Source organism: Schistosoma haematobium, chromosome 1, assembly GCF_000699445.3.
Source record: "Schistosoma haematobium chromosome 1, whole genome shotgun sequence".
In the NCBI taxonomy this organism is placed as follows: Eukaryota; Metazoa; Platyhelminthes; class Trematoda; order Strigeidida; family Schistosomatidae; genus Schistosoma; species Schistosoma haematobium.
Window position 1 is genome coordinate 60,346,461 of NC_067196.1, and position 137,813 is coordinate 60,484,273.

The 137,813-nt window shown below is 30.8% G+C and overlaps 2 protein-coding genes across 2 annotated transcripts in view; both read right to left on the reverse strand.

Moving 5' to 3' along the window:
* Window positions 1-7,142: 7,142 nt before the first annotated feature.
* ISL1 (Insulin protein enhancer protein isl-1) lies at window positions 7,143-66,672 on the reverse strand. The gene is made up of 6 exons (XM_051208466.1): window positions 66,583-66,672; window positions 52,537-52,924; window positions 38,326-39,341; window positions 25,675-26,084; window positions 22,595-22,798; window positions 7,143-8,600 (listed from the first exon to the last, which is right to left on the reverse strand). The coding sequence occupies exons 2-6, from the start codon at window positions 52,833-52,835 to the stop codon at window positions 7,827-7,829; spliced, it is 2,703 nt and encodes a 900-aa protein (XP_051074690.1). The 5' UTR covers window positions 52,836-52,924; window positions 66,583-66,672; the 3' UTR covers window positions 7,143-7,826.
* Window positions 66,673-133,094: 66,422 nt separating this feature from the next.
* MS3_00001765 (uncharacterized protein) overlaps window positions 133,095-137,813 on the reverse strand; it is a 19,037-nt gene continuing 14,318 nt past the window's right edge. Inside the window, exons 3-4 of the mRNA XM_051209249.1 lie at window positions 137,187-137,251; window positions 133,095-135,922 (exon numbers count right to left, since the gene is read on the reverse strand). The gene's annotated coding sequence lies outside the window, so the exon portion shown is untranslated. The remainder of the gene's footprint in view (window positions 135,923-137,186; window positions 137,252-137,813) is intronic.

The window sequence follows — 137,813 nt, forward strand, 5'->3', positions numbered from 1 at the left end:
GTGAAAGTAAGAATGCCAATGAAAGCATTGTTCAGTTCAATTCACACCTTAACAACAAATAAGCACTATTTGCAATGCACCTTTCGACTTTTAAATTTAACACCTCAACTAAAACAGTGGATATTTATTGACAAAAAAGGGAGAGAGAGAGGAAAAAAAGGGAAAGAGAAGAAAAGAGAGAGAAAGCTTAACAACATCATTTTCTCAATTAAAATAATTTCCTATGTAAATTTATTTTATTTTCCATTGAATGATTGAATATTTATTCTTAAAACAAACTTCACACGATTTATTCATTTTTCAGTTTAATTAATAAACTGTAATAGAAAAGAAATTAAGTATGTTTGTGTCCGAAGAAAATGATACAAACGGTGTTGAACTAACTGGCATGACTTTATTAATTATGAATAATCAATTATTGTTATCAAAACAACATGCGTAATATAATTATAAGGATCAGTTTTACTTCCGATGTTTACTTTTTGTGTACTATGAATAGTTACTTCTTTGTTTTCACATTGTTATTATTGTCCCAGTGTTGATGATAATAATGATGATGATGATGATGATGATGATGATGATGATGATGATGATGATGATGATGATGATGATGATGATGATGATGATGATGATGATGATGATGATGATGATGATGATGATGATGATGATGATGATGATGATGATGATGATGATGATGATGATGATGATGATGATGATGATGATGATGATGATGATGATGATGATGATGATGATGATGATGATGATGATGATGATGATGATGATGATGATGATGATGATGATGATGATGATGATGATGATGATGATGATGATGATGATGATGATGATGATGATGATGATGATGATGATGATGATGATGATGATGATGATGATGATGATGATGATGATGATGATGATGATGATGATGATGATGATGATGATGATGATGATGATGATGATGATGATGATGATGATGATGATGATGATGATGATGATGATGATGATGATGATGATGATGATGATGATGATGATGATGATGATGATGATGATGATGATGATGATGATGATGATGATGATGATCTCCTTATCATCTTTTCTTTACTCGAATTGATTTTACGTCATTTCAGATTCACCTAATATATTTTTGCACACTGTAATTGTTTATTATTATTTTTTAAACGCAAGTAGGTTCTATTTCTTCTTTTATAAACTCGAAAGTTAGATCAACAAGGTGACCTTTTAAATACAAATCAATGTGATGTATATAAACACCGACGAAAAAAAAGATAGACACAGAAGCAATGAATTGGTCTGGGTTTTTTTCTTTAACGAAAATCTTGTTATTTTTTCCGTTGAAAGGAATCATTCATTGTGATAATTATAACGATAATAATGAATAAATAAATAAAATGATGATACCTTTGGGGAAACATAAGAAAGTTGAAAACAAGGTAAAACTTAAAGAAAAGTTCCATTAAGATGTAAATACAAAAAGAAAAATGGAATAATGAAAGGTAATTAAAATGAAATTGACATTGAACATAGAACGAAAAATGATGTACATTATTATTCAGTGAGATAAATAATAATAATAATAATAATAAATTAAAATTTACATTTAAACAAAATGACATATTTATGAGATGATGTAACATTTTTAAAGGATAATAGCTCACCATTATCTTGATGAATGATCTATTCATAAATTCATTTGCATTGCCATGGTAAATCGATTTATTTTAATCGAATGAATAGACCTTTTTTCTCTCCAAAGAATTGTTTTTCTTTTGTTGTTTTTTTTAAATTTCATTTTAAGGTAACTAACTTTCTTCTTGATACAGTATGTTGGATGATTAGAAGAAACATGTATAGAACAATAGAGATGGTATTTCTAAATGCTATTTCATAGATTTGAAATAATCATTAATAGTCAGTGCTATTTAAGTCTTGATCGATTCTAACGAAACTTGAGACTTTAATAAGACTGTAGTGAGTTGCAAGAAATGTTAAACTATATATTGTTCAATGAAATATAACGGATCATCATATAGAAAGTTAAAACTACAATTAAGATTTATATTAGTGATATGATGAGAAACAAAGTCAAAATTCAATTGATTTACTCATGATGAGATTTGTACAGCATTACCTCCGTTCTGATTCAATATGATGATCATTCAGTGTAGTATTCAATTTTTTTCTCGTACGATATTATATTCCGTATAATATACGATATTCTTGTATTCAATTGACAAGTTATAACAAATGGCGACGGAGTGAAAAAAATTCTGAACCCTCAATTCTCAAATTAATGAATCAAGGTCAGTCTGTAATTGAACAAAATTCAGTGTAATTATTTCGACTAATCAGCATAAAAGGTTCTCACCGGTGTCCTTCAACGACATTGATTGTTAATTAGTCATACTGTATTTTTCATTACCATGCTGATTAAGGAAATGGCTGTCTCTTCCGACCAATTACAATTGCTATTTTAGCGACAACAGCAGCGCTTCAAAAAGAGCCAGTTGAATGCTTTAGACAATTTACGCACATGGCTTCTAAATCATCCATGTTTTGGGGATGTAACAGTTGATAAATTAATTTCTAATTTGCATACAGAGCTGGAAAATGACTGCAGAACGTACAAACGTGTGCATGAAAGCCCTCGTGAATCCCTGATAAGCGGTAATGTAAACGAAGTAGTAGCAGCAATTCATGATGCTCCCAGTGGTCCAGAAATGTCCATTTCAGAGACATACCCTGTCGTGGGTTCAAATCCTATTGCCCCCGAAACACCATGTACAATCACTGACTTGTCCAGCTCACAGAAAGACAATTTCTTGTTAAATGCTGATGAAATTATTGCAGTACCCGCCCACGAAGAAACAGAAAATGAATCAAGCAGCATAATTAAGATAGTCGCATTAAATGGAGCTCATCATTCTACGACAAAAGTTTCTGATGAATGTACTTATTGGGGTTCTCTAGTTGTTTTACCAGATATGAGTTATCTCAATGATTCACATGTTTTTGATCAAACTTCTTACAAAAATGAGGAAAATTTGTCGGATGCATCAAAAGATGATGAAGAACCTAATAAAATTTTGATATATGCTGATTATTCTAGTGATCGATCATCTACTAATGAAATTTTCAAGAGATTTGATGAAAATGTTCCACAAGAATCAAACCATAATGACCTCATATCTAGTGTTGCTGATTCTTACCATCTAATCAGTTCTAGTGGACTCCTTACTCAATACTGGAAATATGCTTTAAATAGAGTTAAACTAACTGTAACTTGGGAATATGATGACCCAACATTATTTCGTGGGGAGGATAAAGTCAGAAAATTTAGTCAGGATCTAAACTTTGAGTCTTCAAAAAAGAAGAAGGGAAGGTGATATGATGGGAAGAAAAGTCGAATTTCAACATATATTTTATAATTTAAGTAAATGAATATGTATATCTCTTTGTATATTTGAATGATTAATTCTTTTGTGCAATATAAATAACGACAACAAACATATAGGACAAATGAGATTTTTAAGCAGTAGATAGACAATTGAAAAAAAAACTATAAGAATTAGCTATCTGTAAGTATCATTACATAAATCTGAATGAATTGAACACTAAACAGTTTGTTAATACTAAAATTAGTGATAAATTCATAATATTCTAGTGAGTATGAAATGGGATTTTTGATATTTGATTGCTTGGTTTAAGTTGTTTCTTCAGGGAACAAATGAATTATCGAATAAAACTAATATAAATTTGAATAGTATAAAGGAACAAAGCCAAATTTTATAAGCTCTATCACTCTATTCTCTAGTTACTTATACCGTTAACTTGCAATGTCGGTAAATCTGGACATTAAACTCATTAAAATAAGCTGGTTAATAATATGAAAGTTATTTTAATGGAATTAGAAAAAAAGATGATATAAAATATGGGAACCATTCTATATTCCGCGAGGCGGGATCGTGGATACACACCGCTGAAGAGTCCCACAATAGGATAAAACGGTCATCCAGTGCTTAAAGGTTTTCTATGGTAGTCTAGCTTCAAATAACTCATGATCTTAACCATTGAAATTACTATAATATCTACAGAAAAACCCCTTCTGATATAATGAATTAATCTATATGTTTTTAATGAGTATTGGTCAAATAGGAAGCTCCATTATGACTCGTCAATTGTCTCAATATTATTTAAACTTTCATAAATTATAAATCAACTTATTGTTGTTTTACTCAGATTTGTCTAATAAAAATATTTAGATGTGTAAATAACAGAATTTTTAATGTGTAGTACTTTTCAACCCTATAATTACTGAAGTTATAATTTTACCTATTAAGGGTATTTGTGACCACTTGTTCGGCTTCTTTTGTTCTGATCAAAGAACTTCAAGAACGAATTCCATGATATACGTGATCTTTTGATAATGTAAACGAATACAGGAAGTTTATTGATAGTGGTTTAAAGAAAGCTTTCTACTAGGAGTTCATACATACATAACAACAAGATTTCAATATTACGTCATCATTTATAAAAGTAATATTCTACTAACCAATATAATTAAAATATTTTTTTCATTTACTTAAGCAGTTAAGCAAAGTTTATTCATTCTAAATAACTCAACTATTTCAAGTGTATCAATGCAAGTATCCCATGGACAACAAGAATGTTAAACAATTATTATTATTATTTTCTTTAACCCGTTATCACCACAACTAATCAATCCAATTATTTACGTAGGTCAGTGGAATAGAGAGAGTTGAATTGACTTCTTCAAACAGTTAATTGAGAACTTTTCTTTTTGGATTACTACCAAAATGTTATAAAGCATGGAGTATATGCTTTATTCAATATCTCATACTCTTTCAACTAACATTGATCCATGATTTAAAACGTAAAGACTACATTTCATGGATAACATTTTATTTCATGCTAGATAACTGTCATTTAGTTCATTTCGTCAATTGATTTGAAGAAGAAATATTTATCATTTCATTTGTAGACCATGAAAACAAAGATTACTGACTTTCATTTGTATACATATATATGTACATATATGAATTTATGTATGTATTTGTACAATTAAGACATATTTACCAGTACATCGCTATTCAATAAATTCTCCCTTCTATTCAAATAAATTGTATTTCATATAATCTGTCTATCTTCATCATTAGTGTGTGTATATATATATATATTCAATTAATTCATTTCAGAAGGGTAAGGGAGAGAGATACCATAGGAAATCAACATTACATTGTTTTTCTCTAGCTCTATCTTTTTTTTAGAATTCTCTTCTTTTTTTCTTCTGTAAAAAGAAACATTCTCTTCTACTTGTAAATTACTATCAAATGTACGTTCTATTCTATCTATGTACTTATTCACATCCAAACACCAAATTATTGTATTTTTTTTAATACTTTGTAAATTTCATGTTATAAAAAAGTAACAACAATACAAGGGTATTAAAGATTCTTATTTCCATTACACAAATGATGTTAGAATATAGTTTCCATATATGTGTTCCTGACAGAGTGATTTATGCATCAGAACAATTTTAGATACATTCATCTAAAAAGAATAAGAACAAAGGGTACACAAACTGTGTTCGATGAACCTTCCGTAAACCTGAAGGTGCTTTTTTAAGTTAATGTACCATGTATAACCCTTCTGTGATGTACATAATTCAGCTACTAATCCAATATCATCGGAGTATATATATATATATATATATATATATATATATATATATATATATCCGTTCTTCTTTGAGGTTAGCTTTTATGCTCATCTACTGATAGGTATATTCATGAGAAAGCATTATTTACTATTCGCATAAGTAATTTCCATAATTCAGACATTACAACTATATTTTAATGTGATGTAAACCGTTTTTATTTACTTCCATAGTAAATATGACTAATTTCGATTTGCACTTGATGTATATTACATTTTTGTATCTCATTCTAATTTGTAAAAAGTTTACGTTTCTTCTTCAAAATATCTTTAGAAAAAAATCAGATGAAGTTACATTGAAGCAAAAGATGATCCAAACATAATTTTATTTGCTTAAAGTATTCATAGATTGTATTTAATTTATACTGACTCTCTATATATGTACCATAATACTGATCAAATGAAGATCTATGATAAATGAAATACAATCTCATTTATTTATATATTTATCAGTATGATTAATCTGATCAGAACTCTCATAATCTATGGTCTAATTAATTCAACAACCTGAAGACTTGGTAACTAAGATAAATCTCACTTTCTTAACAAATACAATAAAGAACTAATTATCTAATTAGAATAATGTCATTGATTCATTCATTAATGTTTTTACTAACCGCATTTTGATTTTATTTTACCTACATAACTCATTTATTTTTACTTATGTACTGGTTTCAAGTTACGGACTAAATATCAACACTAAATTTTTATTTTCCCCATTTGTTGTATAATCTTTTGAGTAATGTTAATAACTTTTTTTGCATGTATTTCTCTTCCCTGTCCCACTTCATTGTTTCCATAGCTAATTGTATGTTTTATTTCACTGAAAAACTCGAAATCAATAAACTAAACGTTTAATCATTTTATTAATAAGTTATTTACGATCAATAACATTATCATTTAAGAATGTAGATCATGGATTAGTCGGAGTTAAACATTAACACTTTTGGATGCCGGCTCAGTGGTCTAGAGGTTAAGCGTTCGCGCGCGAAACCGGTAAGTCCTTGATTCGAATCTCACGAGGTGTGATCGTGGATGTGCAACACCAAAGAGTCCCACAATAGGACGAAAGGGTCGTCCAGTGCTCTCACGTTTTCCATGGTGGTCTAGCTTCAATTGACTCATGATCTCAACTATTAAAATTACTGTAATATCCACACACACACCCCTTCTGATATTAATGTAGATTTTTCCCCATTCAATTCGTATTTCACAAAACAAATTACTTGAAAATATATCTGTGATGTAATTAAATAGTTATTTTGTCAATATATATATTCACGGATTAGAACTACATTGGATTCACTTATATAAAGTGTATCATGATGATGAAAACCAATAATTCATTTAGAAAAATTCGAAACTTCCATTTATTTGAATCAATAAATAAAGCTACAAATCCTGGAAATATCCTGGAAATATTTCCATACAATATTCTGTTCACCATTTTTTTTTATTGTAGTTGTTAACGTAAATATTTTAAAATTATTCATTCACTATTAATGGTTATAATCTATTACAGCCAACTGACATCTACTTTGATCTAATGTATTAAGTTAACCTGCCAGTCGATTATACTAAATAATTTCTTGTGATCAAAGTGACTCTCATTTCTTTACTGTTTAATACATTTTTTTTAATAATAAAACAGAATTTTAGATACATTATCTCAGATACAAAATGATTAGATTATTGAATACCACAATACGTATAGTCGAGACCACAAGACTGAAAATGTTAAAAATTTTGCAATTTGTTACAGTTCAATTAAAATTAATCAAATAAAATGTCCGTTAACAACATAGACGTGGTTTGTTTGTTTGTTTGTTTATGTTTATGTTTATGTTTATTATTAGGTCATTCAACGTAGTGAATAAAAGTTTATAACTTTGATAGGTCATTAAACGTGTTATCAAATGAACAGTGAAATGTGCATTTGGTGTCTGTGTATTTGTGGAATACAATATCATCAATTGAGGAAATTGTAATTTATAATAATCTAATGAAGTGTTCATATCATTAGACTTCTATTATCGTAAAGAATTCTAATTCCTTTTTTTGTAAAGATTATCATATTAAAATATTCTTACCAACTGTTGAAATGATGGCGCTGAACGTTCATTTAAAAAATGTGATTGATTCATGTTTGTACTATTATTATTAGTAGTAGGATTAGTAGAATTAGTATTAGTAGTTGTTGTTGTATTAATAACAGTAGTATCTACATTGTTACCATTTGAAGGAATCAATAAACTATTACATCTTAAATGATTTGCTGATGAGATATCATTTGTTATTGTTCCCGTCATTGGTAAATTTAATGATGAATTACTGAAGTTATTTGATTGAATACAATTGAAATTTTGTCCTGATGATGATATACATGAAGGAGTAGATGAAGTTGACAATAAAGATGGAATTCCTGTTAATGATGATGTTTGTAATAATGGTTGTGGTAGGGTTGGAGGTGGTGGGATTAAATTCGACATTGTTGGATTTAATAAACACCCAGATGAATAATTAGTAATTGGGTGATCATTTAATGGATTTGTATGATAATTTATTAATGAATTCGGTGATGAAGTTGATAATGAGGTATTTTCAGTTGATTGTCTAATCAATTTACTGTTTGATTGACTTAATAATAAATTAGAAGGACTATGTGATCGATATAATCCATTGGTTGATCTTGAATTTAGATCATTTTGTACATTTTGTGTATTCCAATATGGTCCTGGGATATGATGTACATCAATGCCAGAATTCGCACACATTAAGTTCACATCATTACGAACAGGACTTTGTGCAATCAATGAAATACCATGTAAACTACCGGGACGTCCGCCATTCTGAAAATATAAAAATAGTATCGAACACTAAGAATAATGATAGAAGAACATAAGGACAATAATAATAAACTTCTCGTGTCAAGGATATCTTAACCATGAATTCCAAGAAATAGCCGTTTATCTTTGAATCAAATTTTGTAACATTTCAAATGGACTTGGTTTTTTCAACAAAAAAACAACAACCATAGATTACATTTTCAATCTACTAAATTAATATAAACAAACTATTTACTAATGAAAATAATAATTAAGACTATAAATATGTTACAAAGTGAGTAAGTAATGAAATAATTAACTCAACAAAATGTTTAGAATAACATATCTAAGCGAACAATATTGTTTTCGATTAGATCCTTATCAGGCTTTACTCTAATATACAGTAATATTTATATGCATATACAAAATTATTAAACCAATCAAAGTAGTTAATGAGTCAACGATAACAATGGAAAAGATTACATAATAAGTGAAAAGTATAAATTGATAGTATGATGACAGGTGTACTAGTTGTCATAAGAATAATAAAGGCATAAATCAATGTTACATAATCGGAAATAGGTCAGTGATTAGAAAAATGTAGACACTGAAATAACATTCAGAAAAATTATAAGATTACGTAATAAGAAGTATTTAGATAATTGGATAATGGAGTGTATATTTGAGAGAAAAGTAAAAAAGGGGTAGGAGGAGGTGAAGAAAAATAAATATTGATTTACTTCCATATTTGATTAATCGCATTTATAAAAAAGTGTTTACAAGTAGAATGAAATTATTTTATAACACTTAATGAAATTTTGATTGAGATCATTAACCGATTGCTGTTAAACCACCATTGAAAACCTGGAAGCACTGGATGGCCGTTTCGTCTTATTGTTGGACTCCTCAGCAGTGCGCATCTACGATCCCACCCACGGGATCCGAACCCAGGACCTTCAGCCTCGTGCGTGAACGCTTAACCTACTGGACCACTGAGACGGCATCCAATGGTGTTAATGTCAAACTTCAACCAATACTCGAAATTGCACCACCGTACACCATTGTCCAATGGTTAAGCGCTCGCGCGTGAAACCGATAAGCCCTGAGTTCGAATATCGCGGGAGTCAGGATCATGGATGCACACTGCTGAGTAGCCTCATACTAGGACGAAACGGCCGTCCAATGCTTCCAGGTTTTCCATGATGGTCTGGCTTCAATTGACTCATGATTTCAACTATTGAAATTACTAAAATCTCCACAAAACCCCTTTTGATAATAAACCAATCTATCTGATATTTTCGCTAAAAATTATTAAGAAATTTGTATCTTACTACTGTTTAAAACTGCTTCTAACAGCTTAGCAACAAAAATAAAAATCAAGTTATAATAGCAATATAAACTGAAACCATTTGAAGGAATTATTGAGTAATATTAGAGGAAAATTCATGAAATCGATTATTGATTATAGATGCAACGAAATTGTCATTTTATAAAAACTATTCCTTACTAATTCTTTATTCTTTATTTATTTCACTTTATATAAAACTTATAAATATAGTTTCTAAATAATGAATACTTAATCCGATTCATGTATATTATTGACTGTAAAAACATTTAGAAAATGATTACTTAATTAAACAAATGTTCATCTAATTAATTGCTACGTACTCTCTTGTTATCCTCTCTTGCATATATATACTACATTGTAGGACAGAGTAACATGAATTCTATAGAAAAGGAGAGCAAGTGAGAGGGATTTTACAAAGTATGCTCATTCACTCCACCTCATATATATATATATATATATATATATTATTTGAAAGAAGTCAAACGATAGGAAATAAGGTTAACTTTAAAGTATTCATGTTTTCTAGCTTTACTTTAATCCCGTCTATATTATCTTGAATTATCACAGTTGTGCATTATGGTTTACTGAATACAAATAAAACTAAAAAGCTAACTATAACTAATCAGTGAATAATCTTTGCCTAATCCTTTATTTTATTTCTTATTTTATATAATACACATTTTGTATTCCTCTACATTCATGTACATGTATATTCATGTTAGTGTGTGTACGCATGAGTGTGTGTATATGAATAACTATCTTCTTAAGAAATTTGTTATGTTGTGCAATTTCCTGTATTTCGTATGATTGTATAATTCACTGGTATACCAAATGAAAAGAGAAGAATAACACAAGAAAAGATAAAAGAAGAAACAGATAGTAGTTAAACAAGAAGAAAACTTGTCGTTGATAAATGAACAACAAATCACACACAATTCATTCCAATATATACATAATCGGTTATTCAAAAATACACAAATAATAATATTTATACTTTCAGTTGTATACACAACAGAACATGAAAACCATATATTTACAACCACTCCTGTATTTAGATAAGCAACCTACATCAAATAATAGAATGAATATCCAAATAGAGGTTATATCCTTAAAGAAAACTTGGTAATAACCTCATTTATCAATGATTTGGGAAGAAAAAGTAATTATTACAATAATAGTGATGATAATAATATTAATAATGAGTACTATCATTTTTTATTATACTACTAGAAGGAGGGGAGTTGGCCAACATAATGAAAATATAGATCAAAGATGAAAAAAGAAATTACAAATCTATGAATAAATAGATGGATAAACGTAAATGAGAAATAAAAACATTTTCCTAGACTAAAAATAAAAGAAAAAAATCCTTTTAATTTTCTACTTAATGTCTTTTTTTAGTGTTTTACGTTCTCTTCCTGCTCCTCATTTTACCGGTACATAGTCATAATGTATAAAGTAGTGTAATTCACTATTAAATATACATACTTGATTGTTCTAGAAGAAATAACTAATAGCAATTGTATTAGTGCTTTCTTTCTTTTTTCTCTTTCTTTCTCTAGTTTAACTTATTTCCTTTTATTTCCCTTTAAATGTAAAGATTAAAAATACAATTAAAGTATGATACAGATAGGCGACAGAGTGAAAAACAGTGATATTTATTAGATGGGGGGGATGTACATGTGTACGTATCATTATATATATATATATATATATATATATATATATGTAGTTGACAAGTAGCAATAATATTTCTGAATAGTTTTTCATAATATATAACTTTTCTTTTTACAACCAAAATGATTTCTTACTCAGTTGGAATTACAAAACACATTCATTACTTGTATTCTTTTAAAATTGTGTATTCAAACACGATACATTCGTAAAGAGGTTTTTTTCTTTACTTGATATTTCATAATTTACCAACTACACAAGTGTTAAATATGTTTTATGAAGAGAATAATGTAAAATACAATCATTCTAGTTTATATTTAAACTATAATATGTCCACTTAAATTTCGTTTTGTCAATCATCAATATACAATGAAATAACATCAATTATTCTACTAAAATATATTAAATTTAAACAATCATATTAAATAAGAATGGTGATAAAGAAATATTTTCAGATTATTGAACATATGTTTTACTGATGTGTTAAAAAATTAAACGAAACGGTCGTCCAGTGCTTCTACGTTTTTCATGGTGGTCTAGCTTCAATTGCCTCATGATCTCGACTGTTGAAATTACTACAATCTCCACAAACCCCCCCCTTCTGATATGAATTCTATTGTTGGTTACAATTCAAGTATAATGGGAAAGTGTGATCAAAAAGAAAAAGATAAAACAATATTGTACCATCCACTGAAGACGTACATATATATCTAGTCAATAGCTTATTAAAATTTAACCTTGAAAATAGACTCTAGTATAGTATACAGATCTTTACAAATGAAGAGCAAAGAAGTATTGATCTATGAAAATAACCAATTAGGCATAATGATAATTACTAAAGATTGTGATATGTTACATACAGATTGATCACTATAGATGTGGAAAATTTAGTTGACTTTTACTAAATTAAATTATTTGTAGCATGGATGAAATGAATGTATGACGCAGAGGTCCTGTCTGTTTCATTCGATGGTTGCAAGATATGATCTATTAAAGCATGAATTATGAACAGGTTGCAATGTTTTGATCAATAGTGATTTCAGAGTATTACTTATGTATCTTTTGATGAACAAGCAAACAATTTTGAGGTTAGGCATACGTCACTTAGCAAAAAATGTCAAGCGGTTAATAGAGATGTGAAACTTCCTTAAATGAAGTGGTTGGAACATGTATTAAATATGCACAATCGCTGTCGAACTCGATGTACGATATTAGGAGTTTCGAGAAAGCCAGATGTGATCAAATCAAGACGTGACATCAGTCTATAAAACCATTTGTTACTAGCCTTAGTCATGTAAGTAAATTCAGGCTACTTAGTTGAGGTAAGCACGTTAACCACGGTCAGTGATTAAAAACATCGGATAAAATAAGTCAGTAGCCTCCATAATGGAGTAAACGAATCCACTACTTACGTATTTTTAGATATTCAGTTGCAATACTAATTTTTACATACCTTTTCATTACTTCTTCTCGAACCATATTCTTAATGTTCGGTGTTTTTCACTATTACTGATACTACGATTTTTTAAACTTCTTTGCTATTCATCTTATCAAATTTCATCTTGTCGTGCTGGTACTATATAGGAACTTGATCTAAAGCATACTTAGGTCAGGCTTTACATTGATTATGATTGACTGGTACATACATTACATTTGAAAGTAATAATCTGAGTTCATTTATCAGTAACATTGCGGAAACATGATATCAAGGAGGTTCAAGACAAAGCAAAATGGCTTTTCAATTTTTTTTTTCAATCGATCTTTTCAGTTAACATCCGTTGCTAATGAAAATAATCTTCATATTTTATAATTGCAAGAAGTCTGTTGAAAAAGATAATTAAATGTATGTTTATTCATCTTTTATTTACCCAAAGTTAAGCTCATATCACTTTTTACTGTTTTACAAAGATATATATCTTTCCGAATATTCATGTTGATCTTACTCTGTTCCGCTTGATAATCAATAAATACATTCTGTGCTAATTGGGAATGGTCATTTGAATTGATGTAAACATGTATCAGGTTCTATATCACACTTTTCTGAATGGCTAACCCTATAGATTATTTACTCTATCTAAACAAATAAATATCGCTTATTCAAATAGCTATCGTTAGTGTATAAGGTTTGAGAAGGTAGTTGAATTTTGCAGCTTGCATCACGAATTGACTATAGTTAGATGACCACTGAAAACCAGGAACACTCAGACAACCTATCGTCCTAGAATAGAATTCTAGGCGCCGTACATCTGTGATCCCACAGGGCATCGTAAATTAACTGAAGCTAATAATCATGATTTTGTTTGTTCTTATTAATAAATGATTTAAATTTTCCCAATGGTTTACCATAATCACTAACCTACATTTAAACTACAGGTTAGATGGATCACTGTCGAATGATAATTTAAATAAATACATGAAAATATAAAATCGTTGTGTAAACAAGCTTTTCAAAATGAAATCTATGATAACCATTGATGTCTATAACAGAACGTTTAGTAATTAATCTTTCACAAATCATGTGTACTCGTTGATTATTATTATCTGTGAGTATTATCTTAAACAAAAATACAAAACTCCACCAGATTACTCACTGAGAACTTATAACAGTCTAATTAAGTGGATAATGCGATTGCGTTTGAAGTGAATGGTATTGGGTTGGAGTCCCTGAGTGAAATCAACTCTGAGATGTAGGTACATTCAGGTGACGGGTCCCAAATGGGACGAAAAGCGCATCCTGGATTCCACTACTAGCCATTATCCGTTTTTGCTTAAAAAGTATTCCTAATATTCTATTCTGTTTACTATTAAAAGAAAATAAATTTTATAAAATGTCAGTCAAGTTCTTAGTTTCGTGTTTATAGATAGTTATATGTTTATCGATTTTCATTATTCGTTTATTCAATCTCTTCGGTATTATCATTTTCACAGTTTTTTTACGAATAACAACACTCATTCATTCCTTTTCGTATTTTTTTCTTTTCTGTGGTAATTAATAGAGGAGTAAATGCTTAATTCCTGGAATTTCACTAATGTGACCCTTTATGTATCTATATGTATCATAGAATGAACATGTACATGCGTGTGTGTGTGTGTGTGACAGAGTGAGAAAGTGTACTTGTATATCTGTGAGAAATCAAACTTAAAAATAAAATACGTCAGTGAAATTAATCATTTCAAATGAAAAGTATAAATATCAATTACAAATAAACGGAGAGGATTACATGTGGTAACAAAGGACTAAAGCTTAAACTGCTAAAGAGAGAATATTATGAATCAATGAAAACACATTTGTAGAAATGTATTCACATACTCACCTCAATATGTATACATATAAACAGCTATATGGAAAAAAGGAACATAGACAACAGAATATTGGATGACGAAAAAAAAAAAACATCTAGAACATAAACTATCCCTCACTGAGAAGAATAGAGGAGTGGTGAAACTGGAAAGAAATTTTAAAAAAATCTGTTGTAAACAAAGCAGTAAATTAACGACCACAAAATAATTTATAAAAATAACAACTAAATAGACGTTCTCATTTCAGGCCTATTATGACCTTTTGTTGAATTACTCTGCTTTTTGTTCTCTTCATTTTTTTTTGTCTAATCTGTCAGCTGGTCACTTTTACCCACGCCCACAAATGAACAACTATATAAACACAAATAACAATTTAACGAGTGAGCTGATTTACGCATGTATATGTGCCTACACAGAATTAAGTATACAATTCCCTATTTCAGTATTATTCTCATTCATGTTAACAAAACAGTTTGAATGTTTTATTTGTTTGTTTGTTTTCTTGTAGCAAATGTTATTTTACAATGAAACATTCTCTTCAATTCAGTTCAGTAAATTGAATGATGATTTCAGGTTTCAAAAGGATTTGAGGGGGAAAAATGATTTTCTATATATTTTTCTCATTTCTGTTAATTTTTTTTAGTTTAAGTTCTTTTCTTGTTCAAAATCATTAAATTTATTAGACTGATTTTCATTCTTTATTGTAAAAATGACTAAAGGTGAATAGAAAGAGAACAAATTCTCAACAACAACATTCACTGTTTTCTCTTATTCTATCAGAAATTGTTCTCTAAACCATTTATGGTCATAAATTTTATTCAATTCCATACAGTAGATTTGAATAGATGTGGTATGAGTCTATGGTTATGTAAATACGTACGTGTGTACATGTGTGTGTGTGTGCTGGTATATTCATTTATGTATATGTCTGAAGCATGTGAAGGTCAAATGTGTTTAAAACTCACTTAAATACTCTGAATAGGGTATGAATGAGAACTGTTCGATTTAACACTGAAATTGACAGCTCAACATCAATCATCATCATCATCAACTGTGTTAACCTTGTCCATCTTGATAAAATTAACAATAATCATAATCCAAATAGATGGTCAAAACAACTGACCAAATTCTAGAATAATCATTAGAACTTAATGACCAATATTATACTACTTGTAAAATCAATGTGTGTAGGAAAGTATAGAATAAAGAAAAAAAACTGAAGGAAATTAATTCGCTCGAAATAAATAAAACATCAGTAAACGATGAATAATTTGCTAGTTTGGAGTTAACAATTTTTTTATTAAAAAAACTACCTTTTTTTTTAACAAACTGAACAAAGAAACAAGACAATTATTACATAATTCCCAATTGACTTATGATTTCAACGATTGAAATTTATAAAATCTCCCCACAAGCCCCTTCTGATAAAGTAAATAATCGTTTTAAACTAAATGGTAACTACCTTTAGAACTAAAGTTCAAAAGTTTTACTGCTGTGTTATGATCAATGAGGTTAATCAAGTTATTGATGATACAATTACATATTTGTTGACATTAGATTAGATTACAGTTGAAAATTTTGACGACATAACGACTAAAGGTATTGGACTGATAGAGATAAATCCATTTTTTTAAAAAAAAATCTGAATATGCATAGGCATTGTTGAATTAGAATGGAGCAAGTGTTGGATAGTTTTTGGTTTAAAAACGATAACAGTTTGAGATGAAAAGAAATACAACTATATTTCAGACATTAAAAAGAAGAATATATTTGTAAAATCTCAGCGAATGAATTTGAAGTAAATCCAACGTTTCGCCTGGCAATCTGGTCCAAGCTTTTCAAAAAATCCTTCACGTTGATTGGATGACTTATTCAGTATATAGTAAACCAGAAAACCATGTGCCTATTTATATTCGATAATTTTGTTGTTTGATTATATTTCCCTTGAAAAGGCTTGGACCAGATTGCCAGGCGAAACGTTGGATTTACTTCAAATTCATTCGCTGAGATTTTACAAATATATTCTTCTTTTTAATGTCTCAAATTAACTCGGCGCCCAAATATTGTGAAACTATTCGTTCAAATTTAGACGAAAGTTCTTATTTACAATTATATTTCGTTATCAAATGTCTAAAGACATAAGCATAATATCTAATTTGTAAGTATAGAATAATAGAGTATCATTTAAATTTACAATTAACTTGAAACAGTTCGGAGCATATTAAGTTATCGATCTTAGGTTGGTGTGTCACAGTTCGAATTTGAAGTCAACAATATAAGCTTACAACCGAATCATACGAAAAAATAAAAAACTGCCATGACGACAAATGCATGAAAATCTTCTCATATGATAAACTGTTTCAAATTGGGAGACTGAAGGCCCTGGGTTCGAATCCCGCGAGCGGGATCGTGGATGCACACTCCTAGGGAGTCCCACAATAGGACGAAACAGCCGTCCAGTGCTTCCAGGTTTTTAATGGTGGTCTAACATCAATCGGTTCATGATCTCAATCAAAACTTAGCAATTTCCACAACCCCTATACTGATAAATATAATCTGTCGGATTATGAAGTAAGCATCTAGCTCGATCACCATGAGATAATTATTCCACATACAGTTAAAATTAGACATATGTGAATAGTCTTGGGTCAGAAGAAAGTAACTCAGATGTGATTTTTTACAATGGTTCCCTAACTAACTTCCAATTATAATGAACAGTCCACTCATATTTAAAGAAAGTTTTATGTTCTCACTACCATGGAAAAAACACTATATCATAGTCATCATAACATAAATAAAAAAATAATGAAAATGATACCATTGAAAGAATTAGTTGAATGTATCATATGATAAAATGACCAATCACTGTTATCAGTCTATACTATTCATTTCTGCAGCAACTTGGATGACTCTCCCGGTCTTCCACATTGTACGAACATTCCATGTTCCTAGGCATCAGCCTCGTGACTTCAGAAGGAATTCGGCTTTCACTATGAGACATCATAACTCTCCTAACTCTCAGGGCTGAGTTTAAATGGTTTGAACTATTTTTTCTGGTCAGCGTTTTTTAGCGAGTTAGTTTACTGCGGGATGGGGTCGCTAACCTCATGCTCAACCCTCCTCCTTTATCCCGGCTTTGGACTGGCAGTAGCCTCTGAAGGCTCCAGGCGGAAATCATAGTAATAATAATAGTAATTGGTATTAGTAGTATACAATACTAGAAAGTGCTATTATGTAATCAATATCAACGGGATAGGTAATCGCTTAATCAAAGATAATTCCTATTCAACAAAATAAATAGTCATTCGGATTATGTTCCGTTGAAGAAAACGTCAAACAACACTCTTTCTAATATTTATAACATAAAACCCAAAATAAATAAGTCTAACTCCTAATTCACTAATTGACTAAATAATCAAAGGTATATATCTAATATCCTTGAGTTTAACAATAGTGATACGTAAATATTAGTATTAAAGTAATACAAACTTGTTACTAAATAACTTAATCATGTCAAACAGATTATGATCTAAATGTGATATTGTACACCGTGACTGATAAACACTGTCAACATTTAGAATATATAGAGAGGTAGGAGATCAAATTGTATATAATGTAAAATGACCAATTATAAGTTTATAAATAAATGTTTACCTATGATATTAATACAACTCAGTAATTTAACACAAGTTCATATGATCAGCTTTAATGAGTATTTTCTATGAATGTGGTGTAGTGAGATATACTACAGCCTGACAAAGTAAAGTTAAATATCAATATGAGGTTGTGGAGATTGTTAAGTTTTTGATTGAGATCATGAATTAATCAATTTTAGATCACTATTGAAAACCTGAAAGCACTAGACAGCCGTTTCGTTCCAATGTAAGACTCTTCAACAGAGAGCATCCACGACCCCGCACATGGGATTCAAACCCAGTAATTTTGGTCTCACACTCTAACGCTTAACCTCTAGACCACTAAGCCGGCCATCATCCAATGGTATCAGTGTCTAACTTTAACCAAACCATGAAATAGTTGAAGTATCAGTTAAATACTTCTGATCACTATACTACCACTTCTGATGATATAAAAATAAAACCATGTATTCATTACAAATTTTGTTTCCTTTCTTTTATTCTTGTTACATCACGAATTCTTTATAGTTTATCAAACTAATTTACTATACATATTTTAACTCACTTAACACTATAATAGCACAAGTAGTCACGTTTAAATTTATCTTAATATTAAAAATATATCCACTCTTTTAATGCATATATATATATATATATATATATATATATATGAACAGTTGAAATAAGGGCAGATTAAATCAGATTCTAATATCACTATTTATATAATTTACTTAAATGAGTATAAGTGAGAATAAATTTATTTCTTTACATGAAATATTCTATCTACCCATATCCCATATATACTTATCGTATAAATTATATTTTCCTTCTGATCATTTGTAACCTAGATGGTTATTATTATTATTATTATTATTAACAATATGCCTTATTTAATTGCATAATCTAAATCATAAAACTCAATAAAATCAATTACTTCCACTTATCATTTACTTGTAAACCTACTTGACTAGTTTCTATTAATTTACTTTCCATAAAATGATAAAGTGAATTTTTTTTAAAAAAATTGTAGGGGGTAAGGGTAAATTGAGATGGAAGAGAGAGGGATGATAGAGGTTGATTTAGACTGAAGTATAATGAAAAAATATATCTAGAAAGTTAATTTTCATGATAGACTGAAATCAGCTGAAGAATAATTGGAAAGGAAAAAGCATAAGAATTAAATTTTCCTAGATTGAACTTTTTTTTCCATTACTATACACATTTTAAATAAAGCAGAATTCAATCAAACCACACCTTTCATGGTTTTAACTTAGAATAAACAATCTCCATCAATCTTTTTTATTTTCTAAATCTCAATGTTGTTCACAGGCGAATATCTAGTGTTACTTTTTTTGTGATTCTAGATTCAGTAGTTAACTTCATACAACTTAAATAGATATCTTATCAAACGAATAGTAATATCAATAAATACAAACTCCGAGATTCTAATAATTAAGTAATCGCTGAGATACCTAAATGTTCTAGGATCTATCTCACATCCCAGTAAAGTTCCATAGCAGTAGGAAACAACTATCCAGTTCTCAACTTTCCAATGGTATCCCAAATGAGTTCATTCTGTGATAAGTTTAACTTACAAATCACACAAGTCTTCAAGAAACCATTTGAAATGATCCAGAATAATTTAATTTAAAGTAAAACTAATAAGGACTTAGATTATTTCAAATAACTTCAAGTGTCAAAAGTCAACTATCAATAGGAATTCAACGATTTTAATGTCTAAGTTCAACCAATTTACAATAAAGAGCAACCTTCATCTATTGCATACTATGGATAAATGTCTCGCACCCGAGACCAATTGAACTCCAACTGTCATAACTTGCCACTAGAACCTCAGAAGCAACATCTTAAGTCTGGTCACTGATGAGCACATGATAATTACCAAGATAATGAATTTATGAATTGGGTGAATTTAGACGTTAACACGGTCGAATTTCAGCTCAGTGGTCTAAAAGTCAATAGTTCGTACGCAATACCAAAGGTCCTGGACCTAATTGCCACTTGTGGGGTCATAACTGCTCACAGCTGATGAGTCTCGCGTTAGGACGAAATGGCTGTCCAGTGCTTTTAAACTTTCGATGATGGCCTAGCGGAGATAAGTTTGTGTTTCAAACTGTGATTTTAGAATCTCCACAAATCCCACTTTTTTATCAACTCTGCGTTTAGGAGGAAAATTTAAAAAGACCATTTGTATCATTAAATTTACATCGGTTACCTATCATAAATCTAAATGACTAAAAAATCAATATTAGATCATTACTCTAACACCTTTGATAAATAGGAAGTTTGATATTAAACTTAAATAGATCTGTCATACTTCTTTATTTTCAATAAATGTTTTACTTATTTCCCTTATATATTTGTCATCTGATTTCTCTATATATCGGACTAGAAATACTTTCTAAACAATCAATATAATTAACAAATTGACATATCTCTCTGATATTAAAATTTAAAAAAAAAAGAAATCACTAAGAAGAAACTAGGATAATTCATTATCACTGAAATTACCAATCAGAAGATAACTTTCCTTCTAATTTGTATATATGAAGATTAATTGTAGTTCATTTCAAACATTTTATTGTTGTGTACAACACGATGAGATTGCTGGAACTATCACTGGAATAAATTATCCCGATGAGACACGAATAAGTTTCGACTTTATTGCTCAGCTACACATAATAACTCAACCAACTAATCAATAATATTAACATCAAATGTCTTTTCTAGCTTACTTTTACATTCTGTAATGTTGTTGAGAGAAGTTGAGAATAATGCTTAATGAACGAGAGAGCAGTGAAATATTTCATCAAGGTAAACCTTTGTCAAAATAAAAACTTATTTGCATCACATCTAGAGAATTTATTCCATAGGTAGTTTGATCCATCTGATGGAGTTGCACACTACAGTACTTACTAAAATAATTAACTATTTTCCATACTTTCGAGTACATAAGAAACTATGTATAAAAATATGTATGCTGATATAATAGGAGAGAAGAAATATTTTCTAATTTCCACAACATACTACTACTACTAAACGATAATACGACAGGTGACTGAGATTATTCTACTATTAGATTGGTTACTTAATTTTCACAATATACACAGTCTGGATCTTTTTATACCAGATACATGATTTATGACTAAATATAGAGAGCCAGAGCAAAGACCAAAAAATACCTTATTCAACACAGTTACAAACAGTCTAGAGTAGAAATTAATAATAGTAAGGAAATCACAGACTAAATAATCAGTGAGATGCGTTTGTCAGTTGTTGCTCAGTGCCCAAGCATATTTACTTTCATTAACCATACAACACATAAAATGTGATCATAGGTCAAGTAAATAAACTTATATTCAGTAAATGAATTAGATTGTAATTTTAACGCAAGAAAAGTGAACGGAAATTTTAATTAGCAAAAATGTTAAAAATAATGTTTATCAAGAACTTACTGTCAACTAGGTCAAAAGTATGGATAAAGAATACTCAACTTTATTATCAGATTGACTAAATTCATTATGTAATGTAGAACTCTACTATCTAGAAGATTTTAAACCATTAGACTCAATAGCTATTATTTATTCATGAACTCTCAACAAAATGTACCATTATTCATTCCGATTCAAGGTAAACGGTAAACATATGCGAAATATTCAAATAGTTGAAGTTACTTTGTAATATTAATAGTTATGATTTATTTGGGGTGATTTTGTGGAAGTTTGTTTGAATTGTAGATGGTATCTGTTAAAGATTGATCTCAGTTGGAGTATTATTAAAAACCAGAGGGCACTGAAAAACTCTTCCATCTTAATACTAGACTCCTTAACAAAGTCTAATCAAAACCTCACATCGTACATCAACTAAGGTTGTCATTATACTATTGTATATTAGATCAGTGGTTCCAGTTGTTAAGTATTCATTATTAGATTTCGTTTTTTAGTGGTACCTCAAATAAATTCAAGTGTGATGTAACTTACGTAATACTAATTATAATGTTTAATAAATAATTAAATAAGAAAAAAATTTAATAATTGAATTACCTGTTGATGTTGTTCCATTTGTTTTAATAATAATTGTCTTTTTTTATCTTTACATCGTTTATTTTGAAACCAAACACGTATAACACGTGGACTTAAACTTGTCATTTCAACTAATTGTTCTTTCATTAAAGCATCTGGTCTTGGATTAGCAGCATAACATGTTCTTAAAGTATGTAATTGTTTTTCATTTAGTACAGTTCTAACCTATTTCACGAAAAAAAAGAAACAAAGGATACAAATCAGTTACCCTTTAGTACGGTCTCCATATATATATATATATATATATATATATATATATATATATATATATATATATACTAGAGTTTAATGAAAGATTTTCTGGGTACTTGGATTTATAATCAGATTGTATAATCTTCAGTTATATTTAAAACTTATTGAATGATTGTGATTAATTTACTCTATATCATTTTGTTAGATACTAGGTAGAATTTACAAAATATTGAAGGAAGTAACCATGATAATCCGTGATTTGATTTTCTAGAACAGTTGACTCTCACTTATAGTTCTATACTGAATTATATCTTTCAGAAACTTTCAACATTAATGTAAAACATGTAAATTTGAAAATCAAGATTATCAATGGTTACTTATTTTCACAAGGGGTTTTGTGGGGATTTTAGTAATTTCAATAGTTGAAATCATGAGTCAATTGAAGCTAGACCATCATGGAAAACCTGGAAGCATTGGACGGCTGTTTCGTTCTAGTATGAGACTCCTCAGCAATGTGCATTCACGATCCTGCCCCCGTGAGATTCAAACCCAGGACTTAGCAGTCTCGCGCGCGAGCGCTTAACCATTAGACCACTGAGCCGACACCCGATGGTGTTAATGTCTAACTTCAACCAATCCTCGAAATTGCGGCACCGTACACCATCGTCTTCAATGAGCTGATATCTCACAACAGACCTGGTTGAACTCTAACCAGGTCGGGGATACGCACTGCTGGGGAGTCCCATAGTAGGACAAAACGACTGTCCACTTTTTACAGGTTTTCCATGGAGGTCTAGCTTCAATTGAATAATGATTTCAACTACTGAGATTACTTATTTCATTATTGATATGAAAATATATTTCTAGATGATCTTTGATATTTACATTATGATAACAGTAGCAAAGGAATTGAGCTTTAAATCATGATTTTAAAATGTATGACATAGATTTTGATCAAAAATTTTAAAAGATTCATACATACATAATAAGTTAAAAGTTCAGAATTCTATTCTATTTTTCGTTACGAGTTAACTTTACTGATAAATAAGGTACTAAAATGAAATACATTCATTAGTATCTATCATTTTTCAGTCAAAGTTTTCATTCCATTCATAATACGTGAACTTCAGATGTAAATCTACAGATGTTTACTGATAAAAATTATTGCCTCCGAATGCTCTCACATGATCACGCGTATACAACTACTGCCAGGGAAGTCCTACTCACTACCTTATCGAGGCAGGGTGTTGGTTACGAAAGTAAGAGGATGAAAAGCGAATGTCCGGTGCCTTAACCGATTTAGTGGGCACGGTGAGTTCTCCTAGGAGAGTTGGAAAACCCTCATTCCAAACCAATGGTGCACATGAGCTCTAGGATCCTGAAGGAATAAATGGCCTATGAACCAGTCAATGATCACTGGCTACCATGGGACTGCATCTCCCAACGTTAATCCACTGCCTTGTGGATTAGACGCTTGAGTCGAAGGCTCCGGATGTGGTCCCCCAAGCAAACTACCTGCTTCGTCTGGGCACACGGGCAGTATCATAGCCCACACACAAATCAAGTGACTTGCATGGCGCATATGTATTCAGTACCCCTTTGTACTAATATTTATGTGTTTAAGTCAATAAATCAATAAAATTATTTTTTTATTAGCTATGTAGCTGACTATGATAACGTTTTTTAAATTATATGAAGACCTCCACGAGTTTGGTAAATGGGAGATATTTCCAGGATGACCAAGATATGTGTATCTCTTTATAAGTATAAATAATTTGTCAAATGAAACTAAATAACCAAATACTTGATAGTCACATCAATCAATTTGAAAGTATTGATAGATATAATAAAAAACTAGAAGAATAGTGTACAATTAATTTTCGATATATCTTATATTGTTTCAATTTATTCAACTGTAGCTGATTTTTAACGTTAGGTACTTTTAAGATGTAGTTCAGCTTAATTATAGTTGTAATCAAAGTTTTCATTCGTCGTAATACATGGACTTAAAATTTTCAATTCTATGTAAATCTACAGATGTGTACTGATAAAAATCTCACAATCAAGATGAAACAACTGACCAGTTTTCTCTGGTTTTTAACAGTTTTACCGTGAACTTTAGTCAATGATAAAAAAACATCTTGAAACTACCGAGATATTTTTGACTAGCAAAATTAATAAATTATTCATGCATTCAGCATTTCATTCCCTACAGTATTTTTAGTGAAAATGAACAATTGTTAAGCAGTATTTTGGGCACAGATGGATGGTGGTTAGCAGTGAGATCCAGGAAGTACTTTTTATTTTATTTTTTAGCTCTTCAGCCAGCTGTACTTGTGCCCCAGAGTTGATGTTGACTCCAGGACTCGAAATCAATGTTATTTGCTTCAAAGGCCATAGAGTTATCCACTTAGCTTCTGATATCCATTGGGCTTGTGCAATGATTTGAATTCCAATTCATTTTTGTATGGGTTGTTTGAATCTTCCTATCAACATTTAGATCTGTAATTAATCGATTTGTGCTTAAAATGCTCGTGACCTAAGGACAAAATCGAGGCAGTTCTCACAAGATGCACAGTTGCCAAAAATGAATTATCAGTTGTAGTCTTAAACATCAATGGGAAGATTCAAACAACTAATATGGATGGACTACGGAATAGATTTTTTTCTTGCATTCGTCGATTGCATCACATGTTTGCTTCTTTTGATTTTCATTCAAGTATTCAGTAATAGGCTAAAATGTCAAGTTTTAAAAACGATATTTGCAAATCTTACTATAATTCATTATTAAAACATCATATTCCTGAAAAAATAACCTAAGTATTTTTTTGTAGATTGTCCACACCTACCCGAGTTGTTTTTTGATCTTTTGATCGTTTACTTCCACCGGATTTTCCTGATGATGGTCTAGATCCAATGCCACCAATTCCACAACTACCACTATTCAATCCACTAGTACCACGTGATATAACTACACTATGAACTACTTCATCACCGAGACCACTAGTGACACTTGTCCCACTACTGCTTGTACTTCCAGTAAGACTTCCACTACCTCCAGTATTGATTAAATGACTTGGATTAAAATTTCCATATAAATTATGATTTAATGCAGCGTTATTAATAGGTAGAGAATTGGATCCATTTAATGCTACACCATTTTCCGATAAACCAGTTGTATTCGATTCACTCATACCAAGTAAACTGAAATCTTCATCTTCACGGCTTAAATCATCGCTGCTATCTGACATTGGACTATCTAAAATTACAATGACGACGATGATGGAAAAATAAAGGTAGGGAAAAAAGAGAAAACATGTTATGGTTTTATTCAAAAAACTATGAAAAAAATTCATTTGACGGAAAGGTGAAAAACCAGATTTTTTTGTATTTTCTTGACTGTATTACTCTTAATAGTTCTGTTGGAGTAAACTATTCAGATATATACAATGCAGCATTCTTGAAAGAATTCAAATGAGAGCTTGAATGGTCGCTAACATGTTATCTATTATTCGCTTTATAGATACATAAAAAATAAACTTAGCATAGGACTCCTGTAACTGTATGAAGAGCCTTAGGGTATAGAAGCAGAAGCCACTTTTCCCAATTACATGATTATAAAATCTCTTATTGTTTTTATAAATAATACATACTCTCTTCTGTTCCAAGCTTCTGTATCTATTTCATGTTTACTAATAATAGAGTTACGTTTGTTTACACCTCAGTTAACACAATAGTAGAACTGTTTTATTGTGGAGCATTTATAGAATTTTGCTTAGACCTAGAACATTTGGATGATCAAATTGTAAATAACAGTCAACATGACGAACATCTTTGTTTATTTTTCAACTTTAACTTACAAAGCATTGATAACAAAATTATTTGGCGAGACTATAATTTATGAACGAACCAATCAGATATAAGATAACGAATCATGAATTTTGGCGTGAAATTCATTCATACATTTAACTAAATAGAGTTTTGGTATTATAGCTGATGTCAGTTCGTGATGAAAATCCTAAATCTTATTTGTAACCTTAACCATCAACTGTAAATGAAAATTCTAACTGGTTTATAACCCTCATTTAGTTCTAATCAGTAGATGTTCACTCTCAAGGTCACTTCAGCGTCGCTCAATGGTCGTCCACAAATTATAGTCTCACCCACTATTCTATTATATAATAAAATCTTCAAAAACCTGTTTGTTTTTTTGTTATGTGAAATACAGTTACAAATGACATTTTACTCGTTTTACTTCTTTTTTTTCAGACCGCTTGATCTGACCTATCAGAGTGATATGTGGTCATTTAATCTGAGTCATTAATATGTGTATAGTCATAATTTTAGATCACATCATATAGAGAGGGTAATCAAATCAATCATATACAGTTTTCATAATTTTATTCTTCTTTACAAAGAAAAGTATTCAGAATTATATTATTTAATTAACTGAATTAGCAGATTAAATTTACTTTGACAAACAAGTGTATGTCTCGTCACATACACAACACTTCATTATAGTATTATTATTATTATTTAAAAAGAATATAATTCGCATAGTAATAGTACCGACAGTAATACTTCGAGTAATTGTAATAGTGAATGAATTACATTAGATAAATATGAATTATTTATTTATTTATTAATTGAATAAATCGGAAGACTGGAAATGTTAATCAGTGAATAATCCAATCTGTTGATGTGTGTTTATACATAACAATCATCATTTAAGCTGTTACAAACTAAGACATCATTATTTTCAATATTGTTTTATTTTAATTCTAAATCTCTTAGCACTAGTAACACATTCATTTATATATTTAAAATAATGATCAAACAAACTAGAAAACAAAACAAAAAAGATTTTGTAGTTGAATTCATCAATCAATTGAAGCTAGACCACCATGGAAAACCTAGAATCATTGGATGGCCATTTAGTCCTTAGTAGTGCACATCCACGATCCCACCCCCGCAAGATTCGAACTCAGGACTTATTAGTCTCGCACGTGAACGCTTAACTTCATAAATTCAATTATAAAATGACTAAAATCTTCACAAAACCCCTTGTGAATTAAAAAAAGAAAAAAAATGTTCATCAGCTTATCACAATAATTAATTTAACTTCTTGCAAATAAATAATCATGTATTTTCATTATAATGAGTAATGATTTTCTGTCTAAAAATAAACAACAAAAAAAAAGAGAACAACTCCATTTTTCAATTACCTTTTTTTGTAAATATACAAAAAAAATAGTTGAATTTTTGACAAGTTGATTTGAGTCCATTAATGCTGTATATGCCTATCATTGTTTATGTGTATATATAAGTGTTTGATATCAATATTTATCTCTAACTTAATGCACACATATATACATATACATATACATAATGAAAGGTGAATGAAAGTGAGTTCATTCTTCTCTAAATTACTTTACATATTTAATTTTTATTTATTTATCTATCTATTATTATACTCATTATTATCAGTATAATTCACTTGTGATTTGTATATTTGTATAGAAAATAATATCTTGTTAATAAAATACAATAAATGTTATAAGTGTTTATATGTTTATGTTAAATTTGTTGTTGACAGTTTTATATCATTTTAATGATTTATAAATCAATCCTATTTCTCTGTTGTTCTTGTTATTTATTTTTTTCCCATCCTTTATCATTTTCTATGATGACCTCATTTAAAAACATTTTAGTAAATATAATGTAAGGTTATGGAGATTAAATTTTATTGAAATCATGAACAGATTAAAGGATGAAACATTATTCAAATGTTGCCAGGTTTTTTAATGATTGTCTAAATTTGATCAGTTCATGATCTCAATGAAATTTAACATTAAATTGATACTATATTTAACTTATAAAATATAGGACTTATCAGCAAAGCGCATCCATGATCTCGCCTCAAGGGATTCGAACCCAGGACCTAGCATTCTCACGCACGAGAACGATAGTAATTAAATTCACTTGGTATTGTTTACTTGTGTCTTCTCATTGGTGTTCAGGACTGCAATTTATCAGTATCTTATTGGTATATATGCATCCTGTGCGTATTGCCTCGATACTGTCTCAAGTCACAAGATGAATTCAAACTTCATCCCATTTCATAAGCAAGTAACTATCAAGACTCGATAGCTATGTGGATAACGTTATGACGTTTAAAGTGATATTGGGTTCAAGTCCCAGAGTGAATATGAAATTTGAGATGCATATATATATATATATATATATATATATATATATATATATATATATAACAGATTAACTGGAAAAACTCAACAATCTCCACAATCCTATATTGATAAATAACTGACAAGTTAATGTAATGTTGACAGATAATTCCCATTTAAACATGAGAATACACGAAGTTCAGTGAAGGGATCTTTTTTCAACGAATTTATTATCAAGCTATACAATCATATATAAATATATATATATGAAAATTTTTGTTAAAGTATTAATTCTGTGAAGAAATGTGAACAAGGAATAAGCAGGATGACATAATAGAAAGATTACAATACTAGATTACGTAATACAAATAATAACAATAAACTTAATAAATTAGTAACGAATTATAACATGAATGTAGTAAAATGATTTAAATGTTTTTTTTTAAAAATAATAATTAAGGGTCATAGAGGTGTTAAAAGTGAATAAGTAGTGATATCATAAGCAATTATAAATAAAATAATGAGAATATGAAACAAGTTAATGGGGAAATGTGTTAATAATAATAATGATAATAATAATAATACGACCGATGTAATGATAACGATAGGACGTATTTCTTTTGTGTGCATAGTTCTATCTTGAGCTCATGGATGGTAAGAGCTTCGTTTATTTTTAGGAATTGAATAGGAAGAAATCTAGGTAGATTTGAACGAATCATATAAACAACCTTAAAATCAAACTGTGGATCTGTAGAATGATTACAGATGATTAGATGTTCAAGTATAGAACTCCTAACTGTTTCTCTCTCACCCTTGTAAAACCAAAGTAGGACGTGTCCCTGTATTCAAGTTGAAAAAGAACACTAGCTACGGCCAAGGTATTTTGCTTCACAAAAGTAGGTGAACTGGTAAAAAAGCGATCCCTTTGTTGAACTTCGTGTTTTTTAATGTAATGTTCTTAAATCGATTATTAAAAGTCTAGTTAGAGATTTGACATTTAATTAATTCTAGGTTTAATTAATTAGTGAATTGTAATTCTCTTTGAAAATATAGGCAAATTTACAATAAAAATAATAATTAAGTTATATGTTTGAGAGTTTTGAATTCATTATATCTGCTATTTTATTGTTCTGTGCTGAAAGTGAATACTGAATCAACAATGTCTTTTTTTTTCTTGAATTTTCATAGTTACTATACATTCTTTGTTATTTTTACTTATTATCTATACAGTTACAGGTTGTTAATAAAGAATAAATAGATGTATTAATAAGCACTTTATGGAGATCATTGAACTTAAGAATAAGATACATTCAATGATCTATTGACTTAACAATACTAAGATTGCAATGAACTTCGAATGATTTTCCACTTACATATTTTACTCTCTCTCTCTCTCTCTATATATATATATATATATATAGAGAGAGAGAGAGAGAGAAGTGTGCTTAATATGACTACTACCATTACTAATGTTATAGTTATTTTTATAGTTTGTAATATTAAATGCTTAAAAAAGACAACTGCTCTTAATAAAAGTGGTTAGACTTCACCCACCGCAATGTTTTCCTACCATCTGTACTAATACTGCTATTACGGTTGTTGCCGCAACCATATGTGTACACATACTCCTTCACTAATGAACATATTCATATACTAACATGCATGCATAACAGCGTAGATGGATAAAATGACAAGTTTTTTAAATAAAGCACTAAGATAGGGAACAAATAAAAGTATACACAATTCAATGGTGGTCTTTTTTTCCCTCTTTTATTCTGTTCATCTGTATCTATTTTATAATAAATACATACTAAAGAAGAGAACAGTATTGAATGAAAGAAGAGAGGAGATTAACTGGTCAAAGAAGGCGAAGAAGAAATAAAAGGAAGCTGGAAAAAAATACAGAAAACTTTCTGGACGCCATTACTGATGACTAGTAAATTAACTTCCTTGATTATTCATTGATGGAGAAATGGCAAGATTCATTTATAATTTTGCATATTTAATTAATATTATTATTGTTAATAATAATAATGGCAATGGCAGTAGTAATAGTAGTATTAGTAGGAGCATTGTTAATTCGATGATTATTACTGCTATTAAAAGTGTATACAACTCTATTAAATATAGTTTATTCCTTGTTCATATATAATTATTAACTTCGTTCATTCTTTCGTTTATTAGAATGTTTTATCTTTGAAGAATGAAGCTCAAATAAGCAGATTGAAAACAAACAATTTCCTTTACAATGAAAATTTTTCGATAAACATAGACTGCATTCATGCTTTAGGCTGTTAATCTCATAACCTATTCAGGTGCGTTTTCTGGAAAGTGTACAACCTTTCGTTGTGCAAGTTATAAAACGCTCAATCAGAGATATCGTGGTTTCTGGCACTATGCGGCGAAAAGCATGTATATTATTTAGATGTTGATTTACTGGACCGCTAACTTTCAACTGACTACCATTCAATATTTATCATCAGGATTGACCAAGAAGTAAAAAATGGAAACTTATTGAAATATATATATATATATATATATATATATATATATAATGACTTGTATCATTAACAGTACTCCTCAACTGAGAGGATCATTGTAAATGTGAAAGACCTGTTGATTCAAATACCATCCGACTTAATCCAGTACACTAATTTTGATGTTGCCATCAGCAATAGCTTAGTGTGGAAGAGAACAAACAAGCGTCCAACTGAAGACACAATTAGGAAAAGACGTTGGAGGTGGATAGAACATACACTGAGGAAATTATCAAACTGCATCGCCAGGCAAACTCTAACATGGAATCCTGAAGGGAAACGCAAACGAGGAAGACCAAAGGACACACTGCACGGAGAATCGGAAGCAGACATGAAAAGAATAGATAGCAACTGGAGATAACTGGAAAATATTACCGAGGATAGAGTTGAGTGGATAATGCTATTGGTCTACCTATGCTCCTTCTCGACGAGGGGTAACAGGCGTAAGTGAGTAAGTATCAAAATCATGAATCGAAATACAAGGGTAAAGTACTTTTCCAGAAAATTTTAAATTAAATTTCTTCAAATGCATAGTTTTGTTGTCCATCCAATTTGTCAAAGTAACTAATGACAATCGTATGTTTAAGAAATTTTTTTGGAATAAAATAGAACTTTTACAAATCCTGCACATTCGAAAACAATTTGGGTGTATTGACCGCTTGAGATTACGATTTCAAATCAATAAATATGTATATTAATAGGCAGTATCTAATACTTATCAATGTGCTTCTGATTCAGTGGTGATTTGCAAATCTTAGTCGAGACCAATAAAGTATTCGGAATATTGTTAGATTTGAGCAAATATTCCCTCCTTGATCATCATAAACTTAATTGTCTCATCTGTAACTAGATTTCGTATGAATGACTTCACACAATATTCTTTTAAATATAGTTTCATAGGAAATTGTATCCTAATGGGATTGAAAAGCTAAATTTTAACAGTATTAAAATGAACTAATTTTATGACATTCTATTAGTGAATTCTACCATGTTCTATTTTATCTTTATAAAATAATATATACTATAAAGTCATATGAAGGGGAACAAATCTACCAAACTTGTTCCATCTTACAAGTACTTGTACATATGTATACACAACCACATAAACATTTTAAAATAAGTATTTACTGTAGATTGATTAAAATATGGAATTATTTATGGGAATATTGACCTTCTTACTCTTCGTTAATTGATGTCTTCTTTTCAAAATATTTTCAAATACTTTGGATATTGTCATAATCTCTATAATTGTTGTTATCATCACTATTATCATTATTGATAGTAGTAGTAGTGTGGTGTATGCTACTTATACCTGTCGACATAAGCAATATGTTATACCAATCACAAGTGGAATGTATGGACATATTCTACGAATGTCGTCCCAGAGAATTCCCCGTCGTGCATTATTTGCCGACTCTGGGACTGGTTGGAAAAAGCGGAGAGGTGGTCAGTATATGACATGGTGTCGTGGCACAAAAGAAAGCTGCAAAGGACTGGCTTCTGTTGGTCCTTCACGACTCCCTGGTTGGGGTCCGAGAGATGGTGCGACACAGTGGCTAGAGACGTTATCAGATATAGCTCAGAATAGAAGCCAGTGGCGATCCTGCTGTAACCTTCTTTTACTTTCTTCATAAAAAGTGGTTGTATGTTCCTTAACTGAAAGATTTCTTCTGATTGTGCCTTTCCGTTCCCGCATTATTACTATTATTATTATTACACTACCTTACACCAATATCTTCGTTGTCGTTCCCGTTTTTTACGCTTCATACCTTTTTTCTTTTCCCTTCTCTTTAAATTCTCATTGTTTTTTGTGGCGCATATATATTTGGCGCACTCTTGTGCCAATATTTATGTGTTCAAATAAATAAATAAATAATGGCAGCAGAAGGCTAAGGAGATCGAGTTGATGGAAACAGGAAAGGAATTGTGAAGTGGAAGAATCATACAGAATGTAAAAGACAATTGTATGATTCTTATATTTTACGAAGATATTCTGTTATTTTGTATTATACAATAAATTGGTCCTCCCCGCTTGAATCTTTTTTCGTTACAGTAATAATAGTGATAATAATAGTGGTAAAGTAGTATGATACATACTGTTTGAAATATTAAGTTTTGTTTCCGAAAAATCAAACGATTTATTTCTATCGAATCATTGACGTTGCTACTACTGTAACTACTATTGCATATCATTTTATTTCTGTGTGAAAAGAAGTATAATATATTCAGTTTCCATATATATTTTAATCATTGAGTTATATATTTCAGTTCTACGGATTACAATAAAATTCTCCCAGTGTTTACCATAAGAATTGATTGTAATTCTATCATATTATTTCAAGGTGTAATTCTATATTATCATATTATCATATTTGACAATGGAAATCCCTCTTGACAAACTATGGATAACTTGCATAAACTCGTTATGTATTTGTGGCTACTGCTTAAATTGTCAAGTCGTTTTGTTTTATTTTAAAATCCATAATCAACAATGCCGACCACGCAGAAACAAGAACATGCATTCATATACACATACATACGTATAGAAAAATTGAGAAAGAGAGAAACAAACGCCCGTCGAATTCAAACAAATAATGCCATAATACAGACAGAAATAATTCTTTTTTTCTCTCTTTCTACGAGTCTTCATCCACATACCTGCCAAATGACGACCACACACATAAGATGTTAGTTGGTAACAAGTTGGCAACTGTGATCATACCATACAAGTTTTCAGCATTTAGACCACCAAGATTTTATGACTATATTTATATGCATAAATATATATTTATATTAGTATGATATATATATATATATATATATATATATTACATAGGCATATGTATATTATGAACACGTCAGCTGTTCAACTGACTAAATCTTACCTATATATTTTTTTCTGCCAGAGTTCATGTTGTCATACAAATAGCATGTTGTACATAATGTATATACCAATGTATCATATTTGTGTACATGTAAATACATACAGAGATTTGTATATATCTATATACATATGTATTTTTTTTTCTTTTCTTATTTTCGAATATAATAAGGTAAATAGAAAATAAAAAGAAACTGGAGACAGAGAATTTGTTCTAATTTTAATTAACTACAATTTATATTGAAAATTTATGAGAATCTTAGTGGAATAGAAAAGAAAAATAAAAGTTTTCTCGTTTTATTCTTACAATATCAATACACCATGTCTAATTGTTTATAATAAACAATTTTGTATATTGAACAATAACTGAGGAGAAAAAAAAATTATCGAACGTTTCTTAGATTTTTTTTCTTTTTTTTCAATTATTTTTTAAATTTTTGTTTTGTTTTGGTACACCATGACAACAACATTGTTGTACAATCTTATTAGTTGAAAGTCAAATATATCAGTTGATTAGATGATTGGATAACAAAAATCAGTTATACACATTCATTTACATCGATCACTCACCTAGTAATAATAATAATAATAATAATAATCTTAGGAAATTTGAAATTAACCTTCAACAAGAAACGAAGTCAACTGATGATTATAGTCAAATCCTACAGAGGAGCACAGATTCAGATATTTTCACTATGTGTATTTATAACCTTATCTAGTGCCTTCTAGTTTTCAGAAGCTGTTTATCTAAGATCATTATTTTGTTCACTATGCCTATTTTATGAAAAATTGTAGTTTATAACTTCAGTCACATTGAAGATGAGACAGTAGTTTACGTCACATACGGTTTATTAACTAGACTCAGAAATGATGATCGACTCAACGTTTTAATGGTATTCTGTATATTGTATGACATAAAAAATTGTTTGGGTTGGAAGGTATTTCTGAACAACATTGGGCAGTTTTAGATTAGATGAAGGATTTATCTAGCGCCCTCCACTGTTTAGAAAATTCCACTACATATATCAGTTTAAGATCAAAATTTATCTCTAACGAATTAATTTCACATTATTTCTCTGACATTTCTACCAATTGAAACAATTTGTATCTAAATATGAAATAACGAGTGGAAAACGGCTGGTGATAAACTACACGTTTTCAAGTCATCGAAGTATATTGTATGCAGGAATTGAGGTTATGTTTTCGTTTGTTTAGTCAGTCAGTTGTAGATATTTTGTAGTAATTTCTACAGTAGATTTAATTGGAAGTATGACTTTTGCTATACTGTAACCTTTCCTCCCATCGTAACTGACTGCACTACACCTAGCACGTCCGTAGCATGATGGAGTGGTGTTTTCATCGTAGAGAACTATACGTTTTCATGTAAGCCAGCGAAAGCAACAGGGAACAATTGGAAAGGATTGTGTAAGACAGAGTTGTACGGAGAATGCTGGTAGTCGGCCTCTGCTCCTCCACGTGCTTTGTTCTCTTTGCCCTAATCTCTACAAACTCGATTATTCATGTCGAAGCCAGTTCTTAGAGTTAATGAATTTCCCACTTTTTTATATGGTAAACTGATGCAGATTTCTACTTTATATTGATAAAACTATGTATATTTGATCAGGATAGAATGATTCATATTTGACTAATTTTATTTAAATTAACAGTTGACCTCTAATTATTCACTCTAATGTGTCTGATTACATTGTTAGCCAAATTTGAAAAAGGAAGCATTATTCAACCATTCCATTACTGAAATAACAAAAATAACTACCGTAATCTTTATAGTTCTAATTGAGGACATACTGTATTTTCTTAAAGTAATCATAACAACACATTTTAGCAACTATCTCTGTTAAATAAATTATCTGGTGTAGTATGACACTCTGTCCGAACTATACATAAAAAAAAAACTTTTCTTAAAATACTAACCATTATATGCTGCATCTATATTTTAGGTGTTTTGTTTCTGTACATATGGAATAAATACTAAATAGATCATTTAGCCGATAGTTACATAGTAACTATCATTAAATAACTATTGTCTAGTAATGTGTCTTCCTACTTTTTATAATGCATACGTATGCATATATAAATGCAATTAAATATATAATTCACTGAATAGCTTATATACATTGAACAGTAGTAATAACAACAGTTGATATTATATAACAAAATGATGTTTATATAGAAACAGAGAGGATAACAAATATTATATGTCTCATGAAAACACAAGACAAAGACATCCTAATGTAGTCACATTATCCTATTAGTCTGAATAACTAGTTGACTGACAACAAAAAACACTTATGGTAATAATAACATTACTAAATATATAATATACTCATTTCACTTAATGTCTTAATTGACCTTATATATTATTATCGCTAGTATTTAAAATAATAATAATAATACATTAAATATCATAAAGTCTACTAATAAAATGACCTAAAACATATTTTGACAATTGAAAACAAACGATATACATATTTCTTTTCTCAAGAATGCATTTTTTACACTTTACACCGGATACAGTGGGTTTACATGTGGAAAGGAGTGAAGGGGGGGAGTAAAACATGCAATGAAATAAGACAAAGGAATTTTGAAGGAATTCTATTCCTTCTGTCGCTGATTTTATTATTATTATTACTATTACTAGGTTCTGTTGTATCTTGTTATACCTTATGACTTTGAATAATCATATGCTATTTTCATAATGGAAATTCTCTAGTAAACATTTCTTCAGTTAACAAGACATTACATGGTTAACTAATAAATAAAAAAATTCAAGTTGAGTAGTCATTGTAAAATGCAAATAATTTGCATCATTAAAAATGTTTGAGCAAAATATAAAAAAAATTTATGTCTATTATATGTAGTAAATTGAAATTGTACCAAGCATTTTAAGGGTATCAACTATTGACCTGTCATAATATTGAATACTAAATGAAGATAGAAAAATGTAAGGAACTCAATAAAGTTGCAAATGAAATGTTTCTGTTTTTCTGGTGTAAAGTGAATACAGTCTACATTCATTTGACGCCTTTGATATTACTAAAATTTCATGTATTTTAATGATATACTACAATTAGTTGTATATAGAAATTGAAATTTCTGATTAATTGAGGTATCCGTTGACAATGGTTATTCTAAAAGGGCGGCCTGCTTGAGCATCTGGGCTACCTGTTTCTGCCATCTAGATATTTCAAAAAGTTATCTATTTTTGTTTGTTTTATTATATCATTATGTATATTAATCGCATAACCTATTCTGCTGCGTTTCTAAAAAGTGTACAACCTTTCGTTGTCAAAGTTACAAAAAGCCCAATAAGAGAGAATGTGGTTGCTGGCAATATACAACGAAAAGAATGCACATTATTCAGATGTTCATTCACTGAAATGCTAACATCTAACTGGCGATCACTCAATATTTATCGCCAGGACCGACCAAGAAGAAAGAAACGGAGACTTGTTGAAATACTTTGCGCTGAGAATTCTATATTGTACCAAAAATATAATATTGAATAAAGCTGATAATAATAGTAATAAATTTGAATGCTAGTTGGAAACAGTAACAGAATTATGTCAAAAATCATATCAAGTAAAAACAAATGAATAATTTTCTATCATAGAGTTATGGCGATCATTGGTTTTCTCAGTTAGTTAGGTTAGATCCTAACCTAGTAGTCTGTAAGTTTAACACTTGTCACGTGGCATGAAGGTCCTAGTCTGAATCACTGATCGTGGATTTATACTGTTTAGGGGTTCCATACTAGTACGTTATGACTGTCAAGTATTTTGTGTTTTGGTTCTCAGCGGTTCTCTAACTAGTACAAGTCTTTGATTTAAACTTATGAAATTATTTTCCATTAAAAACTGAAACTAATTTCTTACTTACCAATATCTTGAATAATTGCACCGAATGAACTGTCTGGTGAATTAGGACAGATATTTTCATTTAATGGATTGATTAAACTAGAATTACACACAGAATTTCGATTATTCATTAATTTGTTCAGATAATTATTACCATTATTATTACTATTATTATTACTGTTATTATTATGCACATTGGTAAAAGCAACAGTAGTATGTATTGTTGGCATTGATATTGTTGTAGACGATGAATTACATAAATTCTCATATGTTAGACCATTTTCCATATCAGGCGTCAATTCCATATTAGTCACATTATTATTATTAGTATTAATATCGTTACAATAAATTGATTTCATTGTCATTAATTGTATATCATCTGTTTGATGCGATAATAAATTTGGTAAAAGACCTTTTATATCAGATTTCAAACTTTTCATATCATCTGTAATAAATGATTCATGACAATGTTTTGTAAATGTCGATTGATTCATATTCATATTACTACTATTTTTATAACAAGTAGTATTGGTAATGAGACTTGTACCTGGAACAATATTGATTTCTACTTGTTCAATAATCGATTGATTCATATTATGAGGATCATTATTATTGATTTGAACATTATTATTGTCATGATTTTTATTTCCATTATTGTTATTGTGATTGCCATTTTTCATATTATTAGTAAAATGATTACTTGACATTAACTGTAATGTTTCTATATCGTTATTATTATTATTATCAGTATGGATAGTGTTATTACTATTATTAATAGTAGTAGTAGCATCATTGTTATTGTCATTTTCACTACTATCATGGTGATGACTGATTTTTGGAAATTTTTGTATAAGATGAGAATGTATTAAACAATAGACTTGTTCATTTCTATAAGCAATTTCTTCACCTGGCTGTAATAGTTTCTCACAAATAACACAACGAAAACAATCTAAATGAAATGTACGTGATCGTATACGAAATACTAAATCCATTTTATCAATTAATCGATAACATCCAGCACAACGATATAGGAAATTACTAAAATAGATTGTTTTAAAAATAAATAAAATGTATAGATTAAGCATGATAATAAGTAATCTGTAAGGTTACTCATAAACAAATTAATGTTAGGATGAGATGAAATGACTATAAAAATGTGCATATTTGCTTAATTTAAAGATCATTGTACTTTTGGGAAAATGATTTAAATTTTCATCTGTCATCAGTTATGTCTCCTTCTTCCTCTAGTTCTTCTTCGCGTAATACAAATCCCAGATTTTACTATTTCAAGTATCATTTTTCCACAGTTATTTAACTCAATGAAGATTTAATTGATCTTTAACCGAAAAAAATAATACCGGTTGAATTACATGTGAAGGTTATACAATTGTAGTATACAAAAATCTCTATAGCGCAATGACTATGGTTATTCTTTCTGATTGTAGGAGTTTTTCCACTGTATATTAACCGTGTTATGAAAAGATGTTTGAACATAGTTAAAAATATATATATATATCACCTTATAACATTGTATTGGACACCTTCAGTGAAGAAATAATATCTTCATATTTCTACATTTAACTAATATATTAGATAGTGTACAGTGTGAACATCATTTTTAAGGGATTTATAAGTGTATACTTTTAGCAAGTAAGTTGAGAGATTCCATATTGAAAAAAAAAACATTTAGTTGGATTAATGTAAGTTATATCAGTACATTTCCACAATTTGAGTTATGAAAACTGACTATAAGTTACGTAAATTGATCTGATCCCAAAATCAATCGACAATACTTCATGTTATATGTTATGTTCAAATATTAACTTTTAAAATATTCAATTTCAAACATGTAATGATTAACCATTAATAATCAACATTTTCCAAATCTAATTATATATGATGACTGAAATGTGTATTGATCGAATTCCATAAAGTAGCTATTATTAATTTAGGTTACTTGGCATAATTCGAAAGAAAGTAAAGGGTAGTGGTTTTCGATTTTTGTTTTACTGAGTTATTTGTTTATGCAAAAACTAATATCTGTCTATCACTTACAACTCATTAATATATATATATATATATATATATATATATATAATAGTTAAAATGTCAATCAGACTGTTTGTTTCGTTGCTCTCTGTACATACATATATATGACGTAAACGATAAGGGTAAAACAACAAAATAAATCAATGGAAATGGGGAAAAACGAGAAAAAAATATCCTAAAGAACTATTGAAAATATAAGGCTAAGAGCGAACTCTTCTTCATTTATTTGACTAATTGAATCATTGAAGCTGAAAAAGAACAGGGCAATTTATTTCAGTTCTATCTTGTTCCCTCTCACCAAATCTTTTTTTTCTCTCTCTCTTGGTCCCTATTCTCTCTTTTTTGCCTTTTAATTGAGCCTGTTCAGTGAGTATTATTACTATCATTATTATTATTACTACTACTAATTTTGCCTTTATCAATTAGTTCCTCATATATATATATATTAATGAATATATTTGTGAGATAACATTCCACGGTAGAATTCATCAAATGTACATTATGTAATCATAACTTATTAATGTCCAATTTGCCCGGATGCGGGCACATTAAGTAATAACAGTAATAATACAATATAAAATAGATTATCCCTTGTATATAAACAACCCTATTTTTTTTCAATAAAATATATGTATTATGAATTATATAAACATAAAAGTAATCAATAATTAGTTTCTATGTTTTTATTCACTTCCAACAGTCATTAGTGAATAAAGTTTCTGACGATGAGAAGCAAATAATTACATATACCTTGTATTCACATGATATTGAATTATCGAGTGATTATTTTATTTAATTAAATGTCAATACTAAAATCTTGCTAATGCTATCGGATTTTATTCTCTAATAAGTGAGTTATTGAAGTATTAAGATAGACTAAGTGTATTTAATGGTTAGGTATTCATTGTGAGACTTAGAGGTTTTGGATTCAATTTCTTGTACAGCAGTCGATACATATTGTTTGTGAGTTTCGAATAGAAATCAAATAAATGTCGAATGATTCTTGGTTTTAATGTTATCTCAACTGAGATTATTCAGTGATAAATACTACCTAAATATTATACTAATTTATACAACAATAACCCTCAATTAGGATACATTAATGGTTTAAAGTCTATTAACTTATAGTGAAAATTATATTTTTGTATAAATTAACCCGTTACTCAACTATAATATTAGAATATGTCAAGCAAATTCATCAATTACCCCCTCAAAAAAGATTAAGATATTCATTTCTGATAATTATATAAACATACTAAACATTAAAATAGTGACTGTCTAAATATGGTAGTTCAGTGAAATGTGTGTTGAAATTATAAAGATGACTGTACACAGTTCAAATTACCAAGTGATATATCAAAATTACGATACAGGTATACTGAGCTGAAAATATCACAAAATGGTAAAGCATCACTCCTCAATTCCATTTCTAACAACAATCTATCTTTCTGAATATCTCATATTCGGAAAACAATTTTCTTAGTGAAACAATTAAGAAAAAATCTGATCTGTTCTATAGTTTGTATGAACATTATCAAACACCTTAATAATTCATTGTGATTAATTGTAACATTTGATAGGGATATGTTTCATGGAAATTGTTGGGAAGAACATGTTGAACTATTGATTTTCTTATAATATGAAGTGAAATTATTCGACTTTGAATATTATAACAACGTTTTGAAATTCAAATATATAAAAATAACACAATTTGATTTGAAAGTTGAATAATAACACTACAGCATATTTGTAACTGAATGACAAAGATCAACAATTTATATGATTCTTGTTTCGCCTCAGTCATATTAACATCATTTCTGCTTGTCATAACATTTAGTGAATGTTGAGTTTTGACTCGAAATCACTAAGTTTCTTCAGTCTATCTATTTCATTAATCTATAAAAATATACAGATAGTTTTTTGCATGTAATTGTGGAGACTTTGCTAGTAAAAAAATAAAATTATTGAATAATTAGTATTGACCATTAAATTATGTCTACATACTTAAAGTGAAATTATAATTTTATGTCCGTACCTTTATAAAGGTAACCGATGTACAATAAGCGGCTTTAATATTCAAACAATTCTTAGTCTATTTTTGCTTTGGACAGTCTTCGGTTACGTCAAGATCTCTCGTCATTAACCATAAATGAAGGTCAAACTTTTTACAATTTTTACTTTGTATATAAGTTATACTAACTAACATGTAGGATATCGTATCTTTTGTTGAAATCATTAGTGATTTGTAAGAAATTGAAATTGTTTTTAAAGTAAACGTTCCCTCAATATACTTGTAAATATTTAATACAAATTATGAATTGTTACTAAAATTCGGACTTATTTGTATAGTATAATGATGATTTTCTTTTCAGCTTACAAATCTGTTTATTTCAACAGTTGAAATTATAAGTCAATTGAAGCTAGACCACCATGGAAAACCTGGTAGTATTGGACGACCGTTTTGTCCTATTGTGGTACTCCTGAGTAGTGCGCATTCACGACCTCGCCTCACGGGATTCGAACCCAGGACCTATCGGTCTCGCAGCAGACGCCTAACCAGCTAGACCACTGAGCTGGCATCCAACGGTGTTAATATCTAACTTCAACTAATTCACGAAATAGAGCAACACATCCACCATTGTCTTCACTGAGTTATCATCTCACAACTGACCCGGTTGAACACCACTGGTTACTACTTCTCACTATAACTCCAAGGAATACCTCTTGAAGCCAGTCACTAGTGAGCATTAGTTGTAGTTATCTCAATAATTGAGATCACGAGTCATAAATCCTGGGTTCGAATCCCGTAAGGTGAGGTCATGTATGAGCACTGCTAAGGAGTCCCACAATAGGACGAAACGGTCGTTCAGTGCTTCCATGTTTTCCACGGTGGTCTAGCTTCAATTAACTCATGATCTCAACTATTGGAATTACTACAATTTGTTTATCAGAAGGGGTTTGTGGAGATTTTAAAAATTTCATCAGCTTCAATTAACTGATGATTTCAATCTGTGAAATTTGTTTATATCGATACAAGATGTCAATTTAACACATTTGTGCTATTAAACAAAATCTATACTAGACTAACTGTGTAATCTTATTGTCTGACTTAGTCTAATCATAAGTTCCTGTTAAAATCATTATTTGAAAATATTTGTTTTAAACATTGTTCTTCAGTATATGCACATCTATGTGTTGTGTGTATATGACACTTTGTTTACTGATAATTTACCATGTTTCAACATATTCATTTTTTTCTTTTCTATAAGTTTATGTGTATTTGTGAAAGGGAGAGTCTATGTTATTGACTTGTATGGTTTGTATGCTTTGGAAAGAATTACCGACATAGTATTACTACTATTATTATTATTACTGATACTAGTGGTGGTAATGACACCATTCAGTGAAATTAATTATGTGCTGGTTTTGTTTTTTATTTTTCCTTTTAAACAAAAAACGATCCCATTAATTATCACTTTAGAATAGAATACAAAAAGGCAAAAAATGATAGACATAGAAAAAAAGAATAGTCTGTATTTATTTATTTTCTTTTAATTTTTTTTGGGGGGGGGATGGTGGAATTAACAAAGTCATTCCTTTAATCTTTTCTTTTACTTACACCTCAACTATCTTACCATTTATTTCAGTTATACTCTAAATAGTATAGAAATTCAACATGAAGATTGTATGTTTATTGTTGTTTAATTTTTAATTAATTAAATTCTAGGTTTACAAAAATAGAAAAAAGTGATAACTAATAGGATGCATTTGTTTTAATTGATATTGTGTTGTTGTTGTTGCTTTTCTTTTTTTCGGAGATGGAAGGGGTAATTTTTCACCTTTCCATCCTTCTTTACTCCATATAAATGTGTTTACTATTTTATGTATGGTATTTTATATCGTAGTAAAGTGTGAATAACTGTCATATTGTTCATCTTTCTTAAATAAATTTTCATGAAAATGTTTGTTTGTTTTTGTTTTTTCAAAAAGAAAAGGAAAACGATCAAATCAATAAATTCGATGGTTTCAAGATGTTGATTTTTTTTTCTCTTTTTATTATAGGTTAGTTCTATAAATATTGACCAATTTATCTAACCTTAAACTTGCATTCGTAGAAAATGTAAATGTCCTTGATTAACTTTTGTGTTAACTTATACGAATATTCGTCAAGATTAGAACGAATCGTTTGACAGAAATTGGGCACCGAGTATAGAGAAGTTATTATATGTGATAATTACATTTGAAATAATCTCAACGATTGAAATTTAAAATAATTCCAATGTTTCGTCCAACTAACTTGTCTGAACTTCTTCAGGGTAATAATCAAAATCAATATCATCAAAGAAATATATAGCTTTTTAATAGTCATAGTTATACTGTGTTGCATCAATCAAATTTGGATGTTGATTTTTGTAAAATAGGATAAAATGAGTCACTTAACTATATATTTCTTTGAAGATTTTGATTATTACCCTAAAGTCCAGACAAGTTAGCTGGACGAAACGTTGGAATTATTTAAATTTCAATCGCTGAGATTTTGTGTTAACTGTTGTCAAGCTATAAATTAAAAGAAAATACTGATCCAACGTTACATTGTTATGACTGTAATACAACTGAAATATAATATTCCGTATTGAAAAAAAATAACGGAATGTTAATATATTACGAGTTTCTGCCTTTAATAAACAACAGGTTGAAAGCCACTATTCACTTGTATTCTAATAAAGTTTATTTTATTTTTTTGTTTAAGGAAAGATTTTGTTCTCAAAAATTCACTTGATTAATAACTTATAAACTTAGTGTAGTGCAACAAGTACCTGACAAATGAGACTAAACTTAGAAGAGGTGATAAATAGCAGATAAAAGTTATGAAATAAAATGGATTCTTATTAAACTATGTTAACCAGTGTTTTTCTTTCATGTGAACTCAATAGGGATTATTGTCTTTCTATCATTAGTTTTCTTCCGATTCTAGTTGTCATTCTCATGAAAGAAACTAACATAGTCAAATTCAGGGTTGCACGCTTGACCTTGTTTAGCACATTTTTTATATGGGAATTATTTAGATCGCAGGAAACGTAATAAGTTTGGGAATATTGAAACATTAGTTAAGTATCCAATATCTCAAACAATCAACTACTATACTATATAGCATAATTTATAAAGGCTAATAAACAACAGCAACGGAATATCATTGAAAATATTACTTCTTTATTAATTAAAATTAGTTAAGATCATTTAATTAATTAGAGAGAGGTTTTTTGGATATTACAGTAATTTAGTTTATGAGTCAACTGAAGGTAGACCACCATGGAAAACCTAGAAGTACTGGGTGACCGTCTCATCGTAGTATGAGACTCCTAAGCAGTGAGTAATAAAACTACTGTAATATCCACAAAACCCCTCGCTGATTTGTTCAATTTTTTAAATTCCATTGTTTAAAAAAATATTAATTTTGCTAATAATGTTTTTAAACAAAACAATAGGAATAATAATTTCACTCCATATTATAAGAAAATCAATAGTTCAACATGTTCTTCCCAACAATTTCCATAAAACATATCCCTATCAAATGTTATAATTAATCACAATGAATTATTAAGGTGTTTGATAATGTTCATACAAACTATAGAACAGATCAGATTTTTTCTTAATTGTTTCACTAAGAAAATTGTTTTCCGAATATGAGATATTCAGAAAGATAGATTGTTGTTAGAAATGGAATTGAGGAGTGATGCTTTACCATTTTGTGATATTTTCAGCTCAGTATACCTGTATCGTAATTTTGATATATCACTTGATAATTTGAACTGTGTACAGTCATCTTTATAATTTCAACACACATCCCACTGAACTACTATATTTAGACAATCACTAACTTTATATATACATATAATATTCACACATATTATATCTGGCTATTTTAATAGTTATTTTTACTATGATTATTTGTTTACATCAATGTTATTCACATTTATTACTAGTCAATTAGAACCATTTATGCTTGAAATAAATCTAATAAAGTTAATTAATCCAAGTGATTATTTGTAAGATTAAACCATATGGTTATTATTTATTGACTAGTAATAATAATAGTAATAGTAATAATCATAATTACTAGGAGAATTCTAGTTGCGATTAATGAAATGATCATTATGATTAACTGATGAAGAAATACAAATGATTATGTAATCTGATTAATTAACACTTATCCATTTTGTTTATTATACAGAATGAATTATATAGACATACCTTAATATCTAATTGGTTATTATAATGAATTTTTTTAAATATTAACTTTAATTAACTTGATAAGAATTTAGATAATTCAAGAATAGATTTTCATAAAATATTGACCTGAATAAGATAGAGCAGATGGAATAATTGTATCCAACTTAAATAGTCTATTACTAAGTATAATGAATTCGAATAACCCAGTGTATAACTTATCATACCATATGGAGTAATTTTTTCGTCTTTGAAAGTGATGGTTTCCTCATTTATAATTAATTTAATTGATCTTTGTATAGAAATTTTTATCGGACTAAGAAATTCTATTGATTTAATATTTGCAAAGAAAACAATATGGTTAACTCAGTTTGAAGAGAATTTTTTTCCATGAAATACTTGGGATCTTTTGAAATGAAAAGAAAAAAACTCACTGTGTCAGTGTGATATCTTATGGATTCAAAATTACGCGGGATACATACTCGCTTTTGTGTGAGTTGTTTCAACAACTTCAATTAATAAATAGATGATTTTCATTTGTTTAAATAGAAATAACTCAGTCTCTAGTTGGACTCGTTTAAACTACCAGTTATAGTCTTGTGAAAAAACACACACACAGGAGACCGAATATCCACGTTCCAAAATCGCAAAATATCTTTTGTTTTAAACATAGAAGAAAAGATTGTCGATCGTGAGGAGCTTTTCAATAACAGAAAATATTTTCAGCGGGAAAGAGGAACCAAGGAAGTCTTTTTTCTTATACTTCTAGTTGGTAAAGATGTGGGTTCATAAACGGTTTTCTTTCATTTAGGTTTACTCTGTTCTATATCCTATATATCATCTTAAAACAATACTAATCATAAAATTACTAAATAAAATCATTGATACTATAAAATTATCTTTCAGCCAAGCATAAATCAAGCGCACATGTACAATCACAATTATTATATGCTATTTTATTGTTTTTCCTTAGGTATATCCTTTTGTCTTAAGTCGACTTTTGATACGGTATGAGCGCTTACACGTGTACAAATTACATGGATTATGGCATCCCTTATATAGTAATCTGGTCATGCGCATATATATATATATAGCGAGCGAGAGAGAGATGATAAATAGATGTGAATTATTCCATGAAAAGAAAGTAATTTTTCTCATCTCTATTGTTTAGTAATATTGTTTACAATCAATGATACAGTGCAATATTTTTTTTTGCTTTTGTCAACTTGAAATCCATCTATTCATCATTATCCAGATAGACAAATTAATTTCCATTCACAATAGAATATATCCATCCATACATAAATATGTAAATTCAGAGAGAGAAAAACTACATGAGACAAGGACCAAGCCTTAACTTATTTCCCTCTCTCTCTCTCTCTCCAATGTATAAACAAAAGTAAAAAATAAATAAATAAATTTTATATTACTGACCATTTTCATTGTATATCACTTTTTTCCATCATCCATCATTCTACTCATCGTATTCATCATCATTAACACCATTTTTCTAAATTTTATTTATTTATTTATTTATCAGTCAATTGATATGGTTATCAAAACTCTTCATGTCTTTATTCAATTTTTTTTTCTCTCTCTCTCTCTGTCTCCTTATCTATTGTCTTGGTTTCATGTTCTTCATCTTTATATCAAATTTCTATTTAGTTTACAATTCATTTTTAGATTAGTCTCAATTTATTTGTCTTAGACATTTTCTTTAAGTAGAATGATTAAAAGGAAGAGTTTATTTTATTACTTTTCTTTTTATAGTAAAAAAGTATCATGACACGTGGGCACTTGATTATCAGAAAAAAAAGTTACTTTAATAATAATAATTATTATTGTTATTATCATTATTAGTTAAGGCTGTTTGACATACCCAAGGCGTGGTAGTAGTAGTAGTAGTAGTAGTAGTAGTAGTAGTAGTAGTAGTAGTAGTAGTAGTAGTAGTAGTAGTAGTAGTAGTAGTAGTAGTAGTAGTAGTAGTAGTGATTATGATTAGTATTGTTATACTGATGTTATACTGAAGTCAACGTAATGAATAACTGAAAATAAATACAATTGACGATTGAATACAACTTGTTTTAAACCTGAGTATAGATGATAAATAAGTCTTTATTTTAAAATAATAATATCAACTTTATTTTATTCTAGACATCTTCATTTATGATATTTGTCTTTTATTGAATATAAATGTAAAATGAATTTTGTTTTATTCATATAAAATAATATTTTGTAAATGACATCTTGATTTGTTGATATTTTGCTTTAAAAATACTTCATTTTAAGTTTTGAAAAGTTTATTATCCTAATTATAATGATTTTTCAATAATGCTTGTTTAATAATTGAATTCATGAGTCAATTGAAGCTAGGCCATTATGAGAAAATTGGAAGTACTGGATGACCGTTTCATCGTAGTGTGAGACTCCTTAACAGCCTAAATGGGTTGATATCTGATGAAATCTCAGCACGGATTCGAAAAGCGCGTTCGGCTTTCGCCAACTTACTTCACCATCTATGGCGAAGGCGAGATATCTGTTTATCGATTAAGGAACGAGTATACTGTACGTCAGTTCGTTCTGTTTTACTTTACGGCTGCGAAACATGACCTTTAAGAGTTGAAGATATTCGTAAGCTACTAGTATTTGACCACAGATGCCTTAGAAATATTACTTGCATCTGCTGGGGTCACTGAGTAAGTAATAGTGAGGTTAGACGCAGGGTATTAGGGAATGATGGTAAATCAGTTGATGAGGTTGTGAATCTTCATCGACTGAGATGGATGTGCCACGTGTAACGTATGCCTGAACACCGATTACCATGACGCACAATGGTGACTAGTTTTAGAGATGGTTGGAAGAAGGTTAGCGGCGGCCAAACCAAAAGGTGGCATCAGTCCTTGAAGTCATTAACTTCTAGTCTGAGCCACGTTGGCAGATGCAGAATACTTGGTTGGGGTCCGCGCGACTATCGTAACCATTGGTTGGAGACTCTGTGTGACATGACTCAGAATCGATCACATTGGTGTAGGTGTATACACTCTTTGTTTTCCTTTAAACTATGAGATAAAAATGGCTCCATATCTTTCTTTCTACGTACTAAATCTTTCTTCCTGTACTATGTCCTTATATGGAATCTTTCTTTTATATATTACCACCACTGAATTAACTACTTCTATGAATTTGGTGTTCATCTTGTTGTGCTAATGAGGTATGGCAACTTGGACCGATGCATATATGTGCCTGGTTCTACATTGTAGCTGACTGACTGTCTGATAGTTATCAGATATGATACATGTTTATCATGTATACTAAATGCTAACCAACTGACTGACACATTCACGATCCCGCCTTGCGAGACTCGAACCCAGGACCTATCGATCTGGTGTGCGAATGCTTAACCTCTAGACCACTGAGGTTATTGTTATTGTCATTTATAAAAAAGCTTTCGATTCAGTCATAAGCAAGCATGCAAATACGTAGCTCAATGAATTGCTATTCTCATTCCATACTTATTTGACTGCTTAATTTATAATCTTTCATAATTATTGTTTATCTTCTAAAATGTACACAACTGATAGATATGTCAAAAAAACCTTTATAGATGTTTAATATTTTATTCTAGAGTTTTTGTTAACGTTGTGAGAAAATAAAGCCATCTAATAACTAGAGAAACTTGATTGTTACTTCAAGTTTCATAGTATTTTGTTGAGTAAAATTAATATTCTGTAGTCAAATAAAAAACTAAAGGTGAAGAGGCCACAACATTTTAGTTTTGATGAGATATTGTCAGTAACGCCATCACTGAGACGGCAGGTCAGGGATAACAAAAAATGAGGATCTTAAGATGGTTTTATGAATAAAGCATCCAATTTTAATTAATCTTCATAGTTCTGAACCTCATTCAGGCAATTGTAGAGTATCATTTCTATTTAAACAAACTTTCAAATGATAGATTATACAATAAAATGAATTAGCTCTTTGTGTGTGAATAACACTATTCTGTCTATAAGATTTTGTACTTGTACTCTGTTGATAATTCTTATACTCATATGAAACAGATATCTACCTTTCGTTGATTTAAAATGATTCTTCAATTGGTATCAGTTGTTGAGTTTAAAAAATTACATTCGAATTACGTTTCAAACAGTCTTCACAAAACTACTTCATTTTTTTAAGCCAACCATAAGATATACTTCCATGGAAATGTCATCTTCATAACCATGACATTATATTAATAAACAGTTACTTGTCTCTAAGTAAAAAATCTCTCAATCCTTCTAAAATTGATTATAATCTATCAATCATTGATTGATTATACGGGTTCAAAATGACATAAAGAATAGAAATTCATTCTGAACATAAAAGTCTCGTGCTACTTAATATTCATTATGTTACCAATGACATGAAAAATAAAACTTGATAGAATGTCTTTTTCACTTGTCTCTTCATTCGGGGGGGGGAGGGGAAACTAGACATTGTACTATGTACTGGTTATTGCTATTTTATGAATTTTCTTCACAGATCACAAACTTATTATTATTATTATTATTATTATTATTATTATAGGGGTATGTATATCCTGTATCCTTGTAAATACATTTACCATAACCAATTTTTCTAACTACATAAATATACCCAATTGCGTGATGTGAGAACTTCTAAGAAAATTAATTTTAATATTTTAATATTCTATATTCGATCAGTAAATAAATTTGTTTATCTTTATTTATTATCTAATTGAAATGATGTAAGAAATTTTAATAAATATGTATAAACTTGTTTTAAGTCATCTATATTCATAATAATGAAGTTAGCAACTGAATTTAATAGAAGATTAATATAATGTTTAAATCAGTCAAGGAATTTGTTTTAATAATTGAATAAAATAATATTATATTATAATAGATCTGATTAACATACACAACATGGACTGAATTCAATAGAAACCTGTCGTCTTCTTCTTCCTCTCTCTCCTCCTTCTCCTCATTATCATCATATAATTATTATTTAAGGATGCTGATGATTACATAAGAATATTTCTATGATATGTCTATCGATCTCCTATCTCTCATTCCTTTAATGATATAAACCATTCATAGAATGATCTATTCATTAGTTCATGTCAACAGAGATTAGTTTATGTTAGAAATGTTTGAATATTATTGCATGTATTACATGTATATTTTGTTTACATGTGTCAGTCTACGTCAGTTGGACCTTGTTAAATTCAATATATTTGATGGTATTGTATTTTTTTTCTTAAAAATCCTACTCTCGTCATTTTATCTCTAGGAGAAATCAAGCACACTGGTTACTAGGATCAAGTTATAATATGTGGAAACTAAGATGATTCAACGTAGGATTGTTGCACAAATATTATAGCGATGAAGATAATAATTATTATAGTTTTTATAATTATAAAAATGATTTTGAATTAAACTCTATTTAGTTTTTTTAGATTGAATTTTGATTATTCTTTGCTAGTAATCGTGCATATCTTCAAACTGATAAGGATTTAAACATAATAATCGTTGAATAAATTAACGGCTATCAAGGCTCTATAGTTTACTGGACAATACATTGGATATTTGAATTGAAAGATAATGAATTCGAGTTCCGATGTGAATATCACAACTAGAATGCAGCTATTATCTGTCCGACATATTCGACGTAGGACAAAAATTGTTTCGTAGAATTCATTCCTCGTTACAATCCATATATTCCACACGGAGTAAAATGATTATTTAATCACACGAGAGAGAGAGAGAAAGAAAGTACATGATCCAAGTTGTAAGCTTAGGATTGATAACAAGTTGTGAACAATTGTATATTCTTTCTTTAGTTTTTAATGACTCTTCTGATTGAACTTATTTTCATTAGGAGTAAAACATTTGTAAAATAATAAAAATAATTTTGATTATCAAAATAATACATTTTAATACTATACACTTACCTAAAATAATCTTCTCTACAATATGCTTTACAATCACGTACAAAACAAGTTGAATCATTCATTAATGAACGTAAACATTTTGAACAATTTAAACAACGTATATGCCATTTCAAATTTGGTTGAACATTTAACATAAATGGATCGTAAATTATTAAACCACAACCAACACATTGTGATAATTTTGATGAAGACAATGACGATGGTGTTATTGTTGTTGATATGGTTGTCGATGATAATGGTGTAAATTCTACTGTAGCCGCTGTTCCTGTCATTGAAAATAATGATGATGAATATTTCATATTGGGATCATTTGTTCCATTTATAGTAGAATTCATTAATTTATCATCTAATTCGATATATTGTTTCGTATCAGATTTAAAATTTATTCCTGACAATAAAAATTTATAAGAGAAGATAATGATAACAATAATAATAATCATGAAATGCTTTATGAATAAGAACTTAAGACGAATTATTGATTAGAAATATATGAATCTAATGTTAGCTGGATGAAGATAGTTGAAAGGAATCGTTTAGTTTTCATAATAACCGGAAATAGTTACCAAATTGTATTTGAAATCTTGAAGGAATTGAATTTACCAGTGATAATCAAATCTACTTTTCCCAGTCTCACAGTCAGAGACGTTATCTTTGAACAACCTAGACATTGACAAACTACCTTTGGCACTTATATTTTTATATTGATTGATTAATGGTCAAAATGGAACTTCATTGATGAAATCTGATAAACATTATGGTCTAGACTAGCATCACAATAGTAACTACTCAGTAGTTATTCACTTCAACTATATACTACTTTGATATTATCAACTGAAATATATAACTTCCGTAGAGTTTCCGAGAGAATAATCTATGTGATCTACACAGAGTCAAATGTGTTTATTGATGCAGAGTTTTAAAATAGAACAAAATAATTGTACAATATCACTATGTGATTTTTAATAGTTCTTTAGTTGTTAACAGTTTGTGACAATCAAAGAAGATCTAACATAATCTTCTCAAGTTTATCAAGATTGAAACTTGTGACTTACAATTTATAATAATAAGAAAGAGCTTTCAGATTAGTTATTCACTAAACACAATCTAAAAAATTTAGTTTTTACTTCTCATTAGAATATTTTAGTCATTTTCAAAGAGCTTATCACAGATTTTTTTTAGAAGTTGTATGAAAATTATTTTAACTTGTAACTGGTGATAATCAGCTAAGTTGTGGGTAAGGTGTGTTGGATGATTGATCATTTTACATTAAGAACTGTGTGAAGTTAGGAATGTGAATCAATAGTCTAAGTGTTAATCACTCACTACCACATCTCTACGTTTAAGGTTTGATTCATAATACAGTTGTGAATCTTTATTTCTAAAGAACATTATACTATGAAGAAATAGAGAATACTTTACGACTTTCAGTGATATCTCAACTGATATCAGTTGGTCATAAAAAACCCTCTACCGTAAATATTATTTTATAAACAAATAACTCATTATAAATAAATATTTGTAATATACCAATGAGTAGAAAAATTAGATTTTCTGACGTTTCGTGACTCGGTGTAAGCCGCTTCTTCAGATAATAAATAACAAAATCAATCGAAGTTTAAGTAGTACAACGGAGCAACCGTTTATACGAAATTATCTAGTCAAACCTTGGTAACGATACCTATAAACAACTCATTATGTAACATGTAGTATCCAATTGAATTATATAACATACTTTTCACTAAATACACATACAACTCAATTGTGAAATAATAATAATTATATACGAGCATTTCATAAGACAAACTGTAATGTTTTGATAAAATATTACAGTTCATGTCCATAAGTAAAATCATTCATCTATATATTACACTCAATTTAAATATTAATTAATTGGTGATAATCAACAAAACTTCGATAGATTCATCATTGGTTGAAAATTTTCGAATATAATTTTGATGGAATTTTGTTCTTTAAGCTGGATGGTTTGGTCGTGAAGTTTTCATCATTCTTCTGAACGAGATCATCAGCACAAACTTCAGGTAGAAATGAAGTATTCGAATTTCTCCACATATGATTCATAGTTTGTCTTGTAGACAAACTGAAGTTCGAATCTTCTCTGCCATCTCAATTTTGAATATAGACATGTTTATTTTTTTAAGATCATAACTTTATCTTATAACTTAGTGTTCATCAACTTTGAACTTCAATTTCTGTAGTTAACATTGATTCAATACTCACTGGAATCTACTTTTTTTTAATCTGATGTATGTAGTAATACTAGTTATACTCTCTTTTTTCATTCTTTCTTTACTTCTCTAATTGCTGTTAACATTTTCATTTTATTTATTTATTTATTTAATTATTTGGCCTTAGGTTATAATTTTTGAGAGGAACATATGAGAGTGGGAGTGAATGAGTTGAAAGCACTAGTTATATGTCCACTTTCCGTTCAAACCTTTCATCGTCATTTTAGGTCAGTGTATATATTTAAGTATTAAATTATATATACAAGTTTACGTAATAGTTATTTTCTGTCTAATATGTATGTATGTACAACGAGTTATTGATGTTAAGTAATAATAAAAAAAATATTTATAGAATAGAACCAATCTTCTTTTTGTCTGAATAACAATTCATTTTATTTGGTCTAAGGCAAATTTCCTTCATGACTGTATCATTCCAAAGAGAATCGAAACAACAGACATAGAGTAAATTGTTTTCTAATGTCATCTCACATACTGCTCTGTCTAAAACTTTCTTCCGTTTTAAATAATAGAAAAAAAAACTTTTATAAAATAATTAAAGCACAAATCAGTGATAATGTAATTGTTTCCTTTTTCCGGTCAATTAAATGATCATCTTATATAGTAATTCCATTCTGTTACCAGATATCTTTCTATTCATAACTAAGTTCTCAGATGTAGTAGCACTGACATATATTATTATGGACATATGAAAGACTTAATCAATCTGTTTGTTTGTTTCATTAAAAATGATACAGAGCAAATGTCGTTATTTCTTTCATTGATTGTCGTCACTAGTCCCAAAAAAAATTAACTACCTACCACATCCGTCTTTTTTTTTTCAATGAAAAACCTCGAGTTGCAATAAATTTAAAAGTTTTATTTACTACATAGACCGATTTCTGTTTTCTTTTTTTGAATCGTTTCCTGTGTATTTCGTGTTCTTAGGTGAATATATATATGCGTAAGTGCATACCAATATTTAATTTATGGTGGATAGGGATTTTACCACTTTTTCTTTGATTCCGTTAAAAAATTTAAAGAAATAGCTGATTATTTATTAGTCTACAAGAAAGAGAACAAAATGTATACTCTTTTTTATTTAAATGAAAAACTGTTTAGAGAAAAACGGCTTTCATTTCAAACCTTATATTGTTTACAGCTGAGTTGGTGACTCAATACTTACATAATTAATAGTATTGCTAGTAATGAAGATGATTATAATTCAGAGGAATTACATACTCAATATACAAATCTATGAGTAGTATTACAAACAATAAGATAAAACCGTTTATCTGAAACTGAAATCATTTATTTAGTGAATCAACTCTGTTCAAACACTGCTTATATGACTTAAGGATATATAAATTTATTCACTTTGTAAGTGCCATAGGATATCCTATGGTAACGTTTGTAATATAGGTTCTAACTTCTAAAAAAACACATAAGTATTATGTAGGTTACGTGTATTGCTTATCGATAGGAGACAGTCAAGATGAAACTGAAATCCAATAATTTCTATCTGAAGTTATTCAGCCAACAAATCACATGGTAATATTAGACTAAATACCCTGATGACGATTATACTATAAAATCCGAATGATTGAATTCACTCAACTATTAGCAATGATTGATTATTGACCTCATAAATTTCATAGGTAAAAAGTTTGAACTATATTCTGAAAATTACTTTCATTATGGACTAATATTATCTGAGAGATTATAAGGAATCAATATGTCCTGAATAGTTCTTTCGACCTACTCTAGAACTTTTTTAATAATGTTCATCCATAATCGTTATATTTTGTAATGAATATCCTGTCTTTAAATAAATAATTTGTAATTCAATTACAATCTCATTTCGGGAGATGTTCACTCAAAAAGAAAATATGTTAATTAATTCGATAATTTACTATTAAATAATCTGCTCATCCTTGTTTTTCATAATAAATTTTAAAAATAATAATAAGTCAGCATAAAACGGATGTGAATGGTTATTTCATTGGTGTTTTCTTATAAATCTCCATCTACTGATCCATATCTATATAAAACACTTCTTACAATTCACTATTAAATATACATAGAATGCATAGAGTTTTTACTTCACTTATTAATAGTGTCATTCTCTGATAATACCGATTGTTTTACATGAGACAAGTATGCTAATTACTCACTGAGATAAACGTATACACATTTATGTGTATAATATATATATATATATATTCTATAATCTATGAATGACAACAAGTATACTGTTTTCACTGATTTAATTATCTCTAAATAGATATTGTGTTTTATTCTACTTTTTTCTTAAAAAAAAATAGAAGGTTGAATGATTGTTTATAGTTTTTTCTATGTGTGTCAATGACAATTTTGTCATTTGTAAAGGTCAGTTTTTTTTTAATAAAAATATCTTATTTCTATTGTATGAGACAATTAGTCTGGAAACATACAAAGTATATGTACATTAGAGTAATATCAGATCTATTCCTTGTAAAAATAAAACCATATTATGTTATACATTGTTATTATTATTAGTAGTAGTAGCAGTAATAGTATTAGTAGTAATGGTAGTAGTAGTAGTAGTAGTAGTAGTAGTAGTAGTAGTAAACTGTCAAGTGTATGTATATTGATTCAATTTTCAATTAACTGACTTCAGTTTAATGATGAATAGATGTATATGAAGATTCTGTTTAGGACAGGGGAAACTTATTTAAATGTTTGTTTGTTTTTAAATTGTTACTTCATATATGAAATGATCAATAAAAAAAACACTGCAAATAGTTGTGTTTTATTTTTTTATTTTTCATTATCAGTTTTCCAGAAAATATACTCACATAATGATAAATTGAATTTTCCGTTTGGTTGTTTGTTTATGTTGGAAAAATTAGTTGATCACTTAAGAATGTTTACTATTTGTGAAAAAAGGTCTATCTGGAAGTTTCAGTTTCAGGTTATTGATTGGATTATTTCGTTAAATATTCAAGATAACATTAATAGACTGTTAGAAAAAAAAGTTTAGCTGAATTAACCTAGTTGTATACACTTAATTAATAATATTAATCATCTATAAAGAAAACAGGATTTAGAAATGATGAAGATAGTTTGTCATTAAGCTGGATTCTTTTTGATAGTATTGTATATTCTCTGATTAATATTATCAACATTAAACTCCAGTTTAAAGGATGTAGCACTATTAAATTTGTGGATTATGTTAACTAACCATCTGCAATAACAGCTTATATAGATAGTAAATCAATTATCTATGGACGATAATTATGTATTAAACTTTAATTCAATCAGTATACCTGATAAGTGAAAAGAATCCCCCTCCCTATAAAATCCAAAACTGTAATAGTAAATGAAAGTGACAGTTTTGTTGACACTGTAGATACATTTTGTTTATGAGTGTCAACCTGAAATAAATCAAAGTCCATGACTTTTATCCTATTGCTTCTGATCACCTAATATCAAACAAGGTCTTTTGTGATAAAACTATGAAGTGTGTTAAGTAGAATTCAGTAATTATTCAAATCCAGACAACAAAATATTGATCAATTAATGTTAGGAAAATAACTCCTTGATATTGCTTAACTATAGACATTAACCACGAATGGTTCATTACTAAATTCACTGCTTTTCTTGTACTGTATATGAAATACTTCCTCTTATAAATCAATTTTTGATAAGTTTACTGAATCTGGCAATCAATATTTGAATGAAATTTAAATAATTGTCATTTCTGTCATACTATTCACCATTTTAACAATACACTCTTTGGAATAGATTGCTTAATTTTCAAAGAAAATACTTGTGTAATGAACAGAACATGGATGGGGACAATCGAATGTATTTGACACAAAATTACAGGACTTGCTAATAAAATCTAACAATCATAAAGTAAATGCTTAATTTGCAAAATGTCCACCAATTGTCTCAAAATGACTCAGACTTCATTGTTCTTGTATATTCATACAAATTGCATCCTGTTTCCATTCTTAACTGTTCGATCCTCTTGTCTGTCTGCTGCCAGACCTTCTGTTCACTACTAACATCATTTACTACTTATGTCAATATAAGTAGCACACACAACACTTGTTGATGTAATTAATGTAATTTATATTTTACTGCTTATTACTAATCATACGCAAAACCTGAATTGATCGTAGAAATTACGAATTTTTAGTATAAATATTGATGAAAGCATCAATCATTAATGAAGGCTCCAAATAAATTGATATATAAGAGGATTTACTTTAAATAGAGGTTACATTTTCAAACTAATTGTTATTAGCTACGAAATAGTACGCTTATGACAGTATTATTATTAGTTTAAAAGGGATATAACTACAAGTGATACCATTCTAGTTACATGTACACACAAATTTCTACAATCAAATTCGCATTTTTTTTTTCTTCTTCTTCTTTACAATGGCTACACGGGAATAAAAATATGTCTACATATGCATGTACACTACCTAACATGTACTTCAATTGAACCAATCCATGGTAATAACATGAACATACAAACATATATTCTGTGGAACTTTTGTTTAAACTTTTCAACAGGTGTTCTCAATTCAATGATTATCACTGAACATAATCATTAACAATAATAATAAGCATTACAATTACTACTCTTAGTGCATAGTAATAAAATGAATTTGTTTTGTTTTGTTTTATTCACACGCGCCTTTCACTACAATTTTAAGTATAGAAGAGTAAAAGTGTGGAATTTCTCTCTGATAAATATAAAGAAAATTAAAAAAAGAGAAATAGTTTCCGCACACATACACATACGCGAATAGGTACATGCACACACATACACACACCAATATACAGATACATGTTTAAATAAATACATACACTTTTAAGAGGGAATCAGCTGTTTAATAAAAATCAAAACTGTTTTTATTACATTGAATGAAAGTGTTAGTAAAATAAACTAGATGGAAAATATGAGATAAGAATAACGGCATTTGACTACTTAAATAAAAAAAAGACGAAATGACGGTCATTATAAAAATAGAAATAAATCGGTACTAGGTGGCGGCAATTATGAAGGTGATGATACTGACGATAATAACAATAATAATAATAGTAACAATAATAGAAAAAAAAACAAAGACTGTTGTCGTGGCAGTAGTGTTAAGAGTTAACATAGGGATATAATTACCTACAATTCAAGCAGACATTGTATGAAATAAATTGAATTATTTTTCCTTATAATTAATAAAGATAATAACATACATCATAACTCATATACAGAGATATACACAGGTGTACTAACATATACTATATATTAATATAGTCAGCTACTAGTCCTTTCATCTGTACAACTAAATGGTATATTGTTCTAAATGTATTCGTGTAAAATGCAATAAATAAATATACATATACATGTATTGACGTATAAGAAATATACTTTTAATACTATTCTGATGTAAAATTAATGATTTTACAATATTTACCATTGAACATTACTACGATTGTTTAGAACAGTCAAAGAATGTAGGGTACGACTAAGAAAAGGACATTAGAACATTAGAATTTGTCATTATGAATTAAATCGCCTACTTTTTTCTTTCCTTTTTTTGGTATTGATTACAACTGTCTACAATGTAACTATTGTTCTACACTGATGAATAATAAACATAATTACATTGATTGTTTCATGATCTGAATTAAAACTAACGAATTTCCACAACCCTATATTGATAATACTAATGTTAACAAATCCACTGGTCACTGCTTCTCACTAGAACTCCAGGATATACCTCTTGAAGGCAGTCACTAGTGAGCATATGTTGATTAGTATCAGAATAAGTCCTACAATAGGACGAAATGGTCGTCCAGCGCTTCCAGATTTTCCATAGTGGTCTAGCTTCAATTGGCTCATGATCTCAACTATTGAAATTACTACAACCTCCACAAAACCCCTTCTGATACAAATAATTTTTTTGTCTAGAAAACTATGGAGTAATCAAAAACGAAACATGTTTATTCACCTATTATTAGTGTTTAGATAGTTTCAATATGAAGTCATAAATTTCAAAGTTCATTATATCGAAACAATGAATTTTTTTCAATTTACATCTCTAATTGAATTGTCATTGAGATATATCGAGAGGTAACTGAAAGTTGAGACATGGACCATTGCATTTCAGTTCAGTAATCCAAATATAATTTCTTCATCATTGTATTTTAATTGATCTAGGGTAAAAAAATTCAATACATCTAAGAAGTACAGATTTATATGAGTAAATTCCTTTCACCTACTCTTCGTGTAATGACTCGTGATATTGCTTTGTTAGTCAAACCGAAGTAGGTGAAATGGGATTCAAATATAAAACAAACTGATTGAAACCAATGGCGTTATATGCCAAATCATTGCATATGAAAGTTCATTGATATACATCATTGGTAGGTCTTAAACTAGAACAAAAAGAGGTCTGAGGCTTTTCAATTTCTTATTTCAATTATTCTTTAGTTGATATCAGTCAACAGTGAAAACTAACTTTTGAGATTAGGATCTACAAGAAGACTTTAGTAGTTTATCTCATTCAATTACAACTATTGACTTCTCTTTTGAAAAGAGAATCAATGTAAATTTAACTACTAAATTGGTCACTTCACAGACTGATTTCAGTGCATACAGAAATGATAGCCTTTAATCAAACTTATACACCAGATAAGAGTATTTAATTATGTCTCAAATATTATTAAATTCCTCTCAAGATATATCAAGTTGAATGGAAATTTATTTTAGTTACCAATATTATGAGATGTATTCATTGAACAGAAATGGTTAAAATAAAATGAAAATTGGTTAAAAGTTAGATCTTATTGCGTGATAGGGGTAGATAATGCAACAAGCTTAAAATGAATTCTTGAATTATTTTAGACCCAGTAAATTTTCTAATTGTCATCTTCCAATACTTTATAAGAATTAGAACGTTGCTGATAAAATCCATCAAGGATGTAATAAATTTTGTAAATTTTCTGTATTTATTTAGTCTGATATATAAACGAAATAGATTACTGTGAAGTTGTGAAGTTTCCGCCTCTTTTTGATTCTTATCTATTTTAATAGAGCAATTCATACATATGAGGGTCCTAGATATGGTTCCAGGTGGTGTCATAGGAGTATGATTTCGAGAAATCGTATACCACCTTCGCAATGTCCCCCTGCTTTTTGTGGTATCTTATCTGAGATCAATTTAGGACGTGAACCACTTATGTGTATATATAAAACCATAAAAACCCTGTTATGTCCACCAATAAATGTTTAAAACTAGAAACTTTTAGATTATTTAGGACTCGTCAGCTGAATGTATCTCTCAAATGGGACGAAACACGTGTCCTGGATTCCACTGCTGGCCACTATCCATCTTTTTTTATAACGCTTGTGAATTAAGGCGATCCGCACAGTATGTACATATGCCAATAACAGTCCTAAGCATCAATGGGAAGATTCAAGTAAACAATACCAAGTGAATTTATTTGTATATAGTTTTCGTCTATTGCAAGACAATAGTTTTTTTCTTTAGTAGGAAAAGCCAACTGCTCATTGAAGTCAATCCATACAGAATCGAAAGTGGTATAAGAAAACTATCGTTACATCATTTTCACTAATTTCCGTTTAAAATTCATGAACAAGTTTAACACGGGATAACATCACATTAAAATACTTCCAAAGATGTAATAAAATGCTTTTTTAAAGTCTTTTTCTATCACGATAGATTTATTTTAATCAAAGAATTTTTGGACAAACGTTATCAACAGAATCATTTCAAACGCCAAGTACATCCATTTGACGAGTCTCAAATAAGACGTGACGTATAACCTGGATTTCACTATTGATCACCATCCACCTCTGCTTATAATGCTTGTGACTTAAGGTGAACTTGAGATAATCAGTTATAGTCTTAAATATCAATGGGAAGATTTAAACAACCAATATAAATGAATGGAACAAACACTATTACTTAATGTTCTATGGGATTTTTAAAAAAATTATCCAATATTTGTTATTATTTCATGACGGAAAAATTATTTTTGATCTTTTGGTTTTTAAGCATTGATAATCCGTTGTCTTCCTTTTCACTTAGTTGACTGTACATCATACTATTTCTTTTCTACAAAAACTTTGGGCATATTATGACCATATTTTTATTATTCAAGTCAACTAATTCTAAAAATGTAAATATCATATTTGGTATTCAGTATTTTATTAACATTTTGTAAAGAAGATTGTTCTATTCATCCATTCATTCATAAAAAGAGTGATACCAGAAGATTTCGGTGGTATGTGGGTATGAACTGCTAAAGAATGGAATAATTGTCCAATATTCTTTGGTTTTCAACGATACTCTAAATGAGATCAATCTGTGGTTAATACTATCTACTAATATGTATTCATTTTAAAACGTTTATACTAATGCATTCAATCAAGATGATTTATATAAAATAAAAATGTAATGAAAAACTCTATTTACATAGTTGAATTCATGAGTCGATTTAACCGAGATCACCATTGGGAGGTACTAGGTTCGAATCCTACATGCAGGATCATAGTTGCGTATTATTGAGGTGTCTCATACTAGGATGAAACAGCCATTCAATGCCTACAGGTTTTCTAATGGTGTTTTAACTTAAATCGACTCATGAATTCAAATATTAGAAGAAAAAACAACTTTATATAGGAACTTAAACAATCTTACTTTGATGTGAATCTATCTAAAAGGTTAAAATTGAACTAAATATAAGGATAGACTTATCCTTTTGACACTGATTAACATTTGTGTTCTATTGCAAATTAAATACAGTTGAATTAAATATGGATAATTGAACTTTTATCTGTAATTATCACACTTTTGTGAAAGTGTTAAGTGTAATCATCAATCATTAAACTAATGTACGAAACAATGATAACGAATAACAAGTTAAATAGAATTGTTTGTTTATTTTCGCCTTCTTGGCTTTCGATTATCTTATTAGCAATGTTACTTTATAATGGAATCATATATGATAATCCTAGTCTATGAATCTACTATATTTAATGCCTTTAACAGTTACATTATGTCATAGAAATTATTGTGTATATATATTCATAATTGTGTGTACAACTGTGTTGTATATTCATGAAACAATGTATGTTCTAAATAAGAACTTTCGTCTAAATTTGATCAAATAGTTTCACAGTATTTGGGCGCCGAGTAAATGTGAGACATTAAAGAGGAAGAATGTATTTGTAAAATCTCAGCGAATGAATTTTGAAGTAAATCCACCGTTTCTCCTGACAATCTGGTTCAAGCTTTTTCAAGGAAATATAAGAAATGTATATTCTGTTGATTTATTAGTGTTCCTACGTATATATTTACTTGTGTGTGCGTGTGTGTGAATACTTCCAGTACTCTACTGCTAGTTACAATCCATCACTGCTTATAGTGTTTGTCCTAATTTGGGAATTCTAACCAGTTTATATTTACACTCCTGCACTCGAGTAGACCTAGGATATTCAGGTCTTGCGATGAGCATCATATCACTTATTCACTGAGTCTCATTCAGATTATGTATTATTTCTCAAACTATTGTACCCTTCAATTTCATTGTTGCATAATCATTTCACTATTTAAATGTATGGTTCTATATATTATGTCTGTGTAGAGGTGGTTGGAAATTGGAGCTTATAGATTTTGACTAACAGGTAACAACCTTGAGCCTCAATCTGTCTATTATAGTTGAAATAGATAGGATGGCATCATTGGCTGTCACGGATAAAGAATGCCTTCAAATCGAGCACGCTGATATTTTTTGCCTCTTGATATGATCATCTTAGGGTTTATGGGCCGTTGTATTCTTTACATTTACGCCCTCGATCAATGAAAATAACATAAGCTAAGATCAATCTAACTTTATAAAGGAATGATGAAGATTTAAATGAATAGTCATACTCAAGGTGTAATAGTAACATAGTACAAATTTTCTGTTTTCCTTAAAGTGGGTAAATGTAACAGCTAATTTAAATATTAAGTTGGATGCAATCAATAGGACAAATGATTATGCATCAGTATATTGTTGTAAATTGAGGAGGATATAACATAATATAGTACAGTCCGAATTGTATTAAATAAGAGCTGGCGTAATTAAACTATGCTGCCATACTAAAAGAACTTATAAATATTATTTTACGATTATTTCTGAATTAAGTTATCGATCTAATCTCTTTGTATTTATATTGACTTGGATAAAAAGATAGGAAGAGTAGGAAATAAAGGGAATTAGCTTCACAAATATGTTCAGAATGAAATAAGAACATTTTAATATATGAAGTTAGTTCTCATCAAAGATCCAAATCAACTTACAAATAACCAACAACTAAGAAAAACAATTGATGGTTATTTCATCCGAATTTGAGATTTTTCAACAATGAACACCATCTTATAAGGTACATGAATTCATGTTACAATCTTTTATTGTTCATTATTTTGGGAAAAACAAGTGTAATATCACGATTCAGTTGTTATAAAATAATTCGATATTTTGAGTTTCTATATTATGAACTGGAATCAAATAGAACAACTATTGAAAACCACGAAGTAGTTGATGGGTGTTTCGTCTCAGTATGAGACTGCTAAATAGTGAACAATAATGACTCTATTATGTATCAAGAAGAGGATCTTACAGTTTAACAACGAGTGCTTAATTTTCGGAACATAGAGATAACATTCACTGGTTTACATTTGTAAATCCAACTAATTCGTGAGATGACGCAACCGTAATTCAATATTACTTTTTACATTACACTACTATATTAAGTAGTTAAATCGATGAATTTCTGATTATGTAGTTCCAGACAACCTCAAAATGTGTGCATTATACTTTACTTTAAACATTTGAACATGAATAAAAAGCTCTCATATACAAAAAACGAAGTATAACTCAAGGTTAAATGAACCACCATTGTACTCGTGAAATTGAGTCATGTTAAATTAGTTTTACAATTCTTGATAGAAGAAAACATTTTTCTACTTGGTTAAATCCTTTAACCGTATAACAACCACCTTTACTATTCAAATAATATTATTTTAGATGTGAATGGATTATGACATAATATTCTCTTTATGTAAAACTTTTTAGGGATTGAAAAGTCTATTTATCATAAGAACATATCCACCATATAAACAATCAATTGTACTTCTCCATTTCAAATGTATGCAGTTATGATTCACATTTTTGTAACCCATGATTAAGCTTAAAAAATTAGATGATATATAAACTACTCTAAAAATTTGTATGCAATATATTAGTTTTATTAAAATGAATTTTCTTCAAGTGTTAGATTTTATCAGAAGGGGGTTTTGTGGGGATTTTAGTAATTTTATAGTTGAGATCATGAGTCAATTGAAGCTAGACCACCATGGAAAACCTAGCAGCACTGGACAGCCGTTTCGTCCTATTGTGGGGCTCCTCAGCAGTGTGCATTCACGATCCTACACCGCGAGATTCGAACCCAGGACCTATCAGTCTCGCGCCAAGCGCTTAACCAACTAGACCATTGAGCCGGAACCCGACGGTGTTAATATCTAACTTCCACCAATCCACGAAGTTGCACCACCGTACACCATTGTATGCCAAACAATTATAACATTTTCAATGTTTAATAAATGTTAACAATTGTATATACTCAGAATTATATAGAAATACTGTGTTACCATAACCATTCCATTATTCAGTATTTATTCGTACATATATATATATATATATATATATATATATATAAACAAAATATTACTCTTACCCATTTTATTCTCTTGATTTGAAAAATCAGCTTCATATTTAATAGCCAATGCAGTCATCATATGTAATCGTTGTTTATTATTGCGTAATTGTTTACTTTCTTTTCCTTTTTTAAATAACAACGATAGATTTCGTACAAATGAATCAGCTTTATTATGATGAATGTATAAACATTTAACTGTATTTTCTATATATTTATATATATATATATATATCTGTGTATACCTTTTAAAGTATATACATGAAATAAGCAAATTTACTATGAATGTTCATCAATTCAATTCATAGATATATATCTATGTATAAGTAATTATATTCTCCACTACTTTATAATTGTTTACAATTAGTTAATTCAATGTTGAATAATCGATTGAAGATCCCCAATGTACATCCATATATATGTACAATTATACCAATAATAGTTATCGTTTCGTTTTAAATCACTGTTTTCTAGATTCAAATAATTGAGAATATTGAAATTATTAGATGAAAGAATTGTAATTGTGATAATCTGTGTATTAAATAATTTAATTATAAACCAGTATCTATAAGAACAATATCGATAATGGATGTATGAATTGAAATAAACTAGTCAAAGTAATGTCAATGAACACAAAGACTCTTCATTTATTTTCATTCCCCTTATATTGTAGGTATTTTTTTTCTCTCACTAGTTTTTTCCTTCTTTCTCTCTCTCTCTTTAGATTTCTAAAGAAAATTATCATAATCATAATATGCTATTTTATACAAACGAACAAATGCGCTTATTTACAACTAACTTCATAACAGGAATTCCTAAGAATCAACCAATTAGAGTATAGAAAACGCGTGATTCTACCTGACCAGTTTTATGACTGGTCAAATCGAATGAAACGGCAGAAAGACAGCCGAACCAATGGAACGTAATTTAATGATTATTGTGAATAATATGGATATGCATGTTGGTGTGTGTATGATAATACACTATTGATGTCAATAATATTAGAAAATCTATGTCCTTCTATTCTCCTTTTTTTTTTACTAAAAAAGCAAATGACAATTCATGAAGATGAAAAAAAGTTGGAAAAAAAAAACAACAAAAAACTTGGTCTGGTTTTACTTTTTCTTTCTCTTTCTCTACCCATCTCTCTATCTCTCACTCTGTATAATTCTGTATAGAAGAAAGGAATTTTGCAAAGGAAAAGGGTATGAAAATTCTTGTGGGTCAGACCAACAATCGAAATTGTGGAGAGGTGTATGCTAATAATTTATGTTTCCTCATAAAAGAGAATAAAAGAGATTTAACAGTAGAACTGCTATTAATACTATTAATATTAATATTATTACTGCTGTTGTCCTAAGACTATTAGTCTACACCTGAGCTCGCTTGTATACACATACACACATAACATTTAGTAATACTTACACCCTCATATATAAACGTAGATAATCTCAAATGATAGAACAAAGCAAGTATTTATCATTCTTCAAATCGATTCAAATAATGTTTACGATAATTTTCAAAAATATATTGATATAAAGTAGTCAGATGTATTTTTCTACAAATGGAAGCAGTATTACGAGTGACTCTTATTACCCGAATTGAATTGAATTTACTATGGTAGAATGTGCTGAAATGTATTATGGGAATAGATTTGAATGTGAATAAACAGTGCGTTTAGTTCTTCCTATTTACTTGCAATCTATAAGAAGTCAGTTATCTATATATGGATCTAAAATCCGCCTTTGTAAATTAAGGTTAGAAATATCAAGGTTATAATTGGCATACTTTTCAATCTCTCAGGACAAGCTCTAAATACAACTCATCACGTAGCAATCAGTTTCAAAAATATTTTTTATAGTAGTCAAAATGAATATCATACGTTTTTGGTTTCAGGTTGTTGAAACCATTAGACAACAAGCCTTTCGCTATATATTTCATTTGATTTGACATTCGCCTATAAGATTTATCTGCAATATTGAAAGAACAGATTCTCCTTATGGGATCCAAACCCTCATCACTCACCGTCTAAGCCAGAGGATGAGACTGATCGCCTGCATGTATGGGGTTTTTATAGCCTTTAACCAGTAAAAAGTACTCAATGTGATACATGCTTTCTCGTCCGTCAAATAAACCCAAAAATCCCACGACTCCTCCCAGGATCGAACCCAACTGCTTTAAGCCTCACTAAAAGTGTTTGACTTTCGGACCACTGGACTACCAACCGATAGTTCATATTTCTAACTTCATTCAATGTGAGATACTGTCCGTCCCTCGTTCAATGCCAGTAAAATCTGTTACGAAACAATTGTTTTGGAAATATTCGTATGCCTTTTGGGTCTTCTAGACGAACACAATGGTAGCCAGTAAAATGAATCGGCTGTTGAATAAAAGCAGATGAATTATCATTAAACAAATACTTATCCTAAACTGAAACAACTGAACAGAGTACGGTTGGAAGTAGTTATTCTTTAAGAAGATACAGATGCGCTTAATTAATTCACATTACTCCCCCTCTCACCCAACCATTTCTACTGACTATTTATATCATAAATGATTTCCTCATTTTTTCGCTTGACATTATATACAGTCTTGTGAAGTCGGTAGGAAACTCTTTCTGACATAGGTTTTCCTCTGCTTGAATTTGTTATCAAGACTTGTCAGTAATATTGATAGGATTCACGAAAACTGTGTCATCCAGTTTCACGTCATCGGACGTTACCACTGAGCTAATAAGGTTACAACTGGTATCCTAAAGGAATGAGATATTTAAAATTGATTGATCACTAAACAATTACCATTGTCCTTTATTGTTGTCCGAATTCCATCCATCGTTATAACATGGCTACAAGTTTCTGTGACCTGACATATTTATTATGTTGAGATTTCACTAATAAGAGACTAGACAAATATAAGACTGGTCACTACTCAGTGACCAACCAATTATATACATCGTTAGATTTGAATGTTAATTGTTAACTGGGAATATGTACATACTAACCAACTATACTGATTCAGTTATTTATATGTACTCTTAATTTCTACATAACCAATTAGTGTTTCTTCATCCTTTTTACAGAAAAAATGTTTAGAATTATTGCTCTTCATATTCAAAATTAATGTAGCCATTCACATTGGTGAACAAAATAATTAAAAGACAATGACACAGAAGGGCATATACTAAAAAAGGAATAGATGATAAATTTCTTTTATATTCGATTAGGTAAATCATTGATTAGACAACGATGATACCATGTGCTCACTAGTGACTAGCTTTGTGCGGGAATTCTCGGAGATCTAGTAAGAAGCCATGACCAGTGGAGCTAATCCGTGTCGGGTAGAAACAGGTATCTACCTCAGTACAATGGAAGACGGTCACGCAATTTCGTGGATTGGTTAAAGTTAGACATTAACACCGTTAGAGGATGGCTCAGTGGTCTAGAGGGGAAGCGTTCGTGCGTGAAATCGAGGGCTTTGGGTTCGAATCCCGCGGGCAGGATCGTTGATGCGTACTGCTGAGTAGTCCCACAGGAGAACGAAACATTCGTCCAGTGTTTTCAGGTTTTCAATGGTGGTCTAACATCAATCGATTCATGATCTCAATCAAAAACTTAATAATCTCCACAACCTCATACAGACAAATAACAGTTAAGTTAGATAGCTAATTTACAAACTGCACTTTATTGATCGTGAAATAATTAGGATATGCTTATAAATACTTAAGATATTTTCTCGTACATGGGTATAAATCAATAAATGAATAATCTAACATTATTGATAATAAGACACGATTGGAATTCATCAGTGTATTGATTGTTTGTCTGTATTGTATGAGAATAGATTTTGTATACCGTTTAATTTTAATTTCATAAAGTGAATTAATTATGATAAATGAAAGTTACCAACTTGAACTTTTATTGATCATATAAGTTTTCATCTATCATAAGGATTATATCAGTATAAAAATGATACTGATAAATCTGTCTGCTTTAATAATGAAATGCTAAGAGTTTATTATTACTATTATTATTATTGTCATTAGTAGTAATAGTAGTAGTATTATATGACAGAAAACAAACTAATCTGACATCCTTTGTATAAACTATACATATTAATTATTGTATCATTTACATACATATAGTTAATATTATTCATAAATTACTAATCAAGTCTAAAGTTTAAACAGAATTCCTATTCTGATTAGCCTTTTATAGTTCAATATAATTTACAATGGTTTATAATTGAATGAAAAGTTTTTTATACATTAAATATCCAGAGATGAATGTTTACTTGTCCAAATGTAGGGTATACAAATGAATTACATTAAGTTTACTCATATATATATTTATACATGTCAGTGTATATTATTAATTATGAGCATGAACTCATTTGATCTGTTTCATATTGTAATTTATGGATCAGACACTAATCATCCATCCTAATGAAAAATGAGTATAAGATCATATTCATTGATATAACCTTAGTGAATCTATCCTATGTATAATTATTTAAAAGCTACTATTATTTCTAATTGCTTGCTTACGCCTGTTACTCTCAATCGAGCATAGGCCGCTAACCAGCATTCTACAGCCCACTCTGTCCTGAGCCTTGCTTTCTACTTCTATCCAATTATTGTTCATTCTTCTCATATCTATCTCCATTTCTCGGCGTAATATGTTCTTTGATCTTCCTATCCTCCTGCTTTGGCTTTGAGTATTCCAAGTGAGGGCTTGCCTTGTGATGCAGTTGGGTCCGTTCCTCAATGTGTGTCCAATCCACTTTCAGTGCTTCTTCCTGATTTCTTCCTCCGCTGAGATCTGGTCTGTTCTCTGCCACAGTAAGTTGTCGCTGATAGTGTCCGGCAAACGGGTCCGAAGTATTTTGCGTAGACAGCTGTTAATAAACACTTGTATCTTCTGGATGATGGCTTTCGTAGTTCTCCAAGTTTCCGCCCCATACAGTAGAACTGTCTTGACATTTGTATTGAAAATTCTGACCTTGGTTTTGGTTGACAGTTGTTTTGAGTTCCAGATGTTCTTCCGTTGTATATATGCTGCTCTTGCTTTGCCGATCAGCAGAAATTATAATCCTTTCAGATAAAATTATCTTAGTTCACAAAGGTTAATCTTTCGACAGAAAATAGAAATATCAGAATGATTTTTTGTGGATATTATAGCAATTTAATAGTTGAGTTCATGAGCCGGTTGAAACTGGACCACCATGAAAAACCTGTAAGTACTGGACGACCGTTTCGTACTACTGTGAGACTCGTCAGCAATGTGTATTTAGGTTCAATGGACTCATGAACTCAACTATTAAAAAAAATAGTTAAATTATATTTAATTGTGAGCTGTTTAAGCTTATCCTGTATTTTTAAAATAAACTAATCTTTCATGTTACTTTCATTGTTCAAAAATAGTTAACTGATAAAATAATTAAGTTTTAGTAGTGACTAATAATGGAATCCATGATTCATGTATCGTCCTATTTCAAACTTGTCAACCAGATGTATCTACAAGTGTTAATATCTAGGCTGGGACTCGAGCTCAATACCTTTTGTTAAAACACCCAATTCTCAATTCATTGATCTACTGAGTTAAGTTAGCCACTAACATAATCAACGAACATAAATTTTATTCGAGGGATTGTGTTTCTATATTGTTAATATTAAGGTTTCCTAGTGACCAGTGTCTATTGACATCCATCCGGTGAGAATCCACAGGTCCCAATAAATTTACAGAAGACCTTAACATCAACAATGGGAAAATGTCAACTCTTACAGATGATGTACATCATACATTTAAATAGATAAATAAATTTATAATGTACGGAAATCTCCAAATCAACGTATTCTTATTCAATTAGCTGCATTCCTGAATATTCTTTGTAATATTGAATTTAGATTGAGGTCATGGATATATCAATGTTACATCACCGCTGAAAACCTGGAGTACTGGACGGCTGTTTCGTTCTAGTATGAGACGTCTCAGCATTGCTCATCGACAATCCCACACACGGGACTTGAACCCAGGACCTTTGTTCTCCCGGGCAAACGCTTAACCTTTAGATTTTGATTACAATAGTTGCTAATTCGTTGAATTCGTGATATATATAATAATTTCAAAGTGATATCATCGAAGAGTTAATCTTTAACTTCCAAAATTGCTTGAATGAAATAGTTACCGCTCCCTTGAAATGAATTGGAAGAAATTCCTATTAAAGCAGATTAGTAAGAAGTAATTAATTAGCATTCATATTTAATTAATATATCAATTTATTTTTATACATACAAAAATTTTTCAAACGAGTTTGTTGAAACTTGAAAACAAAAAGATAAATCTATGTATATTATGTATTTGATTACATTAATGTACTAACAACTATTTGAAAGGACGTTCTGGTCAGTAGATGAAGTCTACAAAACTAAATAATTGGATACCATAAGAGATTGTAGAGATTGCTGAATTTCATAGTTTGCATCATTTACTGATTTCAGTTTAGCAGACTAACAAAACTCAGGGAGCATTGAATTGAAGTAGTATTCAATGTTTTACATATGTCACTTGAAATAACTTATTTTGATTAATGTAATTATTTACAAGTTAAATTTTTTTGTTTTGGCAATAAATATTTCGTTTGTTGTAAACCATTCTATTCTGAATAAGTTGGTTAGTAATGTACAGCCACTTTTGTAAGGATATGATATCTTTCAATGATCATGTACCCTAAGTGTACATTTATAATGATGAATCAACAAAACTAGAACAAAATAGTTACTAAATTTGTTTAGGGTATTCAACACTTTCGACTGACATCAGTTAATATAGACAACTGTATTTCGATTTCATTATTTAACAAACTGATTGATCAAGTTATTTTCAATCACAATTAGTAAAGAAATATCATCAATATTCTAATATACTGCTTATATTTATTATGAATTGATCCACTGAAAACTAAAGAACACTGGAAAGTTATTTCATATTTGTATGTAATCGATCAACAGTGTAGACTCACAATCGTCCAATGAGTTGAATCCAAGACTTTCAAACCTCATAGAGAACGGTTAACCATTAGAACATCTAATTTGGTATTCAGTATTACAATTCTAACTTAAATCAATATACATTACAGAGGGATGAGAATCTAATTTCCACCAAATCTATTCATCTAAAATATTCTGATATATCTATTCTGTTGTCAATGCTAAAATAAGATCATTAGACTAAACATGTACTTTATTCCGAAGTCAACTGATAGGCTTTTTACTATCAATATTAATATGATGATAAAAAGAAATGTCTAACTTCAACCAATCCACGAAGTTGCGCCACAGTATAACATTGTCTTCAATGAGCTGATATCTCACAACCGACCTGGTTGAACTCCACTGGTAACGGCTTCTCACTAGAACTCCAGGAGTATCTCTTGAAGTCAGTCCCATACTAGGACGAAACGGCCGTCCAGTGCTTCCAGGTTTTCCATGGTGGTCTAGTTTCAATTGACTCATGATTTCAACCAGCGAAATTTCTAAAATCTCCACAAAACCCCTTCTGATAAAAAGAAATGTGTTTTTTTTTTTTACAATAAATAGAGTCATCATTCAGACCAACTGATTCAACCAGTAGTTGATTAGTTATTATTATTATTGCAATGACTATAGTAGTCATGATACATATGATACCATATGTCATGGATAAACATTTAAACATAATACATTGACCAATCCATGTTAATTACTTCATTTCATATTAAATACAATTTGTGTTTTTCGTTGTTGTTGCTTTGCAAAGAAACAAACGTAAAATATCCAACAAAAAAATTATATTATTTTCTATCTATTTTATTTTAAACTTTATTCTAAATGATAAATGACTTTTTTTCTCTTCATATCTACAATCATTTAAATAATGCGCATAAATTCAAATTATCGCCAAAAATATTTTTAAAAAATCATGTTTATTTAAACAAAGTAAAAAAATACATATATATATTGAAAAAAGTGGTAATAAACTGTAAATAATAATAGAATAAAATGAACATTAATAAATTAATTCTTTAGTTGAATAAAATATTTTTATTATTATTTTAGAAAGATACATTACAAATTTCTTAAGATAGTATTAGTAATTAGTTAGTAGTAGGGAAACAAATGTTTTTATTCTTACCATACTATGAAAGTCAGTTAGCTAGATATGGAATACTTAATTTTCATTCTGAATATTATTATTATTACTTTTTTCTTTTATTTAGAAGGAATGAATTACAAAAAAATTATGGGGGTGGGGGGGTGCGATAAAATGGGACAAAAGTATTATTGTAATAAAACAATTCAGTTGTCTTTCTTTATCGTTCTGTTATTTATTTCATGATACATTTTTTTTAAATAAAAAAAATGTAGGAAAATTTTGTCCGAACTCCACCCTTATTTCTTTTATACATTACATAAACAATCCGTATCATTCCTTAACTTCCCTGTCTTTCTTTCTTTCTTTCTTTCATAAAATCACTATACATACATGTGTATACATGGTACAGTAAGAGATATTGGTAGAGAAAGTGAAGAAATCTAGTCATAGCTTCAGAAAACTTTATCTCTATGGTAACTAAATCAATAAACGATAAATCAAAAAAATAGCAAATATTTTTTTTTGAAAAGAAAGAACAAAAAAATAGGTTTTAGGTTGGACAATTTATTTTAGAAAGGAATTATATGTTTTTCTTTTAATTCAAATGACATATTTTAATGTAGATTTTTATTTATTTTCACGTTTAAATATAATAATTTTTGTGTGTATAAATTCATCTACATAAAATTAAATATTGGGTAGCTGAATTTATATATAAGAAACAGTTTTCCATTTGTCGAATGTATTGTCTTAAACATTAAAATTTATTCATAATCTAGCTTGATCTAGTCAATATGATGAATTCTACAAAGAAGGTTGGATAGTTGACAATTAAAACAAAGTCTCCTTGTGTAAATATTTAATTTATTACTGAAATGTTTTGTTTGAAACTGTTAGAATTTCATATTCCAATAAAGGATGATGATCATATTGAGATTTTTAGTGAATACACAAATTCCACGATAATGAAATTATTTAGTAATATGAACGGAAATGAACTTTAATAGTTCAAGTCATCATCGCACTGACTAATGGGTTCCCCAAGAAGGAACAACATTTTACGATTTCTTATGTGAGTGTATTTTCTAAGCGTTAAATTTCTCAGAAAAATCTTAACATGCAACTAAGCAAAAAAATAAGCGAAAAGGGTAATAAGACAATTTCTTAACTAGATTCTCCTAATGTAGCTAATGAAAATGAAAAACGAGTGAATTCATTTATGGGGTTCGAATGCATCAATCAAATAAATGATATTTTTTGTAGTGTACCGACTCCTGTAACCAATATAGCTACACTTGTGAAAATGATACATATGATAAAACCACAGTTGTTCAAGTACTGACATGTTAATATGTTGTGAACTGACGACGAATTTGCCATATTAACCTTCTGCGTTTAAGTGCAGTATAAATGGATAAAATGTTAGTCAAGATATATTTACTGTTAACTTTTTACCCAATGCTCAATTTATCTGAAACTATCAAGTCGAACCTTGGCAGTGATACATGGAAGTTTATTAGGGAGATAAATATGAGAATAGTATGAATAAATAGTCTATGTTTAACTATAGCAAGCTTTGAAATTTAGTGTAGAAATTAATATAAAAAGATATTTTGAAAAATTGAATTATAGAAAGTCTAATGCTCTTATCCACAAAATTATGAAATATCCTATACCACTAATGTAGATCTATGTGAGTGGTTAAAAAGGATACTGGTCCCTTTCCAGAACAAAAAAACTCGTATAACCGTTATTCTCCAGCAAAGTTTTATTAATCTGTAAAGTCAGCTCATACCAAAAAAGGAATATATGCTATGGATACTTATAAAACTACTTCCTTCATTATAATGGTTCAATAAAACAAATGAGATAAAGTTATAAGGAAAAATTCAATTTATTAAAAGTACTTCGATGTATTGACAAATAATTCACCATGAACCTAGAACAACTACTTAATAACATAAAAAGTTACATACGCCTTTTAATTTTGTTCTATTTCTCTTACCAGAAATTATGTATTTATATCTGGTCTATGATTGGCTAAAAACATGTTTATGATCCGTGAACATTATATATATAGACCCCAAGAGTATATGGTTACATCCAGATAGAAATTCTCAAAATGAAATATAAAATACCAAAATACGTTTTTAATAGATGGATAGTGGCTTGCAGTGGAATCCAGGACGCGCGTTTCGCCCTATTTGGGATTCGTCAGTTGGATGTACCTGCATCTAGCCCCGGAGTGAACATTAACTCTGAGATGAAGATACATCCAGACGACGAGTCCCAAATAGGATGAAACACGCGACCTTGATTCCACTGCTATCCACTATCTATCTTTGCTTATAAAGCTTGTGACTTAAGGCTATATCAAGGCAATGCGCACAGTATGCACATATGCCAACAAGAGACTGATCAATTGCAGTCATAAATAACAATGGATAGATACAAGTAAAACAACAAGTGAATTGATTTACTTCATAGCCCACATTTTAATTGTAATAATTCAGAGACAATATATCTTAAATTTCAAACTTTTGTCCGATTGCAAATAAAGTGTTTGAGTAAAAACAGCATGTTGTTAATCTATTCTCAAGTGTTCTAGGATAAAACAATCTGAATTCTAGTTCAGTTGAAGTCTAATTGTAATTCTTAATGACAAACCAATAATAAACATCGATGTTTATGTAAAGAACTTTCGATTATTTTTATTACATTTCACACAGATGAATTCCTTGTGTATTGATAAAGAAAAGAATAAATTAACCACTGAAATGTCTTCAGTTAAGTTATTTACAGCATTTGGTATGGTGACGGGTTATTAAATTTTTATTTCATAAAATGTATGTGAATACATAATGCTGTTGTGATCAGATCAACTGTTAATTGGTTATAACAAATTCTCGATGTGCCAAGAAATAAACTCCTAGATTTTCATAGCTGAGAAACAGATATCCCACAAATTTGAGTAGATCACAACTATTTAAATGAATTAACATAATATCAATGTTTGTCTTATAGATAGTTTGTCATGTGATATATTAATGGCTATTATCTGTGATGATTATAATATTACGTTATAATTAGCGGATACCTCACATGTGAAATATCCTGGCCTATTTAATATTGAATGGCGCAGGTGCATACACCCTTTGTGTTCTCCTAAATTCTAGTCTCCTGATTCCTCCTTGTATCTTTTTTCTCTTCCCAAATTTATTTCACTGGATTATACTCTTTAAATAACATCTCCAAACCCTAATCTTCCCGATTACTGCTTATACTCTTACTACCTCTACCACTACGGGATTTGAATCGACAACTGCATCTCTGTGCTAATGTGGTATGGCAACTCGAACTGATGTACGTACGTACGAAGTTCTACGTTGTTACTGACTGACTGACTGACTGATAATATTCTGTGGCCTTATATCTGATTCCATTTGGATTGTTTCTGATTGCTATCGAATTATACATCCTGACTGTTCTTGTATATAATCATCGACTTAACTCGCGTTAGTGTATAACGGAATTAAATAAATCAATTACGAGAATGAATTTCGAATAACTGTATTTCATACAATCGTTGATCAAGACAAACAATCGAAGAAACGAAGAGAAGAAAGCTAAGTGAAGAGAACGAAACAAAACGACGCGGTGGAGAAGACGTGTGAGCCAACTCGATTTAATCAAGAGTTAATTAATATTTATAGTCGTATAGAAATAAGTTACAGAGATATGAGTATACGATAAGAAATTCACACACATACACTTACATAAAAACAGTCAAGATTGATAAGCGAATAATTAACAAGGTCAAAATGTAAGCTAAAATAAGCTAAATGGGCTCAACATATGACCAGCCATTACAAATAATTAACATACCAAAATATTTAGAAAAGAATCCAAATTGACTATTTGAATAAAACAACAACTTCATGAGTATGATGTTATTTATTTCAAAGTTAAAAACTGAATGAGTTAATAGTTGAAATTGTTTTTAGTTATTTCAACATTTAACTTATCTAACCATCGAAAATATTGAATTTATTGAAGTTCAAGATTAAATTAGTATAGTATACTACTGGTATACTACACTATACTATATATATATATATATATATATATATATATATATATATATATATATGCATATGCATTAGTATTCTTGTCAAAAGTAATTTATATAGGTCAGATCTATTAATTTAGTGAGACAAAGTAAAGTGATATCCAACAACAACAAAAGAAAGGAAAACAGTCCAAGTACACATTTAGTTTGTCAAGTATATAACTAATTTCATTATGACCTTAACTAATACAGTTATAATGTAAAAAACAGTTTTTCTTCATCCAGTTAACTAAACCGCTAAAATGAACTGAAAAAAAACATGTCAGATTAATTTAAAATGTACACTAATTATTTTGTTCAATGTAAAAACTAAATATTAGCTAAGCTGAGAGGTTTTATCATCCCCTTCCTATCTATCTATTCCATACATGCAAACATTTATAGTTATGCATATACATTAGTTGAAATGAGTTGTTTGTCTAACAAAACACAACAACAGCAAAAAACAAAAGACGCAACATTTTAAAATTTACCTAATTTAGATAAATAGAAGGGGAAAAAACTCTATAAACTAAACTTGTCTATCATAATGAAATAAAATTCTGTTAAAGATTAGACAAGAGATCCAGATGTATACGTAAAATGATGAAATGGCAGGAGGGCGTAGATAAAATATTCTTTATACAATCATAGACATAATAATTATAATCTGTCATAAACTAGGGTCATATATATTGAGGTTGATCATCGGAAAAAACTTCGTTTTTTTTAAAAAAGGGCTTGTCTTTTTTGTGTTTTTTTTATGTTTACTTAAAATTTATCGATAGTATTAATACATAGAGGTGTCTTCTTTTTCTTTATTAGGAATGATGTATTTTTATCTTTTTGAAAGGAAAAAAATTGAGTGAATTTCTTTATCAATTAATTATTTAAGACAATCATTCTTATGAATTCATAGATGGTTGAGGAGGAAATAAGATTAAGTGATCTGTTAGAGAAAGAGGTAAAGTGTGTGTGTGTGTGTGTGTGCGAGGGGGAGAGAGAGAGAAAGTGTGAGATAGATATAGACTATAGGGTGGAGGAATATTTGTGTTTTATTCTTTTTTTTAATTCATAGTAAATGAAAATACCTACAGGTGATTATAAATCATTATCACCACCATTATTCTCTAACACATAGAAATATGTAAATATTAACATACTGAACGTTGAAAAAAACCATCAACAACAACAACAGACTATTTAATTTTTCTATTTTAAGGGATTATTCAATTTGATGTAGAGAATTTCAGCCAGACAAGTAAAATACACATAAACAAATAGGGATTTAAGGATTATTGGAATCGAACTATTGAAGATTTTTAAAAATGGTATATCTATTAAATCAGTGTTTATACGTAATCTGTGTAGTTCTTTTCCGTAACCTTAAGTTCTACTTTTCATTAGTTATTACTTTAAATGAATTAAAAGAAATCTTGATGGAGATTTGTTAGAATTTAATTTTTGCCTTAAAAGATTACAAATAAGGAAAAATCAAGTTGATTATAAATAGTAGACACAGTTTAGAACGAAATATTAATAGTATGAATTTATTAGTCAATCTAAGACCACGATTGAAAACCTGGAAGCATTGGACAGTCGTCTCGCCCTAGCATGAGACTCCTCAGAAATGTTCGACCACAATCCTGCATGTGGGACATGAACCCAAGACCTTCGGTCTCGCGCTCAAATATTTGACCTCTAGACCACTGAACCAGCATCCACAGGTGCTAATGTCCAACTTCAGTCGGCCCAGTGCTTTCGGGTTTTCAATAGTGTTTTAGCTTAGATCGACCCACGAATTCGACTATTAAAATTACTATATACTCCACAAACCCTCATTCTTATAAGAGCATAACTGTCTTCTATCTTGACACATGAAAAACAAAATGAGTTCAGTGATTCAATGTGAACTCATATTCATTAGAAAACTCATCGAGCACTGGTTAGCTTTTTTCGCCCCTAAGGCTTGCGGATATGCACATATGGGATACTCCACATCAGATCAAGTTCGGAAAAGTAAGTAGTTATTTAAACTATACAATTCTTTTCACAAAAATATTAACCAAGCATAAAGCAGGTAACAAACAAGCCTGTGAATCAGATCTTAATTCCATTTGTTCTCAAATGCCCCAGGATGAAAATGTATAATGAGTAATTCTTTTAACCGAAAAAAATGTTTTTTAAAGTAAAACAAACGAAGTATTCATGCAAATACAATTGAACGTTTTAAAATTAAACAAAATGTTATGCCCGAAGAAGATTAAATTATGGATAACTTCTCAGATCTATTTATGAACTGTCATATATATATTCCTATTGTATAACTGTTAGGTAACTAGATTATGTACGTATACGTTCATATTCCTTTTATCATAAACTTTTATTTGACCTATTGATTACTATTATGCGATTTATTATTCTTAAGTTATTTCCAATTTATGAGTTATAGTCCCTCACAATAACAGCCACCTCTGGGCTTGATCTTGTATAATTGTTATTTTCTTATTTTATGGTATGATGCCTGTATTTAAACTGCGTATGACTGAAATACATGGTTCATACTGTGGAATCTGAGGTTTGTGTTCTGAACTCAAACAGGCAGGGTTAAACGGAAGGACCAATCAGGACTCAAAGTTGACTCCAGGCTGCTCGTACTAATTAACGCATCATTGGTATGATATAGTGCCAAAGTCACATAAATCGTGTTCTAATTGGTGATTTAGTTAAGTGATAGTTGCTAAGGCAAAAGTCATAACACAAAAGTAGCTCGACATTTCAGTATTGAATTCGTTATTTTTTAATGTCGTGCAGTCTGGAATGTTCACACACTCCCAAATACGCAATACGACGAAGATACACCTAATAAAAGGTAATTTTAACAGATAACGAAAATAAATGTCTTATTTTAGTTGGTTGGAGGCAGTTGTCAGATGTCATCGGGAGTATCTCGAGGGTACTGATACTCCCAATGAGATTAAAACCTATACCAACCAGCCTCACAATCTGAGACACTGCCCTCAATCTGATCGAACAGCAAGCGATCCCTTTTACAATTGATGCATTTACGATTTACTGACCACTGATTAGTGATCAATGTCCCTTAGTGTTGATCGAATTCCGTTGTTCAAGTTACAATCTGACTGTAAGTCCATGTTTGAATAGATAATAATGGTATTAAAGGAAACAATTTAATAATAAACTCACTGTTTACATAAAAATGATGGTGGTTATGAAGATAATAGGGGTAGACAACAGTAATACTTAGAAAAGTTATCTATTTCTCAAGTGTACACATAAAGCGCTAACTGTTAGTGTGTTTAGTCATTACTTGGATACATATAGGACAGTATATGAAAAAGAAAGTAGTAATCTTAATATTCACTTATCACTAATGGAAATATAGTTATTTTAAAAAAAAGTTAAATCGTAATCTGGGTGGCCATTGTTTATTTATTTATTTTACTTTATTTCATTTTAACATTCCATTTTGTTTTTCTTTTATTCTTCTTTGTTTATCATGTTCATTTCACTTCACTCTTTTGAATTCATATTTTCGACAACAAAAAAAGAAAGAAAAATGCGTTCCGTGTTTCAGTTTTTTCTTTCTTTTCTGTTTTCTGGCATCAATCACTTTTTTGCTTGCATCCTCTCATCCTATCCCTCACACACACACACTCTCCCGCTATTTATTTTACATTCCATCTCTTTATGGAATCTGTCAATGTAATAAAGTTGGATCAGTTAAACTGAACAGAAATAAATAAACTAAATGAAAATATGTAATTAGACTTTTTTTCTAAAACAAAAAAAGGATATCACATTTATTCAAAAAATATTTTTTGTATTTTTTTTTAAGGAAAAAGAATTCGTTCAAAACTATGCCCATAAGCAGAAAAAGGGAATGTAACAAAGAAAAAAAAGTAATTTGTTACGAATAAATGAATTGAGTAGATATTAACTGAGATTATTTTATGTGATTTCATTTCTGTCTATTATATAATTAACTGAATTGAGTTATGCCATTACATTGTTATAACTTTGAATCCTGACATTTACTTACTTACTTACGCCTGTTACTCAAAATGGAGCATAGGCCGCCAACCAGCATTCTACAGCCCACTCTGTCCTGGGCCTTCTTTCCTACTTCTATCCAATTGTTGTTCATTCTTCTCATATCTATCTCCATTTCTCGGCGTAATATGTTCTTTGGTCTTCCTCTCCTCCTTTGGCCTTGAGGATTACATGTGAGGGCTTGCCTTGTGATGCAGTTGGGTGCTTTCCTCAATGTGTGACCTATCCACTTTCAGTGCTTCTTCCTGATTTCTTCTTCTGATGGGATCTGGTTTGTCCTCTCTCCCTCTCCGCCTGGAGCCTCTCTGGGGCTAATGCCGGTCTCAAGCCCGGATAAGTTAGATGGGTTGGGTATGGGGTTAACGAGCCCATGTTATGTCCCGATAAGCATAATGACTGGTAATTTTCGGGATCCATTTATGGACCAATACTAAACGTATATTTTCATCGTATAATTGTTAAATAACTAAACTATTCATATTCATATTCCTTTTATCATAAGCTTTATTTTAACCCATGAACTGTTATTATACGATTTTCCATTCTTGAATTACTCCCTGTCTGTTAATCACTACTTCCCACATTCACAGCAACATTTGACCAAATCTTGTACAAATGCTGTTTTCTATTTTATGGTACCTTGTGGTCTGTTTGATTGGTATATAAAATCAGTATGTTTAAGATATAACGATTCATATCTCAGAGGCTGGGAATGGTGTTCTGAACTCAACTGGCTGGACTAGACAGGAGGCGGGACCAATCAGAACTCCAGGCTGCTCATATGGGTTTACGCGTCATTGATCCGACCACTGCTCTCTGATTGGCGGCCACAGGTTATAACACCCCATACCGTAGAAAACTAATTCGCTAAAAAACGCTAACCAGAAAAAATAATTCAAATCATTTAAACTCCACCCTGGGAGTCAGAAGATCTTCATTTAGAATAGTTATGATACCTCATGGTGAAAGCGGAGATCCTTCGGAAGTCACGAGGCTGATGCCTCTTCTGACAACCAGAGCAACCATTAATCTAGGTACATGGAATTTAATCCTAATACTCTTTGATCCATAGTTAATCAAAAAACTTTTAGACTAGACAAGCATGACATTGATCACCACCCAGTGATCAATCAATTGCGATTACATCTCAGTCCTACAGGAGGTCAGTCATGGCTCGGATAGCTCAGTGGTAACGTCTCTGACTGTGAAGCTGGGTGACACGAGATCGAATCCGTCAGGGAGCACCAGTTCCCTCAAGATTACAGGTACACCTTGCTGACGAGTGCCAAGTAGCACGAAACCCGGGTCCAGGGTTTCCTGTTGACTACCTCCAACCACCATCTTAATCTCAATACATAGTGCCCGCAGTGTCGAGTCACCTAGACTGGTGGCCACATTGCAACATGATCGATAGCATTCGATCTGCACTAATAAGGACTAGACAAGCATGACATTGATCACCACCCAGTGATCGATCAATTGTGAAACTAAGTAATATCCACTTCGGCATCTGTTGTAATAATAAATCTATTCTAAGATTCTTCGAAGAATAACTAACAATATGGGATTTACCATGAAGTATGTTTGAAGTGTGGACTTTAAAAGTAATAATTAAGCTATCTCAAGTTAATTCTGAAATATTCCCTAGTGAATTAGCAGTTACACTTCATAATTTGCTAGTTAATAATAAAGAAATATACTAATGATCGTCTATAATTCTCAAATAAAAATAACAATCCACTCAGTTGTAACATTCCTATGTTTTCAATGTCATATGAAATTACAATTCGATACTACGAAAAAAACTAATCTAATTCGTTTTTCTTACTTCGATACACAATGTACGAACTGAGTTTTGGTTTTCTAAACGAAACTGTACTAGTGCATTTAATATGCTAATAGATGAGAAGCATATACCTGAATAATGAACGTAATATAGTTAAAGAAACCTTTGTTATCCTTCATGTCACTAGGAAAATTGAGTCATATCGATTGATACAAATAAATGTCAATAAAATTCATGTTAAGTAAAATTCAAGTACCTTCTATGAACCATAACTATCCCTATAAACGACTGTTTGATTTTAAACGCTTTTTGAGATAACTAAACTATCTATCTTATCTAGAAAAATGGAGCATAAATTGTGAATACATTAAATGACCACTTGTCTATTGGTTAGTGGTTAATAGACCATCACTAATTGATGATCATCAGTTGCTGTTGAACAGAATAATGACAGCATCTCTATCTCTCTAACTATAATACAAGGTGATAAGACCTCGAAACTCATACTGGAAATCTCTCTCTACAAGATTTCACACACCTTATACAGATAAATGTTAAATAACCAAAAATTGAAGTCCATATTTCTCTTTCTATGAGTTACAATCGTCTGAAATAAAAAAGTGACCACTGAGATTACTTATTCCTTTATTCTACAGGTACACAATTTATAGTAGAAGTGTCTTGACATTCATTATGAAGATTCGCACTTTGATATTAGTTGACAGTTGTTTCGATTTCCATATGTTCCTCAGTTGTAGGAATGAGGTTCTTGCCTTGCTAATCCTCGCCTTTACATCTGCATCGGATCCTCCTTGTTCACCGATGATGCTTCCCAAGTACGTGAAAGATTCCATATCTTCCACAGCTTATCCATCAAGTGTGATTGGGTTAGTGTTTTTCGTGTTTTATTTGAAGATCTTGCTTTTTCCTTTATATATGTTGAGGCCCACTGATTCAGAGGCTGCTGCTACACTAGTTGTCCTCATTTGCATTTGTTCGTGTATATAAGATAGAAGGTTCAGGTTATATGCGAAGTCAAAATCTTCTAATTGCTTCCAAGCTGTCGATTGTATTTCGTGCTTCCCGTCAAATGCCTAGATTTTTATAATTCAGTCGACCACTAGAAAAAAAAGAAAGGGGGAGAGTAAGCATCTTTGTCTGACTCCGGTCGTCATTTGGTATGCATCTATCAGCTCTCGATCTATGAATACTCGATTCAAATCTCAATGTTAGCACTGACATACGAGTTCAGATACTTTCATATTATTAATCTCAAATAGGTAGAAATGTGCATCCTAGATACCACTGTTAACCACAATATAATCTCTGACTTGATATTCATCTTCTGTTATGTATACTAAAACGTTAATTATTGTTATAATTATTTCACTATTAACAACTACCAAAACAAAAGTAAATAAATTGATATTTGAAAATAGAACACAACAGCTATAATTCTATCAAATTTAAACAAATTATGGAGTTGAGAATACATTGAATCTTGAATCATTTTTTCTAACAGTGTGAACCATGAAATAAACATATTTTTATTTAGAAAAAAAATAGACAATTACATATTATCAGTATTGGCTGTCATATTAACGCATAATTTGTTGCCCAGTATCATCATTATCTAGTTCATTTATAGTTTACTGTTTCATGAAAAACAAAAAAAAGAGACAAATCAAAACCATCATTATTATCTTGATTTGAAATGAGTTCACAGACAACCCCCCTCCCTATATATATCTCTCTCAATTAAACTGTATATAATCCAACTAATTTATTTTAAATATGTTTGTTTATATACATATGGGTATGTGTATTTTTTCTGTCAAAAAAATGTATATTCAAGAATACATAAATACTTCGATTTGCCAAAAATTCCATCTTTCAAGAGAAATAGATTTATATGTTGAATAATCAGGTGAGAATAAAAAAGAAGGCTCGGTATATGTATATATAAGTATGTATATATACCTTTCAAACGAGGAAACAGAATGGGAGTATTACAGTTTGACAAACTTTGACAGGTGGTATATACTGTCTTGTCTTTAAAACTCAATTCATTTTACATTTCATTCTGAATTATGAAAGAAAAATTAAATACCACTGTGGTTGTGTATATTTTGTTGAAAAAAGAAAGAAACAAACAGACTATAGATCATTTCCTTTGTTGAATAATTTAGACAATTACAACGTATTATTATGAAACTAAACATTACCACCCACTATTATTGTCAATATAAAACTTGAACAGTTATACATGTACTAAAAAATTGCAACCTCAATAGATCTCGATCATTAATTTCCATCTTATCATGTATACATTACATAGTAGACTAAAATAAGGGATAGACACAAAATAAAACAGACAATAATGATCACAGATCAACACAATATACCTATGTCGTAGATCATATTCGGTTGTAACTGTTACTCCTTTTGTTATCATTATTATTTATCTTTTATTTTTTTTTTGGTAACAATTTACCAAATAAAAATTTATGGCTTAATATTTGAAGATAATACCATCTTCGGTTAGGAGACTAAGAAAAAAATGGAACATTAAAAGATTGTAGATAAATTTAATGCAAAGAAAAGAGGAAGTATTATGATATTCAATAGAAATAAATTGATATTATTATTTCCTTACATTGCTTTTTTTATAAGAGTACTAATACTACACAATACAATATTAAACTACATTATTGAATAATGTTAATTAATGAGTAAATTTTCTATAATACAACATTTATGTGAACAATTCACATCACTAAGTCATATGATGTAATAATCCAATATAATCAAATGACAATTATCAACAAAATTGAATTTAATCATTGGTTACATATTTATTGAAAGCTTTCAACGATCAATAACAATGAAATTTAAGATTAAGTAATAGATTGAGCAATAACCGATTCCCTATGAATTTTTGTTTAATCAAATGAAGCATTTCTTACATTAGAACTACAATAGATAATTATTATCAGTTGTGGGTTGTGGGGATTGTTAAGTTTTTGATTGAGATTATGAATCAACCGATATTAGATCAATGGACAGCCATTTCGTCCCATTGTGGGACTCCTTAGCAGTGCGTATCCACGATCCCGCACACAGAAACCGAACCCATACTAGGACGAAACGGCCGTCCAGTACTTCTAGGGTTTCAATGGTGGTCTAACATCGATCGTATAATTATGTATGTAGAGCAGTCAGTGTACACTGAATAAGTTTAGAACTTCAGAAATATAGGTCAATTTTATGATTTGTTATGACATATAGGCAAAAATGGATAGTCGCTAGCAGTGGAATACAGGACGCGCATTTTGTTCCACTTGGGACTCGTCATCTGGATGTACCAGTATCTCGGAGTTGATGTTCACCCTTGGACTCGAACCCAGTACCGTTCGATGGGAAGATACAAATAAAAAACACTAAATGAATTTAAAACTTCACCCCAGTGTACAAGCAGGTGGTCATGAGGACCCAGTAGTTATGTGGATAACGCGATGATATTTAAAGCGAAAGGTATTGGGTTCGAGCCCCGGAGAGAACATCAACTCTGGGACGCAGGTACATCCAGATGAAGAATCCCGAATAGGACTAAACGCGCATCATGGTTTCCAGTGCTAGCCACTACACATCTTTGCTTAAAAAGCTTCTGACTTCAGGCAGTATCGAGGTTTTACCCACAGAATGCACATATGCCAACAAGAGACTAATCAATTGCAGTCGTAAATAACAACAAGATGATACAAGTAAACGATACCAAGTGAATTTAAAATAGATATTCCAAGTTTTCGGTGATGGTCTAGCTTAAATTGATTCATGAATTCAACTACTGAAATTACACCAGGTCAATTTGTTTGATAAATCTGATCTAGTTTACTGCTGAACTAAAAACTGATACTGCTTTTTAAACAGCTTTTTATGATACGTAGAAATCCAATTAATACTTTTAATCATGATAATATTCAATATATGTAATTTACATTATTAAGGATCTAGAGAATTGGATTATAACAATATATAGAGTACTGATGTTCTCAAGATTACCAATCATCAATAATTAACTAATCATTATGAATCATTCATTATTAAATAAAATATACTATACTATCGTTATTTAACTCAGCTACTGATCAATAAAATCCTATTAGCACTCGTTAGTAGGTAATATGAAATTATTTAAATACTGAGGAATAAATGAATGCATAAGATGAATATAGTTACTTTCGTTAATTCACAACACCCTAATGTAACATAAACTAGAAAGTTATTTTCATTACAAAATGAAACCTATCGGAAAAGTACTCGAAAACTTGGAAGCTCAATACAAATATATCGTACTGGGTTAGAAATCCTCAGAAATGCATATTTATGAACTCATATTGAATAGAATGAGCTACATGCAGCTCTTGAAAGATGTTATCAGACTACTCAGTCAACTCGCAATATACATACAACTTCCATCTCAAGTCATTTATTATTCACTGATTCATTATTGGCCTAGTTAACTCTTTCTAGGAGTAAGGAAAATCTATCTCAGTATTTAATCATTATTTACAAAGTGAGTGTATCATATTTAAGTGATATGAAATCACCATACGCATAGAGAATTAATAAATACTATACAACCCATATTTTAATGTATTAACCAAAATGAATGTAAAAATAAACCAAATAACACCAGTTAATGAATGAATTATTTAATTTGATTGCTTCTTTTAATCTACTCGTTGGTGACATATTTATGAGACTATTGATTCATATTAGATAGAAAAAAATTTAAGTAAAATGATCATTCAATGCTTTCAACTTGGATTCTTCAGTGAGACGAGCTCGCTTTTTATCTCGTGTTAGATGATACAATATCCAATTGTTATGAGGTGGATTTCTTAAACCGGTTTCATCATCTTATACAGTTTCTGTGCTGTTTTGAGATTGTTGGAGCTCATTTATCAAACCCATAATGGGTGAGTTATTAATAACATCAGGATCTTTATTAACATCAACTAAACTATAATGTGTTCATTTACTATGATCTTGTAAATAGTTTGGTCGGTGATGTGTTGATCGAGGGAGGGCGTAAGATTTTCGAAAAGTTCGATTTTGTGTTTGATATATTCTCTGTATAAGGAATAATTCACATTATCAACTAATCATAACTTGTAAACAATTTTAAGACATCCCCACAAAAATACCTCAATCTAATTTGTAATTATTCAGTTACATTTATTACATCAACCTATCTCTATTAATTATAAAATAACTAATCAGTTTTACATTAATTTACAGTGAAAATTATCATTAAATGAATTTTCATTGTCATTTGGAAATAATATAAATTAATAAATAATTATTTTCAGTGGTTGAGATCATAAGTCAATTGAAACTAGACCAACATAGAAAACCTGGAAGCACTGGTTGGCCGTTTCGTCCTATTGTGGGACTCCTTGGACTACTGGACCTAAACGGACATCCAATGCTTCCAGGCTTTGCATGGTGGCCTAGCTTCAATTAACTCACGATCTCAACTATCAAAATCTTTTATTTCTTTAAGAGATTTTCACTTAAATCTAAAGATAAAATAATCCAAAACAATCTATATTCTGTATCATTAATAATGAGGGTTATTCAAACAAACCTTAAGGATTTTGAAATGCATAGATAATTGCAATATCATATTATAATCAAAATAAGAGTTGATTTCTAGGTTTTGATGAAAAAATTACATTAGTGGATCAACATATTCTTGCTAGTGACTGGCTTCAAGAGGTATCTCCTGGAGTTCTAGTGAGAAGCAGTGACCAGTGAAGTTCAACCGGATCTGTTATGAAATAGTAACTCACTGAAAACAATGGTGACCGTGGCGCAAATTCGTAGATTGGCTGAAGTTAAACATTATCACCTTTGGATGCCGGCTCATTGGTCTAATGGCTAAGCGCTCGCGCGTGAGACCAACAGGTCCTGGGTTCGAATCTCGCGTGGTGGGATCATGAACGCACACTGCTGAGAAGCCCTACAATTGGACGAAACGGCCAACCAGTGCATCCAGGTTCTCCATGGTGGTCTAGCTTCAAATGACCCATTATCTCAACCATTGAAATGACTATAATATCCACAAAAACTCATCTGATATGAAATGATTTATTATAAAAGAGTAATAGATATCTAATTCGTTTTACTTCCTTCCCCCACCCACCTCAAATGCAAACCTATAACGTCATTTATATTAAACAAAGATTATGACATTTTTACACTAATGAGCTCATATTTTCAACTACTATACAATTCGAACACATAGTCAATATTCAATAGATATGGATCTGTAAACTTTAATAAATAACATGAATTAATTCTATCTTAATATATTTTACAGTAGGATACTTTAAGTGTCAAAACTAAATTATTTTATAAATTAAGGTATAATTTATGAGAGTTCACTTATTGTCATATATATAGAACTATTGTAATTTTCCTAATAAATTTATAAGACTTCCTGTTTAAACAAATAAATAAATGATTTTTTAAAATGAAAAATTCACGAAAATTTATTATTTCAATCAGGTATTATTTATCAGTTTAGGTGTTGTGGAGATTGTTAAGTTGTTGATTGAAATCATAAGCCAATTGAAGCTAGACCAGCATCAAAAACCTGGAAGCACTGGACGGCCGTTTCGTCCTAGTGTGGGACTCCTCAGCAGTGTGCATCCGCGATCCCGCACCCCGCGAGATTCGAACCCAGGACCTATCAGTCTTGCGCTAGGCGCTTAACCAACTAGACCACTGAGCCGGCATCCAACAATGTTAGTGTTTAACGTCAACCTGGGTTCGAATCTCGAGGGCTGCGGGATCGTGGATGCGCACTTCTGAGGAGCCCCATACTAGGACGAAACGGCCGTCCAGTGCTTCCAGGTTTTCCATGCTGGTCTAGCATCGATTAACTCATGATTTCAATCAGAAACAGGTATTATTTATTTACTAAAGATTGAGATATGTTTTTAACATAATAATTTTTCAGTATTTTCCAATTATTATAAGTTACGATGAGATAGGGGTTTGATGAATAGTATAGTAATTTATTAGTTGAATTCATGAGTCAACTGAAATTAGATTACGATGGAAAACCTGAAAATAATGTATGGTCGTTTGATCCTAGTATGGGACTCCTCAGTAGTTCGTATCCACGATCCCGCCTCGTGAAATTCTAATCCAGAACCTGTTGGTCTGACGCGTGAGCATCAGTATCAGTAGTTCAAGATGTGTATAAATGTGAAGATAATGTTAAATGACCTATTTATTATCAGATAAGAAGAAGGTAATCTAATCCTAGACTCATTGAAAAAAAGAACAAACTATTCTGACGTAGTCTGAAACCGTTTTTCCTTTTTATAAACCTATTTATAAAGATAATGATGGTAACAAACTACTATGAATAGTTGGATAATAATTGGGCGCTAAGTATAGACAAGTGATTATATGTGAAAATTATATTTGAAATAATCTCAGCAATTGAAATTTAAAATAATTCCAACGTTTCGTCCAACAAACATGTTTGGACTTCTTCAGGGTAATAATCAGAATCAAAATCATCGAAGAAATATATAGCGTTTAACAAACAAATCAAATCTTTACTGTGCTGATCTAATCATATTTAGATATTGACTTACATACGCACACACATACAGTTCATCCAGTCATTTATTTTCACATATTTCGCATTGAACTGACTCCTGTTATTCTATTTACTAAAGTCAACATCTAAATATGATTGGATTAACACAGTATAGATTTGATTTGATTGTTAAACGCTATATATTTCTTCGATGATTTTGATTCTGATTATTACCCTGAAGAAGTCCAAACATGTTTGTTGGACGAAACGTTGGAATTATTTTAAATTTCAATTGCTGAGATTATTTCAAATATAATTTTCACATATATCAAGCATCTAAAAGTCAATATACCCACAACGATCTCATTAGTAGTAACAGTTAGAGAAAACTGAAATGAAAGAAAATATATTATGAATTAAAATTAGCTTTAACCCATTAAAGTTAGTCTCGAGTTAAGTCTTACATACACTGAAATAAAAAAAGCTAGTACTAGGACACTGTAAAATACTTCGAATAGAAGTTTACTAAATACAAAGGACCCTTAAGACGATTACTATTCAATTATAATTTTAATAAAATAATAATTTCGAAAACGCGGCTAACGTTAAAAGAACGATGATAAAATTAGGCTTTATAAAGCACATACACATCCCTTGATTGTCAAAAATGGTTTTATTCATTTAACATTCTGTTCTCTGAGCTTTTTTGGTTTCGGTACTCACTTAATTAGAAATCCAGAAATCCCTTAGCTTGCTAAAAGCTTTCATAGGGAATGATTTAAATTAAATATGAATCTTTAATATGTTATGAAACAAAAGAACGATGAAGTCTAGTAGTTATCATGGAAACAGGTGATTTTTGATTTAACTTCATCTTAAACATGCTTTTAAGAACGCTTATGGCTGTATCCGAATATTGAACGATTAGTCGTCTACCTGACGGCTCTCAAGTCAGAGTTATAATATTCGGTAAATAGAGGCACTAACAAAATCTGAAGTTCACCAAATGGCTTTATCAAATGTAAGCATACTTGATATGTTCATTACACCCGCGAATTCCCAATGGTTTCCGAGACTGATATTTACCTGTGTGCAGTATACAGTTATAAACTTATGGTTTATGGTATCATGGGTGTAGCAAGGTATACCTTATTGACATTTCCTACCTTACACTCCTTTCAAATATATAGAATATACAAGTCTACAAAATGTACTTCTTTTTAAAATGCAGCCATTGGACTTAGTTACTTAGGGAATACCGGTGCCTTTGGTTCTTCACTCACATGTGATCCTATCATTAACAAAATAATGCTGGTATGTTAACTACCTTATAAACGTGTATCAATTTAAGTAATTGAACCATGTTCGTAACTATGAGAAAAAATGATAGCTCAGTGCCTTAATCACTAAAATTTCAATTTTGAAAGGCACGTTCATACTTCATTCTGTCTCCCTGTATTTAACGTAACGAGATACTAATGAATCTAAGTGTTATTCAAAAAATTTTCACAGAAATCTACACATCTTAACTAAATAGTGTCAACTGTCCCAAAATATGCATTAATCTCTATCACCTAACCATAGTTTGACGTTGTTGTCCACAAAAAACAATTAAAACTTCATGACCAAATCATTCAGCGCAGAGAACAGAATACTTCCAAAACATGTCATCTCAATATAATCCATATAACTAATACATATCATATTTATTTCTAACCAATATGTTCTCTATGGGAAAGAACAAACCAGATCCCAGCAGAGGAAGGAATCAGGAAGAAGCGTTGGAAGTGCATAGGACACACATTGAGGAAAGTACCCAACTGCGTCACAAGGTAAGCCCTCTCACGGAATCCTCAAGGCCAAAGGAAAAGAGGAAGACCAAAAAACACATTACGTAGAGAAATGAAGACAGACATGAGAAAAATGAATAAAAATTGGACAGAACTGGAAAAGAAGGCCTAGGAGATAATGGGTTGTAGAATGCTGGTTGGCGGCCTATGCTCCATCGGGAGTAATAGGCGTTAGTAAGTAAGTAGGTAATATCTTTTACGGGTGCATATTATTTTCAATTTACAGTAGTAAATAAATAAAACACCGCATAGTAGTTAAACAAGTGGAAAGTAACGAAATTTGAATTGGTTCCATGGCAATAATAATAATAATTATTATTATGAGATTGAAGTGGTTGGTCTCATTTCATGATCGAAATTAAATATTGTCTAAGACAAAAAAACTAATCAATGAATAAGAACATTTAATTTCTCCTTCTGTTTTCTGCATTATTCACCTGTTACCCCTTTATTATGTAAATAGTTGTTACCTTCCTAAAAAAATATATATAAAGGATGAAAAAGTGTTAATTTCTTATTTTAATTGTTCTCTCTCAGTCTATCAGTTTCCCTCACTCTCACCATTTCACCCACGTGTAAGCTTGTATAATATCATTCATCAAGTCAAGTATTAATATGGTCTAGTCAGCAATATATAAAAAACTAAAAAATTATTAGAATATAAATGTGTACATATATAAATACAATATACGTTAACAACATATATATATATATATATAATAAAGGGGTAACAGGTGAATAATGCAGAAAACAGAAGGAGAAATTAAATGTTCTTATTCATTGATTAGTTTTTTTTGTCTTAGACAATATTTATTTTCGACCATGAAATGAGACCAACCACTTCAATCTCATAATAATAATTATTATTATTATTGCCGTGGAAAACTCTTATATATATATATATAAGAGTTGTTATGCTACAATAAATACAGTTATATGATTGTATGTATGACTGAAACCCAGCATATTGTTGATATCATTACAAATAAATAAGGCAAACTAAGGGTTGTAGTGGATTTTGTTTAAAATCAATTATTTTTCTTTCATTACATACATATTTCACAATTCATTATCCATCATTTGTAGAAACTTTTGTTTAAAAGAAGAAAAAAAAGAAACAAAACAAAAGGATTGAAATGACATCAACAGCGACAATAAAAATGAGCAACAATAAAACTAATGAGCAAGGAATAAAGTAAAGAATAGCAAGTAGAAAATAGTTACTAATTATCTCTCTCGTTCTCTCTCTCCCTCTCTCTCTCTCTCTCTGTTGTTTCTAACATGTTACGAAAACCTGATGAAAATATCAATAAGTAAAAATGACAAATAACTTGGAATATTGATTGAATTAAATGAAATGATTGTTATAATTACCACTATATTTATTCAACCGTTTGTATCAAATACATATATTGAATGAATTTAATTGTCACATGCTCTTTTAACCTTGTTCCTAAATCGAATTTATAAAATAAAAAAATGAGTTAAAAAGGTTTTTTTGATATGCATATTGAATACTAAAATGATAAATGACTAAACAAAACAGTATGAACATTCATTTTTTTAAAAAAGTATAACATAAAGCATAAGTCCTATTACAATTCAAAGCATTTATTTAGATATTCCCCAGTCTAATGTTTTATGAATTTTAACTAGATGACTAGACTGTTACACATTTAAGTCACCTATATATATACTCACTTATTTACGCTTGTTACCCCAATTTATGGATGAGTACAGGTCGACTGCCAAAATTTTCCATTTAACTCTGTCCTCAGCAATCTTTTCCAGTTACCATTCACCCTCTCCATATTTGATTCCAATTCTTGACGTAGTGAGCTCTTCGGCCTCCCACTTTTCCGATTCCCTTCAGGATTCCACGTCGGCTCTTGCTTCGTAATGCAGATATCGAGGACTTCATAATCCAGTCGAAAACTAGAGAGAGCAGCTTTATTTGACTCCTGTCCTGTATCTGTCAGCTGTTTTCCATGCACCACTTTGCACTGTAATCCATCATATAAATTCCGTATGATGTTGACGATCTCAGCTAATCACTCCATACTGTCGAGGAAGTTTCCATAAGGTCCTCCTATCCACATTGTCAAATGCTTTCTCATAATCAAGAAATTTGATGTATAGTGACGAACAGCATTCAGTTGATTGCCCAACGACAAACCGAAGTGTGGCGATCTGGTCTGTATACAATTGATGCTTACGGAATCAGGTCTGTTGATATCGAAGTTGGGCGTCTACTCAATCTTTCATCCGGTTCAGCAGAACATTGTTGAAAACTTTTCCTGGTACTCTTAGTAGTGTGATGCTTCTGTAGTTCTCACCATTGTTCACATCTCCTTTCTTCGGTATCTTGATGACGTGTTCTTCTTTCACTCCGTCGACACTTGTTCCTCCTCTCAAATCATCTTGAACAGAACGTGAAACATACTTGCAGTTACTTCTATATCTGACTTCAGAGCTTCAGATGGTATATCGTCTGGTTCTGCCACTTTCCCGCTCTTGATTTGTCTAATGACCATCATGATTTCGTCGATCGCTGGTGAAGTGACATCTATGCGAATGTCTGTATGTTCTGCCTCGATGTCCGGTGGATTCAATGGAGTTGATCCATTCAAGAACTCCTCGAATTATTCTACTCATCTGTTGCTCTGATCTTGGATCTCAGTGAATGGCCTGCCTTCTTTGTTCTTGACTGCTCTCCCTGGTTTACTATATTTCTCTACCAGTTTATTCGTTGTGTCACATAGCTGTCTCATATTTCCATCTATTGTAGTTTTTCCGCCGTCGTTCATAGGTCTTCCACATATTTCTGCTTGTCAACTCTAATGCTCCTGTCCACTTGCTCGTTTACTTCTGTGTATTCAGCCTGTGACTTGACGTTCTCTGCTCTTGTTCCATTGTTGTTAATTGCTATCTTCTTGTCCTTCCTCTCTTGAATCTTGTCTAAGGTTTCGATGGAGACCCACTCCACATGATGATGTTTGTTGTGTCCCAGCATCTCGTGACAAGTTGAAGTTCATGCTTCTTTGATCTATTTCCAGTTGTCCTCCATAGTATTTTCGTCTTCTTCGAGTAGATCTAGTTAGGCTTCGAACCTCCTGTTGAGATCTATCTTGAATTTGTTGAGTGTGTTAATATCTCGTTGGAAGGCTCTGTTGAACCTTTTTAAATCTGTTTTCCCAGTTGTCCAGTATTTGTTTAGCTTGAGTTTCATCTAGGCCACAACCAGATGGTGATCTGAATCTATGTCAGCTCCTCTCCTTCCTGTTTCTCACGTCTTTCACTGGCCTTCTGAATTTTCCAGTGATACACCTATCATCTATCAGGCTCTCCGTGATGTGATCCGGTGAGATTTATGTGGTATTGTGTACGCGTTTGTGTGGGAATATTGTGCCGCCAATAAGCAATTTGTTGAATGAACGTAGACTTACAAATCTCTGCTCGCTTTCGTCTCTCTCTCTCTCAGTCAGTCCATGTCGTCCCATAATATCTCCATACCCGGCGTTGTCCACTCCGATTTTGGCCATTGCTATCCAGCTCGGGTCTAATGGATTTTGCTGATTTCGAGTAATGCCAAGTTGTATTTCCTCATTTTCGTAGCTATTTGATTAGCCCTTCCGATCTCCTTTATTGTCCGAAAATTCCATGCACCTATATTAATTACTGCTCTGGTTGTCATAAGTGGCATCGGTCTCGTGACTTTGAAAGAATCTCGGCTTTCATCATGAGGCGTCATAACCCTTCCTCGAACTCGGAGGACAGTGTTTAAATGGTTTAATTTGTTTTATCTGGTTGGCGTTTTTTCAGCAAGACTTTTTTCTACGGGATGGGGTTGCCGGCCCCATGCCAAATCCTTCTCCTTTACCTGGGCTTTGAACTGGCGGTAACTCTAAAAGAGCTACAGGTGGAGTTTAAAAAAGTGCTATATATATGTTTAAGAAGGAAATTTATCAATACGACAAAGAAATTTTATTGAAATAATAAAGCCGATATTTAGTGGTGAGAATGAAGAAGAAAATAAATAACGTCAAATTACATTTCCAAATAAAACTCTGGAATATCCTGAAACTGTAGGGTTAATCAAAACTGTTTAGAAATGTGTCAATAATCCCAACACAATTAAGAGGATTTACAAAAACCTCTATTAAACAAAAGAGACATGATGATGTATATTAAGGTACTGGTTTCTCCGATAAATCTCAAAAGTGAGGCTGTGCGACTTTAACAAAATTTTAAGTAAATTGATGTTCTCTTCAAGGAATTATCCATTCAGATGACAATATCCTTGTGTTTATTCATTTTCATTGGTCGATATATTACTGGGAGTCTTCATAAGTCAAACCCATTAATTACCTCACCATTTCTTGTTTTATTGACTGTACATCATAGTAGTACCATCCAAGTATAATCGTTTTACATTTCAGAAACTAATAAAAACCACAGAGGCTATGTCTAAGGGTCAAGGAGAGTGATCTTTAGTGGCATGGGCCAGAAACTACTAAATGTGTACGTACATTGTGATGCAATAAGTATCTAAAAACATGCCATAAATTTGGTCAAATACGAAACTCAATTTGCTTTAAGTGCATAAGAACTTTTACGTAAGCGTTTAAATACAGTAACATTGGTTGTTTGTTTAGTTATCTCAGTTGCTAAGAAATTTAACAGTTCGATTCGCATGTTCATTGGATAAACTATTTACCCTTAAAAATGAGCAGAAAATATTATATGCGTTTCGACTTTAACAAAATCTGCGACGAAATACTGACTGTTATATGAACGATAGATCAGCAGAAATTATTTTACGATTTAGTAGACAGTAGTTACTCACTAATGACATTAAATGGCCAAAATTGAAGTCATGAAAAACTGAATACAGTGATTTAATGGTATTTCGATCACCAAAATACAATAAACTTGCCTATTAGGTTACAAATGTAGGGTTCATAGTTGACTATTAATATTAAGTGCAGAAGGATGACAAAACAGTTAACTTGGGATCGTGGATGCTCACTCCTGAGGAGTCTCATACTAGGATGAAACAGCCGCCCAGTACTTCCAGGTTTTTCATGATGGTCTAGCATCAATTGACCCATGATCTCAATTATTAAATGCAAAATAATAAAATCTTTGACAATCTTTTAATCATTTGAAAGTACAACAATTTAGAAGTTTAAACAATTCTAAAAACTTTTCAAATAATGAATTCAACTTAAAGAATGCGAAATTAATTAAAACTTTGTCGAAATTACTTGTAATCCTAGTTGCTATATATCAAGTTGTTTAAAAAAATACAAACAAATGAGTTTTAATGTGTAGTATCTAATAAAAAATGAATTCATGTTCTTATTTGTTGGCAAAGAAGTAATTTCATAGTTCAAATTTATCTTAAAAGTTATTCAGAATATAGTGTGGTTAAAGACCAGATCAAACGGATAAACCTTGTTAATAATGTTACAAAGTTCCTCGTAGTTCATTGATAAGTGATAACTCATACTGAAAAATATTATCATAGTAAATAAATTCCTTCAGAAGATTATATCTGTCGTTAGCTTAATCATTATGTAAAGAACAAAACAATCGAAGTCTTTGAAATATTATTGAAACAAAAAAAAACAGGCTCAGGTTATTCTTCGAGTTAGCAACGTTCAGTAAGTGTGTATTATTCATGGTTGTCGTCCATTTTTTACGTTTTATTTTGCACCTGAATACTGCATGTCGGATTGTCATTTCTAGATCCTAAAATACTCAATATTTGTGTTTTCTGTTTGGTTTCTTAGGCTGTACGCTACCGATGTGTTCACAGCACGGAGTTACAGATAACTCCAGACACTTAAAACAAAGTCTTGTTGAATGTCCGAAATTTTGCATCACACTTCAACCATAACAATATTTATGCACTGGTAATTCAGCTATGTAACTGAGAGATTAAATGAGTAACCCTAATTTTAAAGAGAATTCAATAATTACAGAAAAAAATCTATTTGAATATAAACACCACAAAATAACCATTAGGTAATCAACCTTTACTTATAAAGCATATACAACTCATTTGTCATTCCTTTAGGGCAGTTCACTTCATTCTACTCATAATATTATGATCATTTCATGTGATCAGTAACCTCTAATGACCTAATCTTCATTATTCTATCATCGTTTAGGTTAGATGCAAACATATACACACACACAAATTTCATTACTGATATACATTTACATACCTAGACTTTAATGGATTTCAACACTTAGACAAAAAAGGCGGTTGCTTTTAATATATACACTTAATTAGATTGGACAGTTCATTAAACAAAAATTGGTTATGTTAGTTGATGACTCTAATCAACAATCACATGCATCAAATCTTATATCATCACATCACACTAAAAATTAGGAATAGATATTCATCTTACCTTAACATAAACAGTCTAATGGATTTCCAAGTTCTCTGTGATCAGGTATTATATTTTAGCAAGATCATGACATTTCCCACAATATATATGTATATATTTGTATACTATAATATTAATAATAATTAGTAATGAAGACTACAAAAGGTTAGAGGATACTTTGTAAAAGATGGAAAATATATGATAACAACATGTCACTATTTATTAACAAAATAAAAACTTTACATTATGTACTCATGGGATTGAGTCAGATACAATTCTGTTTTCTTCTCTATCCCTTTCCTGTTCACCCTTTGATTCTACTAATCACTCTTCTTCATCATCACCATCTCTTTTTCCATTTTATATTTCTCATCAATGTAAAGGGTAATTTTGAACACACAAATAGAAATAACTATGGATTTCTTTCTATTTTCTTTCAATAAAGTAATATTAAGTGAACCGAACATTAGTTTATAATGAACATAGAAGTTATCATCAGAAGACTAAAAATTATGATATATAAAAGTAATATGTCAAGAAAATAGTTACATTTGATGAACAGTTACTCATTTATATGAATGCAATCGACCCACGCTCGTGAACTGTGATGTTTCTTAATTTAGTATATATATATATATATATATATATATATATATGACATTTAACCCTTATGTGTAATCTTCATGGAAAGAACTACATAAATAGTAACTGTGCTGAACAATCGGATTACTACGAACATCGACAATAATCTTCCCACATCTGTTCATTGCAATTTAATATATTGAATCATTAGAAAATTAAGTCATATAAGTGAATCCAGTGAACGCTAGTCTAAGTTAAACAGAAATACAACACTGACTTACATCTATATAACTGTGCTCGTCTCAAGAAAAACAAACAAACAAATAATTCGATAGACAACTATGAATGTATGTAGAATTACATTAAATAGAGGGGAAAACTCAAAAGAAACTATTTCATAGGAAATTTTAAAAAAATAACATAAAAATATCTACTTTTAAGTAATGGTAGTACTGATGTTAACTAATCCAAGGTTCTGATGTAGTGAATTTCAAACTGAAGCCCGATAAGTTATCAGATATTAAAGTCCTAAGTTTAGTCCTTAAAGGTTTTATAGATATACACTGCTTGGGACTTGTACATTACAATGAAGCATTTGTCTAGTTCTTTCAAATTTTTCACCGGTTGCCTAAAGTCAGCCAATGATGTAAACTTGACGGTACAAACACATTCAATCATTTCTAAGATTGAACCTAAGATCACACTTATCATTTGAAACCCATAAAATTTAACAAAAAATTGATCCGTGCATAAAATGTTGTTTGAAATACTGGTAAAAAGATATCTAACAACACATTAAGGAAACAATAAATTTAACATTCAGATTGAAGTGATAAGGAATTTGCATTGCAAGCCGAATATTCTGTTTAATTTTTTGTTTAGAGGTTATTTCTTAAACTTAATAGGTTGAGTACGTATATATATATATATATATATATATATATATATATATTACTGTTGATAACATCCGTATAACTATTCTTTACTCATGGCAACATAACTAAATTATAATATTATGAGTTAAGGATCACTTATTTATTAAATTTATATAAGTTAAGTGGATGGATACAAAGTATTAGTTGAGAAATTGAGAAAACATATTTCTATAAGTAACTACATGAAAAATTTGCTAGGAGTGTAAAATCTCAAAATTTCTATTGAATAATTAAAGAATTTCGATAGAACAATGAGAAGAGGGAATTGATCTGAAAAATGTGATGTATTTGCGCTATACATTTCGAACAATTTGGTCACACATATACTTGTAAACTTTGGTATTTTCATATAAAAATACCCTGACAAGTATGTGTGACCAGATTGTTCGAAATGTATAGCGCAAATACATCACATTTTTCAGATCAACTCCGTCTTCTCATTGTTCTATCGAAATTTATAAAAGAGACTAATTGCTTTAAATTAAAGAATTGTCAAATCCTGTCTTGAATAAACATTTATCACAATAGGATTCACTGAAGAAGAAAGAATTAAGTATATTTAATTGGATAGATTATGAAAATCAGTTTTATTTAAAAGAAACTTTAATCATGAATTGATATCAGCTGAATAAGAGTTTTGTTTTGATCAGGTACAATTTGTCAGTAATTACAAAGTATTCATATACAAAAACTCACTATTTCACTGTTTGAAATTATAATGTCGCTTATTATGTTAAGCCCATATACTTTATTCTAGCTTTCAAACAGGTCAATCTATTCATTCTACTTGAGTCACATTTTGACCTTCGCTTATCAATCTTGACTGTTTTATATGAACGCATAGATGTGTTCCCTTCTTATCCTCTTCATCACATATCTGTGCGTGTCTATAAATATTGATTAAGGTTGGACTAAGGGGAGTTGGCTTACTCTCCATCCTCACTGCGCGTCGTTTCGCTTCGCTCTATTCCATTCGCTTCATATACAAAATATATGTATTCAAAAGTCCATTCTCGCCATTTGACTTATTTAATTCCGTTATTGACTAACGCGACTTAATTAGATGATTAAATACGAGGATAGGGAAATATACATTTCGACAGCAATTATTCACACGATCTACTTGGAGTCAGATCCCGGGCCACTAAATTAGTGAACCCGTCGACAACATCGTCCGATCTAAATGACCACACAATAACGGGCCACTAAAAAGTGACAACTGCACAAAATGACGAAGAGTTTGCTAGTTATTGAATCTTAGGAAAAACAAAATATTCTTTTCTGCAATTGAACTTGTAAAAAAATGGATGTGGTATGCATGGGAAAACACAAAAGTGAAAAAAATCAAGATTATGATAATATCGAAACTAGTCGGATTATTAATATTTAAAACTACATACCATATTTGTGGTAAATTCTAGTCAGCTGCAACATTGGTTAATCAAAAGTTTCATAGTCGAATTCATGAATCAATTAAAACTAGACCACCATGAAAACCTGGAAGCACTGGAAGGCTGTTTCGTCCCAGTATGGTACTCCTCAACAAGGTGTATCCGCGATCCCGCCCATTGCAAGATTTGAACCCAGAACCTACTAGGATGAAACGGCCATCCAGTGCTTCCAGGTTTTCCATGGTGGTCTAGCTTCAATTGACTCATGATTTCAACGATTGAAATACGACATGGTTAAAATCATTCTTCTTAAAATTAAAAACCTGTCGATTAACTCAAAAAAATATTAAATTAAAAACAATTATTTTAGAAAATTTTCATTCATAAGTTTTTTAATCAAATTATATTCACAACAAAAATGGTTATATTATTTTAGTTTCTATGCAAATCCTACCTAATATTATAGGCTGTACATATACAGCTTTCATAATTCAGTTGTAAGTTAAACTTTGAATTCATTCAAACTGTACAGTGATCAGATGAATTCATCTTACGTTACTCAAAACAAAACAAACTTAAACAATTGATATATTAAATAACTATTATGAATTAATATTCACGCACTTGTACACGTGTATAATATCCAATATAGATATTAAATAACCTGGTTACTATGCCTAGAATTCAATATAAAGCTAGTGAGATTATTATTATTATTTTCGGATACTATGATTTGAAAAAAAGAAAGTGCCTATCATATTTCACCTGGGAATAAGAATCCTATAAAAAAAAGAGAATTTTTTTTCAAATTTCTGTAAAAATTGCTGACCATACGAATCAAATAAAAGTAGTATTTATTCTTGGATATTAAAATGTCGTGCAGCAACGATGTATATACATATAAATGATGCTAGAACAAAAGAATCTGTAGAAATCTATACACATAAATATTACCTGATTGAAAGCTCAGTATCCAATAGATTAAAAAAACAAAAAACAAATAGAAACAAATACAAATAACCTTATCTCGCCTGTAATTTCAACTGAAATTCTTTCTTTCCTCTTCTTCTTCTCCTTCCTATTTTCATCGTTAAATAAATGAGATTATGTAAGAATAGATGAAATAAATATTTATTAATAAAACTCCCCATATATACAAATAAAGATGGATAATGGCTAGCAGTGGAATCTAGGATGTAGGTTTTGTCCTATAACAGACTGATCAACTACAGTCTTAAACATCAATGAGAAGATTCAAGTCAACAATACCAAGTGAATCTTCATGTATACATTTATATGCATTAATTTATCATATATATATGAACTTGTAATTTCATTGTGGAAGGATAGTGATTTAGGAAAGCATTAAAGATTATAGAGTGGAATATATAACTGTTTTCTTTTAGTTTCTAATAGTTCTACAATCGATATCTGCATATAATCAAAATTAACTAAATATTGACAAATTAATCCTAGAGAAGTCCAGTAGTAACTTGAAAAGATCAGTAGTAACGTTTCAATATGTGAAAGCGGGTGACCTGTGTTCGAATACATCAGGTAGTATCAGTTCTCTAAGGATCTACTTACACTATCAGTTATAATCCTTTATTTATATAAATGATATACGTTTCGTATTTAAAATTCATTCTAGATTCTGGGATAATCTAGGAAGTTATTCATTCAGAAATTTACTTACAACTTGCTTACTTGCAAGAATTATTTATTATGATCTGCGCGGTTTTGTGTATCATATAGATACGGACATCCAATTTGAAAACCTAAATTGTCAGATATCAGATCTAGTGCCAACTTCTAATCAGGAACTTGAATGTTTCCAATCAAATCTAGTTGACTGCTGTTATCAGTTTAAGAATAGTAGATATCACCACAGAATTATATAATAGTCAATCTTTATGTTATAATAAGTTTCAATAAAAGATTATTTGTTATTGGGTGGTTTTCATTTCTATTCTTGGTTAATCATTTATTACATGACAAATAATTAAGATACATCATTTTGACTTAATATTTTGTCTAAAAAGAATAGTTTCAATGTTTAGATAAATAATCCGATATAAAGTTCACTGATCGATAGTTTGATCCTCTAAAATCCAGAATAATTAAAAGTTAATCATTTAATTATTCTGCTTTTTATACTACACTTTATAGAATAGAACCTCATTAGAAAAAAACAATCCACATTTAAAAAGACAAAAGAAGAGATGATCAACTAATCAGTCTATTAGAAATGTAAAGCAATTAGTCCCTTTTATAAATTTCAATAGAATAATGAGAAGACGGAGTTGATCAACTCCGTCTTCTCATTGTTTTATTAGAAATGTGAAAATTAAAGAAAAAAAACACGTACACCAAACAATAAGAGCATCCAAATGAGCTGAAAATCTTGATCATTACAAAATCTATGTAAACTTGAAAAATAAGTTTTTACGTGTATTTGATTTTTATTTTGGTGTTTTTACTTTTAAAATCTCATAGTTTCTAGTTAAGTGTATTTGGATACTTGTAAAATATAACAAAGTTGTTTATAGCTTGTTTTTGTATCTAAAAAGACGAAATTATTTTTAATACACAGAAGAAATCACAACTACATTTGATCATTGTCTTTTGGAACAAGAGGAACCTGATAATATGCCTCAATATTTCTTATAGGTCACAGATCTTTATACAGAAAACACTCGTAATACACCTTATCAACAATTGACAAGTAAATAATAATATCAGGGTTTAATACAGTTCATACTATTTTGAGGAGTTCACCGTAAATTGACATTAACTAAGAAAAAAACTATTGAAATCAAAGGACATTGAATAATTTACAAACTTTCACAAACGTAAACTCAAGAACCTTTATGAACTACTAATCATAAAGCTTTATCATGATAATCATAATATCACTGGCCAGTTCAGTTAAAATCCAACACGGTATATCTACAAAGTTAATTGATTTATAACATAATGTGATTCTCATTCAGTTTTATCAATGAGTTACTTTCTCATTTTGATCATTGTAAACATCGATTTTAATATAGATTGCAAGATTGATCAAGCTAAGTCAATTAACAAATATATATCATAGATTTTGCTATAAATATAACTCAATCAGGACTAAACATCAAATGATGACATTAACTATCAGCTAGGTGACTGATTATCAGACTAAAAATTAATTAGTTTCAGTTTCCGTAAAATAATTAATAACAAACAATATTTTTATTTGATATTCCATTTATATTAATGACCCTATATTGTATAATTCTCTTTACATTTGTTAATGATTGATGCTATGAATTACAAGTGTAGTGAATGTATGTATATATGTAGATATGATTGACATGAATATCATCTCTTGTCGTCATTAGTGATGATGAGATGCGGTTGTATGATAACTTTGCTAATATTAGCAATGATCATATCCAAAATGATCAGCCCAAGTGACAATAAGAAACATTGATTATATATATATATATATATATATATATATATATATATATATATATATATATATATATAATGACTCTCGTCAATGTCATGTTCTTCAATACCTTTGAAGTAATGTCCAAAATCCTAGTACAATTCACTGGGAAACTAATTTATTAAGCTGTAAACATCAATACTGACTAACCGATATAACATACTATTATAATGTGAAACAGTGAGTACTAAATTCAACTGTTAATAACAAAATAAACAAATTGGAGTATAAGAAAAGTCAAATGTAAATTACACTGAAATTGTGTCAATATACAAAATATCAGTAAGTTTAAGAAGACTAGACCAAATGATATCATAATCGAGTTATTTGAAATACCAAAAAAAAACTCTCAAAAGTAGATAAGATCCTGTTGATGAATTATGAATATTGGTGTTAACTTTAAGTGAAGTAATTTGTTTGACAATTAAATAATTAGGTCAATGTAAGAAACTTATTTGCTCATACTCTTGTTTTCTTCAACTACTAGGAACGATTAAAAATGTAAAAAGTTCGTAATGTATATAATCCTCATAGTTTCTAGTAACAATTAACTACAATAACAACCTTAAATCAGCCGATCAGTTTCAAAAGAGTGAATTTTAAAATTAGGCAAGAATTACAGAACGCAATCGCGTGTAACCTGTTACATGAAACCATAGTTTTAAATAAATTTCGTATTTTGGTTGATCTTGATGAGGAAATGGCAGTAAAGCATTAACAGAATATTGTATTGTTGAGGAATAACACATTATGTGACTGTGAGCTGCAAATCGCTTGTAGAGGATGTTCGAAAGATCCGGGAAGAGCTACGTGATACATTTTGCTAAAATGAATCTCATAATACAACATATCATTGCATTGGTAATCAAACAGAAAGTAGGAATGAGAGTAACCACTGATGCAGCAGTGACAGACGAAAGTAAAATGTTAACAGTATAAAGGTATGTATATTACTAAGGAATGTGTTCCATAATGGTAATAAGCTTGGTAAAGTAAGTAGAACTGTGAAGATCGACGAAACAATTACTGGGGAAAAAAGTCAAACCCAAGGGGGATTGGGTGAACAGTATTCTTTCACTTTAATTAGCAGGTATTCGAGACAAATGATGCAGCATTACAGAGAGACTATTTCTAATAGATTTCAAGCAGTACAGCATCAACCTTCCCACTCACAATAAAACAATATGTCCATTTTGGGATAACAACATCCATCGAGTAGTCATTCAATAATGAAGTTTTGTGAACCCTAGGACAGGTGCACACAATAACAGTGTTGAAGCTATATGATCATGATCTAAAGAACTAAAGTTGACCATATCAAGGCTTCAGAGAAGAAATCGTTTAGATCATACTTATCATGATTTTCATTCTGATGAACTTATTAATAATTTCAAGGAATTCATTGTTTATGTCAAAACTCCATATCCACTACAATTTTCTTGTTTTTCACAGTACATCAATTATTTGCGTAATTTTTATTCTGACTGACTAATAACTGTTTGAAATTTCACAAGGCCATTCGACACCATCAATATAGTTTATTTCCACCTAGTTTCCTCTTAGTTATAACGTATTATCACAAAAGTAATGAGGAATTATTGAAAATGTTTCTATTCAGAGTTATCACACTTTATCATCGTAGTATATTTTCAACTTTTATAGAATGATCATTTAGTAATAACATGAGTGAGTAATGTTTAATAAAATAAAACAAATGTTTCCCTTATGGGCTAGCAACTATCACTTAATAATGGATTGTAAAAAGAACTTGTAACATTCAAACAACGCATAACACAACCGAGATTTCTATGCATACTCGCCATACTTTCTCTATTATATAGTCATACATGAACACATTTAACCGAAAACAAGTGAGAAGAAAAGACAGAATGATGTAAATTTTGTTTACTGTTGAAGAAAACACCAAAAACTTTGTCCAAAAATGCTAGTTTTTATTAATCTTACAAGTTGTAAATAATTAACACTCATCATTGATTGGTCAGTAACTTATTGCGTAGAACTAATTAATTAATTAAATAACTGAATTCATAAGTCAATTAAATCTAGACAACCACGAGAGACATGGAAGCGCTGGAAAGGCCGTTTTGTCCTAGTATGGGACTCGTCAGCAGTGCAAATTCACGACTTTTTAAGTGTAGAATTATTGAAAAATTCCTATTACAGCAATAACTAATTAATTATGTGATGGGTTCCATTTTGTCATTAATAATATCATATAGTCTGTTCATTGTTTTGACTCTCATACTCACCATCACAAATGAAAAGAATATATTTGATAATTCGATTGTAACTTTAGTTTAGATATAGAAAATTAGGGTTTAATTTCTAGTTTATCAATGTTATTCAGTTTGCCAAATAAACAATGTAAGTTTTGAACATACGATAATAAAGTATAATAGATTTATTTGTAAGAGGAAATCCTGACTTGTTATGAATCTTGATAAGATTAAGTTTATTATAGAAATAGTCATCTACGCCTCTCATAGAAAGTTTTTTTTGAGGACAATATCCAACACCTTATAATGTTTCTCTTTCTATAATAAGCAATGAACGGTGAATAAAAAGAGTAATCATGGGACTGAATAATTAAATATCTAATTTTCTTACAAAATCTTAAATTATATCGGTAATGCAATGATAAAAAATATTTTTTAATTACTGAAGCATGGTGGTTGGAAGTAGTCAACAGGATACTCTAGACCTAGGTTTCGTACTACTTGGCACTTGTCAACAGGATGTATTCAGTGATCAATCACTTGTAAATGCATCTCATTCCTATAGTAGGTCGATAGCAACCCGGATAGCTCAGTGGTAATGTCTCTGACTGTGAGGCTGGGTGACACGGGAGCGAATCCGTCAGGGAGCACCAATTCCCTCAAAATTACAGGTACACCTTGCTGACGAGTGCCAAGTAGCACGAAACTTGGGTACAGGGTTTCCAGTTAACTACCTCCAACCACCATCTAATCTCAACATAGTGCACGCAGTGCCGATTCACTTTGACTGGTGGCCACAATGCAACTTGGTCGACAGCATTCGATGTGCACTAATAAGGACTTGACACACATGAGATTGATCACCACCCAGTGATCAATCAATTGCAAATAATTATTATCAATTATTGTCATCCATTTTGAATATATAGAAAACATTCCAAGTACTCGATAAAAAGTCTAAAGTCTATACATTATTATTTTACAAAAGAATTATTACTTACAGAAAGAGTAATGGAAAATGCATTCAAATGTACAGAAATTTTATCGTTCGAATAATTGGATGGTTAGATGTAAACTAAGTAGTCTAATGGTGAGACATCCACCACGAAACCCAAGTTTCTAGTTTTCACCACCCTTATGAATTTTGTTGTACATTGTAAATGAGTCTCATAGTAGGACAAAAGAGACATCTAGAACACTCTTCTCTCCAGGGGTACCCTAAATAGTCTCAATACATGAGAATTATCATTTATAGATTCAGGCTTTACTTTCTTCCAGTAAGTAAGTTAATCCTATCGATTAAATTAAGTAGTTGACCAAAATGTTCATAATATGCCTCATTGCTTTACTCTTGTTTCTCTCTCATTTCAGAGGTAATAATTAATTGGCGATAAGTGATTTATGGGTATTCAATATCATTAAATAGGCTAAACTAATTATTTTACTCATAAAAGCGTATTATTGAGAACTTAATATTAAATAAATTTTACACTATGATCTATATGTCACTTACCTTTCCTATACCTTATCACACTACTTCTAATCATTTGACTAATAGAATTATGATCATTCTGTCAGGCTATCTATCTTTTCCACTTAATATTATACTTCTATCAGATTTTTTAATTTCAACTAAAATTATGCACATACCAATCGGGAAAATATAAATTACTGAGTGAAAGTAACTGATAAGGGAATTTTCCACGAGTTAATGTCAATCTAATGATCCTAGATTTTATTCTGTAAAAAAAAACGACTGTAGGTGTCTTAGAATGGAATAAAATGAGATATCATGTTTGAATTTAGCATAATATTTGTCCAGTAAAATAGTTATTTTAATAGGACTTCTGTTTAATGTAATATCTACTATCAATTGTATTAATTCCATGATACATTCGCTCAGTGTAGCACTTGTTTGCATGATCCCAATATAAAATCTAGTTATATTATCACTATCTTAGTTATGTGTGATATTCCTCCCTTAATCATCAAATGTTGGTAAAATATGAATGTAAATAATTGTAAGTGACTTAGTACGTTATCAATATGTTGTTTGGAGACTGAATGAAATGTTCAACTGATATCAGTTTTTGGTCTTCTTCATTATATCATGCAAAACACAGTTCCTCTTATTTCAAACTCTAGGTTTTCATAGTTGGAACAGCATGTTATTGAGAATTCTTAAACTAAACTGCGGAATTTCTTCGATTCTCCCTATTTCTCAATGAGTTTTTTCCCCTTTCCCCTTAATGATAGTCTCTAATGAAAAAAAGTTCCATTTTATAAAGAAAAATATGAAACATCTTCCCAAGAAAACATTCTTTACTGAAAAAAGTTGTTATATTATTCTATTCTACATTAAATTCATTTATATTTATAGGGGCGTTTGTAACAGAACATTAATAAACTATTTTCGTACTTCTTCCATTTTGTTTTTTGAACTTTGTATTCTACCTATTCTCAATATTCCTCTCTTGATTCTTACATAACTACTATTCTACTGACCATTCATCAAAATATTCTGTTCCTTCTCCTTTTTCATGTATTATGTAACGTAGCAACTTCTTGAGTTCCGAATAATTATTTTGACTATTGTTAATTCTCTTTCTTCCAATTACTCAATGTTAATTTATAATCGAAATATCATTATGTAATTATTACGTAACGTATCCACTCGATGAGCATCATTTCATTATTGTAAAAGACTTAAATTCAAAAGTCTACCGAACGAAACATCTTTCCTTTCTTTCTTTCTTTCCTTCTTTCTCTTTCTCTCTCTCTCCCTCGATTTTATTTCAAAATGGTTCATTTCTATTTTCTGTTTTCCTTTTCCTCTTCTGATACCACATATTTTCTATTCGATTATGATTGATTTGTAAATAAAGAAAACAACATGCTTACAATGAGGAAAAAAAATAGTATGATAAACCTTTTCATACTTTCTATTCTTTTCTTTCATCTTTTAATTAGAAAAGAAAAACCAAGTTCAATATTTCATTAACTATTCACAATTATATTAATACTAATAATATATAAGTAGTATTGCATTCATTGATATAATTATTATTTTCATTACTTTATACTAATGTTATTTTTTTATTTCTATTAGAAAAGTAAAGACGGAAAGTACAATGAGCAAGAAAGAAATAAAAGAACTGTAATGATTGTTCAACCTCTTCTTTCTCTCTTCTTTTCGCCTCTTGCCTTTTTTTTGTTTCTTTCATGTAAGTTTAGTTTTTATTCTCTTTTATTGACCTTACTGGACACGTGCTATATATATCTACTAACATGTTCTATTCATGTATACTTTTCATTACTTTCTTTTGATTTAAGAATATTTTCATTGATCTCATGAGTAAAAAGTTAAATGTGTGTGTGTGTGTGAGTGAGTATGTGTATCAATGTTTATGTGTGATGTGGTTAAAGCTAAACTTTTAGTCAAAAACTATGTATGAATGTGTACAACCATGTGAAACTATGCATCTCACACTTAATAGAAAGAATATATCGATGGTATTTATGCACTTACAGAAAAAGTGAGTCCATTAAATCAAACTCCGGTTATTATTATCATTGCCGTCATCAGTATTATTACTATTATTATTAATATTACAATCCTTATGCGTCTTTTTTTTTAGAAAAAAGCAAAGATACCCTGATTTATTAACATACGTTAATAACAAAATGGTGTATACAGTTGAAACATTTCCACCTTCAGAATAATAAACTACATTCATAAACTGTAGGTAGGTAAGTATATATATGTATATACACACAAATATATACATTAATGTATCCTTACTACTCAATAGAAAATTTTTAAATGAAATCAATGGAAAAAAAATAAATGAACCAATAAAACCAATGAAATAATCAGTAAATTGGAAATCAAAATTTAGCCCAAGTAATAAATTTAATTTATTATTATTATTATTATTATTATTATTATTATTATTAAGCATTATAATCATGTTTCTTTTATAAATGCTCGTATATATTTTAGATTATTCTCTATCCAACTTTTATTCTTTGGAGCCATACTCAATGAGAATAAATGTATTTTGATAAGCAAAATATGTAATAGCATGTATACGTCATTCAACATACCCACACCCACCCACTTACACACACATACAGATAGATGATAGATAGACAAACAGACAGAGGAGTCATTGTAATTCAGAATATAAATATTAATATTTAATTATAGGAATTTGATCATTCGATTTCAAGAGAACTCTCGACAACAGGTTCGAAGCCTAACTAGATCTACTCGAAGAAGACGAAAATACTATGGAGGACAACTGGAAATAGATCAAAGAAGCATGAACTTCAACTTGTCACGAGATGCTGGGACACAACAAACATCATCATGTGGAGTGGGTCTCCATCGAAACCTTAGACAAGATTCAAGAGAGGAAGGACAAGAAGATAGCAATTAACAACAATGGAACAAGAGCAGAGAACGTCAAGTCACAGGCTGAATACACAGAAGTAAACGAGCAAGTGGACAGGAGCATTAGAGTTGACAAGCAGAAATATGTGGAAGACCTATGAACGACGGCGGAAAAACTACAATAGATGGAAATATGAGACAGCTATGTGACACAACGAATAAACTGGTAGAGAAATATAGTAAACCAGGGAGAGCAGTCAAGAACAAAGAAGGCAGGCCATTCACTGAGATCCAAGATCAGAGCAACAGATGAGTAGAATAATTCGAGGAGTTCTTGAATGGATCAACTCCATTGAATCCACCGGACATCGAGGCAGAACATACAGACATTCGCATAGATGTCACTTCACCAGCGATCGACGAAATCATGATGGTCATTAGACAAATCAAGAGCGGGAAAGTGGCAGAACCAGACGATATACCATCTGAAGCTCTGAAGTCAGATATAGAAGTAACTGCAAGTATGTTTCACGTTCTGTTCAAGATGATTTGAGAGGAGGAACAAGTGTCGACGGAGTGAAAGAAGAACACGTCATCAAGATACCGAAGAAAGGAGATGTGAACAATGGTGAGAACTACAGAAGCATCACACTACTAAGAGTACCAGGAAAAGTTTTCAACAATGTTCTGCTGAACCGGATGAAAGATTGAGTAGACGCCCAACTTCGATATCAACAGACCTGATTCCGTAAGCATCAATTGTATACAGACCAGATCGCCACACTACGGAAAATTGTCGAAGAATCATGAATGCATACTGCTGAGACATCACAAATTGAAATGTAACAGCTGTTTAACGATCCTTACTTTTCACTAGCATTGAACTTGGCATTAGTTTATGATGACATTATTAAAATATCAAACAGTTGTTTAACTATTCAAACTGAATCATATACACATTGAACGTATACACATGTTACAAAATACATTGACATATTAAGATTACTATTTGTTACACTTTGTTGAATAAGAACTGTTAATTACAGTAGCATGTAAAACATATGTTAAACTTCCACTCGACTACAATTGTTCGGTATTAAACTTTATACCGATTAAATGACCTTATAACTCGCTATGAAAATAAAAGATCATATGAGAGACACATTACACATATTCCTGCTGATCATAATTGAAGCCTCCAGATATTGACATGTTATTGAACCACGAAAACAAAACAACAGTAGTATATTAATATCTGAGTAAAAGATCTAATCAAAAAAGAGAAAAATCTATTTGGTTTCAATTTACATTACACTAGAAAAGTGATTAAATAAAACTGGTGCATAATCGCTAAAAATTCTATAAAGAGTTAAACATGATCAAAAGTATTACAATAAAAAAACTTACAAAATTAAGATAAATAACTTTTAATAACCGATTCGTGCGTAGGAGAATTTGGTTGTTTTGAAAAAGGGAAAACATACACATAAATATGTTGCTTGAACATTGATGAAATTGTATTTAAACATTTCAGTGAAACTAAAACTAATCCATATACCCACTTGGTATTGTTTACTTGAATCTTCCCATTGATGTTTAGGACTGTGATTAATCAACCTGTTATTGGCATATATGCATACTGTGCGTATTGCCTCGATATTACCTTAATTCACAAGCATTATAAGCTTGGGTGATACATCCAGCTGACGAACCCGAAATAGGACGAAACGCGCGTCCTAGATTCCTATGCTAGCCACTATCCACCTTTGCTTATAATCCATATATCTCTTTAATATCAGATTTTAATAACATCACAGTCTGTTAGTTTCAGTTTTTAATTGAAACACAACACTCAAGAGAAATACCATTCATATTATATATATATATATATATATATATATATATATATATATATATATATATATATATATACTCAAAATTAATAACGTATTGTTGCAGATATAAATAGATTATTGAAATCCTGAAGATATTCGCACAACATTGCGGATTAGTTGAAATTAAACATCAACACTGTTGGATACCGGCTTAGTGGTCTAGTGGTTAAGTGCTCTCATGAGACCCAATGCCATGGGTTTGATTCCCATGTGCGGAAAACTGGTCAGTTGTTCTGTGTTAACTCTTTCAGCCATCAAATTCACCAAACAGAATGATCATTTGGTGACAGAAAGCATAATTACAACCTAAGTTGATGGTGCAAAAGTTTTCTTGGGATAACCATGAGGATATTTAGTCCAAGCAGATGAGAAAAGTGATATATATATATACTTTTATCAAAACTACCACTTAAAATATTGATCACCTACAAATGTTCATCATTTATTCTACAGCACAACTAACTGACATTATATACAATCTTACTTGTGCTATAGATCTAAGTATTTTACAATAACATTATAGACAGTCAATAGATGATAAAATCTACCGAGTGTTATAGACAGATATCACAACAATATTAGATTTTATTAAAACAAGTAAGACATTAAGATATGTCTTCGGTATGATAACATTAGAAACAGTTCACCTATATGATTGTAATTTTGACAAGTAGAATTGAATACAGAATAACAAATGTTGGGGACGTTAGATCCCCAGAACTTACTTGGGAATGGACATAATTTTGTAATTTTATTTAGAAAATTTGAATTTCCTTGTTTTCGCGCCAAAAAGGCTCATGTCACATCCATGTCGTATTTCCCACTGGGAAATATCTTAAATGCTATTGGTCCATTGCGCCTTTTAGTATGCCATTTTGTAACTCTCCACAAGGACGGTTTTTCACTGTATATATACGTTTTGAATTGTGTTTGTTTCTGGCTGTTTGTAGAATATACTTTCCATTCCAAGCTTGGACTTCTCCCTCTAGTTAGCGGGGTTGGGATGCATCAATAGCTAGCTTACTGGTCTTTGGTCACCGAGTCTTGTTCTCGTTCGCCGATTAAGTGAACTCGTGACAGCTTCAAACCTAGCAACAAACTACATAAGAAATATTCTATCATAATTTATATGAATAAGATGAAATTTGAAAATGTATACTTATCTTGATACTTCTAGAAAATTCAAGGTAGTTTCAACCAACAAAATTGTCAAAAAAATAAATGATTAACACTTAACACATTTTTATGAACTAATTAGAAAAAAGTACTTCATGAAAACTTTAAACTCAACTTGCTGTTCTATTCCTATTTAGATAAAGATTCTTTTAGATTGAAAGGGAATAAGCATAGTTTTGCTTTAATTTACTTTCGAAATCATTTATGAACTATCAATTGAATGAATAACAAATTATATTTTATAAACCATAGGTATATTAAATTTTGATATATAGAAACGAAAAAAATAAAGAATAGCAACTCGCAACTTAAAAACTAAAAAAATCTAATATTATGAAGTAATTCGTATATATCAGAAGGAGTTTTGTGGAGATTTTTAGAAATTTCACTGGTTGAAATCATCAGGACGAAACTTCCGTCCAGTGCTTCCAGGTTTTCCATGGTGGTCTAGCTTCAATTGACTCATGATTTCAATCAGTAACACGTATATAGTTCTGATAGATTAAGTGTTACTGAAGAATCATATCTAACTCATTCCTATGATAGTTTATCCCTAATATCTTTACTACTAACAAGTAATACATTGATTACTAACAAAATAATGTACAGTGTTGATTTCACTTAACATGATTTAATAAGATTTAATTAGATTACGTAAGTAACTATGATGTAATAATACTTGAATAGAGACTAACCTCACTTAAACAATGGTAATCAATACAGCTACTCCTTACATATATGCGTTCACAATTTACTAATGGATGTAAAACTTTCTTTTGATGTAAATATAGTTAAGTCAAGAATAAAAATTTTAGAAAAAAATAAGTGAAAAACTCCTATTCTCAAAAACTAAACAGCAAACTACACAAAACTATGGTTTATATTATTTTACTGAAAAAAAATATTCTCACTTATCTTTTGAACAATTCATAGTAGGAATCTGTACAGTATTCTCTCGTTGATAAATACTATTCAGTGAATTCATCAAATATGATTTCTAAAAGCTGGATAGTGACTTATTTTTGAAATATTGTACTTACTCAAACATACACGTTTAATTAATTAATGTGTCTGAATGAGTTGTGTTTTTTCTCCTCCTTCTTCCTCTTCTTCAATGATTTGCAAAAAAAATAAAATGTTAATTACTTTTTACATTTTTATAAAATTAGTAATTACGATACAAGTCGTGTGCATGGTAATAATTTATTTTCCAGAGAATTTTGATTTATCTATCATAGTAAATTGATTCAATAAGATCAATTAATATAATACTAAGTAGATTTGAGTAGCTTTAACAACAACAACAACAAAAGGAAGAAAGAAGGAAAATGTGATTAAATAGAATTTTCTATAGTAGATATTCTAATAATTTAGGCAATATTAATTAAGGCAATATTGAGGCATTGTGTACAGTATGCATATATGCCAATAAGAGATTCATCAATTGTAGTCCTAAACATTAATGGGATGATTTAAACAACCAATATAAAATATCGTTTCAAAAATATCATAAAAAATGGTACAATATTTTTATTTAAATGTTTTACACTGCTGCTTTATTAGTTACATTTAAAAGTCTTTAGAAAACAGTCTTGTAAAGTTTATAAGAAGAGAGAAACTCTTAAGTGTCTTTAACTTACAGTTGATGCTGGTTGTCAAAAAAATAAATAAATTAGAAAACTAAAAATTTTTTCCAAGAGGTCTGTCATACTTTAGTTTACGATCCCACCCCGCGATTTTGGATGTGTACTGTTAAGGAGTATGAAATAACCGTCCAATGCTTTCAGGTTTTCTATGGTGTTCTAGCTTTAACTGACTCATGAATTCAACTATAAAACAGTTTACTTGAGAAATGTACTTATGAGAAGGGTTTTTGTGGATATTAAGGTAATTTCAGTATTTGAGATCATGGGTCAGTTGAAACTAGACCACCATGGAAAACCTGGAAGCACTTGACAACCGTTTTGTCCTTTTGTGGGACTCCTTGGTAATGCGCATCCACGACCCCACCTCGGGAGATTCGAACCCAGGACCTATCGGTTTTGCACGCGGGCGCTTAACCTCCAAACGACTGAGTTGGCCTCTAACGGTGTTAATGTCTAACTTCATTTAATCCAGTGCTTCCACGTTTTTCATGGTGGTCTAGCTTCAATTGACTCATGATCTCAACTATTAAAAATGTACTTATATTGAAATTAATGGGTTTGATTCTAAAAATAAGTGATATTTTTTTAACTAAGATCAACCAGATCTTGTATCCTAAGAAATTAACTAGTGATCAAAAGGTTTTTATATATACTTGTTATAATAAGAATAATCTCACCACTAAATTCTAATTTTTAAGTATTTATCCACACTGATACAAGTTAAATTAAAGAGATCATATCATACTTAGTTAGCATTGAATAGTTAGAACTTCGATCTCGATTCGAATTATTTATAACACATAAATCTGTAAATGAAAGATACTGTTAAGCCAGGTTAAAATGCCTGATTATGCTCTAATTCTATATGACTTTGTTCAGTATAAAATTCATTTGCATAATTCCAGTATTTGTACTACTTAAATATAATGCACATCGACTAATCATTAAATATCACTAAAATGAATATAAATGAATGTAACTGATTAATATATGATTGCTGTTGTAATTTTAGAGATTGAATAAAATCTCTTTATCCTTTTGTTATCGAACTATCAGTTTCATTTTTTCTAAGGGCAGTTTTATACAGCAATAACATACATCTTTGGTTTAATATGTGACTGATATGAATAAACAGCATTTTAAGTTTGGATATTCGATATAACCCAACATTAAGTGATGTTTTATTCATCATTTCCGACTTGAATTCATGATTTGTCGTGTGTTTAGTAGAACTAATTGTACTTCATTTAAAATGAATTTATTGAATTCATTAGTAAAAATTTACTTATTTCTGAAATATCCCTCCTCAAAGTCTCTAGAGGTCCTGAAACACTAGGAAACGTTCTATTCAATCAGTGTTGGATAGAAGTTTCTCGGAAACATCCAGAAAATGCAGAATCGCATGCTACGCTTTAGAATGGATATTTACTTGTAAACGCCATTATATTTAGTATGGCTCCAGAATTTTTCAAAAGTTCTAGGTTGTGTATAAGTCGACAAGTACCGCCGTTTTTCTATACATGAAATAATCCTGGATTAAAGTCTTTACTCAAGATTCGCGCCCTCTCTTTAGTGTTCCAGTCAATGTGTAATAGTTTGGGTTACGTGGACCGGCTACGAAGAGAAACGAACCACAATATTATTAAAAATTAAAAAAACTACCAAACAGTTGTTCGAACTTAGTTTCACACACTCCAATAATTTACCTTTATAACCTTGCATGGGGTCGGTTATAAAAGCTTCCGATGGCTTAATGAATACGATATCAACTAATAATGGGTTGTCGAGATTGTTGAGTTTTTAATTGAGTTCATGAACAGACCAATATTAAACCACTATTAAAAACCTAGCAGAACTGGTCCTTTTTCTCTAATGTGGGACTCATCAACAATGTGAAACCACCATCCCAAACTCGGGACTCAAACCCAGGACCTTCGATCTCTCTAGATCGCTTAACCTTTAGACCACTGGGCTGGCGTTCATGGTGTTAATGTTTGAATCCAACAAACCTACGATACTGAGAGATTATCTTCCATTATCTTCGGGGGTTAACTACCTCACACCCCGACCAGGTCGCACTCCACTGGTCACGGCTTTTCATTAGACCTTGAAGAATTATCTCTTTAAGCTAATCATTGGTAGCTCATAATAATTATCAATGCTTCCGAATTTTCGATAATGGTCCACCATTGATCGGCTCATGATCTCAGCAGAAGAGTATGATACCACTCAATTGTTGAGAAAGGATTTAATGATATGCATTTTTTTTAACCTCTGTTGTTTCATGATACAGTGCAATATCTCTCTGAGTTCATCAGCGCCATTGATCTTAGTTTATACTTAGAAGTGACTAACAATTTCTATAGATTAACAACAAATAAAATCAATCCAACTTATTGTAATGTATCAGGTTGAATAAGTTCAAGTTTAATCAGGATTCACCTAATTATAATTAATGAAATTAGTCATTTGGTCATTTTGTATTCTTTCAAAAAGCTGTATACTTAATGTGTGTAACATATTTATCTCAATTTTTTACGATTTCCAAAAAAAATTTAATAAATTTCTGTATAACGATTGATTTGAAACAGTTATTTAACACAAAGAGGGTTTCAATTTTCGTATAGCGAAGGCTTCAATAAACCTTAGAATACGTCCTTGAAGGCTTTTGTATAGCACTAGAAATGCTGATTTGATGTCAACCTTATGACCCGTCTCAATCAAACAGATCGAACCAGTTCTATTTAGAAGCCATAAATGATACTATCAATCAAGTTGAAAATAAAATAAAAACTCACAAATGATATCGACTAAGATATACCGTAAATTATAGAAAAGCTAGACTACTGTATTCCAAATTCATGACCTAAAAATATCACCCCTCTCTACAAAAAACTAAACTTTATATGTCCTATCCCGTTCAGGATTATAATTCGGGCACTTCCTAAGAATTTTAAACTAAGAAGATACATTTGATCAATGCTTTTCAATGGGATACTTAAAAAAAATTTGAATGAGTTAACAATGAAAATAATCTCTAGAACTTAGGTTTATGAATAAGATGAATATTCTCCTCATAAACTAACACGGTTAAAATAAATAAATAGACAAATCGGTATTGTCTTATTCACTACAACACAATTAGAAGATTTAATGGACAAAATATCCATTAGAAATGAGTCAAAAATTGATTTAATTATATCTAAATAACAAGTCATGTCATATATATATCAACAGGAAACTTTGGACCCGAGTTTCATACTATTAGGCACTCGTCAGCAAGGTGTGCCTATAGTCTTAAGGAAACTGGTGTTTCCTGACGGATTCGATCCCGTTTTACACAGTTTCACAGTCAGAGAGGTTACCACTGATCTATCAGAGATATCACCACCCAGTGATCAATCAGTTGTCAACTAAATACATGAATGTGAATAAAAATTTTCAAACCGAGTGTAACATAGTTTTTTTTAATCATAAAATGACTTCAATCGTTAAACCATAGAAAATAAAACTTTTCAAAAAACATCCAAATTAAATAGTCATTGTATACTGATTAGTGAATACCTACAAAATGGAGACATTAAATCTCAGTGTATAATGCATAACTAACTAATGGCGAAACTCTGGAAGACGTAGAATCCTTCACATACCTGGGAAGCTTCATCGATGAACAAGGAGGTTCAGATGCAGATGTAAAGGCGAGGATTGGCAAAGTAAGAGCTGCATTCCTATAATTGAAGAACATATGGAACTTAAAACAACTTTCAACCAAGATCAAAGTCACAATCTTCAATACGAATGTCAAGGCAGTTCTACTGGAGAACTACAACAACCATCATCAAGAAGGTACAAGTATTTATAAATGGTTGTCTACGCAAGATACTCAACATCCATTGGTCGGATACTATCAGCAACAACCTTCTCTGGAAGAGAACAAACCAGCTTCCAGCTGAAGAAGAAATTAGGAAAAGATGATGGAAATGGATAGGACATACATTACGCAAATCATTAAACTACATCGTGAGGCAAGCCCTAACTTGAACTACTGAAGGGAAGCGGAAAGGAGGAAGGCCGAAGAACACATTACTCCGGGAAATAGAAGCAGATATGAAAAATATGAATAAGAACTGGAAAGAGCTGGAAAGGATTGCCCAGGACAGGGCTGGATGGAGAATGCTGGTGAGAGGCCTATGCTCCTTCACGAGGAGTAACAAGCGTAAGTAAGTAAGTAAGTAAGTAAGTATAAAGCTAATCAAGCAAAAAGTCAGGCAGTAATATGGATGAGGTATGTGTTATATTATAAATTAAGTGAAGTTGGAAATTAGACCTATTGAGTTTGAAATAAATGATATAAGTATATCTTATACATAACGAGATCTTAACTTAGTTAGTATTTTCTCGAGTGTAATGTATTGAAGCAATAACGAATGAGTATTTTCTATTAGGTATTGTTCAAATTTTTTTTAAATTTGAAAAATGGAAGGTATATTTATCTGGTTCATAAATTCTGTTTATTAAAAATGAAACCAATCAAAATTATATCTACTTTGTACTATTTTGTCGTAAGTGATGAAGTTATTTCTGTTTTATTTAAAGGTTACTTGTTAATTTATTATGAATAACTGGAGTGTTAGTACATGTTGAATGGCCAGTTAATACGATGATGCAGATGATTTTTTAAAATAACTTTTCGTGAATGATCATTACTTTACGTTAAAACTAGATTTTTGGACAAAGTCAACAGTTTTATAATCTCAGTTGAGAGAAATATCAAAGCTAAAAGGTGTACTGTACTGATATACGTAGATGCTGATATGAATACTTTATATTTCACAAAAATCATAATGGAAGAAAATCATCTGATCAGATTCTATTGGTTTACATGTTCACTATCAATTAATTTGTGCGTCATTTTAATACAATCCTGTTAATGTCATCTTCAATGTTTTTTTTAATTTTCGCTAGGTATATCATATCAAACATAATCAATCACTTCAATTCATTCCATCTGTGAATATTACATTTCACAGAGAAATTCTCATTACATTTAACATGCAATAACACAATTTCACTATATATATATATATATATATATATATATATATATATATATATCATCTGATATCTTGAATTGTCATACATTGGATCTAATCAAAGAAGAAAATTGTCAGTCACAATTGATTGATCACTGGGTGGTGATCAATCTCATATGTGTCAAGTCCTTATCAGTGCACATCGAATGCTATCGACCGAGTTACAATGTGGCCACCCGTCAAAGTGACTTGACACTGCGTGCACTATGTTGAGAATAGATGGTTGTTGGAGGTAGTCGACAGGAAACTTTGGACCCAAGTTTCGTGCTACTTGGGACTCGTCAACAAGGTGTACCTGTAATATTGAGGGAACTGGTGCTCCCTAACGGATTTGTTCCCGTTTGACACAGTTTCACAGTCAGAGACATTACCACTGAGCTCTCTAAACAGCGACCGACCTCCTGTAGGACTGAGATGTAATCACAATTGATTGATCACTAGGTGGTGACCAATGTCATGTGTGTCAAGTCCTTATTGGTGCAGATCGAAAGTTGTCAGTAATTGTAAACATTTGAAATGAAATGTTTAAAATTCTACTTTGAAATATATAGTTCATTGATTAAACGGATGGAAAAGAAAATGAATGATAATACTGAATACAACAAATTCACTGAACACTAGAAATATTGAACATGACTGTTTATTAGTCAGTAAACTTATTAAACTTCAGCGTAATATTAGATTCTTTTTATAGAATACAGAATAGGTAAAACTGGGAAAATTCTATTAAAATTTATTTTAAAGAATTAGTGATGTTATCAGAGAGAAATAAGTGAAAAAGATTCACTTGACAATATACTAATGATAAATTTTTTAAAAAAAAGAGAATAGTGAAGCATAATATATCTTGAATACTATTCATAGAAATTGTTTTGCTTTTCAAATACTGATAAGTCTTGCTAATTCAGCGCTATATTCGGTTCCTAAGCTATTCTCGTAACCCTCCCCCCCAAGCTAGAACTACACAGAGACTTAAACACGAGAGAATAGGCTCGAAATATACGAGAAGCACTTTACTCCAAAGATTCGTTTCAGTACAGAAACTATAGGGATTTTATAATATTTTAGATGTCCTTGGGTTTCCCGAAATTTCTGGAATGCTACTAAACATAGTAGCAGTATGGTAATCAGCTAATCAGATACTCCACATGTGACTTTTCACTTTCTTGATGCTTCTGGTTCAACTTCTAGTGAATGCTGATTGGATAAAATGCTTCTTAGTGTTTCCTGAGCCTTTCTTGTCTTTTGCGAGTTTTCTGGATCACTCCAACAAATACTTCAATAAATCACTTTATAATATAGTGATTATCCATCTTTGCTTGAAAAACATGTGACTAAAGGCTATAACGAGGCAATCCGCACAGAATGCATATATGCCAACATGAGACTGATCAACTGCAGTCCTAAATAACAATGGGAAGATAAAAGTAAAACAACACCATGTTTATATAAGTTCACCCCATTGCACAAGCAGGTAGCTATCAGGACTCAGTAGCTAAGTAGATAACGCAATGGCGTTTGAAACGAACGGTACTGGGAACGAGTCCCAGAGTGAACATTAGTTCTGGGATGCAGATACACCCAGCTGACGAGTACCAAATAGGACGAAACGCGCGTACTGGATTCCACTGCTAGCCACTATCTATCTTTGCTTAAATAGTGATTAGTTATCTTGAGTGATTAATACTTAGATTTTGATCTTATAGGCAAAATGAAACTTCCTTAGTAACAACATATTTTTGATACTATTTATAAACTCTTGATTTATCAACCAGAGCTAAAATAGAGTGCATGACACTCGAATACTTTTCTACTAATCATTACATAAATTGATTTTCAAAGAAAACTATACAGTTAATTATTTGATTTTTTTCTTTCAATGTCATCAGATAAATCCTGTAACATCAATAGAACAATGTTATCTAACAGAACTATCTACCTGATACATTACATATTAATGAACAGAACTAAATAAAAACTATTCATATATTTGAAATCACGAGCCAATTGGAGTTAGACCGCCATGGAGAACCCTAAAGCACTGGACGGCCGTTTCGTCCTAGCATGGGCTCCTCAGCAATGCGCATCCACGATCCCGCCCCCCGCAAGACTCGAACCTAGGACATATCAGTCTAGCGTGCGAGTGCCTAACCATTAGACCACTGAACCGGCCGGCGTCCATCGGTGTTAATGTCTAACTCCAACCAACCCACGAAGCTGTGCCACCGTACACCATTGTCTTCAGTGAGTTGATATCTCACAACAGACCTGGTTGAACTCCACTGGTAACGGCTTCTCACTAGAACTCCAGGAAATGCCCCTTGAAGTCAGTCACTAGTGAGCAGATGATTATTATTAGAAGGGGTTTTGTGGAGATTTTTAGAAATTTCAATAGTTGCTGAGGTGTTCCGTACTAAGATCAAACAGTCGTCCAGTACTTCCATGTTTTCCATGGTGGTCTAGGTTCAATTGACTCATGGTTTCAACTATTGAAATTTCTAAAAAAAATCTCCACAAAACCCCTTCTAATAAAAACTTTTTATACTTTGTTATTTGAAACCAAATAACAAATATCTTCATGTGTTTGATGCCTCATGATTTTTTATTATTAATGCATTTATGTACATATATATATGATTAGAGATTAGAAAAAGGGTATTTTAGATAGGTGTTGAATAGAGTACAAAATGATAATAAAGAAATCTATTTACGTTTTTTTCAATATTTGTTCCAATATACTTTTCCTACATAGAAGTAAAACACCTTACAAGTAAGTTGTTTATGAATTGACAATTATATTTGGCCTAAATTGTTCATTCTCATCATCAATAATATCAGTAATAATAATAATAATAATAATACTAGTAGTTGTATCATTAGTAATCAGTAAAATGTATATCAAACGAATAAAGAAATACATCTAAGTATATATATATATATATATGCTATGTACTATGTACTATAGAACCCTTCTATTTCTCCTATTCCATCTACGCTTTATTTGACTAAACAATTAAGAGTGAGTAAATGAATATATGTAGATATAGTTGTATATATCTCCTATCTAATTTATTGTCCTTCTTTATATTCACTTTTATTTCCTTATAAATAAATAACAGAAAAAATTAATTTCATTACTGATTGGATTATTTCTACCCTCCACCCCACCTATTCCTCATCATTGTCCGGACATAAAACAAAAATATAGTAAAAGATTCTAAAATACAAAAAAAATGAGAAAAAAAACAAACACTTAACGACTCATAACAATACTATCTGTTTCAGTAATAATAATAAATTGAATTGATTTTTATCTTACATGACCATCTTATAGTTTGTTTGTACGTTTGTGTGTGTGTGTGTGAATATAGGGAAGAGACCGAAAATGGAAATATTGTTTTTGAAAAAATCTGTATCCTGGACCTTTAATTTCATATGTATATGAATGTATATCTACTTATGAACAAATGAAGAGATGATGGAAACACAAAACAGAGTCTCATCATCACTTGACATTAGAAACAATAAGTCCACCTAAAACTGTTATTGTTATGATGATTATCATTATTATTATTATTATTATTATTAACAGTAATATTAATGACTATAATAATGAGAAAGAGCACATGTATTCTCAATTGGGAAAGAGAATGAAAGGATATTTTCTTTGCTTTTTTGGCAACAATAAAAAAAACACTAAAAAACACAACAACAACATATACCACACTCACATCTCAGTCATTTTATTCTATTCTGTTAATTCTTGATATTTCTAGTATATAGGTGTATACATGTGTGTATGTTGTATACTTTTGAGTATATATCTATATGTATCTTAATGTATTTGTATAAAAGTTGACTCGTTTATTTACATGTATATTTACATTAAATTTTGTGTATAAATTATTATAAGCTAAAATTGTTATTTGATGAGAATAATTTTCCCTTTTATACTTATCACATTTTGATTTGAGTTTAATCCCCTGTGTTATTTTGTTTTCATTTCATATTACTTTATTTTGTTTAAATGAAATTCACTACAGTCAGTCAGTCAGCTACAACGTAGGACCAGGCACATATGTGCATCGGTCCAGGTTGCCATACCGCATCAGCACAACAAGATGAACACCGGATTCATAGCAGTGGTTAGGTTAAAGGTAGTAATATGTAAGAGAAAGATTGCATATAGAGATATAGTACAAGAAGAAAGAATTGGTTCGTAGAAAGAAAGATATGAAGTGATTTTAATCTCTTAGTTTAAGGGAAGACAGGGAGTGTATACACCGACGCCATTGTGATCGATTCTGAGCCATGTCACCAAGAGTCTCCAACCATTGGTTACGATAGTCACGCGGACCCCAACCAAGTAGTCTGCATCTACCAACATGGCTCAGACTAGAAGTTAGTGACTTCAAGCATTGATGCCACTTTTTGATTTGGCCGCCCCTAACTTTCTTCCAACCACTTCCAATACCGGATAGCATTGCACGTCGTGGTAATCGGTGTTCAGGCATACGTAACACGTGGCCCAACCATCTCATTCGATGAAGATTCATAACCTCATCAACAGATTTACCATCATTCCCTAATACCCTGCGTCTAACCTCACTATTACTTACCCGGTGATCCCAGCAGATGCCAGCAATATTTCTAAGGCATCTGTGGTCAAATACTAATAGCTTACGAGTGTCTTCTACTCTTAATGGCCATGTTTCGCTGCCGTAAATTAAAACAGAACGGACTGCCGCGCAGTATACTCGTCTTTTTATTGATAGACGGATATCTCGCCTTCGCCATAGGTGACGTAAGTTGGCGAAAGCCAAACGAGCTTTTCGAATCAGTGCTGAGATTTCGTTTGATACCAGCCCATTAGGGCTGATCAGACTTCCAAGATAAGTGAAGTTGTCGACGCGTTCGACTACTTCACTCCCTATCCTTAGTTCAGGTGTTAACGCAGACCAGTCCTGAAGCAACAACTTGCATTTAGAGGGAGAGAAGCGCATTCCAAACATCCTGGCATTGTTGCTCAGTGCTACCAGAAGACTCTGCATTTTGTCAGCGTCTTCACCAGACAGGACTATATCATCTGCGTATTCTAAGTCGGTAAGTGAACCTCCTGGTAGGAGATCAATACCCGAGAATTCAGTCGACGAGAATGTTATTTCCATCAGTCGGTCTATGATGAAGTTAAACAGAAATGGAGAAAGTGGACAGCCTTGACGGACACCACTTGAGGTTGCAAAAGTAGATGACAGTTCGCCATAAGCCCTGACTCGACTAGTAGTGTTCGAGTAAAGAGCCTTTACAAGGTTTATGTACTTCTAAGGTACACCTTTCAATGACAGACACTGCCATAGAATCTCGCGGTCTACAGAGCCAAATGCTGCTTTTAAGTCAAGAAAGATCACCATTGTCGGACGCCGATAAGTATGCCTGTGTTCTAGAACCTGACGAATGGTGAATATGTGGTCGATGCAGCCACGACCAGGTCTAAAGCCAGCTTGATTCTCTCGTGTTTGCAGTTCACGAGTCTTAGTTAGGCGTCTGATAATTATCGAGGCTAGTATTTTAGATACTATATTAGTTAAACTAATCCCTCTGTGGTTATCACAGGATGATTTTGACCCTTTCTTATGTATTGGGACGATAAGTGATTGTGACCAGTCAGATGGGATTACGTCTAACTCCCAGATCTTAGCTAAAATATTAGTCAACCTAATCGCTAAAATTGGACCACCATCCTTAAAGACCTCTGGAGCCAATCCATCTGGACCAGCTGCCTTTCCTCGTTTCAGATTAACTATAGCCTTTTGAACTTCAGCAAGAGTCGGGAGACCTACTTCAATGTTCCATTCAGGCTGTTTGTGAATGATGGGTAGTTGTAGAGTAGCCAAAGGCCAGATGAACTGCTCCTTAAAATGTTCCGCCCATCGTTCTAAACGTCTAAACTGGGAACAGATAAGAGTGTCATCTTTTTCTGACATAGTCTCACTCACACTTGAATTATTAATTCCAATTTCTTTTATTGGTCTGTAGAGCTGTCTTGTGTTCCCTATAGCCGCCACCTATTCCATCTATTTGGCTTTCATTGCCCACCACTTCTCACGGTCATTCCTTAGACTTTTGCCTAACCTAGATCTGATTTGTTTTCGCTCTTCATCGTGTTCAGAGCCTGATGGGATGAGTTTACGAGAATCCATCAATGCAATAGACTTAGAGGAAATCCATTGGTGTTTTGTAACACTTTGGTTTAAGTCACTAACAGATGTCACTGCTATCTCCACAGCTGATTGTATATTTTTACAAGCAACATCTGGGTCAGCCTCGTTTTCAGAACTACCTAAGTGTGACCTCAGTTGTTCCTGGAACCTACTTTTGGTTTCCTCGCTACTCAGTTCGGTTCTAATGGGTCTTTTTACTGTGGCTTTTTGCGTCCAGTGAGGCGCAAGCAGATGCGTGCCCGTATTAGGGCGTGGTCGGAGTCCAAGCAGGTACTCCAAAATGAGCGACAATCTTGTACCGACCCTCTCCAACGATGACTGATGGCAATATGGTCTATTTGAGTCCATCGCTGGTTTGGTGCAGGCGGTCGCCACGTTAGACGATGTCTCTCCTTATGCTTAAAATTTGTGTTTGCTAAAAATAAACGATTGTCTGAGCACAGTTGCAGCAGACGATCACCATTATCTGTTCGTTGTGCCGGAATACTAAAATGCCCACATAAATGCCTTTCTGTTTGGTTTAAGCTACCTATCTGAGCATTAAAGTCACCCCCTATGAGTACTATGTCTGAGCGTTTAGCTTTCTGAAGAAGTTCAGACAGCTTTCTGTAAAATTCATCTTTCACATCATCTGAGCTGCAGTCAGTGGGAGCGTAGGCAGAAACGACGAAAAGGCAACGACGTGTATCCCTATCATTCCGAGTTCTTACGGAGCCGTTTAACCGAACAGCAAATAGACGACTGTTGACGGGGATCCACTCTAGCAGTGCTTGTTCCGCCCTCATGCTTAGTGCTATGCCTACACCTGCCAGTCCACGAGAACTGGCCATCGGGTCACCAGATACACGTAGGGTGTATCTCGTTGGCTCTCCGTTTTGCCGAGGTGAGGTCAAGTGAATGACCACACTGGAATCCTGTATGCGTGTTTCGGAGACACAGCATACATCAATGGAAAGAGACTCTAGGGTTTTAGCCAAGGAAGCCTGCTGACCGATTTGACATAGAGTGCGTACGTTGAAAGCTCCAATGTGTAGTTTGGAGCGAGGTTTCAGTAGACCTGGGACAGAGTTTTGAGCACTAGAATCGTTGGCTATGGTGACACTTGAGGAGGAAGCCGAAGGAGGAAGTTTAGGGTTGAAAGTCGATGTAGGAAGAATAATAAGAATTGAAGAGGAAGGTTGATTATGAATACAATGGTCTTGGGTGCTGTTAGAGGTATGAGGGCGGTTATCACTTCCCGGTTGCCCACACCGTGGAAGGGTTCTTCTGGAGGTACCTGAAAAGGAAATTGGATTAGAGGCGGTCTCAGTGACCTGAGAGCGTGACCGCAGTGCCCAAGGGACAACTGCTTGTGGCCGGTCGCGCACGGCCTTTTCGTGGGAGGTTTTTGACGTGTTAGTTCCGTTCTTCAAAGGGCCTTACCGCCGGAGACGGAAATCCGTGAGGTAAGGTGAGGTGCGCATTTTTAGGGTCGACCTTTTCTAACCCCACCTCTCCTTGTGGGAAGGCAGCATCGCTGTCATGCTGGTTGTCTGAAGGAAACACCTTACTGCTGTCACACCTCTGTACAGTCAGCAGTACGACTTCGCCTTCGGACCTTGGGTTTGTTGCTTTTAGTCTTACCACTCTTCAACCGACCTGTCTGACATGGTAGGACCTTGAGGAACGGTTGTTCCAGCCAGTATAGCTCGGTTGCTTCATCACGATAGGCAAGCCCGACCACCACGTCAAGGTAGCAACAACGGTCGGGAAATCCACTACAGATAATAAGTAATTCATTAATGATACTATATGAGATTATCTATAATGTACAATGAATTTGTTTTATTCAGTATTATCATTCAATTTCTTTTGCATTCGTTTAATCAATGAACTGTATATTTCAAAGTAGAATTTTAATTAAACATTTCATTTCAAATGTTTACAAATACTGACAACTTTCTTCTTTGATTTATATCCAATGTATGACAATTCAAGATATCAGATGAAATACACACACATATATATATAGTGAAATTGTGTTATTGCATGTTAAATGTAATGAGAATTTCACTGTGAAATGTAATGTTCACAGATGGAATGAATGGAAGTGATTGGCCATGTTTGATATGATATACCTAGTGAACATTGAAATCGTTTCAGATAACCTTAGCTCAGATTGTTTTTAGTGATATCTTAATTTTTACTAACATAATTTTCATTAGTTGAAAACATTCCACAATATACTCTGAAATTATCAGTGTACTATGTCCTCCCCCAAAATTTTGTTTTATTCTAAAGAAAATTGGTTAAATTCATTTTTTTATCCATTGGATACAATAATGTAACATAATACAAATATGCGCTTTATAATTCCTTATGTTTAGGTTAGTGTTGCTACCTATTACTGAAAGTAAGATAAATTAATCAGGTTTTAAATGTGAACACCAGTAAACGGAATGTTGAGTAGCTCAACTACTTAACAATCGCATCCTGTAGATATTTTACACAAAGAATAATGAGATACTTGATAAAAATTGAGCTAGTTAATCATAGATGATGCCCAATGTTGAGTTATGATACCAAGTATTTAATGGAAATTTATAATACTGTCAAGTTAATGAGTTACAAAATATCTGAATCCCATTTTGAGAAATGTATTGTACATTGAAAATTTCAGATGTTCATTTCTCAAATGATGAATATTCAGACGATATATTTAGTTTCCTTTCAAGTATCTCTTAGAACTAGTTAACCCAGTCATTTACATACAATAGTGACAATGTGTATTAGAAGAGATTAGCCACTAGAGAGAATTACAATATGCGATTCGTTGTGATTTTTGACCCATTTAATAATCAACTATAATTTAACGTGATTCATGAAACACTTTATCTGAACCAAGTGATGTAGCATATGATGTATATAGACTTTAAATACTGAAGAAAGCAGACTGTGATTGTCATTTGGCTAAAGCAAATGGGGAGAAAGACTTAGATATTAGTTTCATGCTACTCGATATTGAACACTAAAAAGTATCCGCGATTCTGAGGAAACTGATGCTGTTCGTGAAATTCAAATCTATGTTACTCAGTGTTGTAGTTAGAAAGTTTACTAATGAGCTATTTGGAACACGAATGACTTTCTGGACGATTAAGATATTTACATCAAATTGGATATGAATGGATTCAAGTAGTAAGAAGGAAATATGTTACAGTCAGTTTACAGATCCAGACTGTATGACAGTCACTGAGTAAGATCTCATTTTAATGTTAGATTGAATATTTAAGACAAAAATTAATTTTTTCATTTTATCAACACTGATAGTGAATCCATATCAGCAAGAAAATAGATTTAAGCAGAAATCGATGTTGACTAGCAGCGGAAACCAAGAAGTGCGTTTCGTCCATTTGGGACTCGTCAGCTGTATTTACGTACATCAAATAATCGATATTCACTCCGGAACTCGAACCCTAAAAACAGATTTGTATCCTAAAATATTCATAGAACAAATAATGCTTTGAAGTGATACTCTTTTTTTCCTAAAACGTTCCCACGAAAAGCAAAAAAAATATTTGGTTTAAATAATCATTTAGTGACTTTTGATGAAAAATGATATAATTTTTTATTATGATAAAGTAAACAGCAATGGGAAGATTCAAGTAAACAGCACCAAGTGAATTCAGACTTCACCCAATTACACAAGCAGATAGCTATCATGACTCAGTAGCTAGGTGGGTAACGCGGTAGTGTTTGTGACAGAATGTAGTGGGTTCGACTCCCGTAGTGAACGTCAACTCATACAGGTATGTCCGGCTGACGAGCCCCAGACAGGGGTTTGTCCTTTGGGTCGAATGAAGACTCTCCTTCCTGTTCTATAAATGTAACTGCTTTGACAGATACATGTAAATTTATATACACAATTAGTGGTAACATGAAAAGGATACCTATCGACCTCCGATTGTGTTAAAGAACATGTTATTTTGGACAAAACAATCATTTAAGCTGCAAGATAAGTTCTTGTCAATGCAGCTTTTAGTCTCATATTGATTGACATTGTGATATCACTTTTGAATTTAAGTTGAATAAGCTTTTTTTAAGATAATTAAGGGAACTATGTGTATGAAATAATATTTAGAACCTTACAAGTAGAGCATTTAGATGTGTAGTTTGAATGTTATCCATGAAAATAACCATGTCAACTGCTTATTTACTATATGATAAATCTAAATTTCAAGGAAATAATTGATTAAACTCATCAAATTTTTATAGGAATTAGAAATTAAAATTACACCGTGATGTTTTATGTTACTCATTTTTTAAAAGTAGTCTGACTAAATTGTTAAAAAAAGGTTTATTGTCTTCTAAACAATAGACTAGCTATAAAATGGTTTTTATTGTAACATAAATAATTGTCAGGTTTATAAAACCATAAATAATGTCAAGAAAAGTTGTCCTATACAAATCATAGTCCTATGTACAATTCAATTACTGTTTTATTCCTAAAATAATTTATTTTACAATATATCCAATATAATCAAGACAAAAAGAGCTCTTTTCAAAAGGGAACTATGCGTATAATAAAGACAATCCTTTCTCAAACAATATACTATGGTGATAGACAGAAATACCAAACAGACTATGCTCGTAAAATTAAAATTCTCTATACTGTTCCGTCCTACACAAAAGTCTGTTATGTCTAAATATATACATATAAATACAAGAGATACTACCAAGTAAATTAATGATATAGAGCGGTATGTAATAAGTATGGATGGTAATTCTAGTGATTAAGTTTATGGTTTGAATAGATAGTGAAAAGTCCCCTTTTTATAAAATAATAATTTTTAAGTATCTTTGTTTTGATAGTGATATTAATAATAGGAAGATATACAATGAAACTAAAACAATAGTGGACGGTGGTGCAGTTTCGTGAATCGGTTGAAGTTAGATATTAACACGGTTGGATGTCGACTCAGCGGTCTAGAGGTTAAGGTTCTGTGGTCCTAGGTTTGAATCCAGCAGGGCGAAATCGTGGATGCGCATTGCTGAGGAGCTCCACACTAGGATGAAACGGCCGTCCAGTACTTCCAGGTTTTCCATGGTAGTCTAGCTTCAATTGACTTATGATTTCAACTATTGAAATTACTAAAATCTCCACAAACCTCTCTTCTGAAACTAATTTTATTATTTTTATTTTCAAGTGAACAATGAAATTACAATTTCAGACATTTAACCTTTTAAACAATTATGATGAAAAGTTAAAAATACAGACAAGAACTATGAAATAGTACACTAAAACTGATGAAAGAGATGTAATGAAGATTGTCATAAAAAGAGTTGTTATTCAAATGATGGATGACATTAACTTTTAATGTGGATTAGAAAGATTCAAGTTGAATGTAATAGTAAATTGAAATCTGCAGGGAGCCTTTGTGATAGCCTTAGATTATTCAAGCTTTTATTCGCTTAAATAAATTCTGGTTTGTGATATTTGGTTACAATAACTTCTCCAAGGTTTAGTGAACTTAAAACTCACAATTCATCTACATAAAAAGTTAAATTGTAAGGATTAACCAATTTAGAGATTAATGGATATTATTCAATCATTTTCCACCGTAGTTTCATGCTAGTTGAAAATGTATATCAGTAGTTATATTTTAGCTCAGTAATAAGTTTTAATCATAAAAAAAATACTACATAAACTTTCTGCTATCGAGCGAGACGTTAGGACATAGAGATAAGTGGTTTTTCTATCGTCAGGCCCCACTCAGTAACGTATCGTAAGGGAATATAGAAGTTATCTACAAAACCTGTAGGCTCCTGAACACTTATAATACAAAAAGTTATTATTTAACTTCAGGCGATAAAATCTCGGTACAGACTGAAGAAATTGAGTAAAAAGTCTGAGATAAACTAGTGCAGTGAACAAGAACACAAGTGGAAACAATCGAATGTATTTGAACATAAAATTACAGAATATCTTAGAAGGAGAGAACAAACCAGCTCCCATTTGAAGAGGAAATTAGGGGAAGACGTTGGAAGTGGATAGGACATACATTACATACATTATATCAAACAACATCATGAGGCAAGCCGTAACATGGAATCCTGAAGGGAAACGGAAAAGAGGGAGATCAATGAACACACTGTGTTGCGAATTGGAAGCAGACATGAAAAGGATGAATAGCAACTGCAACCAATTGGAAAAGATTTCCCAGGACAGAGTTGGATGGAAAATGCTAATGGTGAGCCCATGCTTCTCCACGATGTGGGGCAACAGGCGTAAGTAAGTAAGTATTCTCCTATGTGAAAATAATATTCAGGAATTGGAGAATTGAGTTCCTAAATAAATAAAAAAACTGTATAATATACAAACTTATATTTCACACATAAATCACAAACAGTTAAAAAACACACATCAGTGGTCTGTATTTATGATCTATACGTTTTTGAATTGTCTATTTTAATGGGATCCATTCTATACTGGTTAGCCAATTATCCAATTTCAATGTTCATCTAATAAACAAATATTAATATTTTTACTTCTATCTCAAATTAATTTCCTAGTTTTGGTATTTTACAAGTAACTAGATGAAAATAATTCATTTTTGTATTGGTTGTTTGAATTGTCCCATTGACGTTTAGAACTGTCTTTTTAGCATATGTACAACCTGTGAGAATTGCCTCGATATTGCCAATAAGTCACAAGCATGGCAAGCAGAGATGGATAATGACTAGCAGTGAAATCCAGGACGCATGTTTCACCCCATTCGGGACTCGTCGGCTGAATGTACCTGCATCCCTGAATTGATGTTCACTCTGAGACTCGAACCCGGTATCATCTGCTGGGAAGTTAAAAACTGAATTCAACTAATTATTCAGCGTTCCATAGTTTGCAATAATCTTCAGCTGATATTCATTCCTGATGAAAATAATCTTAATAAAATAGCTAAAAATAATAAAATATCTCGAGCCATACATTGGTAGACATTGTATACTAATTTATCGCAGTTCACCGACTGTAAATATTGTTAAATGTGAACACTAGTAATAGAGTATTTACTGACTTTGTTGTTTCGTAAAACGATAGTTGTTTTCTTTTTCTTCTAATAATAACATCATAGTAACAATAACATTGTTGAAAAATGATTTATTCTTCCGTAAATTATATTGTTTTGATAAAATTTCATAGAGTTTTGGAATATAATTATGATCTGGTTGGCAGTTGCAAGCTATATCATATGATGAATTCTAACAATCCTATGGTTTCATGATTATGTTGATCAAAATAATAATCTAATTGTTTACATGGAGAAATAGTGAAAAATCTTATTTCTTTTTATATCTTATATGATAGTTTACATAGTTTAATCGTACAACTTCAAAAGAAGTTGGGTACACTATTGATATGTTCGGTCTTAACAAAATACATCGATCACCTGTTATTTCGATCATTTTCATATAGCTAATTCCAAATGTTTAGTGTTTTCATGTTTTATGGCTTATTTTGAACAGGTTCCATCTTAGACATGCCCAAAAATTATAAATGATATTTTTAAAAAAAGCTATACATTGAGTTATAACATTCAGCCATTGATAAGCTTACTTCCCGTTCGGATGAATTACGTTGTTGGGAGATTGATGTAAACATAAACGTGTATACGTAAAAACCTGTAAGAGTAAATGGCGAAATAAAACGTAGACTATTAACTCAATGAGGCCATAGTATGCATTAAGTTAACAAATAAAAGAAATCAACAACAACTAGCAATGTACTCGAGTCATTTTAAGATAGTCGTGAAACTACAACTGAACATATTGAGACAGAGAAAAAGAGAGATTTCAAATTAGTTTCAATGGCTTTAGAATTTTAGTTCCTCTTAAAAATGACACTTGTATTTCACATAGTTATGCCATTGTTATCCTCTTCGATAAATCTCATCATTACTTATTACAGTTTTGTTTGGCATGGTCATAGAGTCAAAATTTATCCATTTAAACTAATAAGTTGACTGGTGAACCATTCAACAAATTTTTATTTAATATCACAAGGCGTTTTTGTGGATATTATAGTAATTTAGTAATTGAGATTATGAGTCATTTGAAGCTAGACCATCATAGAAGACCTGGGAGCCTTGGACAACCGTTTCGTCCTATTGTGGGATTCCTCAGCAGTACGCATCTACGATCCCGCCCCACAAGACTCGAACCCAAGATCTATAGGTCTCGCGCG

Coding starts and splice junctions, on each gene's coding strand:
- ISL1 (XM_051208466.1), bottom strand. CDS start 52,835: ATGAAATATTCATCATCATTATTTTCAATGACAGGAACAGCGGCTACA. Junction 26,085..38,325: donor TGCAATTATTCAAGATATTG/GTAAGTAAGAAA, acceptor TTGTAATTTTAG/ATAGTCCAATGTCAGATAGC. Junction 8,601..22,594: donor AAATGGAACAACATCAACAG/GTAATTCAATTA, acceptor TTATATTTTCAG/AATGGCGGACGTCCCGGTAG.